This window comes from Emydura macquarii, unplaced genomic scaffold, assembly GCF_026122565.2.
Source record: "Emydura macquarii macquarii isolate MOO-44397 ecotype Brisbane River unplaced genomic scaffold, CSIRO-AGI_Emac_v2 contig_3042, whole genome shotgun sequence".
In the NCBI taxonomy this organism is placed as follows: Eukaryota; Metazoa; Chordata; order Testudines; family Chelidae; genus Emydura; species Emydura macquarii.
Window position 1 is genome coordinate 481,185 of NW_027133179.1, and position 118,504 is coordinate 599,688.

The 118,504-nt window shown below is 47.4% G+C and overlaps 2 protein-coding genes across 6 annotated transcripts; one reads left to right on the top strand and one right to left on the bottom strand.

Moving 5' to 3' along the window:
- Window positions 1-9,859: 9,859 nt before the first annotated feature.
- Window positions 9,860-105,177, bottom strand: CFDP1 (craniofacial development protein 1). 5 transcript variants are annotated; one of them, XM_067530146.1, is made up of 8 exons: window positions 104,950-105,177; window positions 101,594-101,702; window positions 100,715-100,952; window positions 98,032-98,150; window positions 72,986-73,096; window positions 16,059-16,217; window positions 15,522-15,680; window positions 10,661-10,764 (listed from the first exon to the last, which is right to left on the bottom strand). In XM_067530146.1, the coding sequence occupies exons 1-7, from the start codon at window positions 105,002-105,004 to the stop codon at window positions 15,524-15,526; spliced, it is 948 nt and encodes a 315-aa protein (XP_067386247.1). In that variant the 5' UTR covers window positions 105,005-105,177; the 3' UTR covers window positions 10,661-10,764; window positions 15,522-15,523. The 5 variants fall into 5 exon arrangements, with proteins under 5 accessions (XP_067386248.1, XP_067386247.1, XP_067386250.1 ...); XM_067530147.1 differs by lacking the exon at window positions 15,522-15,680 and having other exon boundaries at window positions 9,860-10,764; window positions 104,950-105,174; XM_067530149.1 differs by lacking the exons at window positions 10,661-10,764; window positions 15,522-15,680; window positions 16,059-16,217 and adding an exon at window positions 47,782-48,108.
- A 307-nt stretch (window positions 105,178-105,484) lies between these two features.
- Window positions 105,485-112,446, top strand: TMEM170A (transmembrane protein 170A). The gene is made up of 3 exons (XM_067530154.1): window positions 105,485-106,016; window positions 110,174-110,344; window positions 111,756-112,446. Exons 1-3 carry the CDS (start codon window positions 105,896-105,898, stop codon window positions 111,884-111,886), a joined length of 423 nt encoding a protein of 140 aa, XP_067386255.1. The 5' UTR covers window positions 105,485-105,895; the 3' UTR covers window positions 111,887-112,446.
- The last annotated feature ends 6,058 nt before the right edge of the window (window positions 112,447-118,504 follow it).

Sequence of the window (118,504 nt, forward strand, 5' to 3'; positions counted from 1 at the left end):
TATTTTATGTGAACAGTTACCTTTATCAATCACATTTTCCATCTCTTAAAAAAACAATATCAAGTTTGTTTGACAAAGACTCATTGTCCATAAAACCGCATCAATTGGCATTAATTGTGCTACCATCTTTTATGTTTTTGCTAATTGTGCCCCATATCAGCCTTTCCATGATTGTGCCTGGAACTGAAGTTGGACTAACCAACCTAGAGTTATCCAAATTATTGTGCTGACCACTTTTAAATATTGACACAATATTAGCTTTTTTCCAGTCCTCTCAAACTTCCCCAGTGTTCCAAGATTTGTTAAAAATCAAAATTAATGGTTCAAAGAACTCCTCAGCCAATTCTTTTAATACTCTTGGCTAAATTATCTAGCCCTGCTGATTTAACATTTTTAACTTTAATAGTTACAGTTTACCATCTTTCCTGGTTATTGATGGAATAGAAAGTATCTCCTTATCACTGTAAGATAAGAATACATCATCCAGCTTCTTTCCAAATATAGAACAGAAATATTTATTGAATATTTCTTTTCTATATTGACTGGCAATTTTTACCATCCTTCTCTAACTGGACCTGTACCATTTCTAGGAGTTTGTTTGGTCCTGATAGATTTAAAGGATTTCTTATTGTCCTTAAGCCTACTGATCATAGATTTTTTCATTGACACCTTTAGCTTCCCTTCTCAATTGTCTGCATGTCCGAATGCTGATTTGTACTGACTGCCATCTGTTGTATTATCTGTTATGATAATATATATATATATATGTGTGTCAGGGGATTAGCTCCTTCCAGGTCCAACACCTTTTCCGACACTCTCTCTGTGACTCAGGGTGCTCACTCGCTATGGCTTGATCCTCTGGACAGGTCACTGTGCATTTTCTCCTTCTGGGGCTGGGGGTGATCAAAGTCTCTCCATACAAACTGGCTCCGGCAGTCTTCCTATTCACTGCCCAGATAGTGCCACTTCCCCAGTTGCTGGTGGGGGAACCCGGGCCCACCCTCTGCTGTGGCTTCCAGCCCAGGGACCCTCTGATCAGAGGCCAAGGTCAGCACTGTCCCACCTTGTTGCAGTTTCCCTGAGCCTCTTCCGGCTCTGCTTCTCTCAGGCTTTCACTCCACCACCCTTCTGGATAAACCCTTCCTTCAGGGCTGGATCCCCTGGGGTTTCTATTCTCCCCTTGCGTTTCCTTCCTTCCCTCTCTAGTGTCCAGAGGGTGGCTGCAGACGTCCTTGCTGCAGGTCCTTCTGCTGCCAGCTTCCTGGCTTTGTACTAGCCCCACCTGGTCCTTCTCAGCTGAGATCCATCCTCATTCCGGGGTTAGACCAACTAATTCTCCCCGCAGCTGTGACCTATCCAGTTAACTGGCCCCTTCCCAGCCTCACTAACTCCTTCCAGGCTAATGTGGGGCCAACACCCTCTCACCACATATTTTGCTGCCTTCTCCTCCCCTCAACCAGTATTTTTTTAATCCAAAACCCTTTTTGGGGGGGATAGCAGAGTGGGAGGAGGGAGGTTTGCATATAATAAAGCAATCTTGAACAATTCCCAATTATCGGCCACGTTCTCGTGTTTAAGTTTTTCCTTCCATCCCATTTCGCTCACGACTGTTTTCGACTTCGCGAAATGGGTCTTTTTAAAGCCCCAAGTGTCTGTGTTGCTGAACAGGACTGTTTTGTGTTTGCCTGTAACAAACAAAAGTAGGTGCTGCTCAGTTGCCATGAGACAACCCTCAATGTTTAGTTCAGCGATCAGCTCACCTGTGATGTCTAACACAGAAGTACTCCCAGCCGGCTGCAAGACATTTTCACCCATGTAGCACTCGGAGCAGAAGCCTGCAGAGTCAATCCCCCATTTCTTGACCCCATCCAGAACGCCTCCCTGTTACCTTCTCTGTATCTACTGCTAGTCACATGTCATACACTTTGGGGCATGCAGTATGCGTTCATTCTGTGTGCAGAAGGCTGTGACACAGTGCTTTTCCATCCCACAGTACTTAATATGCCAGTAAACCAACTGACATCACTCCAGCCCTTCCAAAATGCAGCCACCTCCGGAGTGGAACACTGACACCACAGCACACAACTATAAATACAGCCTTTTAGAATAGTAAGGGAGGAATATCCCCTCAAAATGAGACTGCGGGGGAAGGAGGGCACTAGACCACAGTTGCTCCGGCTGGAATTTCACCAGAACACATCGGTGTAAACTCTTTAGGTAGAAAGGTTGCGTCTTCCCCTGCAAAGTCTCTCCTTGCATAGAAGCTGGGATCTCATCAGCCCTCTGCAGAAAGCCAGGCAGAGGGACGTTTCTCTGGAGGACGCTGCTTTGGTGTCAGGAACGCCGAGCAGCAATCTCCACAGGCCTCACTCACGGTGGTTCACAGATAACCTACACACAGCTGCTTTCTCCTCTCCATCATCCCATGCACTGACTTTTCCCCTGTGACCTGCTCTCAGTTCTCCTTTCCAGATGAGTGAGCCGCACAATTGTTTCTAGCAGCAAAGAGCTGTGGAACAGCAGAGGCCTGGAGCTAGCCAGCCGTGTGAAATCAACCCCACCTGTGCCATAATTAGCAGCCGCCCAGCTTAAACGGGCAGGGCTAATTGGGGTCAGGTGTCAGCTGGTTTAAGCACCTGTGCCTCATAAAAGGGCAGAGAACTTAGTGTGGAGGAGAAACCACAGGAGCAATTTGGGCTCCTGTGGCAAGCCAGGAAGAAGGGTGTGGAAGGACTCCAGGGAAGCTGGGAAAATAGCCTTGAGGGTCTGATGTGGGACTCCAGGAAAGCGGCCTAGGAGTCAGTGCTCTCTCCCAGACTTAAAAGGAGCCCAGAGGGCGGGCAGAAGAGGAGCCCAGGTGGACAAAAGGGCTTTTTGGCTTGTCTGGACTTCTGTTACCTTGGAAGCAGACTGAACTCTGAGTGGGATCCAGCTGGAGGACTGAGTCACATGGATTCAATGGGAAAACCCTGGTGAGGGGAAATTGAGGCAATGATCACCTGCAGCACCATGCTCAGCCCGTAGAGGGTGCTACAGGGCAGCCACGCCTATGACAAGTGGGTTCTCACTCATTTGTGTAAATTACGTCTTTGCATCCGTTACATGCATGGCTTCCTCTTTGCTGTGATGCTAAGTGGCCCACTTGGGCACAGGTGGCTATGGAATCATTCCACAGAGCAGAGTCCTGGGGTGCAGCAGGGACTGATCAGCAAGGTCCGAGAGGGAATAACCCCCCAGCACCAGGGGTCACCAAGATATCTATTCATTCCATAGCAAGAGCTTAGACTGCCAACCACTTGGGATTTGCCACAGCAGGTCAGCTAGAGATCTCACTGCGGAGAGGAGACCACGGAGGTAGGGCACCAAAGCCACAGACTAAGGGAGGCAGAGAAGGGCGAATGGGTCTAGAGTACTAAGAGCATATGGGGCCCAAATGGTATGGGCAGAGGCTGGATGCTAGAGCTGATCTCAGAGGAGTGAGGGTCAGCCCGCTCCCCTATGCAGCAGCCTGGCCTGAGAGCAGATCGACAGGACAAGGGAGGTGGCGTGGTCTGGCCTGCCAGGGAAATTCCTGCAGCTTCTCCAGAACAATTTTCTTCGCAGTTTACAAAACAGAAGCCCACCAAGTAAAGCCAGGAGTTTGTCCCTGCCTGGGAGCCCACAGAAGCGGGTGGACTGAATGGAACAAGACTCCAAAGAGGAGCGGCCCTGAACTCCAACAGGGCGGGCCTAGATGTGGAGCAGAGCATTGTGCCTGGCAAGCTTGTGTCTCTTCTCAATAGCGAGCAGGTGCTCTCCATGGGGTTACTGGCCTAGTGGATAAGAGGAAAGTTGCAGATGTGCTACAGCTTGATGCTAGTGAGGCTTTTAACAAGGTCCTACGTGACAGTCTCATAAGGAAACTACGGAAACGTGATCTAGATGAAATTACTATAAAGGTGGGTGCATGACTGGTTGAAAGACCGTACTCAGAGTAGTTCTCAATGGTTCGCTGTCAAACGGGGAGAGAGAATCTAGTGGGGCCCTGTAGCGGTCTGTCCTAGGTCCGGTGCCATCTAACATTTTCATTAATGACTTGGAAAACAGAGTGGAGAATACGCTTGTCAAATTTGTGGATGAAACCAAGCTGGGAGGGGTTGCAAGGACTCTGGAGGACAGGATCAGAATTCAAAATGGCCTTGACAAATTAGAAAATTGGCCTGAAATCAACAAGATGAAAGTCCAGAAAGGCAAGTGTAAAGTACTACACTCCGGAGGGAAAAATCTAATGCACAACTACACTGTGGGGAATAACAGGGGAGGCAGCAGAATTGCTGAAAGGGAGCAAGGGGTTCTAGTGGATCACAAAACTAAAAACGAGTCAGCAATGTGATGCAGTTGCAAAAAGGGCTAATATTGTTCTGGGGTGTATTAACAGGCATGTCGGATGTAAGACACGGGAGGTAACTGCGCCCCTTGGCACCAGTGAGGTCTCAGCCAGAGTCTGTGTCCAATTCTGGGTTCCACACTTCAGAGAATATTTGGACAACTGGCAGGAGAGCAACAATAATGATAAAAGATTTAGAGACCCTGAACTCTGAGGAAAGGCTAAAAAAACCCAGGCAGGTTTAGTCTTGAGAAAAGAGGACTGAGGGGGATGTGACAACAGCCTTCAAATAAGGGCTGTTGTAAAGAGGATGGTAATCTGTTGTTCTCCGTGTCCACGGAAGTTAGGACAAGCAGCAATGGGCTTAATCTACAGCAAGGGAGACTTACGTTAGATATCAGGAAATACTTTCTAACAACTTTGGAACAGGCTTGCCAGGGAGGCTGTGGCATCTCTGTTACTGGAAGCTTTTAAGAACAGGTTGGACAAACACTTGTCAGGGATGGGCTAAGTTATACTTGGCCCTGCTTCAGAGCAGGGGGCTGGATTTGATGTCCTCTTGAGGTCCCCTCCGGCCCTCTCTTTCTGTGATTACATCTGCTGCCCTGCTGTTCCCAACTCAGAGGGCCTAGGAAGTGCTGGTTTCCTGGAGCTCTGAGCCACTATTTGGCCTGAACGAGACGCTTTTCCTCCATCTACTCCCCAAGGCAGGACCCTGGCAGCCCTTGGATGTGCAGCAGCTGAGGGTAACTGTGACACATTCCCAGGGCCCTGCACATGGTGGAGCTCCCGCATGGTGCAGTCTGGCTTGATGGACAGGTGCAGAAGCCACCAGCGACAAATCATGCCAAGCGAGAGCCTCAGGAGAGCTGGTGCTGAAGACCAAGGTGTTCAGAGCAAAAAGCACCTGCGATAGCGAAGATGCAAATGGGCGAGTGCTCTCTTGCTGGCTGCCAGAGAAGCTGTCAGTGCCTGAGACACAGAATCTGTGACAACCTTAGGATCCAACAATGGCAGATCACAAATGTGCTCAAAATCTGCCGGGAACTAGACCCTGCAAGACGAGACAGCTGAAATGAGCAGGTTCTCGTCTCAAGCTGTGACATAAATCTTAACGCAGAGCTCTGGGCTCAGCTGTTCAGGGCTGCAAGGCAAGGCTCAGGGCTGTTTTAGACTCTCCATCCCTCCCAGTGAGGGCTAGTGGGGCAAGCACAGGCTGGGAGGAGCCCGGGATTCTCTTGTTCTAACCTGAGCTCTGGCACTGACTTGGTGTGTGGCCGTGGACAAATCACTTAATTACTTTGTGCCTCAATTTCCTCAAACTGGCCTAATACTGCTCAGCGATCTGCCTCGCGGAGGAGAGGAGAGGGTTGGGGTTGTTAGCCAGCAAACACTCCCCAGTGCTTTGAAAGCAGCCAGTGTTAAAGAAGCGCTACCCAACTGTCAGAGGGATGCATCAGGGCCAAACTGCCAGAGACTCAATTTACCATACGACCGACTTGGGCACCTGCAAGCGCCAACGCTCACTGCCAATGCTGGCCAAAGCCAGGCACCTCCCTTGCTACTGGCAGCATCCCAGCTCCTGTGGCAGGGCCCATCAGCCAGAAAGGGCCGCTCTTCTTTAGTGCAAATAGCAGATACCAGCTGGGCTAGAAGACAGTCTCTGTCTATGTCTCAGTAACGAATGATTCTCCTCTTGGCAGGTGAAAACATACGTCCACACATGCACACCCAGAGACATGGAATATGGCAGAATGCACACCACTGCCAGGGACATGATTTCACACACACACAATGTCCATCTGATAAATTGCAGCATCATCAGATAAATTAATTGGTCAGGTCTCTAGGTTCCTCGGATGCCCTCTGCTCGCTAATTCCCCGTGCAAGGTTTCTGGGTGTGTCTACACTAGAACTACTACACCGGCCGCATTAACACTTCCTACAGCAAAGGAGGGGGGTCTTCCACTGCAGTGGTCCATCCACTGCTCCGAGAGGCGGGGGCTATGTCGGCGGATGGCATTCTTCTGTCAATCGAGAGCTGTCTCTGCTGGGGCTTAGGCCAGCTTAACAATGTTGTCACGCTGTCTGAACGAGGGGGGCCCTTGGGGTGTATTCAGAAGCTCCAATTTCTCCCTTCTATACCAGTCTTGCATTGGGGGTGTCGCGCTGGTTAGACTGGGGGGCCTTTACTGTATTGTGCAACATTAATATGTCAATTATAACAATTCATATAAGATATGCCATATCAGGTACTGTTAGAAAGGATGTAATGTGCTGAGTAAGATGGTGATGCTTAGGTTCATGTGTTATATGTGTAATGGAAGTTATGGATGTATTTGATATTTCTGTATGTCGAATTGTGCTGCCTGGGCAACACCCCAGATAGGATGGCGGCAGGACAATAGCCTGCTTAATGGCCCATCAAGACACTCACGGATGCAAGGGGCCCAGGAAGAAACTAAAAGCATACCTGAAGAGTTACCAGGATTGGCCCATGTGACCCTGGACTCCATTTTAGTTCTTGTAACACTCCACAAGACAGCATGGCCAGGGCCAGAGGGTATATAAGGCCAAGCCACAGAAACCATTTTGTCTCTGTTCCTGTTCAGCTACAGCCACATACCTGCCTCTGGATCAATTCACTTGCAACTGAACTGAAGGACTTAGACCCATCCAAATACTGGATGTGCACCAGAGGAACTGTACAAGCCTGCAACGCCACAATTCTTCTAGAAACCTGATGTCTATATGGACTTTCAATCATTTGTATATATCTGATTGCTCTAATCCTTTAACATTTCTCTTATGATATATTTCTTTCTTTTTACAATAAACATTTAGTTTTAATTACTAAAGGATTGGCTGGCAGCGTGGTATTTTGGGTAAGATCCAAACTTATATTGATCTGGTGCTGTGGCTGACCCTTTGGGGTCAGAGGGAACCTTTGTAGTAAAGAGCATAGAGTTTAAATAACTGGTTTCTTTATTGGATCTAGTGGCTGATTGGGAGCCAGAGGCTGAAATGCAGTAAACGGGGCTGTGTGTATTTGTATACTGGCTTCTGTGGGGATTCAGAACTGCAGTTTGTGGCTGGTTGGGAAGCCTGACTTCAGTGTCACACACCAGCGCTGGGAGAATCTGCTCTCCTTTTACAGCCTGCCCTGACCTTGGCATTTTCAGGTGGCTACCCTGGGCATGGGATGGGTCACAAACGTCTCTCAGGGGTGTACATTTTTCACACCCCTGAGTGACGCAGCTAGATCAATGTACATTTTAGGTATAAATTAGCCTGTAGCCAATTGTCCCAAACCTCAAAGCAGCTTCAAACTGCCACTTTTGAAATGAAACAGCCTGCCACAAACATTTCCTCCTCCTCTTTCCCCCAGGATTCCCCCCCCTCAAAGACTGGCTGCAGGACAGCTGAGATTCACTCTGGGGCCACTGATGGCTCTTCCCAAACGTCATGGCTTTGAAGTTTCTGAATTCTCCTCCCCGCAGGGCTAGAACCAGGAGTTCTCCAGGCCTGGAAAATGGTGGGGGGGCACTCCAGGTTTAGCAGAAGGGCCAAGTACTAACTTCTGGCCTCATAAGGGCCAGAGATAGGCTTTAAAGTCATGGGATTTTCAGGTGTGGGGGGGTTTGTTTAGAAGATTTTATGGTTCCCTTTGTGGTCTGTGCCTTTGAACGCATAGTCATAAAAGCATCCGGCTTTACAGGTGGCAGGACACAGAAAATAACCCCAAGAACAAGTCTGACAACTCTGCAAAGCATTGCCCTCCATTTAATTTTTCTGTTTCATGTGGTGGGTGGGGTATCGAGGGCAGAGCAATGTGATGTGGTACCGAGGTGTTACTGGTTCTCATTTGGGATGACTTGCTTAACCCACTTTGCCACAGAGGACTCCTGCTAGCATTTCCAAGCCCTTCCCATGGACCCCTGCTCACCACATACCGAGCCAACCTGCATTCCCACACTCAGCATTGGCCTAGCTTGGTTCCCACTGACACCTGTGGGAGGAGAGTTAGGCCCACACTGAGTGCTTTTGGAAACCCCTTCCTCTGTATGCATGGCCTCTGCCAGGACCCTGTGACTCAATGCCTTTGTTACACTCTTTTGATGGCTCCGCTCCCTGACACCTTCCAAGAGCTACTGGTTTTACATCCCACTTCAGAGCAGGGACAGATTGATCTCAGCGCTGATCAGGTCTCCAAATGAATGAATGCTTTCTATCTCTGGAAAGGAGCTAAGATTCTCCACCCCTTTCCAACAGTAAAAAGCTTTCGTTTCCAGCCCTGGCAGACCAGGACATTGGCCTCTCACAGTACCTAGTCCTTAAAACTGGATGTGCTGTGGTTTAGAGATCATTCGTAGATGTATCTAAACTTTATTCCTTCCCTGGTTCTTCCTCCCTCGACACCTGTGCAGTGAAACTTTTCGCACCAAGAAGCCTGAGTTATAGCAGGAGGGGTGTGAAAACAGCACCCCAAACTCTCCAGCCCATTTACAGAAAAATTATATGGCGTAAGCAACATCCATGATGGTGGACGACGCTACAGAGAGTCTTTATGCACACGTATGCGGGTGGCTGCATTACCGAGGGACAGAAAGCCATGAGTGAACTATGCAAGCCATTTAAACGACTCCCAATCAAATGATTACGTCATACCACAGCACAGTCTGTATATGACTTGTGCGCAACAGGAAAGGTAGCCTAGAAATCCAGCTATGGCACTTATCCGGGCCCCCTTACCACAGAAGCAGAGCACCTCATACTCTTTAACGTCTTTAGCCTCACCCCGCCTCCCGTGAGGCAGGGCAGTGCGGTTATCGCTATTTTTCAGATGGGAAACCAAGGCACAGAGCGACTAAGGGTATGTCTACACAGGGCGCTGTCATAGGTTTAAGCCCAAGCCCTCCCTTCCATTCACACACAAATCTGTCCGACTTGGGTCGGAAGCAGCAGGATCAGGGTCCTAGGACAGTGCTAGGTCCTAGTGGCTAGTGCTACATCCTGCTGAGACTCAGGTCCAAGCCCCACCATTTTGCAGTGTGGATGCAACTCAAGCTACAGACCTGAGTGAGAAGGTCCGTGTGGTGCAGCGTGAACATGCTAACACAACCGAGAGACCCAGGTCCAGCAACTGTAAACCCAGGTTTAGAACGCAGGCTTGGAAACACCGAATCTGTTTACAATGCAGTGGAGACATACCCCCTCAGTGACCTGCTCCAGGGGACACAGGAATGTACTCACCCCAGATCTGCTGGTCTTTGGGCTGAGGCACTGCAGCGGGAACCAGCAGAATCGGGTTCAGTTTCCGGCTCTGCCACAGACTCCTTGCTGCAAATCACTTCATCATCTCCCCACTGGTGCAATGGGGTCTGCCTCGCTTGCTCGGGGCAGGGACTGCCTCATGAAGCATCTGCCCAGCACAGGGGGACTCCATGTGCTCCTGTGACACACATGATCAAACACATGCCAAGCACACAAAAGCGCAGGGATTCAGTCCTTTATTAGTATGACTGGCTGGACGCCAGCCCACCGCTGCCTGCCACTGCTCTCACCTTCGGGGGGAGATCGAACAGAAACCAGACAGAGGGAGGTTTTCTAGTTTAAAAAAAATAAAAATAAAATCACAACCAACCAGCCCGTTCAGAGTCTTGTGGGTGAAGGCCCAGCATGGAGGGGCCAGGAGCGAGCCACAGCTGCTTCTGCTGGAAGAGTGGAGTGAAGGGCTCCAACCTGCGTTTCCACAGCCCTGAATTATGCATCGAGCACTCTGGTGAAGAAGCTTCAACAGCCAACCAGCAGGAGTCCGGTGTGTGCTCAGCGTGTGGTGTGAGCCTCGATCCCCTCTCCGCTTTCACAGGCTGCCGGGCACTGGTGCTGAGACACGACCCCTCCACTCCCCCACGGGTGGCGCAAGGTCTTGCCTTTAGGCAGGCCATGCCAGCTCTGCAGTATGAAGTCAGTCTGAGCCCTCCCCACTGCCAGCAGCATAAAGAGCCGGGAGAGGGGCTCTGCCAAGGGCCCATGTGGGGACTGGCACTCAGAGGGTGCCCATCGGGATCACACCAGCTGCTGTGCTCAAAATATGCTACTGTCATCTGCTAGGCCACTGAAACCCTGAAGTGCCCCCCGCCCGCTGCCAAACACCCTCCCTGCAATTACAGTAAAAGGAAAAACCCCGCGGGACAGACAGACTGAGTCTTGGAGAGAAAAACCGTTTCTGCGTCTCGTTTTCAATCGCTGCCCGCCGGCCGGTTCTTGGACACCCCAGGAGCAGCAGGGCACCCTCATGCCAGCCTCACGGCTTCATCTTGCTGAGTCTGATGCTGCGCTCAATTTCAAACTGCCTGTGATCCACGCGCTCCAGAAAGGCTTTCCTGTCGATGTACCTGCAGGGAGAGGGAGCCCGAGAGAAGCAGGGTCAGTACAGAGCCTGCTGCCTGGAATGCGGCCTTGACTGAAAGGTACTGGGGGTATCCCAGAGCAACTCCCACATGGCCCCAAGTGGCAAAAGCTAGTGGCTGGGGATGAGAGGGGCTAGGAGACAACAGCAGAGACCAGACAGGCTCAGCACCACTTTGGGGGAAAGAAACAAAATCAATCATTTCATGGACTCAAAGTGGCTCTTTCCAAATCTGCTGCCAGAGACCCAGCCTGGCTGCTGCTCTGCCCACATAGTGTACACTGCCCGACCCCAGACCTCCTGGACCCCAGCCTGGAGCCACCCTGTCTTGGGATTGTTATCCCCCGAAGAGCCTGAGAGTCCTGCAGGGCACAGACAGACAGCATGTGTGTGAAAAGCACCTGGCCAATAGTTAATGAGATGCAGCTGCATTTTAATATACCCTGCCACAAAGTGCACCGCCGCCAGCCTGAAGGCTGTGCTACTAATTAACCTATTGCCGGAGCAACACGGCAATTCCAAGCGGGAGCCGCCATTGACTCATCGCACTTGTTTGCCTTTTGTTCCACCGTGGAACAGATCCCACTCTCAGCACAAGGTCACTGCACTCAGACTGGGAAGCCATGACGTGCGCAAGTCCCAGGGCTGCAGAGGAATGGGTTTCCTTGGGTCCTCTCTCAGCCCTGCGCAGAGCAGCACAATGGGCATCTTGAGTGGCAGTGAAGGCAGGGACTGAATCATTCACTTGCCCCAAGAAAGAGATCTTGGAGTCATTGTGGGTAGTTCTCTGAAAACATCCACTCCATGCAGCAGCAGGCAAAATAGCTAACCGGATGTTGGGAACCATTAGGAAAGGGACAGATAATAAGGCAGAAAATACCATAATGCAACTGTATAAATCCATGGTACACCCACACCTTGAACAGAGCGTGCAGATCTGACACCCCATCTCAAAAAGAATTGGAAAAGGTACAGAGAGGGGCAACAAAATTTATTAGAGGCACAGAACAGCTTCCACACAAGGAGAGATTAAAGACGGGACTTTTCAGCTTGGAAAAGAGGTGACTAAGGGGGGATATGATAGAGGTCTATAAAAGCTTGACTGGTGGGGAGAAAGTGAATAAGGAGATGTAATTTACTCCTTCATATCACACAAGAGCTAGGGGTCACCCAGTGAAATTAATAGGCAGCAGGTTTAAAGCAAACAAAAGGAAGTATTTCTTCACACAACGTGGAGCTCTTTACCAGGGGAAGCTGTGAACAGGGTTCAAAAGAGAACTAGATAAGCCCCTGGAGGATAGGTCCATCAATGGCTATAAGCCAGGATGGGCAGGGACGCAACCCCATGCTCTGGGTATCCCTAGCCACTGTTTGCCAGAAGCTGGGAGTGGGTGATGAGATGGAGCGCTCAAAATTGCCGTGTTCTGTTAATTCCCTCATTGGCCACTGTCGGAAGACAGGACACTGGGTTGATTGGCCCCTTGGTTTGACCCAACAGGACTGTTCTTAGGTTAGTCCAAGCCCTGTTTGTTCTGCCGCAGCCACACGGCTGTTTTGAGGCGTTAGCGTGAGCAGTGCTAGTGTGTCTGCGCTACCGGGGGTGGGAATTGCACCTTCCACAGTTGCCATGTACACGTTCCCGAAGCAAGAACCTAATGCGGGCTCTGTCCTGTGACAGTCACAGTTGCTCTTCAGAGTGGACACGTGCAAAACAAGCAGCTATAGGAACAAACAGCTCCCAGCCTGCCACAGTGCAACTGGTGGGCAAAGACTGCAGAGCAGGAATACAACGGGAAATAGTGCTGGAAGCGTACAATGACACGGAATTACTCATTCTAGGTAAGGGTTGTTTTTTTAAAATAACCTACATTGCCCGATTCATTCTTCACTATAAATAACCTGCAATAATGGATGTGGAATAACCATGATCTATATTGGAGGAAGGTAAATTTGCTGTAAAAGAAGTCTCTGCTAATGAGGACAGCCGATAGTTCCCTTTGGGAGGATTTTATTGGCCCTTCGTGTCCCATGCCAGTCACTTGCAATCACACAGTGTGACAGCCCCAGTTCTGCCTGGGACACAGAAAGGAGGAGAGATCTAGTGCAGATCCCCTGCTGGGGCTGCCCTACATAACGTGGCATAGTTAAGAGCCTGCTCCACATGTTCCAGTTTATAAAATATGGTAGAGCGACAGATTTAGAGCAAAAGGGATGTCTCCTCCCCCCTTCCCCATCTCCTTTTCAAAAGCAGGCCAGGCCCTCAGGATCTGACATGATTTGGGTTGCACACAAACCCAGATTCCATGGCTGATGAAAAATGACCCTGCGGATTGAAAATTTATGACATGAGGGGAGGAGAGAGACACGGGCAGGTTAGACATAGCCACAGGGCACCACTTGTCCTTTCAGCTTCAGATTACAACAGGCCACGCTGTGGATGGCAGAATGAGATGTGTTACGAAAGGAAGGAAATTGCAATTCCATTGCTCAGCCAGAACAAGAGGGCTGATAGGGCAACTTTGAACTGCTTGAGAAAGCAAGTGAAGGCCTAAGGAACTGCCCTGAGATGTGAACAGTGACTTTTGCAAGGTCATTTTTTTTTAAAAGGAAGAATTTCTTTCCCCCAGCTGTAAGACTTATGATTACTATTTCTACAGCATCTCAGATGAGCACGGTGCTTGTCAGACAATCTAGGCTTTGGCTTGTCATGGGTGAGTGGCTGCTGCACAGTGAGATCTGCAGTGCCTGATGTGGCAAGTGGCCAGCCGAAGCATGGCTCATCAGCGCCAGGCAGGCACCAGGTAAAGGCAACGTTCCCCGGCCTAACAGTCCTGATTTGGATTTTTATAATGGGATGTGTAAATTATTACCCACTGAACTGTGGACAAAGGCCACTCAACAAATATTTGCAGGGCAGGAGAGGATATTAAAAGAAAGAGTGGCTCATGAAAAATGGCCGGGTCGCAAAATGACAGCCGTGTTTGTGTGCTATGGTTGTGCCAGGCTCACTCACTGATCTGTAAATGGTGCATCATTTACTAGTAGCTTTAGATCACTTATATGGCTGGACTCTCTGCCTTTCTGCCATGAAGTGGATGTGATTAAATTGCCTGGGAACCCCCTGATGTCATGCATTGGACTAGTATACATTTTTTTAAAGAAAAGTCTTGTGTTTTCATGGCACCACCTCTCTCTTCTGTTTAATGACAAAGCCACCTGCTGATAGCTCAGTGGACCTGAGATCTGATTGGGCAGTTAATAGCCAAGGCTAGTCAAGTTTGCAGATACTCTTAAAAATGCCAGTCTGATTTGTTCATCTTTCCTATGCGCTGATCTCTTCTCCAGTCTTCAAGGACTATTGCGTCAGTGGCACTGGACAGGTTTGCCAGCGATGACTGAAGTCTACAGATATTCAGTATCCCTGTATGAGGGCCAGGACAAGGAATCAGCACTTTCCAAGGAAGCTGGACGTTTTCAGTTTGTAACCTCTGTTCCAATGTAATCAGGACCAAGCAATTAAAGAGACCGAAGATCTTCATGACTCCCTGTAAGATCACGTATCCCCATCCTGCGAAGCTAGTATATTTAATGCAATTATGCTAAAACAGGAGAGGCCCCATTCAGCCCAGATGTAAGCAGATGCAGCATCACTGAAGTAAATGGAGAAGACCTGCACTCACATACACCAAGGATGTATTTCTGTGTAAGAGGAATGTCTGCCTAAGGAGCGGTAGAAGGTTGCAGAGCCTTTCATTTTACGCCAGTGGTTTGAGTACAGCCCAGATCAATAGCAGTCTGAAGTCATTACCACACCTGATGGCTGCTCAGTTGTCCATGTGAAATGAATTCCCAGGTGGGATGTCAGTACAGCCCCTGGCAAACAAGTGTCCACCTCATGGACACCACCGTTATAAGCAACTGGCACCACTGGCAAGCAGCCTCAGAGAGGACAGAGGCTGATGGGCACGGAGATTCAACTCCTTTCTCTCTCTACCCTCTTGAAGGCAAGACCCTGCGAGACCAGGCTAAGGGACATTGGCAGGACTTTGTATGGAGGAAGTTGGCACAGCTCGTCGTCTACCCATTCTGGAGAGCGGAGCCCATCAGAGAGCAGAGGACATCTTGCACAGCCTTGTTTGCAGCCGTCTATCACTCCTAGTGATGCGGACATATGCCACCTGAACTGTAAGCCTGAGAAGTCCAGCTCTGTGCACTAATGGAGATGTATTAGCTCGCTGTGTCGAGATTTGTCAGGTCTCGCACAAACCCCCCTTCCCCATCCAGGTCTAGCACAGTCAGAGCACCTTAACCTAGAGGGCAAGGTCCACAGCTGATGTAAATCAGCGTAGCAACTTTGAGTTGCCCTGGCTCCAAAGATCCAGGGTCAATGGAGTGCCACCCACGCACCGCCACACTGCTTGATTGGCATACACCTGTCTGTGCTGGAGAGGACAACAGGGCAGATCTCATAGGACGAGTGTTATGTTAGGGGCCAGGCAGCAAAGAGAAAAGACAAAGGTAATAAAATATCCATTTGATACAGAAAATCAGATTTATGGAACCCTGCAGGCAAAGCGGAAGAACAGCTTAACATAGGGTAATGTTTTATGAGCAGTCCACTAAGCCGGGTAGATTTTCCTATGGACTAGAGAAGCACTTGTGCTGGGGATGGTGCTTCTGATCTGATTTCCTTTCCCCATGGCGCATGTTATTAACTGTTTTATCCACAGCACCGCTACTTACTTTTACGATGACTCCATTAACTTCAGTGGAGTGATCACTGCTTGACACACACAATCAATACACAATGCTGCCATAAACGGCAATGCACTCTGGCAGCTGTTCTGTATTTGTGTGCATCTGTACTGAAGAGGAGGAAAGACAGACGGCTGTACGGTGCCCCTGGGTGATGTTAAGAGGGAAAAAATGTGCCTATGAATCTGGGATATTTTAGAGCAAGCAGTACAGGGGGCCACCGTCTTTCCTGAGTAGATTCCGGGACGAGCTACTCAAAGGACCAGTGTCAAGTTGCATTTCCCACCCCATCAGGAGCCATTCCAGCCAGAGACCACTTAAAGTGGGCCTGAAAATTCTGCCGAGGTGTTTAGGGGACTGTGGGAGCGCTCAGGACACCCAAGCATACTGCACACTCTATTCCCAGGATACTTAGAGAGAGATCAGGGCACCCAGAACAGACTCTCAACATCCGCCCTGTGCTTTTGGTTTGGTTTTGCATGCTGGGCAGACGCCTGACTATTATTAAATAACGCTCCATCTTACCCTTCCTTCCCTCGGTTGTGGATGGCCAGGTCGTCCCCAATACCCTCCTCCTCCTTGAAGTTCTCCCAGTCCAGTTTGGATTTCTCCAGCGTGCTCATCTTCTGCTTTTTGGAGCCGATCTTTCCCAGGAGGCTGCTCAGGCCGCTTGGCCTCTTCACCCTGACGGAGACAATGAAGCAGCCGCTCATTACTCAGTGGGAGCCGCGGCTCGTCACCAGCTCAAATCAAAACAGAGATGAGAAATGTTGTGTGCAAACCAGCCGGCCCTGACTAAAGAGCACTCTTTCCTTTGCTCAGATCAAGGCCTACGTCAAAGAGACTCCAGCCAAGAAGCCACCTTTCCTTGGGGCCCCTCACACCATGCAGATCTGATGGAGTCACACCTCCAGGCCAGCAGCCGGATGGTTAGCTCTTTAAGGTGAAAAGGTGCTGTTTGCCCGGAAAGCTTGCCACACATTGGACACAGCCAGGCGGGGAGCATGGCTCCGTCCGTATCCTGCTTTAAGGGGCTAGCGCTATCAGCCACTGCTTCAGGAGACCACACCCAACCTTGGGCAGGTGCAGAGCTTAAGGTTCCTCTTCAAATGCATGAGGCTAAATGAAAAAGCAGGGTCTGCTGGCTTGTGAGGAGAAAAGGATGGATGCCCTTTGATGCCTCCCCAGTAGCGGCGCTCACAGAGGTCTGAATCATGTCAGCCACAGCCACCTCTGACAGGCTGCTAAAGCGAGGAGGCTGCTGGCCAGGGAAGTGTAACAAACAGGAAGCATGTACATCACTAGGAAGGAACAGCTAGCCAGTTCCCTCCAGATCCTTGCAAACCAGTGACTTCCTCCTGGGTGCCCCCTTGTGGCCTCATGGCAGTCCTGCAAGTGGCCCCTCGCCTCAGTTTCCTTTTGAGTCCCTAATAACTTCATGGAAGCTTATCTTCTAGTCCATCAAGGTAGTTTATTACCAACACATAGCGCGGATAGTCCCAAAGCATAATCCATAGCACCCCAGTGTAAGCCGACCTTGTCCTCACCAGACCTCAGGGTCTTCCGTCACATGTAGGCTCCTTATGCATCCTCCTCCATCCCTCTGTCAGGAGAGCCACCCCAGCCCTTCCTTCTGGGGTGCAACCCCATCCTTCCCTGCGGGAACTCCCACAGCCTCTCTGTTGTGAAATCATCTTTACCAGGGAAGCATCCCTCCCGCCCCATGGCCCGCTCATGGTTATGCTGGTCCAGCTCTCCAGCAAGGAGACATCAGCAGCTGAGCACCTCTGCCACTCTCCTTTCCTTCAGCCCCCTCTGGGCCTCTCCACCTTAGAGCCAGCCAGCATATCCCTCTGCTGCTGCTGTTCTGGCCCTAGCTTTCTGGCTTAAGGATGCTGTGACCTGTCCGTGCCTAGGGTAGAATCATAGAATCATAGAATATTAGAATTGGAAGGGACCTCAGGAGGTCATCTAGTCCATCCCCCTGCTCAAAGCAGGACTAACCTCAGCTATATCATCCCAACCAGGGCTTTGTCAAGCCTCAGCTTAAAAACCTCTAAGGATGGAGATTCCACCACCTCCCTAGGTAACCCATTCCAGTGCTTCACCACCCTCCTAGTAAAAAACTTTTTCCTAATGTCCAACCTAGACCTCCCGCTCTGCAACTTGAGACCGTTGCTCCTTGTTCTGTCATCTGCCACCACCGAGAACAGCCTAGCCCCATCCTCCCTGGAAGCCCCTTTCAGGTAGTTAAAGGCCACTATCAAATCCCCCCTCACTCTTCTCTTTTGCAGACTAAACAAGCCCAGTTCCCTCAGCCTCTCCTCATAAGTCCACCTAAAAACGCCAAGGTCAGGGCAGGCAGCAAAAGGAGAACAGATTCTTCCAGAACTGGTGGGTAACACTGAAGTTAGATTTCCCCAACCAGCCACAAACAGTGCTTCTGATTCCCCATGCTGGTTATCAAGAAGCTACAACAAAATATTCACAGCCCCCTTTACTGTATTTCAGTGTCTGGCTCCCAATCAGCCACTAGGCCCAGTAAAGAGATCAGTTATTTTAAACTCTCTGCTCTTTACCAAAAAGGTTCTCCTGACCCCAAAGGGTCAACCACAGTACCAGATCAATATAAGTTTGGATCGTACCCAAAATAAAGCCACTAACAGCCAATCTGTTAGTAACTAAAACTAAAGATTTAGGAAACCAACCATGTGAGAAATGTTAAATGATTAAAGCAATCACATACATACAGATGATTTGAAAGTTCATATAGATCAGATTTTCATTAGAACTGTGGAGTTTGCAGGCTTGTATAGTCCCTCTGGTTACAGCCAGTACCTGGATGGGTCTCAGTCTTTTGTTTCACCACTTCAGTTGTAAATGAGTAGTTGATCTAGAGGTAGGTGAAGACTGAAGACTAACGACTGAAGACTGAAGAGAAGGCTTGTGACTGAAGACAAAATGGATGTGTTGCAGCTGCCTTTTATGTCCCTTGGCTTTTGCCATGCTGCTTGTGGAAATTTACAGAAATAAGATGGATTCCAGGGTCCCATGAGTAAGTCCTGGTGACTCATAAGGGGCAGTCCCTGGGTTCTCTCCCCGGGCCCATTGTATCTGTGAGTTTCCTTAATGGGCCATTAAGCAGCTTATTGCTGCTGCCATCCTGTCTGGGGAGTCACCCAGAAACACAGCACAAGTTGAACTACAGATACATCAAACATATCCATAACTTCCAATACAAATGTGACACATGCACATAAACAATATCCTCATCCTTAGCAAACTATAACCCTTCTAACGGTACCTGACATGGCCTATCCATATGGATTATTGTAATTTTGAAATATTGATGATAAATAGTATAAAAAATGGTCCCCCTAATCCAGCCAGTGTCACAGATGTCAGCCAGCAAACCCCTCTTGCTGCTTCCCTGCCTTCAGTCTTCTTCCAGGAGCCACCTTCTCTCTCTGGCCCAGCTGGGGGCACCTTGACTGGAAAAGGAGAGTTTGCCTCAGACTGGATCTCCGGGATCTCAGAGGGTCTGATGGACATAAGCAAGCCACAGTGTGTAGGGTTATGAGCAGAGGAAGCCTTCCTATGTGCACGAGATCTGTTCCTGATGCGAGATGCTTAGTCCATCATGAAAAGTTCCACAGTGGTAGCCATGTTAGTCTATTCACAGCAAAAACAACGAGAGTCCTGTAGCACCTTAAAGACTAACACATTTCTGCGGGCATAAGCTTTTGTAAGCTGCAAACCACTTCGTCAGATCATGCTGCACTTGTCTCGTGCCATCCGTCGGAGGCACTCAAAGCACCCATCCAAACAAGGGTAAGGCGGCTCTGCCTGTTTGTCTTAGAAAATTCTGCAAAGTTTCCTGGTCGAATCAATTGTGGTAAATTCTGAGCCAACCCCAAGTTTGAGTTACCCAGGATCATTTGTGAAACGATCTCTATTTGTGTGCTCTCTTTCTCTCTCCCAAGCTTTCTGGTGCTCCCTTCTCCCCTGTACATTACAGGAGACGGTGCAGCAAGTGTTCTTCAGGGTCGAGCAAGGCCCAGCCCCTTGCTGGCGGCCAGCAGTTATTACAGCAAAGAGCGGTAAGAAAAAATCATGACATCACAAATCTGTGACTTTTGGGATAAACACTAACCTTAGTGCCCAACATTATCTCCGTTTTACAGTGCAAACCGAGGCACCAAGCAGGGAACAATGTGCCTGATTCCCATTTCCTTGCTCTGCATCACTAGACCTCATTCTCTCCCTTGACAGTTTAAAGAGCCAGGTTTCCTCTGCCAGCACATCGTAACTCCTCTGGCTTTGAGCTGTCAGTCTCGTAGCATGGGGCACTAGCGTGAAATGGAGCAGGGAGCACGCCCACCTGTTCAATGCCAAAGGGAGCTGAAATTCCACCCAAATGGTCCCGCACAGTCTCCTGTCTGGGCTGGGAAATGCACCCAGGTCATCAGGCTCAGGGGCTGAAGCAGTCAATCCTTGGAGCCAGAGAATGGCAATGCATTTTCACGTTAACCCAGTCTGCGAGCATCAGCGGAACCGCCCCCTGTCCCGTTCCTCCCCGTATTTACAGGCATTCTCGAGAATGTCATTTCTGCACAGCCCATGCAGTTGAGAGGAAATATCTGCATTCCAGAGGGACAGGAGTGGAGTGGAGGGGGTGCAGGTGCATGCAATAGATTGCTCAGATCTGCACTGAACGCCCAAAACCAAGCTTACGCTTCACGTGTGTTGCTGGTTCTTGGGAAAGGATCCAAATCCATCCCTATCAGGTCATTAACATGGTTTATGCTTCCCTAATTTGCAAGCTCCCGAAGAAAAATAACTCAACAGTTTATGAGAGACTAAATCAAGGAAGATGACACCTTTACAGGCATCAGCCAAAAGACTCTCAAGATGAGCAGCTCAGCACGGTAACTGCAGCAAGGGCAGCCACTCCCTGACACTGATTGGTTCGTCTGTTGGGGGGCAATGAATGAGTTTACTTGACAGCAACAGTGCATGAAGGGCAGGCTCGTCTGTCCGGCCGGTGCAGGTGTGCTTTAGAGACCCCCTCTGTTCAGACTGCTCTAGGACCTGGGCCATCAGCTGCCCCCACAGGGCTCTCCCTGCCCATTGCTAGGGTCACTCATTGGTAGCAGACACTGTTCTCTGTGGATGGACACTGCTCGGGCCTAGATTGTTTTGTTCTCTCTCCTTCCGGCCCCAAGTCTCCTCAATGACCCGCACCTTGCTGAAGGCCTTCTTTTGCCCTTCCCTCTCTTTACACAGACCCCATATTCCTACAGTTCTTCTCCCAGTTGCACTTGACCGGTCAACCAGATGTCACAGTGGAGCATTGCAAGGCTAACCCTGGCTTCTGGAGTGAAGCGGGGTCAATCCTGGGGGAGAAGCACACAGCGAAAACCCTTCTCACCACGGAGCTTGCCAGTCGCCATGTATGTGCCAACAGGGCTGGGCTGAGTGCACCGTGAAGTGACGGAAGGAACCCAGGGCGGGCAGTCACGGCCTTACCAGAAATACATCCCACCTTAAAAGCTATTCAAACACCATCCCAGATTGTACTACATAACATGCACCCTTCTACTTCTAATAACCAACACTTGCCCTTATCACCGGAGACTGACAGCCTAAGGTACACAAGCTCCCTTTGGCTTATCTCAGTCGGTACTTTTGCAGTTTTCAAAGGTCTGCAGCCATCTGTACAGATGAAAGAGAACTATACTGAAGGAGTTTTCAAAGGAGGATTTGTCTGATTGGGTTCTCAGCAGGCATATCTGGGGTTGCATCTGGATGTTTTGGCTTAAATTATCATCAGTGACAGAGCTGACGTAAAACTGAGTCGATGCAGCGAGGTGAACGGCGCAACCATTATTGCAGGCTGCCTGCAGACTCAGGAAGACAGCGCTGCACCAGTTCACATCCAGTCCAGTTTTAAGGGTTTCTTGACAACCATGAGGGCTTACAAGCACTATCATTAAACAGAAGCACAATTCCACAGCAAACTGCATGTCTGCTGCATTCTGGAATTCACTGGGCCCTGCCTAACATGATAGATGGCTCCATTCTGAGCCCAGCCTAAACCAGGGACATGAACACTAACCATTCCAATTACTGGAAACATTCCTGAGCAAAGCTACCCTGTTGTCCTCCTATGTCTCTAGGGCACGGTTGTACCTTTCTGGACACCTCTGACATCATGCAAAAAACCTTCCCTTGGGAACACAAGGGCAAAGGAAGCAGCTACCGGCACTGTGCTTGCAAGACAGAATACCCAGAAGCACATGACCAAGCATTTGCCTTGCAGAAGTGCCAATTCTAATATCCGCTGTCTGTTTAAATAAGGAAAGAAACAAATAAAATATTGGGCAAGTGCCCCCCACAGCATTCCCTGGTGGCATTCACTGAACTAAACACAACTGACTGGAATGAGTAACTCTGTGTTCACATACAGCAGCTTGTTACAGTGCACCATGTGAATGCTTTAAATCCTTTGCTCCAGCACAGACAAAAGGGTGAATGCACATGAACATACATGCATCCCATCTGACAAGAGGTAACTCAACGGTGTGTAAAAACACTGATACCAGAGCAATGGGCATGATCTAAAGAACCTAGACGGACAGATGTTTCCAATCACCTTAATCTCACCATTTGATTCTGTTCGTTAGTGCTAGGCAGACAGCTACATGCAAGTTGGACAGGGTAAGAGACAGGAGTTGGCACGTGGCAAGAAGTGTCCAGTTATTGCGATTTGTTAATTGTTCATGTGCTAGGTCCTGACCAAGGCGCACAGTGAACTGCTCCAGCAGTTTACAAGACAAGAGGCACAGAGAAACGCAGCTTATTTTTTAAGCCTCCTTCTCTTCTCTTCATTTCTAGAGCGGGATGCAGAAGGCATTTGAACAATGTGTCTGATCAGAGTTAATACAGCTCTGCATATGCGTAAGTGCATATGTAGATCAATATTCAGTGCAATTTCACCTGCCTTTGAAATGGGAACTGGATAGAAAGGGTAAATTCCTCTATCATCTTCTGAAATGTTCTGGGCTGGAAAGGAGATGAGGACAGTGCTGGCTCTGCAGATAGGATGAGGCACTGCTTTCCATCTTGTTCTCTCTTGTTATTCCTGGCATAAATTAACAGGGACAATGTAAGTATTAGCTTGTGCCAGTTCCCCTGCCATAAAGTGCAACTCTCTCCCCATCCGGGGGGCACAGAGGGGGACGTTTTTGGGGTGGTGAAGTGAGGAGCTGTGGCCAGGTGGCAGACAATATCACAGGAGCATAACTCCTGCAGGAGCCACACGCCCTGTGTGGTGCAGGGGCTGAGAGAGAGCATATTGCAACAAGAACTTTGTGTAGGAAGGCCTGTCCATGGTAGGATCTGGGAATAACCAGTGCAGAGTATGATTTGATACACCAAGTTTAGGAAGAAAGATCACAGACACAGCTCAGGAGCATGATCAACCAGCAGCTTCTTACGGATAACAGCAAAACTCAGAGTTATAACACTAACTGCTATTGGAAGGCCAATAAAACCTCATGGTCTGGGGCTTAAGTCTCTCTCTAACTACTAGGTGTTAGGATGAAAGTATCATGGGAGGCAGATCTTCCCACCTCTGCCTCCTGTGGGGTTTCTTGCACCTTCCTCTTCAGCACCTGGTGCTGGCCATGTGGGAGACAGGATATTGGGCAAGCTGGGCTGGGGGTCTGAGGCAGGCCGGCAAGTCCTATGTTCCTTGCAATTGTATATGCAAAAGATGTGGTCGGATGGAGTCAGTCGCTATTCTGAAGATTTCCTTGCTGTGGGCAGCAGCTTTGAACTCCCGAAATAAATCCAGCAGCAAACTGCCACAGTGGACATTAAAGTCTAATTAGGGAGTTGTTTGGCATCCTACGCCTCGTCGGTTTGAACAGCAAGAAAAGAGGGGAGATTAACTGCACTGAGTGCCAGCAAGAGGAATTATTGATTGTAGTCCCTTTTTGTAGTCATTTAGGGCATCCGCTGCAGCATCTTGAATCATTCTCACACGTAATGGAGAGACGGCAATTTGCCTAGGCGCAAAGGGATCATTCTGTGAGTGTGTGGATACCTCGGATCAGAATAACAATCACCTATTTCTCGCCAAAAAGAGAAGCCCTAATTTTCCATGCTTAAAAACCGGGGACAAAACGGAGCCCAATCCAGGAATCAGATCCACGGGGGGAAGCTCTGGTTGGTTTTGCAGGGATGTAAGAGTCCTGCTCATAGCCCTTTGGGGCAGGGGTTGTGTCTCCCTGTGTGTTTGTGCCCCGCAAAGTGACAGGGATCAGGACCCTTAGGCACGATCACAGTGCAAACAGTAAGCAATAGTCATATGCTATTCTCTGTGTCACAAAGGTGTAGCAATCTGTAGCACGGCTGATTCCAGCCATTCAAAAATCATGAGCTTGTCTCAAAAAAATCAAGCAATTTTCAGAACAGTGCATTTGGGGTTCTTTTTGTTCGCCTTTAAGTTTCCACCAGCACGAGTGTTCTCAAATGTCAGAGAGATTGTCTCACAAACCAAATCCTCGCCCATCTGCAACTATAGAACATCCCTGGGCAGCTAAAGGTGTCGCTTCTCCACGAGGGCAACATTAGGAAAGGACTTAATGCAGTTTTAAGCTGTCTTTCAAGGCCGTTTAGCAGCTGTCTATAAGGAACCAGTCTCATGAGACCAGCACGTGCTCCCAGACCCAAGCCAAAGGGTCACAGAGAAGGCTGGATGTGCAGTCATCTGCTTAGCACCCTTGTACAGGTTCCATGGTCAGCAGTGAAAGCGCATTTTGCCTGAGACAGAACCACTGTTCTCCTCCTCAAGCCCCATCCTGTAGCTTAATCTTTTATCAGCTTTGCACCACACTCCACCTTTTGGAACGAAAGCTGCTCTGCAAACTATTCCCAGTCCCTGCCCCGTTTCCAGCTGCTCCCAGGCAGAATCAGCATCTTGGGCCACCTTGGCTCAGTCTACATCACCTTCTCCCCACTGTGCATCACACGGCGGGTTACGCTCCAAAAGCTGGCAGGGTCTCGTCTGGACTGTGGCAATGCAGATTATGAAGGGCTTGTTGGCCTTTGAGTCATAAGCAGCAAACCATAGATGATAAACATAAATGCCCCTGGAGCTTAGCTAGTGTGGGGCTGCCAATCAGCACTTCCCCAGCCCCCTTGATGTGCAAATTCTTGTCAAATAGTGTTTCAGTGTAATCAGACGCACCTGAGGGGAACGGCTAGCGTTGTGAACAAACAAACTATTCACGGGCCAAGACTCGGCCTTTTCCTTCCTTTCCAAAAGTGACTATTAAGCATAGCTGCTAATAACCCACCTATAATTGCATTTTTGTCAATGAACAGCTTGTGACTAAGTGGCCGCTGCAGCGTGGGAGAGTCATGCAGGGCATCCAGCTTATTTTACAGACCCTGATTCCTTCAGGGCACCCTGAGTGCAACAGCCACTAAACAACGCAGGAAAACATGTGAGGACTTTTCTGTTGAACCCCCCGAGGAGAGATCTTTGTGCTGCAACATCCTCAGAAATTGCAGAAGCCTGTCAAGTCCTAGCAAGTCTTTAAAACCACGGCATGGCCCTGGCAAAGAGCGCCAACACTCTGGTTCAGAACACAGTGCAATCCTTCCTTATGCCCAGAGACAAGGGTGGCCGAGCCAGACTGGATCACTGGACGCCAGTGGAAGGGAGCGGGAGGTTTTGAGGACTCTGGTGAAGGCGACTGAATCCATGTTAAGACACGTGAAGCTGCAGTGGTTTTGTTAAAAGCCCATTGTCATTATAGATCTGTTTTCCATGAGTCTTTCACCAGCTCCTTCCCAGCACAAGACTTTTCCAGCCCCACACAAAGTGTTTGGAGGCTGCCCTTTCTCCATCCCACGTGCAGAGAGAGCACAAGAAAAAGCAAAGGGTGTGGAAAGCAGCATGGGTGTGTATGTCACCACCCTGGACAGGACCGGATTTTCACCTTAAGCGCCCCTAGGCACAGCATCTCCGGCGCCCTTCTGTCTACAGCTGCCCTTCATGTTTTCCATGTGGGAAGGTGGTGGGGGAGAGAGGGGCTGGGATAACTGGCTCGGGTGGGGGGAATATGTTCACCCCTGGGCTCCAGCTTCTGGCTTGGGCAGGGCCTCTGGTGGAAGAGGAGAGGCAGGGTGGCGAGGCCCCAGGGAAGAGGAGGAGGAGCAGGGGGCAGGGCCCCCAAATTGGCCAGGGCCCTGGCCACAGGCCCCATTGGCCATGAGATAATCTGCCACTGTTTAGGCGCCCCTACAATGCCAGCACCCATAGGCACGTGCCTAATTGGAAATTGGGCCCTAGACCAACACACCTCTAGCCTACGGCCTCTTTCATGCCTGTGAAAGCCCCTCCACCACTGGACATCTACCATCTCACCATGACTTTCCTCCAAGCACCAAGTGCAGCACACTAGCATGGGATGCCGTTGACCTCATGCCCTAGGGTGGGCAACCTGTGGCAGATCCAGGAACAGAACCTCCCTCTCCCGGCTCTGTGCCATTCTGTACCCACAAGGCCCTCAGGAAATTAGTTTACCTGGAGATTTACCAATAACAAAGCTGGTTTGTCACTGTGCTTTAAGTCTGGCTTTCAGGGGAAGCTCTGATTTCAAGGTGCAGGCCGAGTCCCTGATTTTTAACAGAAAACATTTCAATCACGTATTTCTGGAGGTCAGTTCTGTAACGTGCTAGGCAACAAAAGCGCTCTAACAGGCACTGCCCTGGCACAAGAGAGGGCATCCCACCCTCGGCTCCCGTCTGCTGGGGCCGGCAGGCTGCACAATTCAAGTCCTCCCAGAAGACCTGTTTCCTCACTGTTGCATGGGCTGGAGGCACCCGACTCGCGCCGAAATGCAAGGGGACTGCACGGCTCAAAGCTTTGCAGAGACCCAAACACAAAAACCCCAAACCACCAGATTAACCCCTTTCCTGCTGGCTGTTTGTGTGGCAGAGCAAGGCTTCGGTGGCGTCCCCTATTGAGGGTCTATACCGGGATGTCGGCAATTAAAAACGTGGCGTGGCGTTTTGCTCCACATCGCAGCTACGTCAGGCGGCACAGCAGAGGCCGTGTACGTTATCAGACCCTGGATCTGCTGCTACGCTCCCTCCAGCCCTACTTCAAGCTAGTGTCTGCAACGTTATTCCCTTGCCATGCAGACAAGGAAGCTGCTTTCCTGGCCTCCACACACCACAGCCCTTGCCAACAGCACAGGCCAGTTTAATGAAGTGCAGTCACTTGCCTTTCCACCCCATCCCCCAGCTTTGACAGAGCAGGCTTGCCCCAGTAATTGCTACAGATCGCAGTCACCCCTGCAGGAGCAGTGGCTCACAGGTGCAGGTACACCAGGCAATGGTAGAGCCAGGCCACCTGGAATTAATCGGAAGAAGCAGAAAATGCCTAAATGCAGGGGGAGAAGAGGGGAGGAGAAAAGGTGGGTGAGGCGAGAAACAGCATCATTTTGCAAGGAGAAGCGTGCCGAGGGGTTAATAAATAGAAATATTTGTTCCTAGCAGGGACTGTTGTAAAGCTGAATAGTTTCCTTAACTGCAGGAAATGGTTCTCATAGATGCTCACCACAGCTGGGCAAGCTGGGCCGCCAGTAAATACTTTCTCTGTAATAAATGGAAGATTCTTACCCAATGCATCACAGACCACCAACTCCACCCCCTCCTTCCCCAGGACAGTGTGCCTGCGTGTGAGAGTCAGTCTCAGAGCCGCCACAAAGACAGAAGCTGTGCAGAAATCCTCAGTTCTGGCTCGCAGCCGAGATGCCAGCGGTCGGCGACATCTCTGAAACCTCTCTCACAAATGGAGTGCTCGGGCCTCCGTCACTCTGGGACCAGAGCACGAGTGGGGCATTATTCACCACAGGGCAGGTGGGATTTTCAGGGAGGGAGCCACTGCTCTCCTGAGCCAGCTCCCTGTCGTGAGCGATCTGGGCCGGCCTGGTTACTCTCTCAGAGGGAAGCACCAGTTTCCCAGTCCCAGCTAGTAGTTTGCTGAAATGAACCAGGCTGGGATCACCGCAGCTTGGACAGTGAGTTTAATGACAGAAGCAAAGGCAGACTGAGCTCAGCTGTATGCAAGGGGCTTGCCAACTTGTTCACAAGGCAGTGTGAGGATCTTGTAGATGCTTCTCTTCCCTTCAACAGCGATGGCTGATGTAGATCAGTGGCCTGGGGGAAAACACTGATTGCTGATAGTTCTACTCCCACAGGTGGCCTGAGGTGCCAATATCTGAGCGCAGCTTTCACATCCCCTTCTCCTAGAGGGTCCTAGTGGGGGAAAGGCCTGGATTTTGATGGGCGGGGTCCTGTCATCTCAAGTGGGCTCCAAGATGAGGTGGTTGATGTTATTGATGACTGGCTCTTTGCTTGGCAAAAGGGTGAAGGAGAAGGACGGGGAGGTGATCGGCCTTTATTTGCATTAACTGTGGGTTTCATTATCGTCCCAGGCACCCACAGCGTTGATTGAGGTGGATTTTTATGGTTCTTAATTGAATTAAATAAATGATCTAGTTCAGATTAGCAGTGACCCAGCCTTACTACCTGGGGGCTGATCAGTGGCCTGTGTGAAAGGGCGTGGAAGTCTCTGTCCACTTCGAGGTGGGCTAAATTCACTGTGCAGCTGGCTCCCTGGAGCAAAGGACAGGACAGAAGTGCCACACGAGGGATCTTTCCTCTTACGCAGAGAGGTGGCCACTGGAGATTTAGGTGATGCAGTGCAGAGATGCCTGGTCTCTGCCCATCAGGTGGAAGGACACAGTTACTCGGTCTCCAGAGCTGCCAACCAGCACCTTCCCCCCAGCCCTAAATTCCCCTGAAAGCTGCAGCCAATGAAATGAACGGTTTGGCCATACGCTTGGGGAGTAATGGAGATGGGGGGATGGTTTTAACATGTCATATTCCTTCCCGGAAGGGCCCAGTTCTAGAATCCCATTTGTGCTGTTGGAGGGGCACGTCAGCGGCTCCACGCCAACGTTCAAGAGTTTGCCGTAACATTTATTAAATGTGTAAGTCACACACTAGCTTTGTCTGCAGGAGTGTGACAGCACCCTCTGCAGGCTTGCACTAGAAAGCGTGAGGACATGTTATTGCAACAGACAGGGGAGCTCTCCTGCGGCTCAAATGGAACAGGCCTGGGTTTTTCCAGCTGAAGCCCACGTTCTGGGTGAGGTTGGGATTTATACAGTGACTGTATCCACTTCTGGGTTACGCCATCTAACTCCAAGACAAGATGTGTGCTCGCTGTCACAGGACAGGAACAGACACAAATGGCCTCTCCCGAGCAGGTCAGCGAGTTCAGAAACATCCTCGGGAAAGCAGGACAGGAATTTTGAGGCCCTGTAACACACAAATCATGGCGGCTGCCAAAAAACAACCCACAGCAAGAGTTAGCGCTCCCTGGAAGCGGAGAGAGAAAGGGCGTGTGAATGGATACACTATGTGATTGGTGTGAGCACAGAGCACGCTGTGAGTCTTGCAACAGCTTGTCAGGCAGTGTCACCTGTCACAGCAATTTCTGTAGGTGCCTGCAGCACAGCCCCAGCACACACTGCATGGGGAGTTGGCAGCAGCTAATTCCTCCCTGGGGCAAAAAAATAAATAAATCACACTTCGTACAGTCGCTGTATTTCTTCAGCCAAAAGGCAGCCAGGGCAGCTCTGTAAGGGAAAGCAGATGAAGCCCTGAAAGGGAGCTGTCACCTTTACAGGAAAAACCGAGTTGTTTTGTATTTGCTTCTCCTCTGCTTCCGTGCCTCCAGCAGTGGGCTGAGTCTGTCTGCTCTCACGGCACCAAGTCACCATCATCGGAGTGTCAATTCAGCTTTCTGATAAGCAGCACAGGTACAAGGGAAGGGTTATCCAGCATAGCTGCTCCTCGCTTCCGCTGCCCGCAGAAATCCCTCCAGATTCACCACTGTGCATACGAAGCAAAAATTCCATGTACCCGGGAGAGCCCCAACCCCCTCCACCTCTCCTGCTGCCCAGAGCCAACCGCCACCCGCTCCCACTAGGAACAGCCACAACCCCTCTCCTGTCCGCCCACCTGATTAAAGCCCTCCCAGAGCCACAGCGCCCCCTTCAGCCACACAGCCAGCTACTACAACACCTATCTCCCCCACCACACACAGAGTCAGCGCCTCCAGGAGCTCCCCGCTTGCTCCAAGTACCAGGCACCTCTCCTTGGCAATGCACAGGTCACACTTGGGGTATCTCCTCCACTGGTATAAATTGACAGCTCCACTGAAGCCAACTGGAGGCAGTGGTGCTCGGCTGATCCTGACCGGCTGAGGATCTGGCCTCTGATATTCAGAGCCTGCTCTGCACAACACCGGCATGTTGACAAACGACAGCGAATGCTCCTTTGCTCTTCCAAGATCAGTTCAAGCATTGATGTGCCCCACAGTGGCAAGCGATGCAGCGGAAAGGTGCCAGCCCAGCGTGGCAAAGCGCTGGCTTCAACCGCGCTGCGAGCTGCCCTGCAGCAGTCTCCCCCGCCAACAGGTGCACAGAGTCCTCCTCTGCCGGGATGGGAAATCCCCACACACGGGCCTGATGACGGATTGAGCCAGGTGCAGCTCGGGACTGCCTGCATTCCCAGTCCAGTGATAAGCACATTGTACATGCGCTAATGCAGAGGCTCACTGAGACAGACAGAACCTGCTGGCATTTCTTTTCCCTGCTTGGCATATGGCACTGTTTCCCAAACTGGCACTGGGCCAGGGGCAGGAGGAGGGATTAGCATGTTCTCCCACCAGCAGATGTTTAAAAAGCCCCAAACCCAACCAAAGTGCTCTTAAACTGCGGGTGGAAATGAAACTCGGAAGAGGGAAATTGAGATAAAAGGGAGAGGGTGGATGCAGCTAGATAGCTGGCACATTTGTGAAGCTCTGTTTGGAATGCAGACTGCAGGATCCAGGGGACGCAGGCCAAGCCTGGCAGCGAGTAATGGACTTTCTGAGTCAGTCAGGGCAGCGTAGTGAGAGGAAAATGCTGCCAACTCAGATATCTGTGCCTTTCCACACCCTCTGCTTACCCGGGCAGGAGCAGGTGTTGAGTGTTTATACCCTGACAGCGCAGACAGATCAAGCCAACTAACACGCTCAAAATCCGGTAGGCGTTTTTGAGTTGTGGTACAAAACAAGCCCAATCTTAATCTTCCCGGGATCCCAAAGCGCTTTGCACACTTCGAGTGAGAAGTCATAAACGATACACAGAGATGGCTTCATTCACTGCTGAAACGCAGCCACCTCTAGGGCAAAACACGGTATCCAGTTAACAGCTCCCAGGAACTAGATGACAGCACAGCTGGAAGTGAAGAATACTGTATCCCAATGAAACGGCAGCAAAAACGTGAGGTCAGCCGAATGCAATTCCTGTAATTCTGCCAACAAACTCACTTTACTTCTACTGAGAGTCCAGTGGGGTCACTGGTGATCAAAGTGGTCAGCACTTCCCATTGGGAGCCTGCATTGCCAGTGGGACGGTGCCCTCCATAGCAGCATGGTGGAGCACTCACTTGAGAGGGAAGATTGCCCCCCGAGTGATGCAGCAGCTCCTCCTCGGAGCTCTTTCACCCTAGTGCTGACCTGATCTGCTTAGCTTAGGAGATAATCCGGGATCACAGCATAAGGCAGGATAGCTGCAGGCCAAAATGAACATTTAAGTTGGACAGCTATGGGGCAAGGGGGGCTGGAACCTCCCCAAAGCGTGGGGAAGTGCATCGCCAGACAGACACCTGACTGGTCATGTGAGCGTGAAGTTATCTCAAGCGCAGGAAAGATTCTGAACACCTCCGGTCAAAGCCTCGGCTGACTTCAGAAGAGTAACCCTGACTTAGACCAGCTGAAGATCTGGCTTTGCACACTAAGAATTCAAGTGAAAAAGGAACTGACATTGCTCTTGGCTCCTCCGCTGCACCTCTCCTGGGTGAAGAGCCACGTGTCTCTCCCTCCTGATGAGGGTTTTTCCAGGCTCCACAGGTCCCTGCCTACACTGCGAGCTCTCCAGCCAGCTAGACGACCTGCTGCCACCCGCACTTTGCTTTCTCCTCAGGGGTTACAAACAGCACTACTGCCACCAGTTTTAAGTTACCACACAGTCCTTTCTTAGCAAGCACATTTATTCTTCCAGCAAAAGCACTGCAGAGAAAACGTATTAAAAACAATAAAAGAGCCTCCATGCACGCTGATAAGCTCACCAGAGAGCACTCAACTCCAACAAGGGGTCTGGCAGGTGAGCAGTACTTCCAGCCTCGCCATGGGGTTTTTCTGTGTTTAGAACTTCATAACTGCTGTTGGCTCAGAACAATCATACCCATGCATAGCTTAGCCTCTCCTTCAGACAGCTGGGGTAATCAGTGAGACAGTGCTTCGCTCCTCAGGGCACAGCTACAAAAGTTTGGGTCCCGAGGTGAGAATTTGCATTTGCTTCCCCCCCAGGCATTTCCTAGGAAACCCACTTAACGTGAAAACAACGAGAGTCCTGTAGCACCTTAAAGACTAACAAATTCCTGCAGGCATAAGCTTTCATGAGCTGCAACCCACTTCGTCAGATGCATGAAGTGAAAATCACAGATAAGAGGTATATATATACATCCAAGGGTAAGAAACATAACAATGGGGAGGGCAAGTGCTAACAAAGTCCATTCAGTTAGAGTAGATGAGGCCTATTCACAACCGTTAATTAGAAGGTGAGAATGTGTGAACAGTGACAATTACTTCTTGTAATGAGATAACCATTCCATGTCCCTATTCAGACCCAGTCTGATTGTGTCAAGTTTGCATGAGTTCCAGCTCTGCAGTTTCTCGCTGAAGTCTGTTTTTGAAGACTTTTTGTAGAAGTATGGCAACTTTCAAGTCAGTTACAGAGTGTCCTGGGAGATTGAAGTGCTCTCCTACTGGCTTATGAATGTTACCATTTTTATGTCTGATTTGTGTCCATTTATTCTTTTGCGTAGTGACAGTCCGGTTTGGCCAATGTACATGGCAGAGGGGCATTGCTAGCATATGATGGCATATATTACATTAGTAGATGTGCAGGTGAATGAGCTCGTGCTGGTGTGGCTGATGTGGTTAGGACCTGTGATAGTGTCACTAGAATCGACGTGTGGGCACAGTTGGCAATGGGGTTTGTTGCAGGGATAGGTTACTGGGTTAGTGTTCTTGGCGTATGGTGTACGTTGCTGGTGAGTATTTGCTTCAGGTTGGAGGCCTATCTGTAAGCAAGGATAGGCTTGCCTCCCACATCTTGAGCGAGTGAGGGATCATCTTCTAGGATAGGTTGTAGATCCTTAATGATGGTTAATGTGGTTTGTCCCAAAAGTTCCTTCTTGTTTGGCACATTGTTTAAAAGTGTCCTTTGAAGCTCACAACACTCCCCAAGGTTTACAACAGCCACGTCTCCTAGAGGAGTTACATACAATCCCACAAAAATACGTACACTTTTCATTTATAATACAATGGACTCCAAAGCGATTTGCACTGAATTCAATAAGCTCTCCCCCCAAAGGCATTGCAGGAAATTGCCATTTCTGTCACAGCTGCTGTAAGGAGCCACTTATAAGTCTCATCCGGGCCCTTAACCCCCATTTTGGCTACTGCAACCGCAGCCATGCTACTTCCCATACAAATCCTGGCTCCATCAAAGTCAGGGGCAAAACTCCCACTGAATTTAACAAGACCAGAATTTTAACCCAATAGGAGCTTTGCTGTTTACTTGAGTGGGAGAAAAAAAGGGTCCTTCTTGCATCGCCTCGTTTCCCCTCGTTCTGCTAATATCAGCCTTGATGAGTTCTGCGCAAGGGCTTGGAGTCTGTCTCCATGCTGCCCCCTGCACATGCTCAACCCATCAGAGCCTCCCGCTACTACCACGACACACTTGGGATGGGAGCTGGCCAAGACAACTTCCTCGTAGGCCATTCATTTATAGGTCTGTCTGGTTTGTTTTTAAGGGGCAGATGTTCCAAAGTACAAGGCAGTTCTGACTTTTCATGGGACTTGGACAATGAACTGCCCTGTGCTCTTGAAAAGGTCCTCTTCAATCTATTGTGCTGTGCATGCTCTGATAATTAATTGTACCATCTTGTTACTAGCCCCAATTCCTCCCATTTCATTACTCTCCCCCATCATGTCACTTACTAGACTGAGCTCTCTTTGAGGCAGGAACTTATTTTAAATATCTGCACGGTGCCAAGTTCACTTGTCGGCACTCAATGAATAAAAAAGGTTAAATTTCATTATTTTTAAGACTACAGTAGGCAACGTGTGCACAGTGTTGTGCAAACATATGGGAGAACATGGCTGCTGTGCTCCAAAGAGGTTACAATTGAAAGACAAAAAGAAGCAGGACATGGCAGCATTCAAGCGTAATCATCAGAGCATGATGGATATAAACTTAAGGTTTTTTTTAAGACATTTTTTAATTTGAATTGGATTTTTTTATTTTGTTACATCAATTATAATAAGTTTTCTTTTAAAAAATAAGCCTGTTTCAAATGAAAACTGAATTTAATACAAAATATATTAATTATTAAAATTTAATTGTAAATGTGAAACTTGTTCTGATAAAAGACATTTATGTATCCAAAACATTAAAGGTTGTTATATTTAATACAAAAAAATGTATGTGCTCTTTTATGTGTTTGTTTAAATTCCAGTTACCATTTTAATGCTGCAGGATGCAAATCATGAGCAAAAAGTTAATTATCTACTAAATAAGCAATATCTCATTCACCATTTTCTAACATACTAAAAATGTTCAATTAATAAGACTCTGAAAATATTAAGCTATACCACTGCTTATATAAGTGTATATAGCAGGGGTTCTCAAACTTTTTTTGCTGGGACCCCCTTTGGAAACATTTCAGGCTGTGATGACCCCTTCCAAAAACGTGATGACCCTCCCCTTGTCATGCTACCCTTACTGGCATGCACACGGGCTGAGAGCTCACGACCCCCTCCAGAACTCCCCATAATAACCTCACGACTCCCAGTTTGAGAACCCCTGTATATAGTTATAGTGAATCCTTCTAGGAAGCAAATAGATGTACCAAATATAGTGGAAAAGCTCTAATTAGTTGTAAATCAACATGTTTTAATGATAATATCAATCAATGAGAGTGCACCTTTCTTTAGAAAAAACTGAAGTCAAATGGAAAAGTTGAGTAAAAAAAAAAAAATCGATGATTTAAATCAATCCACGCTGGCTAGGGGGCTGGTTGGCACATGCCATGGTAATGCCAGGAGGGATTCTGTGCATGTGATATGTATACGTGTATGTGTTTGCATAAAGCTTTGCGCAGTGTGGCCCAAACTGGTGGAGGCTAGGAGCTACTGCAATATGTTAAACAGCCGTAATAGCCTGTGCAGACATAGACACCCATCTCCCTAGACACTGACAGTTATTGAATGAATGCTCCACTACAAATGAATAATGATGGTAACAAAAATAAGCGTGCATACAAAACTGAATGTGTAATGCTGAAAATACCAGTCTTGGAGAAAGGAATGTGCATAACTATCAAAACCACGCAGATTTCTTTCCCTTGGGTTAATTCTCACAAATGCAGCAGTCTACCCAGAAGTTAGCAGAAGATTGGGAATCAATAGCTCCCCACCCCTCCTTCCCACAGCCTGGAACCTGTCACCTCTGCGCGGAAGAGAGTTTAGATCTTTCACCATCATTACAGCAAGAAATGAGCTGCCAGAAGGTGGCTGTGACAGGCAGACTGCTACACCTGGGCTCCATCAGCCCAGAGACCCAAAGGAGGACGTGACAAGCCAAGCGCAAGGCTGTCATCGTCATGGCAAGGATTGCTCGAGGCACTGGGAGAGAGCCTGCTACCTGCACAGCCAGGGCTGGATGTATTTTTGTCTAAGTAAAGCCAGTGGAGAATAAGGAAGGAAAAACCGTCATTCCAACCTCATGGTGGTAACGATTGACAGAATGTCAAACTCTGCAGCTCTAAGATTTGTATTTGTATTGTATTGCTATATTTATTATTAATCTAGTGCAGTGGATTTACATGGTACTCTTCAAGATACACAATGCACCTTAGCTCACATGCACCCACAATCTCAAAGCACTTCATAAAGGGATATAAATAGAATGATTCCCATTTGCAGGATGGGGAAACTGAGGCAGAGGAGGTGAACTATCTAGCTCTTATACAGTGCTTCACAAAGGAGGTCACCATCATCCTCCTCAATTTACAGATGGGGAAACTGAGGCAGACAGCAGCAACATGACTTGCCTGAGGTCACATAGAGAGCAAATGGCAGAGATCCCCAGTCTCATCTCCCAGGCCAGTGATCCGTAGAAGCGCAGATGACCATTCAAGCTTTATAAACGTCCCTCTCTATCTTCGATTTGCCTTTCTAAAGCACAATCCTGGAAAGCATGGAAGGACCCACCAGATATGGCAAGCACATAGCTCAAAGTACAGCCATATTTGGGGGGGTGGGAAGGAATTTTCCCCCAGGCCAGATTGGCCCAGACCCTGGGGCTTGGGGTTTTTTTTTGCCTTCTTCTGCAGTATGGAGCATGGGGTCGAACTAGAGTAACTGGTGGATTCTCTGTAATGGGAAGCCTTTGAATCGAGATTTGAGGATGTCAGTAACTCAGCCAGAGGTTATGGGTGGACTGCAGGAGTGGGGGGAGAGGTTGTGGCCTGTGATGTGCAGGTCATACTAGATGATCACAATGGTCCCTTCTGGCCTAAAAGTCTGAGTCCAAGAACCCCTGACCTGCAAGTTTCCTTTTCTCTGCAGGAAAGCCTCATTAGGGAATGGACGGCAGTTTCCTGCACAGCTCAGAATGTTTTGGGAAGAGATTGCTGCCATGGAGAGCACACTTCCTGCCGGCTGGGCAAAGGAAAATATTCCCCTGGAGCCTTTTAAAGATTGTTGCTAAGGACTTATCTACACAGTCAAAGTATCCCAGCAGTTAAAGCCCCGTGTGTCGACATAGCTAGAGCAGCAAGAAGGTGCTCCCAGCAGTACAGAGGAATAAGCTATCCTGGGATCACGGACCTTTATAGCAGCATAACTGCATCCACACTAGAGGGTTGTACTGGTATAACTATATTGGTGCAAAATCACTCCCCCACCGCCCATCCTTTAGTTACACCAGTACAAAAACTGTACAGGCCAGGCCTAACTCTGGCTCCTTTACCGGATTGTGCATGGCCTGCAGCCATTACAGTTGGCATTCTCCCTGCAGAGTAGGCAGATAGCTAGCTGGGATGAAGTCAAAGCCAGCTCAAGCCTGGGATAGAGATTTTCCTGTGTGGATGGAAGGTGGGTTGAAGGGCAACACCTAGCAAAGGAAATCACAGAGCAGCCCAGTTTAATGCGCTGCTAAGAATCATGAGATATCCCACCAGTCATCAATCCCAGCACACGAGCTAGCACAGAGACACCGTGGATGTGGTTACATAGGTCTGGTCCGGGTAGGGCTTTGCAGAGGCTAACTCTGCAAAGAAGACATGCTCTGATTGGTAGAGATTTCTAATGCAGTCACAGCAAGCTAGCTAATTACATTATGATGACACTGTATGGACCACAGTGGGGGGTTAAGTGAAACAGTCCTGCCTTTTGATACTATAAGGATAGTAACGAATCCAACCCACTCCCAGCCACTTATTCCTGCTCTCACAACTTACCCCAGGCTCCAAGGCCTGCTCTGCACACACCACTGCATCCCTTTAACTAAATCAGTGAGACAGAGCAACTTACACCAGTTATTAGTTACACCAGTGAAACTTCTGTATAGAGACCAGCCACTTTAAATAAAAGGGAAATAAATAAGCCTCTGATTTATTATGTAATATGCAAAGATGGGGTGATGTTGAATATTGGTGAGCCCACAACTGTTATATTTTTGTGATGTATTTAAAACAATTATTAAAAAAACTGTGAAATCCTCCAAATTAATGGCACATGTCAAATAGAAGTGATGAATTACATTGCTTTCACCACTCGTGGGATAATTTCACCATCAAGGTGTTTGTCTTCTTTTTAGTCTGTAAACTCTTTGGATTAGTCAACACACCAGTTTTTGTACTGATTTAACTATACCAGTTTAGAAAACAGATACAATTAAATCAGTCCCCCAATATGGATGTAGTTATATTGGTATAAAAGTGTTTACACTGGCATATTACCACAATAAGTTATTACCATAATAAGCACCTTCATATGGATATAATTATGTCCACGCTAGAGGGCATTCCAAATTAACTAGATTTGTTTCTAAATGGACATACCTGTAGTTAAATTGGTTCAAAAACTTGTGTTTAAACCAATGGCTCTCAACCTGCAGCCCACTTAGCACACAGCTGCAGCCCGTGTGACATCCTTGGGGCCATACAAGTAGTATATATATTGTGTGGATGAGGCCCATGTAACACACAGAGAGTTGCATATGTGGCCCACAATGGTAAATAGGCTGAGAACCACTAAGTTAGACAATGGGTCAGACACTTGGTATTCTTACATGGCTATAAAAAGCAAGCAGGCCAATGGCAGGTAAAAGAAAAGACAGATTCAGTGGTATTTTGTTTCCTGTAAAGCTGAGTGAATTATTGATTTTTTGGTAAAGGGTCTGTAGGAACCAAAATATATCAGTTCAGTTCAAGGTGTAACCGCAAATTTTTGTTATTTTTTTCTCACCATAAACTAATGTGCCCCACACAAAAAAAATGTCATTGTGGGTGAACAAATGTTTTGTTTGACCCGAACAACTAACAAATAAATAGTTTTGTTCTATTTCCATGTGTTTGTTGCCCTTTGTTTGGGTTTTAAAATAGAAATATAGATAAATTTCAAGATGACACATTTTGAAATGAAAAGCCAACACGTTTTGTTTTGAAATGATCCAAACCAATCACCACAATTTTTTAAAAAAAATATCATTTTTCTGGCTGAAACCATTTGCCAAATTCCTGAATAGTTTCTGTGCCCCACAAATTGCATTTTTTGGCAAATTTATTATTTGCTTAAAAAAAAAGGTCCCCCAATTCTAGTTACATCGCCCAAAGTGGTATATATATCACAAAATAGCTATGGATTCTGTTGGTGACTTGTATCCTGCATAGTTATGGGACTAAATTCAGCTCAATAACATTGGTGACAATCTGCAGTAACACCCTTCAGTGACGTCCATACTTAGGCATGGAAATAAATGTGACTTGATTTTCAAAGCTACTGAGTGCTCTCAGATACTATTGACTTCAATGGATTTTGGAAAAATGTTTAAAAGTCAAACCACCAGCCACCATAGCTCTAAGCTGAGACAAGCCCGGAACATTTTTTACTTAAAAGGAATTTATCTGAGAAAGTTTCGAGCAGCTATAATCATCTATGCAAAATTACTCCACTGTGCTACCTTAAAAAAAAAAACAAAAAAACAAAACCCTACGTTTTTTCCTGCTAAACTATTCAGATTTTAATTGGTAACTGAGTTAAAAAACATGCTGGAGCACAAAGCAGAAAGTCTTCCTCTTTTCATGGTGGCTTACTCCATGGTCTTTTGTTTAATAGCAGACTCTTTGTTTAGCATTCCAGTTCTAAGCAGCCTTGAAGTACTCCGGGAATGTCTTGGTTATGATATCCCCTCCAGAGTGATGCATTGACTCATTTCTAGCCAGCAGAGAAGCTGCTCCAAATCGCGTATAAAAAATAACATTAATGGAATTGTTTCAAGACGAAAAGGATTTCAAAGTGAACGATTTGGGATGATACAGCAACTGGTGCAATTCCCACACTGGTTTTTTTTAGTGCTATGTGCCTTGCGGTAGCATAACTGCATGGAGGCTGTAACATCCTAATCAGAAGAGCCTGAGAACGTGAACTGCAATCAACTTCCAGGGAATGAGTGCAGGGCTTCAGCAGTGTGCCAGAGTGAAATGACAGAGGTGGTTTTATAGATGCCTGAGCTTCAATTTTGATCAGCTTCCCACTGTGTCAGTTTAATGCCGTGCTTTGATCAAAACAAGGCAAGAGAGCCAAGATGGGGGCAGGGCAGAAAGGGATTGAAAAAAACAATTAATCTGACAGGTTTGAGAACGTTCAGATTAAAAACGAAGCACGCTGCTTCCCTTCAGCAGATGTTTTGCAAAGTCCAGCGAAAAAGGAAGAGAGAACTCGGATAAGGGAAAGCCCCCCAAAAATTAAAGTAGAGTGAACAGTTCCAGGACTCTCCAGCCTAGCACAACTGTATATCTGCAACAGGAAATAAGCTAGAGTTACTTGAAACCCAATGGACCAATTGCTTCGCCGTTCCATGGAACGACACAAATCGTGCAGGCTGCACACAACACAGTGTCAGTGAGTGGCAAGCTCGCCCTGGCAGCATATGGGACTTTGGGGGGCAATAAACATTTGTACATTACTACATGCAGACATAAAACCTGAATTAGGAGTCAAATATGTTTAATTGCTTTGGGATGGGGAATACATCACTGCAGCACACGTGAGAATTTCATTTCTTTTTACAAAACAGCTCCATTCAAAGATGAAGAAATTGCCTAATATTTGAGGGGTGGGATTTTGGAAGTAAACGGGAAAAGCCCTAAAGCACCAAAAAGTATTTACGGCATAAAACAACACAGTCCAAACAAAGCGAAAGGAAGAAGTCAGGGTTAGCTACTGAAAGTGTCTCACAGGAGAAAGGGTGCAGTGGGGCCCAGTTTCCAGCCCCTTGCTATCTGCAGTGCTGTCAACTCTCTTATTTTATCACAAGCCTCATGATACCTGGTGTTCTGCTAGAAGCTCGAGTTCCTGGAATCATGTGATTAGGCGAAACTCTTGGCTTGCATTTGTTTTTGAAAGTGAGTTTCTAAGCCCTGTGGTTGTGGAAAAGGTTTCAAAACAGACCTGACTGCTCCCCACAGGCTCACAAACCAGGAAGCAAAGAAAAAAACCCCGCATGTTTTTAAAATGTCCTGCTTTTAAGCTAAATCTCATGAATTTTTCAGGGCTTGACTCATGGTTCCTGAATGCTTGGGGTGTATAGTGCTGTCAGTGGGTCTGTGCTCATTCCTGGCTTGGCAGCAGCTGTTCAGAAGAGTGTGTTCCTGTATAAACCAACTGCACTGGGAATGTATTTATTATAACTCCCCAGAGAAAGAAAATGGAAAAAGCTGAGCTTTCCTGGCTGCCACCTTACAACTGGGGTAGAATTGCAGAGTTCCCTTCCCCCACTCCCCAATAGCTGGGAACTAAGCTGTGGAGTGGCAGGCAGAAAAGGCATCAGGAAAGGGCTTTTGCTTCTCCTGTCCAGCAACCAGAGGTAGCTTCCCAGTTCCCAGACACAGATCAGCCAGAAGCCGATATTGAAGCTGGAGCCCCAAACATGGCATAAGGACAGCAACCTGGGAAGGCTCCCAGCACCCGCTGATTGCCACACAGCCAGGGACAGCACGAGGCTGAGCATCTTGGGAGAGTGATGCCCTGGAATCACGGGCAAGTGTCCCCCTGCCTTTTGCACGGGTCTCTGGCGAGTATGAGCCAGGTATGTTTTCAAACTCTGGGCTCACTGCTAAGTGACCTACCAGCTGGAGAGGAGGGAAAATGGCCGGCTCCGAAAGGGAGACGGAGACAGCGCTGTTCCTGATGAACTAGAGCCCACATCACAAAATCCACCACCATGCTTCGGGACTCAGCAGACCTGGCATTGGTTCCCACAAACTACCTGTATACACTTGGGGAAGCTCCCATTGATCAATGGAAGTCAGGTGCCTAAACAGCTTTGAAAATCTGGTCTCTCTGCATCAAATCCTTTAGCTTGCACGGTAGAGATCAGTGGGGCAGTGCTGAATGTCTTGGGTGCACACTCTGCCGAGGGCTCTCACTTGGCTTGTCACAGTCACGCAACAGAATTTGTATCAGGCGTGCACATTTGCACCAGGGGATGTAGTTGAGCAGGGGAACAGCTTCCCAAGGAATGGGATGGAGCCCCCTCAAGTCCTTCACTTGAGATTGGATGTCTCTTTCTAAAACACACACTCAAGTTCAACACAATATCTCAAGTTCGCTCCAGAAATCCCTGGGAGAAAGTCTCTGGCCTGTGCTGGGCAGCAGCCCAGACCAGGTAACTGTAACGACCCCTTACAGCCTTCCCATCTCTGAGCTGCCCCACAGCCCTAGTCTCAGCATGGTGTACGCCAAGATGAAGCAGGCAATAGAGACCAGGTTCCTCTTTTGCCTCTGGAGGTGACCCCCGAGCATCAGCGATGCAGGCACACTGTTTGGACGAGGAGCTTGCAATGGGACGGCACGTGGCATCTGACAGCAGCGGGATCAGGTGTGGGTTTGAAACTCCCCAGGAGCTTGACTTTTCAGTGGGACATTTTGTCTTCGTTGGGTCGGAGCCGGACTACGCAGAAAGGGAGGTGGGAGTGGATGATAGCAAAGCAGAGCATGTCGTTTGCTGCACCTTCTCCCAACAAAGCAGTGAACAGATCCCACAAGAGAAATCATGTTGCAGTCGGGAGACAGGCTCTGCCACTAGATAGAATGGGATCTGCTTCTGTTTAACATTACATACACAGGGCGAGACCAAGTTAGATGCTGCGATTGGAAAGGTTTTGCTATTGCAGATGTAAGTCTCCGCAACTGGTGGGTATATGGCTCTAGTGGCTTTAAAAGGAAGGATAAGTAACGCAAGGCTAGAGCCAGCTGACATGTCACTCGAGGGCTTGGTAAGGTTCAATAGCTACTGCGTCTGAGCATAACTTGTCTCAATAACCCTCTAGATAAGAGTGCAGGATTTGCTGCACCAGCTCACACCAACGGTCCATCTAGGACAGCCTTTGGGTTCTAGAAGAAGCATATTCCATGCTTCAGAGGGGAACGAGGCAGGGAGATATCAGTCCAGCAGACACCCAATCAGCTGTGGAATGCTGCACATGAAAGTAACGTTCCCTCTGAATATTACAGGTGATCAGATCAGTGCTCTGATAGGAATACCATTTTCTTCTTGCTAGGCCAAGCATCCCAGCATGAGACATTTTTACCCCAAACAGAACTGCTGTTTCTGTTCTTGCATTTAGCAGAGCTTGAACCTCACAAACCTCGCCGGTGTAAATTCAAAGCTTCCTGGATTACTCCTCCCTTTGGACTCCAGTAACAGCCTCAGCTCCCTGCAGTTTCTGTGCTCTGACCTAAGCCTAGCATACAGTCTGCTGGTCTTCCCCCGATCTGACAATTTAAATAACTCCCCATTCCCCTTGAGTCTGTCTGTTTTCATTCCATGCAACGTAGTCCCCTCTCGTTCAACTGGAGCACAGGTCCTTTTGTGCCCCAACATCAGTTTCACTTCAGCATTCTCCTCTTTGAGAGCTAACGCCTGCTAGAATGGACTGGATCTCACAGCACACCCATATCCAGCCCGTCAGGATATGGATATGCATCCTCCGTCATCCCATCGGCCTCTCGTCATTCCTGGAGAGTATTCCCTGGCATGTCAGCGATAAATGGGAGTACTATCAACGAGGCAACTTCTCCTTTCTTTCTGGACTCTGTCGGTGATGATTGCATCAAAGGATCAGGCCATCCTGGCTCTCCTGATGAGCCACTTGAAAGTTGCTCATTGTAGAGTTTGCTGGAGGCCTCGTGCTACGTGGGTATTTACAGAAGCATCCCCTCCTGCTCCAGCCGAGTGCTTGGGATGCAGTGAAACAGGCAGATTTCTAAAAATACACCACAGCATACATGGAAAAGCCACTTCCAGTCATTTAACACTTCAAACTTATTCCAAGGAGCTGATATCAGCTGAGGGCAGGGAGGAGAAGAGGACAGCTATGAGGCTCACCGTGGTCATTCTAAAACAAACACCTTGCTAAAGACTCCTTTAGCGCCTTTTAAGAGTGGGGAGAGATGGACAGATAGCTTCACTTCACCAGTCTAGACTCTCCACTGTAGTTTTCCTTTCACTTTCAACTAAAAACACTACGTGGGAAAAAACCCTACTCACAGCAGTTGCAGGGCCTTGCACAGTGAAGACACACACATCGTTGTTAGCGGATGGGGAGCTGGCCCAAAGATAAAAGGGCCAAACTCACGATAATGGATGGCAGACACGGCCACGATCCACAGCAAGAGCTGGCCTGGGCCAGTACTTGGTAGCATGCCATCCTGCTACCTCCTCGTTGGCCTGCTCAGTTGCTGCAGAATCAAAGTTTTTTAGAATAATGTTTCTAGTCTTTGCCGTTGCAAAGGAAGCATCCATCTGTGACCCTTCTGCAGCCCGGTGGAAGCCTGAGGGTGGACATCAAGAAACAAAAGTTTTGCGAGAGGTAGGAACCCACTTCATTTATCTCCGAGGGATGTTAAGCATGTTGCTATTTATACTGTCACTGGCTAACCACTTCCTTTTATTGCAGAAATATGCCGCTACTGTGGGCTTGTGGTTAGATCTTGGGTTTATGGGTGGAGCTTGAGTAGAAGCACCACTTCCTATGCACATAACTGTGTGGAGAGGAAGTTTCTCTGGGAGGTGTGCGCTAGCTCCTTGGACTCCTTTGAGGAACAGTAGGTTCTGTTCCAAGGTTCACTGCTCCCTCTAGAACTTGGATTTTGAACCTTTGACCTGCACTCCCTTCCTGTTTTCTCATTTGTTGTCCCCTGGACTCAGCTGAGCCCTATGTTCTATTTTGCGGCCTTTACTCTCTGAAGAGAAGGAGGGCCTTTGGGCTACCTTGGCAGGGATCAAAAGACCTGGAGCAGAAAGGAGGAAAATTAGGCTATGTCTATGCTATGTCTACACTACAGATTCTACAGCAGCACAGCTGTACCGCTCCCATGTAGCTGCTCTATGGGAGAGAGCTCTCCCACTGGCATAATTAAACCACCAAGCAGCAGTAGCTATGTCTCCCACTGACATAGTGCTGTCCACACCGGCGCTTTTGTCGGTGAAACTTATGTCAGCCGGGGGGAAGGGCGGGGGGTTTACACCCCTGACCGACAAACATTTTACCAACCAAAGTGCTGGTGCACACTAAGCCTTACAGGAACAAGACAAGTTGTATATTGGATTTTGAGGTTTGGGACAGAAACCAAGCACAAGTTGGAAATCATTCATTACTCACATCCTTAACCCTGCTGTTTGTTTTTATTTAAAATGTTGTTGCTTGAGAAAGCCTTGTGGAGAGACAGATCTCATTTCATGAAGCCCCAGTTAAACAGCCATACTCCAGCATATTTAGGGCTTTCGGGCTACCTAGAACACAAACAATAGGCCACGCTATTCCTCAAGGCAGAATAAGCTGACAAGTTTACGCAATTACCATTGAACTAGATATTTTATGTGCTATATATTTTTGCCCAATCACTATTCTAAAGCTGCTACAATTTTTAATCTATGTATTAAAATGACTGTATCCAGAATTGAAGCCACTGGACAATTCACTGTCAATCAATGGCTAACAATGGGCGGATTGGAAGCCGGTTTGAGATTTCCAGATTTATTACTGGGTCGTTAGCGGACTGGGCATTTGTCAGAGCCAAGCGCTCTGTTAGCTACAGATGCTCCTCTCCCTCGTCCAGCAGTAACATTAGTGATGAAAAGCCACCTGCTCCCACAGTATCTACCCTAGAGCAACAAAACAAACATGATGTTTGCCTCTTTTACGGTTTCCATCCTGCTGCTTCAATCCCGATGATGCCAGAATTTCTAGTGCAATGCGTATCAGACAACAGGAGAAAGTGGGAAGGCATCAGAGCGATCTGTCCCTTCACTACACACCCTTCAGAGGACTCACTCAGCCTCCATGACAAGGGACACAGGCTCACACTGCATTCCTCACACAGGCACTCCCAGCTGACAATGCTGTGCAGAAGGCAGCTGGGCTCAGTGGAACGGATCCAGTTATTTCTTACCCCAGGATCAGGCTGGGGAAGGATTAAATATGCCTCTTGTTTTCCCAGTCGATCCCAAATTTTGTCATGCCACCAGTGGCCGGGCCGGGTACTGCTCGTGCCTGAATAGGCATGGACAGCATTCCCTTTGAAGTCAGTCAGTACTCTTCCTTGAAATGGGCAGAGGGGTTCCTTGTTCAATAACGCGAGGCAAACCCCCTTTCCTCTCCCAGAGCTGAGCATGCTGCCAGCTGCAGGATCATGAGACCGGAAGCGTGTTTCTGCAAGACGCTGACTGGGCGAGCTCAGAACAGTCGGTTTTAGAACACAAATGAAACCAGGGTGCCCGAGGGCTCAGATTTCAGAACTGTGTAACCACTGCTACACAGGATTATTTGCATGCCCAGCCACCACAGCAGCTGCAAGTCAAAATGGTCAGCTGGGCATCTAATTGGTCATTTGAATGTGCAACTGAGGGTGGACAAGTCTCAAAAGCTAGACCCAGCTGAGTAATTTACCCAACTCTGGGCTGAAATTCCCCAGCTTTAATCATGCAGTGGAGGTCCTAAAGCTTTGTTTGGAATGTCACTAGTTCAGAAATAAAAGCACAAAGATTTTGTTCAGAAACCCAAACCGTAGACTGCTTAATACCAGGAGAGCAGCCAGTCAAAGCCTTCCAGTCATTAGGCAGATTATATTTAAGAGCCATGTGTACAGCTGATCACAGAGAGCTATTCCTTAAAGGATTCAAATTACAAGACTGTGCACCTCAGCAAGCAATCTCATTTAATAGTCAATTAGTGGAGACGTGCCCTTCAGAGTTAAAGTTCACTGAAGAAAAAAATGCAGAGGCATCGGCTTTCCCCCCCACTTTTGCTATTAAATCAAGACAGCTGATCCACTATTCTAGCCCAGCACTAATTGGAGAGATGGCAGGGAGAGCGTGTGTGTGAGACACAGAGGGAGAAAGAGCATGCCAGCAGTTTTATACCACTCCACAATATAAAAATCAGCACAAGAATCTTCCTGATAATTCACAATTCTGCTGACAATAGAAAGGAACTAGATAAATTACAGATCCAAAAGAAAAAACAAACTTTTTGAATACAAAGCACTCTTTCTTGACTCTTTAAGAGACCAGAACATTAAATTAATATATGGCCAATTAAAATCTTCCCAAAAGCAACCCCCATGAAGATTCTACTACCTAAAAGCTAAACGCAGTCTCTGGCACATTTGACAGGGAAACAGGTAACTAATGGCAGATTAGCACAATGCTTATTCATGAGCCTCAGCCAAATTACAGCATGGGGATGGGCAGGCTACCAATGTGCAGCCACAGGCTATTAACAAGCAATATGAGAAGGCGCATACACCAAGTTTTACAAGCACAGAATGCTAGTGTAAAACCAAGGCTCAAGGGCATTGTGCTCCAGTATTGCCCACCCCAAGTGTTCAAATGTCATGAGTCAGGCCCCCAAAAGTCATGAGTTTGGCTTAAAAAATAATACATTTAGGTTCTTTTTATTTGCCTTCTGATTTCTGTGCCTTTAGAGTGCACTTGGGTTACGTTTTCAAGCCTTCCCTTGCAACCATGGAAGCTAGCAGCTTACTCTTTGTTTTTTAATGAAAGCTGGGATTCTCACCTGATCATTTGCCTCCAAGAGCTGGGGCTTTAAGAAAAAATGACCAAATATTCTGAGACTTGGCAACATTGTGTCCTGTTAGATTTTGTACCATTCCTCTCTTGAAATTCAATAGGGCACTGGATGGCTCAGGGGATTTGTAATGAGTACAGAAGTTTTTAACTCTAGCTTGTTGGTTAGAATCCAGACCAGCTATCAGCTCGGGGCAGCTCTTTGGTCACCTACGTCGAAAAATTTGGGGGAAAGATATCACCATAGAACACATGCTCATAATTGGCACCTAGTCCTGGCAGATCTAACAGAGAGGCCAAGGATTATGTGGGCCATGGAGGCTGAATTATCCTTTTGTCCCAAGAAGTGGATCTCCCCAAGTCACGATTGTGAACAGATGGTTCATATAGCAAAGGGGCAGGATCCAGAAAACAGGAGGGACTAGGGAGTCAGTCACCACTAGGGACTAGGGAGTCAGTCACAGGTGTGTGACTATGGGATCTGACAGTCAAGCTGGGCTCTTTCTGGCTTGATAAAGAGTGTGCAGGCCAGATTCTGGACTATGCAACACCCATATGATTCCATTGTCTCAACAGAGTTGTACAGGAGTAAATCAGAACTTGGTTAAATCTGTTAACGGGTGAGTAAAAATGGAAACCAACTCTCTGCCCTATAGCTGCATTGACGTTACAGGCCTGTCAGAAGTACGAAAAACAAATCAAAGCAGTACAAAAAACTGAACAGATCTGACTCAACACACCGAAGGGAGCACAGAGAGTCACCTTTCAGAGGTGAACCACATTTTAATGAAGCAAATGGAAAAGGTTTGACTTAAGCAAAACTGACACTCTCTTCTACCCAAATATTTGCCCCAAGGCATAGCTTGGAAGTGAGATCCTTACATTAGGGGCAGAAAACAAGATTTCCGTCTCCTTTCCTCTCAGCAGGAAGACATCTGAGCATTTCCCAGGTGTTCCTCACTTCAAGTTGGCAGACACTGCTGCACCGAATTCTTCTGAGAGCACAGTGAAGGAGAAAGTCAGGCTATGTCAAGGTAAAAAAAACAAATATTCCTTCTAACGTTTCTGATCTGATCTGCCCTATGCAAACTGATTGAGACAGAGTGTTTCCTTGCCTGGGTTCTGCTGGCTTCCTGACTATGCAGGGTGACCAAGAAAAAGGTGATATGTCTTAAAAGATAAAAGATGATTTGAAAAACTAGTGGACATTGAAGATAGGAGGAAGGATGAAAGCAGGTGCTGCAGGAGGAAGAGTAACAAGACTCCGCTCACCACGTTAACAGATTAGCTACTAAAGCAAACAGATTCTAATCATGGATCTTATACCAGTACTGACACATTAGGCTTTTAGAACTGGTACCAGGCTTTCCTCTCTCTGTTATTACCATCATCACCGCGACAATCAGGGACCATTGTGCAAGTGAAGGTTAGAGAACAGTAAGTGAATCAGAGAGCATTGGGACAGTAGCCCTAAATATTGGGACACTCTGGGCTAAGCCATTGTGAATAAACCTGGGGGGTGGGGGGAAATGCATTTGCTCTTTTGCAGGAAATTCTGTGATTCTGAATTTTTTTGTTTTCATTTGACTTTGAAATTTCCTGCAAAACAAAATTCCAAAAACATTTTTGGTGTGTGTCGATTGAAGTGTTTTGTCCCGGGCTGGATCTTTGTAAACCATTTTTCATGTAGAAAGAATTTTGCTCCCAAACAAAACATGCCATTCTGAAAACAGTGAAATGGGACAATTTGCCATTACTGAAACTCTGTGTTTCAGAATGGGGATAAGAATGGGGAAATAGGACAAACTTTTGTCCAAATCAAGATTTTTCAAAATGTTCTGAGTGCAAATAAAATGGCATTTTCCAAGAAAAAAAACATTTCACCAATTTTTTTTCACCAGCTTCAACTGTAATTATCCTGCACATGGACTGAAATAATTCACCCCAATAACACTCTGCTCTTCTCTAGCACCTTTTGTCAGAGGAGCTCCAGAGTGAAGGAACTCAGCCTCACTACGTCCTTGCGAGGCAGATCTCCCCCACACCGCAGATGGGGGAGCCAAGGTACAGGGGGGATAAGTGACTTATGTAAGATCATAAGCAAAGTCCGTGATGAAGCTGGGCTGGAAGCTATCAGAGCTGGCTCCCAGTTCCCTTCTAAAACCACCTGATCCCCCTTTCTTTGCACCTGCTGCTGTTTGGGGTACTGAGGCAGTAACAAGTGGATGGCTTAGGGATAAAATGATAGGCGACTGGGTTTTCTTTGAGAATCAGTCAGCTGGACATGCTGTTGAGGTGCCCCAAATGAACTTCTTGTCTAAGTCGTTTCGGCTAGCAGCTGGCGAGCTGCAGATCCAGACGCCATGCGAGGAAAGCGGATGGAAGCCGGAGGAACAGCATCAGCACCCAAAAGGTTAAAGAGGTTTGGACAGATGAGTGAAGGAGGTTTGAGATACAGGGTTTTACAAAGTCTTGATTTCTGAAAGTGGGATTTTGGGCTAATGCTTCGCTGGCCCCCTTCAATAACCACCCCTGTGGATTACAGACGCAGGAGGCAACCTGGCAAGCCCCAAATCAGCTGTGGAAATAAGCCATTTGGCATCTCACTGCCTCCTGTTCCCCAGACCTAGTGGCAGCCAAAGCCAGTAACTGAGTATCAAACTAACCAAGAATCCCCCTCGACACCCCCCGCATGAGATAACGCTCTGTTGCTCTACACAAAAAAACAACTCTCACCACAGCCCCATCGCTTCTTTCAACCTACAGAGCAGGGATGAACGATTGGCACAAGGATATTAAATATTGTTCCAGACTCCCCTGTAAAAGGCTACGTGGGAACTGCTAGCACGCTCCCCTTCAGCACGTACTGGCATGAATGCAATCGGCATGCCATTCCCCAGTGCTGCCATGGCAAATGTTGCAAGGACAGTACGTTTATACCATGTGTGTCATGCTTAAAGAGGACATGCAAAGGATATTTTTCTTTTAAGATCGGGGGTTTGTGCCCTTTTTTATGGATAAAGGCAACTGAAAAGGGTTCAATCACTCCCCACCCCTCCATAAGCTTTCCCCCCTGCTTCTTCCTTACTGTAGAAATACTAGCAACGTCAAGTCTAGTTCTGCTTAATTTTACTGGAGAACTTCTTGGAGGTCTCAAGGCTCTTTATCTCCTTAACTGAAGGTTGGAGGGTTGCATCTGTAACAAAAATGCCCTTTCTCCAAAAGGTTTATTAGTCATTGAGGTTAACTGCCAAAGCCAAACAGAAGCAGAGGTCTAAGCAGCCCTTCCAGTGACTCAGCTTTCACTCTCGAGTCTTGCCAATGTCATCTCCTTAATACTGCAGTCCCTCGTCAATCTTACAAGGCATGCAAGAAATTAATTTCTGATATAAACCACAAGGAAAACATTTTACAAGACTAAAAACCTTTCCAGTCTGCTATATCCCTTGTGTAAGAAGAAGCCCAAAAGGGTAAACACACCCCTTTTCAGGTCACCTTTGAAGTATGCAGAATAAAGCATATTTAATCCCCCATACTTCCCTACTCACTTCCTAAGATTTCATTTGCCATGAGACCGAACTATAGCATAGGTAGTCCTGTCCCATATTTTAAGAAGTCGTGATGGGAGGGTGGAAAAGAAGAAAGACCATGAGGCCCATGATTCTTTTCCACCACAGGTTTGGAGAGAGGAAAAGAAAACAGAACATTTGATATTTAAACTCTAGATCTTCTGAATTAAAAAAAAATTATTGGAGAAGTTCAAGCAAGGGAGGTGTCTTTTCAGCAATGTTGGAATAAGAATTAGATCAGCCCTTTAATTAATGCAGGCAGGAACTAGCTGAGGCCGAGAATTATTATTGAATTTTTACTGTTAATATTCTGAATAGAGGTTAATTGCTTTGCCTACTGTTCATCCGCCTTGAAGTGAGAATTAAAAACAATGAATAGACAGGTTATCTAGCTGGGGTGGGGCTTCTGAAGCACATCTCTCTCTCCCCCATTTAAATGCCCCTTTTCCTCAGTTCTTATAGCAAAATTCTCATTTAGAAGACAATTATTTAGCCCAACCTGTTCCAAAAGTGACTAGTGATTTTTGGTGTCTCAGTTTTATGGTGCTGAAGTTGAAACACCTTAAAGGTCTGACTCTTTCTCACCCACTGAAAATCAAGCCCCTTTACGATGTCTTAAGAGTTGGACACTCAAACACACTAATCCCTTTTGAAAATCGTGGGCTTAATATTAATATTGCAGTAGTATCCAGAGACCCTAGTCAGGACTGAGGACCCACTGCGCTCGGGGCTGTACATGCAAATTCCAACACCCAAAAAGCTGATCATCTAAGAGGCAACGCTAGATTTTCCCAAAGATGGATTAGTCTGGGTGGGCTCCCTCCTCTATCCTTTTCATACTCAAGATTTTCTCCCTTTCAGACAGAGTAGCTTCTGTAAGAAAGGAGAGCTCTTTCATGAGTTCAGACAGTTGTGCTAACTATAGCTTCTAGTTTAAAACAATGATGCCAGATGTTCCCTTGAAGAAAGAGAATGAAATTTTCTATATTTTTAAAAACAAACATTTTTTTAAAAAAGGAATTTGCTGAAAGCCACTAAGTGCTTCCCATTGAACAAGCACTTGCTCAAAACCAGGACATCAGACTGAACAAGCAAGCTGAAAGAATGCTTTCTTGATTTAAAGACCGCAAAGGATGGTGTCCCATGATAAATGGTTAATAACCCTCAGTTCAAATTTGCTCCTTATTTCTAGCCTGAAATTGTCTAGCTCCATTTCCCACCTGGATATAGTTTTACCTTTGTCTGCCTGCCTTTGTCTCCTCCCCACATAGGAACGGATGGGCCATCAAGTCACCTTTTAGGGCTTATCATCTGAACACGTAGATTTTCACCCCAGCTTGCCGCAAACTACGGGTTCGTATAGACAAGCCCTTTATGAACCGTTATAATCCGAAAGCCCCATTTAGATCCTTGTCCACATTATAACTATAAGAGTCAGGGGATCTAATGACACCGTGGTTACACTTTGTAGCACAGCTGAGGACTAAGGCTAAAACCTTGGACTGTAAGGCCACAGCGGCTGTCTTCACTGCAGTTAACTTGGGCTCTGACTCGGGCATTGCCCCAACCCCTCTCCTGTCCCCACACACAACCATCTCACCCACATTCAGAGGTGCATTCAACCTGGCTGGCTGGCTTATCTGACGCTTTAGCTAAATTCCAAGGGAGGCTTTCACTTGGCCAGGTAACCAGTCCACTTTGCAATGAGGGTGCAAGCTAAACCGCTCAAGTGCTGGCAGTCCTCCAATGCTGTCCCACAATTCCCCCGCGTGCCCAGAAAGGCAAACAAGTCCTCCTGCAATTCAGTGAGAAAGAATCAGAATGGACCAGCTTATTGCAGCACAAAGAAGTCCTAGAGACACACCCGGGGGCATGCAGCACCTGTAAGGATGCAGTAACTTGGATAGGGCCTTGCCTTGTCACTATGCATAGCCAGGCTAGGCCAACCCAGGTGCCAACCACCCAAGTTAACTCTGCAGTTAGTATGTCCACATGGCGCACTAAGCCTGGGCTCTGACTCAGATTTGAGTCCAAACCACACTTCTGTCCACACACAAATCAATCTGACTTGAGTCAGCAAGCGCTCAGTTCCTAGGGGAGTGGGTCAGAGCCAGAGCCCCACTGAGACTCTAGGCCTAACCCTGTCATTCTGCAGCATGGACATAGCTCAAGCTGCAGACCCAAGTCAGGAGGTCTGCTAGTGCAGTACGGATGCGTTACTATGGCCACAATTGTAAACCCCTGGGTACACCACATTGTGGATGTTTAAATGCAGGCTTGGAAACAGTCCACAAGCCCAGGCTCCCACAGATGCAGACTTAGTTTGCAGGGTGGACATAGCCTTAGTCTGGTTATAGGGACAAATTAAGCCTCTTATTCTCCTCATCTATCAATCACATCGGAATCACCCAGAAGTCTCCGCTGACAGGGAGACCTAACACCACGGGCTGCCAGAGAGCTGGCAGACTTCTGACATCTTTCTGCATGCAGCTCAAGTGCTGCTTTGCCCTACAAAGCTCTGGATGGTCTGGAACCTCATTACATGAGAAACTGCTTCTCCTCCTAGACTCTGTCTGATGCAATGAGTAAAATCAGGAGAGATGGCAGTTCTTAAGAGCAAAAAACCAGGATTGGCAGCAGATGTTTTCAGCTGAGGACTCTCTCCTGCAGAGCCTGTTCCCTCTGGCACCTCACCGTGTGGGGAGGACTTAGAATGCAGTGCAGGGCAGACGTTCTATAGCAATGAGGCGCTGCCTGCGTGCAGACAATGGGGCTTTTGTGCAGTAAAATAGCAGGGTCTGGCCACCTTGCGCTGGAGGGTATTGTTTTAATTGTGTGCTTTTCAAAACTGGTAAGGAACACAGGAGGTACATTAATGGGCATTGTGTATAAACAAACAAGTCTCTGGTACATAATGGACATTGTTAGGTGTCTGAATGGCACACAAAGTTGCAAGAAAGTTCAGCGACCCAATCTAGGCCTCCAGTGTTCTGCTTCTCTCTAAATACCATGCCGAAAGCCCCTGCAGACACACAAAGTACATGCACTCTGCTGTGTTTGGATCCTTTTCTATTTCCTGCTGCCCATGTCCTCCTCCATTTCCCTGGCTTCCTTTCAATTGTATTGTGACCATTCGTTATTTCTTTGCCCTCTTCCTCCTCCTCTTTTGAAGTGTGCAGACTGAGGAGTAGGGGGTGATGGAATCACAGCTGAACAGAAAAACAAGCTTCTGTATACTCAGAATGCAAGGCTCTCTCAGAAGGGAAGCTAGCATCAGCCTTAACCATGGAAGGAACAGCACCCATCCACACTAAGAGGTAGGCCCCTGCAGAAATTCAAGTGCATGTGCCTGAAAATCATTGCCAGTCACTGTGACCTTGATACGTTCTACTGGGTGCTACCAGGTGTTGGCTGGTTCCCTGGACCAATAAGCTTGGTTAGCATATAACTATAGAATAACATTTTTACTCCTTTGTCCCCAAATCAACAACGAGGAGGGCTACCAGTGTGTTTTACAAAGAACTCCAATGCACAAGCAAGAAGATTCTCCCGAGAGCTGAGTTGAGCTGAGGAAGCTCATTTTTTCAAACAGGGAGTGCTGGAAAGCCGCAATGGAGACGGTGCCATGTAAGCGCTGTGAATGCTGCAGATCCGACTTTCTAATGCACTAACTCTGCTCACACTGAAAACATGGACTCCAGCATTGAGGTCAGCAGGCGCAGTTAGGCCAACGCTGAGCACTTCTGAAAATACCACCCTACAACTTCCTTTCTTATGGGTGCCATTATCTTAAAGAGTGGCTTTCAAACCAACATGAAACTAACTGAGCACACCCTTGAGAGACAAGCCTCCACGTTACAACTCAACAGACAGCCTGCACACTCACCCACCACAAATCAGACCATATATAGCCTCCATCTTCCCACAGTTGTCTATGACTGTCATTTCCAGATGCTCAAAGATCCTCTGTGCTCATTACAGCCTGTTGTCCGGATCCAGGAGCAAAGTCACCAAGCTGACTGTGGTGCCAGTTATCTCAATAACAACAAATGGATGTCAAAAAACAGGATCAGGAAAGAGAAATAGGTGTGAAAGGAGAGAAGTGTCTCTGACCAAACTCAAGTAACTCAGGTGGTAGGGAGATCAGAACAAATTACGTTCAGTTGGTTTAGTAAGTACCTTTTCATATAAAATGTTCTTACCACAGTGCAAGAGTCCCACGTAATGAAAGGCAGAGTGGCTACAGCTCAGCCTGGCGCCAATGGCTTTCAATCTGGCCTAAATCATAAGCATGCAGACACAACTGGGGGGGAAGGAGGGGAAGAGGGAGAGGAGAAGGAGGATTTCAGATTACAACAGAAACAGCACTTGTCCCTTGCTTTATATGGCAGAGAGGCACTTTCCATGGCTTTTGGCTTTAAGGATATTTTCTGTTCCATTCCTGATGCGCTCGGCGAGGCCAGGCCAAACCCTGTTTTAAATCCGTGAAAGAAACTAGGCCGGGTCCCTGGAGTGTCTTAGCTCCCCTGTGGAAAAGGTTCGGTTTTGCCTAGTTCTGCAAATCAGACATACCCGTAGTCCTCACTATTACTGTGGGGAGCAGTGCTCCCCTCCTCGGCCTTCTCTTCTGCTGCAACATAGCCTCTATAAAGCATGTTGCCTTGCAGAAGATCAAGGCTTCATGTCATTTATTTCTTCCCCTTACAATGGGCTACGGGAAATGCACTTTACTATGTCAGGCTGTACCTTATTTCTAACATGTGCATGTACACGCAGCTTTATATAAATGAAGACACACACAGATCAAACAGAAGCACTACCTCTCTCTTCTTTCCCATGAACAGATCTGCTGGGGGCATTTTCCGCTGTAGAGAAAATGACTCTTCTTTGGTGGACTCAACTGTGGAACAGCAGGTAGCCCTGTATGCTGAGGGGCTCTGGAGAGGCACAGAGATGTTTGCATAAGCTGTTTTGTGAGTCTTTAGCACCCAGTGATATTGTGTTCCTGAAAGCTGGAACAATCAAGAGCTATTACCCTTTCACAAAGCACTGCTAGTTTCTTTACATAATTAAGATTCTCTCTCTCTTTTATAATACCCTAGGAGATGAGAACAGAGGAGTGGCAGCTACTAAAATGGGCCCTGCTTTTGTGACAGCAGCAATATTTTTGGCAGCGACATTTTCATCCCAACCTCACGTTCCAGGAAAAGCAAAATTGGCCTAACTGGAAAGGATTGCTGAGTCAGCTTTGCCTCTGGGCTTCACAAATGTACTCTGTGTTTTCCACCAGGCTAGAATCATAGTGGAGGAGGGGGCAACGGAGAGAGACAGAGAGAGCGTGAAAAAAAAAATCTGCCAACTTTGGAGAAATCAGAATGGAACTTTGAAACGAGCAAGCTAGAGCTGGAAAAAACTTATGGTTTGATGAAAAGCCAGAGAAAGCAAAACCAGAACATATAGGTCTGAGTGTGTGACAACAAGGTTACCAGCAGCAGGGGAAAGAAAGAAAGAAAGAAATGACCATTGAAATGTTTTATTGGAACATACACGGAGTATTTTTAAGTGTGAATCTCTGTGCGACTTTAACTATGGAGCTGGTACTCATGTCTCCATAATACATTCATGTACTATGGGTTACACACACAGATGTTGACCAGTATGATTATATATATGCATGCTAGCCACCCAATCATATTAATAATATGTATTATCCGCACCATATATACATTAGTATGCATTAAGCACAAATAGTATAGCAGTTATATATCCTGAACTGAGCTAAACCTTTACTATAATCCTGTTCTCTCATGCTAAGTAGTCACAATGCCTTGCATTAGCTGAAGTAACCATTGGCATAATCAGATAGAAAACTTGTCAAAATTAAGACATTCGTTCCATGTCTTCGTACAAGCTAGGGAGGTACCTTCACGGACTAGTACCTTCACGGACTAGCATCCAAAACAAAGATAAGGAAGGAACAGAACAACAAGTTAGGGAACTAGGACAAACTGATGGGCTGGATTTTAATGATGTGCAAAGAGATGGGTAACATGTACAACCAACATATAAATAATACCAGCTGAATGTGTAATTTTGGGAACATACCTTCTGCGTAAGGTGATTGTAACATTGCTGCGTGAGATGGCCTCCCAGAGACTGGTATCATATAGAACCTTTTCCCTGCAGTATATTATTATTGGCTTAGAGCAATAACCTAACTGACCTTGGTTATTTGGTCTCTTGAATATATTTCATTACGAATCAAAGTGTGGTCAAGCAACTGCCTACACAATTTACTAACACGGAGCTGGGATTTCAAGCAAAACCATTAAGTTTGAAAGCTGCACACCACACAAACTATTCTGGGAACAGTACCATTTCGTAGGTTTTCATGAAGGGCCTTTATTTTTAAATAAAGGATTCAACAGGGAAAAACCACTTTCTCCATCAACTGCCCAAGAAATGAATCACTGGGCTTCAGTTCAGAAATCTACCAACTTCCATCAGCCCTTTGAATCTTGCTTTGAGAAGTACTAGCTGATGCTGACATTTTATTTTTGCCAAATAATATAAAAACTAAATAAACAGGAATGAAAAGGTTGATAATTTTTAACGCTCATCTGTGCGGCTCGGTTTTATCTACTGCACAAGGCGATGCACATCAGTTCATCAAGAAGGCTTTAAGCCTGGTTTTCTTTACTAACATGCTTCTGGATCAATGTCCTAATAGATAAAGCACAAGACAGGGTATTAGTTGGTGTGCTACCGGCCACCACATCACACTAGGGTACAGGACGAGCACCTCCTTATGCACCTATCTAAAATGTGCAGGAAAAACAAAGCTACAGGATCATGGGTAGCTTCAGTTTGAGTGACATACGCTGGAGGTCTCATACTGCCAGCAGTAAAACATGACTGGAATTTCTAAACATTTTAGCTGACAATTTCCTAACTCAAAATGTGTTGCAACCAACATGGGGGAATTCTATATTAGATTTAGTCTTGACAGATAAAGAGGAACTGATCACAGAACTAAAAATGAATGGTAGCTTAGATACAAGGGATCATGAGTCTGAGTCAGAGAAGAGCCACGATAATGATTAAAGGATTAGAAAACCTGCCCAATAGCGGTAGAGTCAAGGAACGTAATCTATTTAGTTTAACAAAGAGAAGGGTAAGGGGTAACTTGATTACAGTCTATAAATACCTACATGGGAAACAATTATTGAACAATGGACTCTTCAATTTAGCAGAGAAAGATATAACATAATCCAATGTCTAGAAGTTGAAGCTAGACAAATTCAGACTGGAAATAAGGCTTACATTTGAGAGAGAGAATGTGATTACCCATTGGAACAATGTACCAAAGGTTGTGGTGGATTTTCCATCACTGGCAATTTTCAAATCAAGATGGGATGTTCTTCCTCAAGATCTCCTTTAAGAATTTCTTCGGGGCAGTTCTCTGGTCTGTGCTCTACACGGGGTCAGACTAGATGATCACAATGATCCCATCAGGCCTTCAAATCTATGAACTGATTACTTTTTTACATGGTTGGTTACATATTGTGGAATGCCAGATTCCCCATGGATCCTGGTGCTTGGCACAGACTTCAGCCTGATGCCCCAATGCACATGAATCATTATGCTACCCTGGAATAATTGCCCCCCTCTCTGCCCCCATTTTGTGTTTCACCAACACTTCCTGTACAGAACCCTTTAGTCCTGGCCACCCTCTGTTTCTGGAATCGTCACAATACTGCATGTTTGTGGGTGTGACAAATCTGCACTTAAGGTGTGCATACCAGAGACCTATCCACACAACAGCATGACAGCTGATCTTTGCTGTGACGTTGACCTTCATGTATGAGGAGGGAATAGAGGAATCACTCAGGAGTTCATCCCTCCAGGCTCAAGACGGTAAGTGTCACAGAAGATCAACCACTGTCCATCCTTAAAATACAGAGATGGTGATCTGGAGAGAAAGTCAAACAGAGAGAAACAAAGCAACAGGCCACTGTGAATTACACTGGCATAAATACAAGGGGGTTTCATCTGAAAAAAAACCACCAGAGCAAAGCTCAAGCAGTGAGCAACGTGCTAGGAAACTCCGGCTGTATTTACATTCTCTCCTCCTTTTCTTTCTTTTAGATATAAATGGATCCAGTTTTTTAAAAGAACCAATGACAGGTTCTTTGAACCAATGGGCCAAACATCATATCGCTGCAGACATCACATTGGTGACTGACAGGTCTGGGCAGGCACCCACAGCTCCACCCTGAAATAATGCCAGGAGCTGGGGCTTAGAACTTTTCCTAACAGGACTTGGCTCCTAGGAGGGGAATGCCAGGCACAGCCCCCCATTAAATAAAAATTAAAAAATCATTTTTTGGTTGCTCGTCAAAGAGCTCCAGAAATCAAATGGTGGCCCCGAGGCCCTGCGTGTGTTTGTGAAGGGTCTGCCTGTCCCAAAGCAGCATCACAGGGCATTTAAAACCAATTCAGACTGAGAGACATTTAAAAGCCAGTTTAGCCAACCAGAGCAGTCATGGCAGAACTACACTCAAGTCACCTTTATAACACCCAGGCTGTGACCTAGGTCAAACACCAGTTTAATGTGGCTTGGGATCATTCATACCAGCTGGCTAGAGGGTGTCAAAGCTGCTTCAGGTCCCCTTCCAAGCACAGCCTAAGGCTGAGTCCGCTGGCAACCTCTGGCTAGCAGGGCTGGTGAACTTCCAGGATCCAGGGGGCACGCAAGGCCAGGCAATGCTCAGCCCTCTGCCCACCAGTCCGGTCCTACTTCGACTACAGAACAATGTACTGAGAGGTTTTTCCCTACACCATACTTGGCTATGAATTATGAAGCAAACCCATGAACTTTAAATATCCGGGCATCCTAAAAGAATACACTTTCCACGTTGAACTGAGAAGCAATCACTGGAAAGCCATCAATCTGGCTTACATTGCCAGGGCTACAGTAAATGGCTCTCCCCTGTAGTAAATTACGCACCACACAGGCCACATGAAACCAGTGGAAATCTTCACTGGCAATCATCACGTGACAAGAACCTGGGGCTGCTGCCTGGGGAGGAAATTATGCAGCGAACAGTTTTTACAAGCCCTGAATCCTGCTGAAAGTTGCTTCGGAATTTCTGGGTCAGCTGTGGTCATATCTCAGGCTCTTTTCATCAGCAGGTTCTTGAGACAGAAAATTAGGAGACTGATTATTTCCATGGCGGATATCTCACCACCCCACTCTCCTGGCTGTTAGGCATCTCCGAGAGTGAAGCATCTCGAACCAGAGTGCACATGCACAAGGAATAAACATTTCTGCTTGGGCTTTTAAACCCTGCACTCTCTGCCAGCCCTGCAACCAGGGACAGGGCAGGTTCATAATCCAGTCAGCATCATCTTGCTGGCTCCTTATGGAACAGTTCAGATAGGAATCCCACACCCAAGCAGGACAGTCTGTTTGTTTGCAGGCATTTTAATAGTGCTCTGCAGTGGCCTATAAGAACCCAAAAAACACTACGTTACTGGGATATTGGAAACTGTGGATGGTTTCATCCCAGACAGGAGTTGTCCTGGAACAGGAGTGGGTGGAAGAAGAGTCTGGGATCTAGCCAAACAGGTTAGGATTGTTATGCTGGAGGTTAAGTGGCTCCCAGCAAACATGTCTGATCTGTGGGCAGTTCACATAGCTTGCTGAAGCTCGTGGACCTGTTAGTTGACTTCCAGTCAGCCTAAATGTGAAAACAATTAACTGTCCCTTTATTTAGTGAGCGCTAAAACGCTGGAAGATTAAACTGAATGAAAATACAAGGTTGGGGGATTGATTTGGTTGCAGCTGTCTGTGCATGGATAAAAAAGAAACCAAGAGCAGACAGAGAGAGCAACAGAAAGCCAAGAGAAAGCAGTCTGAAAACAGGAGAGAAAGTGAAGCACTAGCAGTGAGGCCCTGAGAGAAAGCTGAGAGAGCGCTTGCTGGCTTAAAAGGCAGGCTTGGAGTTGTGAACAAAGAAACTGTCTCCTGTTGCTTGATCATACTGTGTTCAGAGAAACAGGACTTTGTATGCAGTCTTTGTAAATAAACAGGACTGCATCAGAGATGATAGTTAATTTCTCCTCCTAGCGAAGCAACCCATAAGGCTCCAAACACTGGCAAGTGGCGAACCATCTTGGCCAAGAAGGAAATAGTATCTTTGTGCAACGTCCTTGGTCCCTTCCTTCCAGACTCTTCATCAGCACTTTGGAACAATCACAGAAGAGAATCCATCCCAGGCTTTACGGTGAACCGCACACCCATTAGCATGAGTTTTCAAGGGAGCTAAGAGTGCTGTGTGGAAGGGTGTCCACGGGATGCAGTGATCAGTAAAGCTCCCAGAGCAGTGAGGCAGCACAGCTGATTTAAGGAATTCCCAGTTAACCTGCGATACAAGCCTCTGTCTGAAAACAACCAGGCCATCCCATTAAGAAAGCCGAGCTCCCCTTAAAACAGCAGTGCTGTGCAATCCCCAGTCCAGAGCTTGCCCAGTGCTTGTGGAGCGGACACTTTTTACAGGAGTTGCTAGAGAGAGATTTGTCTGCACTGAAAGAGAAGGATGAGTACAGACAGCTCCGCAGCATCACTTGCTGCCTAAAACCAAGGAGTGAATATTCTGCTATCACCTTGCAGGTTTAGGAAGAGAACCAGTCAGATAAACTACTCATCCTTCCAGGAGCAGAAAGAGATCTGCTTCCCTGCCTGCCCTACAATCCAGCCTGGATCTATAGAAAACCACCACACATCCTGATCACATTGTGGGAGCGTCAGAGCAGGCCATGTGCAACTTCCCCTTTAAAGAATTCTCAAAGGTCCTCAATTGCAGCAGCCGTGAAACAGGAAGAGAGGAAACAGAAAGTGGCGCTGTGCGACTCGACGTGGCCTTCAGAGAAGGCCCAAAACGCCTGACCTATTTTTTTACAAATCAGTGTGCAGAGTCCATGTGATTCTCTAGAAGCGGCTTTGTTTCCAACACAAATACTCCAGTGCTCTTTTGACTGAGAAAAGTGTGTGTGTGTGTGTAAAATCTTCCGTAATGCAAATGGCCAGGCACTCACAGCCAGGCGTTCCAATAAAGCGGCACGCACATGTCAGGGAAGGAAGGGAACAGGGATCCGTTCCAGCTTTCCATAGGGTTAGTCCAAAGAGTGGGCAGGGAGAAGAGATTTTACACATTAGGAAAAATACCATTACGGTGCTGTCTTAAAGCAACTGCAACTCAAAGGAACAGAAGGCCCTAGACTGTATTATCCATTGACAACAGCGAGACACCATGATGATGATTTGTATTACAGTAGCAACTAGAGGCCCCAGAGTGCTAGGCGCTGTACGTACCCAGAAGCAATCCCTGTCTCAAAGGGCTTACGCTTCAAACAGACACCGTAAATTCTGCTCATTCGGTTGCCAGCAGAAAGTTGCTATTAAGTGGAAGTCAGGTTTACGAGGCAGCAGCCAAGGGATGATGTGCTTGGACACGCCTGCCTCAGCTGCCACTCTGTTCCGTGGGCTTTTTATGGGGAGCGTGAGCACTGGGCGCCATGGGGCTCTCCAGGGATCGGGCTCAGCACGTCCCAGCGCTTCCTTCTCTTCAAGCGGTCCCCCAGCAGGACGAAGCCCAGAAAGCGCAGGGCGAAGTTCTGGACTGCAACCCCTCTCGCCACTACTGTCCTGCCCGCAGCCTTCCCTGCCATCCCTGACCTCCTGTGCGGTCCCTGTGTGCAGGCAGGTTTGCAGGGCTGCAGCCCCAGACGACAGCACTAGCCAGGGCTGAGCAGCAGCTGCAGGCAGGTTTGCAGGGCTGCAGCCAGGGAAGGTACGTCCTAACACATCTCCCCTGCCTGCAGCCTCGCAAACCTGCCTGCAGATGGGGCCCTTCTGCCAAAAAGTAGTGATAACAAGCAGCATGCCGGCGCCAGAATCTGAATCCCATTAACATGAAAGTCAGTTGGACAGAATTGGTGCCCAAAAAACGTTGTTAATATCCAGGTTGCTATTAAGCAGAATCTATTGTGGTAGGGCGGGAGTAGAGCACTGCACAATGGGGAACTGACATACAGAGAGATTAAGTGACCTGCCCAAGGTTACCCAGGCAGTCAGTGGCACAGCCAAGAACTGACCCAGATCTTCTGAGGCCCAATCCAGTCCCCTAACAACAAGACCATCCTGGTGGTCTATAGAGAGCTCCCCCTATGCCCTAGCTGATTGCCTTGAACAGCTGTTCCAGCTGCTGCCCTGAGAAGGCTGCGTGGTGTAAAGATGGTCATGCCTTGTACCAGCCATCATGCAATCAAACAGTAGGATCAGTTCAGAAAGCACCCCTTTCAGCCCTCTCCTGAGCCAGTTTAATAACCTCCTCTTTCATGAACTCACACCTCCGCTCCCTTGCAAAGCTTCTATGAGGTTAGCAATAGGGGCAGGGACAGAGTTCCTTAAGTGCCGGAAAGTTTAGCCTGCCTTTTGCCAGGAGGGAGGAAATTAAAGCTTTTGGCCAAATTCCCAAAGGCTTTGCATTAGGAAAGCCAGGAGCTGAAATCTACAGCAGCCTTTTCTTTTTCACTTTTAACTCCTAAATTGCTGTAAAACGTGCTCCAAATAGCTTCCAAAGCATTACAGCAGATCCCCCGTCAGAATACAAGCGTCACCTGCACAACCCACATCCAGCGGCACGGCATTGTGGGAAAGCTCTACTCCAGGAAGAGAGTGCTTCCTGGTTGGGAGGCCCTCTGGCTATCGGAATAAACATACACGTTTACTTTGCCTTTTTATACTTGAGAGCAGGCCTGGAGTCTACAGAACCAGGGCCTGGCACCTTAGCTATTTCATATATGAAATCACTGATTTCAGTCTGCCTCAGGGCAGCAGTAAATAAAGGTTGGTACCATCAAACAGCTGCTTGGGAGCTTATGTCTCAGTCTCAGGGTCCTGCCGTGCACAGCACTAATTGGACAGGCCCCTCAGAGGTGCCATGGGATAAATGGCCTAAGGGGATTGGATTCCCCTCTGAATAACCTCCTGAGTTCTAGCAGCAAGCCCCTCTAGATCAGGACTGAGACATGCTGGCAGGGGGAAGCTTGCAGGCTGTACTTGTTACCTGGCACAACAGAGGGGCTGTTAATATGGCAACTATCACCAGCTGTAGATTTGCTTTAATGAGCAGAACATCAGCGGTTCCAGAGATAGCACTGACACTTGGCAACAGACCCGATGGGCCGAGACCCCAAAGTGTTAGGAAGGCTTTGAAACCACTCACTGAGCCGGATGGGAAATAAAGCCCTGCGTCGTTTGGCAGACCCAATCAGCACAGGTTGCTGGATATGGTCCAGGTGGCTTATTTCTGACCCCCTACTCTCAGTGTTCTAGAATGTGAACTTGGCCAGCTAAGAAAGGCCAGTGCAATGCTTCTCAGGTGGGGGGGAAGGAGTGAATGGGCTGGAGTATTTCATGGAAGCTCTGGACGGGCGACACTGAAAATCCTGTTTCATCCTAAAGCCAAGCTGAGGAGAACTCAGGTGAGACCCAGCCACCCTAATCATCCTCACGGCTGCAAACAAATAGAGGAAATCCTCACTGCTGGAGGCAGCAATACACTCTCACTCACTAACTCAGGCTGTTTCTGAAGAGAGAAGAACGGTTGCACAGACTGTTGCCAGGTTAGGTGGTTCTAGGTATAGGCATTAACCGCTGTCCCTTCCAAAGCCCTACCCAGCTTCCCGCCCCAAGATCTGCAGCCGCATTTCAAACATGCTCATCCGAGAAGGGAGAAGTCAGCACTCTTAGCCAAAAAGTTTCACAAATCAACCCAAGAAGCCGACTTCATTCAAAATGCCAAACAAGCCAACCTGATCAGTTCCATTTTCTAAACGTGTCACCAGCAGGAGAGAGTAAAACCTCATATGCAGATCAAACTTGCAGAGGACAAGTGGACTTGCAAGCATCGCCAAGCCAGTTCTCTCTCTGCCAGGCTATCGAGATTCCAACTGGGAAAAGAAGGAATTTAAGGGGAAGGCCATTTGGCGGAGTGCTAGATATGCGGCAACCAAGGATGTCCTTTTATCACACTATGGCGTAACTTCTCCCTTTCCTACCCAGTTTATATTCCGAGAAAGAAGACACGATTGATATGGCTTCCCGTTGTCCAAAAGGCTGCCAGACCTTAAATGGAGCAAAGCAGAATGTATAACACAGTCTTCCTGTGAAGGAAATATGCACCATGAGTATGATGGCAACTCAGACATTAAGGAAAGAGGCACTACAAAAGCAGAACAGACTGCATCCCCTCTTGGTGGAGGGGCCCTAAGCCATGGCAGTTTGAAACAAAGAAACTATTAGCACCCAACTGCCAGTCCCGTACTTTAACCATTAGGCAATGCTTTCCCTCACTTCCCATTCCAATACGACAACACCCAGCATGAGAAGATACAGGGGGTTCCCTTTGCAGGTTTGCAAATGGTTCAGAATAAAAATACAGCCAGCTTCATTAGCAGTTGATTTCCACAATCGTTCTCAGGGACAGACAAATGCACGCAATACAGGAGATGAAAGGAGAGGAAAGCAGGCTTCTTGGAACCCCTGCTACCTAGAGGGAAAACTGTCCTACCACTTTCATCAGAGAACTAGCAAAGGACCCATTTTGGAGGGGGTGATTTGTATTTTATAAGACAGATGCTTTAGAGCATTTAAGTCCTCAAATAGCTGAGATTCCATTCTGCTGAGCGTGGACAAGGCTAGGAAAAGAAACAGCTGATCCCAGCGAGCCAGGCCAGGGGAACATGCTCAGCCAGATCAAGGCAAAGTAAAAGGAGTCATAGTGAAGTTGAGGCGCTGCTAAGCTGGCATGACGCCCAAAGCAAAGTTAACCCCTGCCACACTCTTGCTAAAGTGGCAGTAGGGCAGAGCACCAGGGGGCTGCATACTCCTCTCACTCTGCTGTGACACAGGAGTCAATCCATCCAAATGGGGGCGCAGTTTTTACCCAATTCTGCACATGGGCAAGGGAGAGGAACATGAGGGCAGGGTCTGTGAGCTCCCTTTTGGAGGAAGATTTTGGCTGCATGTTTTGCTCTGAGCCCAAGATACAAAACACAAAGGAGGGGGAGCAGGAGAGCTCTCCAAATTCAGAGGTACCTCCCCCCCAGTTTTCCCACAGTCTTGAGAAAATGCTTAATGGTAACCCCACAGTGGGAATTGGGGGAGATCCTGAACAATAACTGGGCCCAGTTAGTAGAGTCTCAGCCAGGGCCCAATCCTGTGCAATGCTAGCAGACTCAGCTCCTCTTCACTTCGACAGGAGGGTGCTCAAAGGACCAAGCTACCTGGAATGCCCTATATAGGATCATAAAGCAACTGTGCCCTTGGTTAGTTACGATGATTATCCCCCTTCTCTTTGGTGCTGAAATGGCCCTGGTTTTCCTGGATGACAAGACTTCACTCTGCTGACTTCTTCTCCCCCCACGCCTTTAAATGCTGCTCCTTTGGTGGCAATTAATCTCAGTGTAACAAACAAACAAGAGCGTCACATTAAAAAACAACATCCCTGGTGGATGAAAGAGTAGTTATCCAGAAATCAATAGTCAGCAGAAGCTAACAAGGAATAACTGGAAAGTGCCCAGGGAGAGGCAAAGGAATCTCAATGATGATGATAAAAACAGACCAGAGGCCGGTACAGAGCTCACTCCATTGGAAAAGCCAACACTACTTTTAAAATAGTTAAGCTTCCAGACCCAAGCTGACTTAATAGGAAATATGTAAAACTAGCTGTGGGGCAGAAATCTCACTCTGGCAGCCTCGCCTCATTATGAGAAGAAAAATATATATGTCATGTACTACTCGCCTCCAGGCAGTTGGCAACAGTGCGAGGATTTCGCAGCCTGCCTGGGAGTATACCGCCCTCTAGAGCACAGCCGGCTCGTCAAGGGAAAGTGCAAGCCAGGGTCTTTAAATAGTTAGTGAGAACTCAGCCGTGCAATTACATAGTGCACTCTTAAAAAGAAAATCAACTCCAAGCAAGCATGATCTCTTTGTCCTTTGTGTTACTGTAAAGGTTACGGTTACAGGCAGACCTCCTTTTTCACTCCTCACAGGCTACAGTCACACCTAAATGACTGACAGCTTGGCATCAACCCCAAGCAAACAGGAACTTGAATCCAAGTGTTCGGGAGAAAGGAGGCAGAGCAAGCTGCTGTGGAATTGGCCACGTGTTCCAGGCAAGCCATGGCATGTGGGAGCCAGGAGGGACAGGATTCTTTTGATGCTACAATTTTGAGGATGTATACCTTGACTTTAGCAAAGCTTTTGATACTGTCTCTCACAGTATTCTTATCAGCAAGTTAAAGAACTATGGGTTGGATGAATGGACTATAAAATGGATAGAGAACTGGCTAGAGCATAGGGCTCAACGAGTAGTGATCAATGGCTCCATGTCTAGCTGGCAACCGGTCACAAGCGGAGTGCCCCAGGGGTCGGTCCTGGGGCCGGTTTTGTTCAACATCTTCATTAATGATCTGGAGGATGGGGTAGATTGCACCCTCAGCAAGTTTGCGGACGACACTAAGCTGGGGGGAGTGGTAGATACCCTGGAAGGTAGGGATAGGATACAGAAGGATCTAAACAAACTGGAGGATTGGGCCAAAAGAAATCTAATGAGGTTCAACAAAGAAAAGCGCAGAGTCCTCCACTTAGGAAGGAAGAATCCCATGCAAAGCTACAGACTGGGGACCGACAAGCTAGGCAGCAGTTCTGCAGAAAAGGACCTGGGGGAAACAGTGGATAAAAAGCTGGATATGAGTCAGCAGTGTGCCCTGGTTGTCAAGAAGGCTAATAGCATATTGGGCTACATTAGGAGGAGCATTGCCAGCAGGTCACGGGAAGTGATTATTCCCCTCTATTCGGCATTGGTAAGGCCGCATTTAGAGTATTGTGTCCAGTTTTGGGCCCCCCACTACAAAAAGGATGTAGACAAGTTGGAGAGAGTCCAGCGGAGGGCAACAAAAATGATTAGGGGGCTGGAGCATGAGACTTATGAGGAGAGGCTAAGGAAACTGGGCTTGTTTAATTTGCAAAAGAGAAGAATGAAGGGGGATTTGATAGCAGCCTTTAACTACCTGAAAGGGGGTTCCAGGGAGGATGGAGCTAGGCTGTTCTCGGTGGTGGCAGATGACAGAACAAGGAGCAACAGTCTCAAGTTGCAGTTGGGGAGGTCTAGGTTGGACGTTAGGAAAAAGTTTTTCACTAGGAGGGTGGTGAAGCACTGGAATGGGTTACCTAGGGAGGTGGTGGAATCTCCATCTTTAGAGGTTTTTAAGCTGAGGCTTGACAAAGCCCTGGCTGGGATGATATAGCTGAGGTTAGTCCTGCTTTGAGCAGGGGGTTGGACTAGATGACCTCCTGAGGTCCCTTCCAACTCTAATATTCTATGATTCTATGTAGCAGCACTGGTTTGCCTTAACCAGCATCCGCTCTGAAAATGGACAATCTGTCATCCCAACAGCCCTCAAACTGCTGCACGGCCTCTGTAGCAAACTGGCAAACACTAAAACCTGGGAACGCAGGGCTCTTCTGTTGAGGCACCCCAGGCTCAGGTGCTAAAATGCTCCATTAAGACCCAGGGTAATTATTGCTGAGCTATGAGTGCGGTTGGGTCCAATTAGCTCCAACCAGGATCTAAAGGAGACGAACACATCTTTAGGCAGAGGAGCCCTGGAAAGGAACCCTAGGTACAGCCAGGCTCAGGAAGCAAGCTTAGCTGAGTTTTACAGGGGTTGGGATGCAGCCTAGTCACATCCTCCCAGAAAGAGTCCCACAATTCCTCTTTCCACTTCCTTTAAAGCTGTGGAGGAAACAAGACCTGGCAGTCCTGCGGTGGGGGTATGGCCACCTGGACCAATGGCTAGTGGAAGGCATGGGGAGTCAGCTTCGCCCATCCTAGTACTGCTCAGCTGGCGATCCCCTGTGCAGTGGTTTTCTCCTCCATGTTTCCAAACGCAAAGGGCAGAGGCTTCTCCTGTTAATGAACAACTGACTGAAGCAAACAGGGAGAGCAAAGCCTGGGGGAGAAAAGCATCTGAACCGAAAAGAACTTCCTGGGCAGGTATTTCTCTGGCTTTTGCTCTTATTGAAGATTGTTTGCCTGCCTAAGATGAGTCACATCATTTCAGCGTCTCTTTCTGCCAGATCCTGCAATGAGATCCCAACCCTGTGAACCAAACCCAGCCCCTGGCGCTAACGGGGGCCCCTAGGACTGAAGTCAATGGCAGTGGCACCAGCCTGCTTCAAAGGTGAATTTTACCTTGTGTTCATATCAGCCTGTGAGGCATGAAAAGGCCTGGGAGGTCACAAACCCAGCTCTGTCCTTTCAGGCAGGATCAAACAGGGAGAGCGCAGCTGGGTTGAGAGAACAAGCTCCTGTTTGATTACAAACGGCTTTGGTAATAAGCAAACCTGAGAACAAAGCTGGTGGAAAGCTTCCTGGCTTAAGTTCAGCCCAAGTACACACATCTCCCCCAGGTCCCGTTTTTTAATCAAATATATTGATAAAAAAAAAAAAAAAAAAAAAGAAACCCGAACATACAAGAGTGAGGAAATTTAGCGTGCAGGCTGGAACTCTGCACCTTAACCAACTGGTGCATATCAAGCAGCATGGATGGCAGGAAATATCAGACCTGCCTATATGGAGGAGGGGAGGAAGACACAACAGAGTGTATTCCAACACCAATATGTGAGGTTCCTCCAGCTTTATTTGATATCCTCATTACCTTGCATACTGAAGGACCTTTTTAAGAGCATGGAATACTCATGCTATAGACCATGAAGTCTCTACTGCGTCACTGAGGACTACGAGGGAACCGGCTAAGCATGCAGGTTATCGACTAGACAGACTGTAACAGCTTCCCCAGCATGAGCACAGATGCACAGTGGTAAGAAATGCTGCAGTGTGGCATTTTGGCATGGCATTTGATTGCTGAGAGCCTTCGCCCAATTTTTGTGATGGCAAAAATATGTTGACAGCTGGAAGGCCTTATTAACAGTAGCTGATGCTTGGGGCGGTCACCGTAAATCCTGACCAACTAGCACAGCAATGGTAATGCAACCAGGTAAGTGATGTAAAGTAGTAGTCTGAAACCTTGCCAGAAAACCACTAACCAATGTCACCAGGGACGTCCATGCAATCATCTGTAATCACAGTTCAGAAGCCAGGATCAGGACTGCAATAAACATTGGATCTATGGGAACCAAGGAGTAGGGCTCCCTAGATTGACCTTGTCAACAAACCCTGTGGAGGGAACAGGGTTGGATGCCTTTTATTACTGGCTTTAATTAAAGCCAAGTGTTTAGTTTACTCCTCTCCAGAACCCACCCCTATGTAAACAATTGCTTTTTATAGAACATCAACCATGGATGTCAAACAAGCCAGAAATGCACTTTCAGCCCCAAGTGTTGCTTCCCCAGGACCCGTTAGTTACCAGGGCTTGCTAATGTGGAGATGAAAACAGGATGTTTGATTTTGCTACCATTGCCTTCCTGGATTACTTCAAGCTGTTTAGATAAAGGAAAATAAATAAATATGGAGCTGGCTGCATCCAGAAACAAAACAAACTGCTTGCAGGCTGACGGAGGAAAAGCCAAGAGAGTATCCATTCTTCATTATTAGAATTATGTCCTTACACTTCAGGAGTCTAAAAGCCAGGGCCCAAGCATAATTTTTTCAGGCCCCGTACAAACTTTTAACATGGGCCCCTTCCCACACACGTACCACAATCCCTCATCCCATACATACAACCCCATGAGCCATGAAAAATGTTTTCCTCAGAGTAATGGGGGTTTCAGCCTGGGCCAGCCTGCCCAGGGCCTCTGGGCTCCGGTAAAGTGTACCCTTCTCCCCCTCTTCCCCCCCATGTGAGGGCCCTGCTAAAAGTACAATCCAGTCAAAGAGTGGGACATTTCATAACCAACACACACTCCTCTTTGGGAAACAGAGAAAGGTTCATTGATCAGTTATTGGATCTCTGAAGGCTCCAAAGGCAGTACAGCTTTTATGACTAACGATTTGTGTTTCAGTAGTTTCTGGAGACACTAGTCAATATCAGGGCCCCACTGTGCTAGGTGATGTAATACACATTGGGGCAGACAGTCCTTGCCCCAAAGAGCTCCCCATGTGATAAACAGGTCAGACAAAGTGTTGTCATCTTCAACCAGACTCCTCCTTTTCACAGACCTAGATCTTCCATGTCCGAGAGGTTTGCAGATCCTCACTCCAGAAACACAGAATCAGGGCTGGAAACGGAGCTCATTTTCTTAATGTAAAGTTGCCTTATTCTGGCGTAAGGACACAAATCAGGCCAGTTAGTAATTTTCTTACCTGAAAGTACATTGGCTGGTTTCCGAACTGGGAGCCAAATTCTCTGAAGCCCATTTAGCTTTGTGCTTAAAGAAAAGACTCTCAATGGATGGTCAGAGCAAACGCTCCAGCATGGATTATCCCAATGACACGTACAAAGAAAATCACGTACAAGAAAAAATCTACCAGAAAGGCTGCTGAGAGCAGCAGGATATTAGGGTATTATAGCAAGGCACATTGGGCCTGTCAGAGACTTGCACAGGCTGACTTTGCAACTGTCTAGCACCCTTTGATTTTTTTCTACTTCCATACACTGTTCTAGTTCCATACACTGAACTAAACAAAGCCCCACAATATTATGCATTTGCCATCCTGACCGCATGCTGTAGGGCTTAGTGTTTTGTGGCATACACGTCAGCAAAGGGAATGCCAGAAGTGCTTTTAGCTGCACCAAGTCATTAGGCTGTGCCACAAACGGCTGGTCTGCAGCTAAATGTTACTCTGTTGCCCAGACCACGTATGGCATGATTCCCTCTCACTGGCATGTATACCACATGCCACCCAACTCATTGCCATCACCCGTCCCAGCACCACACTCATTTGTGGGTGGTGCTAAGACTTCTGGGGGCACATCCCAGGTTTCTTTGTGCTGCAGTAAGCTGAGTCACGCTACACATTACTGCAAAGTGTATTGTGAGAGAACTTGTCTGTCCTTTCTTGGCACTCCGGGGGAATTGTGGGAAGGCACCAATCTGTGCCTACACTGCACAGTGCTTATGTTAACAGCTGACAAGTTGTGCTCACGTGAACTTTAGCCTATATCTCCTGACAGGCCAGGCAACTCGAGTTCAGAGCACCCATGTTCCAATGAAGGGTTTGTTTGTGTGGACAGGACTTGAGGGCAACCCTTAACTCGGGTTAACTTTGCAGTGAAGACGTCCCTTCGGGACGTGCACAAGACCCCAGGATTCTGTCACAAGTGACAATACTAAACTTGTGTGCGCACGGCAAGTCCATGTTACGGTCTATGGCTACATTTCCCCAATATAGCTAACGGGCAAGACAATACACAGATGGATCATTTCAGAGTGACAATCCAGCTGCAGCCGCTGAAGAACTCATATGACACCAGTTAATGTCAGAATTAACTCACATCAGGAAACTGCCCTTTCATACCTGCTTTAGGTTGATGAAATAATGATTTTGTGGTTTCACTCTACCCACGTTCTGATCAAACACATTTTAGGCCTCTTCAAATACAAAGGGATGACTTAAGCCTAGAAAAAAATCCCCACTAGAACATGGGAGCATCTCACTTGTGCCCTAGTCAGGGGAGAAGGCTGTCCTGAGTTCTTCAAGCCGTGCATAAGGACGAGCGTGTCAGATTCATGGATTGGTACCGACAGTTGGGGATCATCTAAGAGTTCACCACCAGAGCTTGACCAGCATCAACAAGCAACATCTCAGCCACCAAGAGGACACCAGAAAAATATCACTGAGGTAGAACTGACTTTAAACTGAACACTCCACAAAGCTCTGCTGGGAGGTTTCATGTCAGCAACTTGCAACATCCTTATGGCCAGAAGATGCACCTTTCCAAGGTGCTGTAGGCCACCTTAGGCACATGCCCTTTCCAGTCACATTCTACCTCCACCAGGAGAGGTGTCCAGACCAAAAAGATCAGGAATAGAAACATCACTTGTTGGGACGAGGTGATGGAATAACAGAATTAAAGTCTGACCTTGAGAACTACTGAGTCATGGGAGGTCTCAGAATCAAGCCTCCAGGGCCCAGTCCTGCTTCCACTGAAGTCAATGCAAAGCTTCCATTGGTGTAAACGGCACAGGACTGGGCCTTAGTCACCAAGCGGGGTTCCCTCCTCCCCACAAACTCAGGCATCCCCGGATGGAAACACATGCACTCACCCAGAGACTGTTGGAAGGGAAGCAGGAGCCACTGGCTGCAGTTTCTCCTTCTCTTGCTGCTGCAGAAAGGATTTGGCTTCTTTTGAGGCAACGTCCACTTCTTTAGTCACCCTGTGGCCCAGGAGAGAGACAAAGCCACATGTCAAAGCAGACACACAGAATGGGAATTGGAGATCCAGCAAGGGAGCACAGAAAATATCAGTAGCATACCCATTGTGTTAATTCCCCTTTCTTTAACCACTGCAGGCAGCGGGATCAGCAGATCTTGCTGAGATCCCACCCTGGTTGCAAACTGTCTCTATTCATGTCACTATGCGAATTAGAGCTAACAGGGCTTTAAAAATGAACACAACTGTTTATTCATTCAAACAGGCCCATCTTGCTAGAAGCTGCTGAATATCCCAAATGGGTCATTGGAAGCAAGTCTGGTCTTTGAATCGGGTGCTTGATTTCCTTATTTGTTGGTCAGTGAAGCAGCTCTTCTGTGCTAACATCTCTCCCACCCACACTTCTGATCAACAGTGGACTGGGCTGGCAACATCAGCAACCACCCGCTGGAGTGGTGATGCTGGAGCAGGGAACACGTCCACAGCAACCAAGCTCTGACTTAATGCTGAATGCACAAATTTGCTACAATTTTTTAGCTGCTATTTTTGTTTCAGGCCTAGAGGTTACAAAATATTGAACTTATGAAAAAAAGTTAGTATTGCACCTGCTACGGAGAATTAAATACAAATATTAGAAAGAAAATCTCCAGAAAACCACTCTGTAATTAATCAGTAAAAATATCTAGCTACTTTAGCCTCATCGTTTTTGCTGCCCTGCCTCTAGCAATGTTTTTTAGGCACTCAGCTGCTCCTAATGAGGTTGTCCTGTTTTGTCAGTCAAGCTAAAAGCCTCACTTTCTTCAACAAAACCTAAAGCCTCTCAATCTCGCTACAGTTCAGCATCCAGAGCCTGAGAATACCTCCATTGAAGGCCACAGAGCCTCACATCCTAGGATAGACCCAGAACCTCTGGCTGCGTGACTAAGTCCTCAAATCGTGATTTAAAGACTTCAAGTTAGAGAATCCACTGTTTATTCTAGTGACTCGTACCCCATGCTGAGAGGAAGGCAAAAACCCCCAGGATCTCTGCCAATCCGACCTGAGGGAAAATTCCTTCCCAACTCCAAATACAACGATCAGCTGGAAGCTGAGCACGTTGGCAAGGTTCACCAGCCAAACACCTCAGGAAAAATTCTCTATAACTCACAGCCCTCCCCATTTAGTGTCCCATCTCTAGCCACTGGGGATATTTGCTACTAGCCGTCACAGATTACCTATAATGGCATGCAGCTCATCTCATCACACCATCTCCTCCACACACTTATCAAGCTCAGTCTTAAAACAAGCTAGGTTGTTGCTCCCACTGCTCCCCTTGGCAGGTTGTTCTAGAACTTCACTCCTCTGATGGTCAGACAATTTCATCTAATTTCAAGCCTAAAATTGTTGATGGCCAGTTTATATCCATTCGTTCTTGTGTCAACACAGGCCCTTAACCTAAATAACTCCTCTCCCTTTCTGGTATTTATCCCTCTGATGTATTTATAGACAGCAATCATATCTCCCCTCAGACTTCATTTGGTTGGGCTAAACAAGCCAAGCTCTTTGAGTCTCCTCTTGTAAGGTAGCTTTTCCACTCCTCTGATCATCCTAGTAGCCCTTCTCTGCACCTGTTCCAGTTTGAATTCATCTTTTTAAACATGGGAGACCAAAACTGCACACAATATTCTAGATGAGGTCTCACCAGCACTTTTGTATAATGGTAATAACACTTTCCTATCGCTGCTGGAAATACCTCACCTGATATATCCTAGGGTTGCATTTGCCTTTTTCACAGCTGCATCGCATTGGTGGCTCATAGTCATCCTGTGATTAACCATTACACCCAGGTCTTTCTCCTCCTCTGTCACTACCAAATGACATGCCCCTAGCTTATAGCAAAAATTCTTGTTGGTAGTTCCTAAGTGCATGACACCTTGCACTATTACATTTCATCCCATTTCTATTACTCCAGGTTTCAAGGTCCCCCAGATCTTCCTGTGTGATATTTCGGTCCTCCTTCATATTGGCAATACCCCCCAACTTTGCATCATCTCCAGATTTTATTAGCACCCTCCCACTTTTCGTGCCAAGGTTATCAATGAAAATCTTAAGTAAGATTGGTCCCACAACTGATCCTGAACTCCACTAGAAGCCTCCCTCCACCGTGGCAGTTCACCTCTCATTGTGACCCGTTGTAGTCTCCACTTCAACCTATGTTCCAATCAGTTACACCAGAGCACATCAAAGGAAGGCAATGAGGTTGCATAGGGGTCACTTAGGTTAGAATCAGGCCTACAGACTTGTTTATTACAGTCCACATGCGAGAAGAAAACCCACCCTAACTCTCAGATCCTTGGCTAAGTTTCCAAGGCTGGCAGTGAGAAAAATGCTTTGGACTTATTGACTCGGAGACATTGCGAGGGGAACAGATGTGGAATTCCCACAGTATGTTTTATACAGAATCAATGTTCAGAGACAACAACACCTTAAGGCCAGCAGGAGGTGATGAGGTGAAGGGATCAGTGAAAAGGAGATTCATCTTCTCCTCTAAAGCCCAAATATGGAGGAAAAGGAATATTGAAAAGTAAATTAACATCTATGCTAACTACTCTCGCCCCAGGCTTGTTCATTCAGTGCAGAAAGGAGAGAGTAGCTCCATTTTCATTTTAGCTTTGACACCCGCCTTTCCAACGGGCAGCAGCCATGCGGACTGAAGTCTTTTTCAAAGTGAGGACTATTTAGAAGTGTTGGCCGATCAGACTGAAAGGGGAAAAAAAATCAATTCAGGAAGAAACAAAAGCCTTGCTACACCCTCAGTGATAATGCTCGTGTCATGCCGTAGCTGTATACCAATGCTTATTTCATTAGACAGAATAAGCCCATCACCTTTATGCAGCAATTAGCTGGAATTCCCCAAGGAGCCCCATCAGCGGTGGATGCCGGGCTCAGATTAATACCATTGCAGAGTCTATTTTTAAATGCACCAGCTCGGCTCAATTGCCCTCACAGCTGTGCAGCAGAATTGGCTCTCGTGCATTTTGCACAAAGATGACAACTCATGGAGACATTCTCCCTGCTGTTGTCACCCCCGCACGTGCTTTCATCCAGTTCTGAAGCTTGCCTCCAAGACAGAGAGACAGTGACAAGCAGCCATGAGAAACATCAGACCAACCCAAGGTATACAGGAGTTCCAGAGACACGGAGCGGTAATGGAATTCTGCTGCACTAGACTTCCTGCTTTCTGGTCTGTTGGGGGAGCTTTCCACTGCAGATCAACTCCGGCAAATTGCTAGAACTTGATAGCCTTGGCTTGCGGGAGAGGATGAAGAGGGAGCAGCAGTCTGGGAATAAAGCCAGGGCTACAGGAGGAAAATTGGAACTGGGAGCATGCCACTATTAACTCGGTATGCACAGATCAAGAATAGTGGCTTGTATGCTCTTCGGAGTAGGGACGGCATCTCTTACAATATGCTTGTACGGCACCTAGCACAATGAGACGCTAACCCGGATTGGAGCTCTGGGAACTACTTATCCAGTCCCCATCACTGCGGTATCTGAGCACCACACAATCTTCAATGGATTTAACCTCAGCCGTACCTGTGAAGCAGGGCAGCGCTATTACCCCATCATACAGATGAGGAACTGAGGCACAGAGAGACTAAGTGATTTATCCAAGGTCACTTACGCAGTCAGTGACAGAGGAAGGAATTGAACCCGGGCTCCCAAATCTTAGGTTAGCGTCCCTAACAGTAGCAGTGATTGCATGGGAGGATATGGTGGCTTTGAGTAACTTCTCTTCTACTCGTGCTGCCTTCAACAACATACAGTTGGGAAACAGCTCATAATGCTCTGCATTTTTAGAGCTCTTTGCCTCAGGCAGTGCTCTGGCATTTAAGCTCACAATCCCAGTGTGCACTCGAGCAGCACAATGCCTATTTCGCTGCTGAACGAACTGCAGCACAAAGGATAAGCTGCGCCTGGCCCAAGGTCACAGAGCAAGGGAAGAGAACTCAGGAGTCCTGGCTTCCTCTGCTCAGGTGTTGCCACAAGACACCACTGCCTTGGTTATTAGGAGAGAAATTGGTCAAAGAACAGAATGACATTTAAGATTTCCAAGAAAATACCTGACTAGATTTGCTCATGTACATGACAAAGAGCACACAGCAGAGAACTGCTTTCGGGCTAAAGAGTCTTTTCAGAGTCACAGATTCTTGAGAGTGGAAAGCAGGGATGCCCAGTGAGCAGAAAGTCGCATGAGCTGAGCTGTGCTTTCACAGCCCACCCCACCTGGTGCTGAGCTCGACACGGCTGCGGCTAAGTCTTTCAATGTGATGGTAGGATCAGTACTGCGCTTCAGTGGGTGGAGACAGACTTGCTTCACACCTCGGCTTAGAGCACCAGCAGCGTTGGCTAGATACACAACGAAGCACTTTGTCTGCAATTATTTCCCACTCCCTTTGGTCTGTCAGCAGCTGCTCTGAATTTATTTTCTTTAAATCATTAGCCATTGCAGTGCCCAGCTGCAGATGCGGCATGCAGCCTATTTCATCAGCGCCACAAAACGGGGAAAGAAGGCAAGTGTCAGAAAATGAATTAAAATTGACCTTGCAAGTTAATTCCATCACAAGAGCTATATATTGCCTCATAAAAGGACATAAAAGCAACTCAGCAGCAAGGCACTGCTAGGCCAAGGCCGGCAGTGATTTTGCATCATTCTGACATGACTGACAAATGAAAGAATATTAAAAGGTTTCGATGGGAACTAGTTCCGAGCACATATATTTAACCCTTCCTCGGAAACCTGGCCTGCATTATTACAAGAGACAACAGCTCACCATGCACAAACCTAAACACTCCCTGCTCTGCACTGGCAGAATTGGGAGCAGCTAATCCAGATGGAAGAAATCACAGTCATTATTAAAGAAAATTACAAGACCTTTCGTTACTAAATACTTGATAAGTAGCTATTTGCCTGGCTGTTAACCAGGATCCTATTCACACTTTCTTATCCAGGAATAAACATGAAAATAAATATATTGTCGGCATTAAAATAAGTACAGACATGTCTCGCCCACTCACATACCCTTTAATTTGCACACACAAAATTGCTGTCATTCCTCATTTCTCCAAAGATTTAATAGCAATGTTGCAATGACTCTCCTCAGACTTGTACAAAATATAATACAGAATATTGTTGTGATTTGTATGGCGCCAGCGTATTGAGCATAAGGAAAGGCAGTGTTGCTTAGTGGATACAGCAATGGACTGGACTCAGGAGACCTGGCTTCTATTCCTGACTGCCACTGGGCTGCTGAGGGACCTTGTGCAAGTCACTTCCCTGCTCTGTGCCTCAGTTGCCCCATCTGTGCAGTCGGGATGATGCTATTGAGCTCTTTGTAAAGTGGCTTGAGATCTACTGGGGAAAAGTTCTGTATAAAGAGCCAGGTATTATTATTAGCGCCTGGGAACTCCAGTCACAGACCACAGTCCCACTGTGTCAAGTGCTGTACAGAAAGACAGCGACTTTCCTCAAGACCTTACTTTCTGAGGACATTATTAAGGATATCACTAAGCGTCTAACATTTACAAGTGGCACGAGCTACAGCGAATGCTTGAAAATGAAACTGAGCTCCCCTTGTCAAACAAATGCATGCAGCACATTTTGCAGTACAGTAACTTTGCTTTTGAGATGTTAAATTGCAAAACTCAGCAATTTGCAAGTCTTCTGGTCGTTAGTGCGGGTCTGACTACAGACCCTGGAAATGTTCACAGACATCCTCCTACCCAGCTAGTCATGCTTTTGATACAGCTATATAAATGATCATTTTTTCATTCAGAGATCTCAAAGCACTTCGCAAAGGAGGCCAGTATCATTATCCCCATTTTACATATGGGGAAAATTAAGGCAAAGGAAAGGAAAGCAACTTGCCCAAGGTCATAAGACAGGTAAGGTGCAGAGGTTGGAACAGAGCCTAGGACTACAGAGTCCCTATCCACTAGAGTACAATGCCTCAAACAACTTCACTATGGATAGACAATACAATTTTCCTTAACACAGCACCTCCCTTAACATAGCGAGAAACTCACAAAGACAGACAAGCCACCCTTCCACTGCAGTCTTTGTCCCCAAATTCAAAACCAAAAACCAGTATTCTAACAAAGATTTCTTTCCACAGATGCAATATTTTGTCTGGTCTACACACAGATTTTGTACCTCCATAGTTATCTTCACACATATCTTAGCATGGATGCAGTTATACTGGTATAAATGTACTTATACCAGAATAGCTTATTCCACTGCGCCCACACTAGGGAAACTACCACTCTAACTATAGTGCTATAAGTAAAGTGGTACACCCCGTGTGTGTAAACAAGGCCTTAGAATTACTCCCATACTGTGTGTCTTCACTGCACAGTTAACCCCGGTGGATCAGCACCCAGGTTGGCCTGGCTCAGGTGTGAGCAACCACATTCCAGAACCCTACCCATGTTACTGCACCCTCACTGATGCTGCATTCATCCACATCTGTTGAGGGTGTATCCCACGGTCCTCTATGCTGAGATGCTCTACGATTCTCTTCTAGTCAACTGTGTCAATTGTGGGAGAACCAGGTCTGTCCTTTGGGGGAAATTGTGGGAAGGCACAGGAGGACTATCAGCACTCAAGTGATGTAGCCTGTGTCCTCACTGCAAAGTTAAAGCATAGCCTGGGTTCTAACCTATACTCCTAGCAAGATCAGCTAGCCCGGGCTTAAAGCAGCTCCAAACCCAGGTATAACCCAGAGCCTGCCACCCTACCACCCCATTGTGGCCAGGGATGCCTCTGCAATGCTCTGCCTCCCGTTTCCCTTTCTTCAGGGCTCCTTAAACAAACTCCACACTCTCTCTCTGCCAAACTCAGCCCTTCTTGGGGGCTGGTTTCTCTGTCAAGTTAACCAAGTTCCCAACAAGCAATCATAAAACCAAATCTTCCACCCAGCCTGAAGCTGGGCGCTGCCTTTCCTCCCCAAGGTCTGAGCAGCTGGAGAAGATGCAAGGCCTGGCCTGCCTTCTTTACCTTCTCCAAAGGAAAACAAACCATTCAGCAGGGTGTTCTTACCCAGCCCCTAATCCCTTCTTCAGGGACAGCCACAGGAGACCCTCTCTCCCTGCAGCTCCCCTTCTAGCTGGAATCTCACTGCACTCTCTCTGACCCTTTAACAGCCGAGGTGCAGCTCTGCCTCAATAACTGACTCCTCTGGGAGCACCTGCTCTGGCACGGGGACGCTGGACTTATTTCAATTGCAGGGGACCAGCCACCCTGTGACATCAGATAAAGGTTGGTGTGTATGGACACAAGGGGGGTTAGGCTAAAACCTGTGGAAGAGCTGAGTTATCTGTGCAGTGAAGACATACCCATAGTCACTGGGCATCTGTAAAAAAAAAAAGGAAAAAAAGAAAAAAAGAAAAAGAAAAACAGACCCCCCCCCCCCCCCTGGCCTTTTCACATGGCAAGGTGCCCTTCCCTCCGCAAACGAACTGGGAAATGGGAGAACAAGATTTTCTAAAGTAAATCGGGCTTTCAGAGCTATCCACTCATGACAACGACCATCTTAGCAACATCAGCATCTACAGCCAATACAGCCTTATTTTAATATTGCTTTTATGTTAAGTTGGTTTGGACCAAACATTTAACTTTATACATTAAACACTGAAGCGTAGTACTTGAATTCAACGGTAGAGGGGGGCTATGACATACTAGCTCTTCTCTGGAAGCCTTGGTGCAAATCCTGGCTTTGGTCACAAATGAAAGGAGGTTTGTGCTCTCAGCCTGGTCCTGAAGAGATACTAGACCACGTCACACACCTTGTTACGCCATTTGACCTTCTGGATCAGGGAGGCAGAGGGCCAGAAACAAAAAGGGTCCTGTAGGTCAGGATTCAGGGGTTTTGCAGTTGTTATGAAGCCCAGGACTGTAACCGCAAGGGGGTCCTTGCTGAAGCATATCAGCAGAGCTGTGTGTAGGAGAGGAAGGGCACAGAACGGGTGCCCAGCACTAGAAAGGGAGAACAACATCAGGCCAGGAGAGAAGCACCTAGGCAAAGTTCCACAAATATAGCATGCAGAGCCATCTCTGCACCACGCCTGGGTTAAGACCCGCCCTCATTCTCCAGACCTCTATAGGCACACACAAGCCTTTCCCGACACAGCTCAACAGCACCACGTTGGCAGCACTGGCCAGTGGCGCTTTCTCCAAAACAACGGAAGTACTGGGTGAACCAAGGGACACAGGCTGAGGAGGTGTGTGAAGGGAGCTCCTACAGCCCAGCCAGCCAGATCCTTACCACAGCACTGACCCTCCCTCCACCCTTCTGTGCTCACAGGGCACGAGTGGCTCAACTGGATAATCCCTGTCACATCTCAGAACAGCCAGCTGTGCTCAAGGATCCCGCTCCAGATTAGACCTGCCGGACAAGCCTAATGCTTTTCACCATTTGCACTAAGGAATTGTGGAAGGGGGAAATTAAGCCAATTATTATTTTTTTTCAATAGTCCCAGCTGGGTTTGGCCTATTTTACAGGCTTCCAGCTTTCGGTAAGTGCTGCAGAGAGGACGCTAATTTGCTGCAGGTTTTTGTAAATCACTCCCCACCTCTCCTTTGGCCTAGACAGAGATGAAACGTTTCCCCTTCTGGATCTCACATGCCTGAGCCTAGTGGCTTGGGCGCTCTTCCCAGAGCTTGCTGCACTTTGAGAGTTAGGGGGCTCCATCCTGCCAGGTGCTGAAGTCAAGGGCATTGTGGGTGCTCAGCATCTCACAAGATCAGACTCCCAGGGTCAAACTCATGGATGCCTTAGGCCCGTATGCTGGCTCTGCTCGGGTGAAGAGCCCCTAGGAATTCCCCATGGCAGGAATGCTGCACCCCACCCTCCCTTCACAGCACTCTTGAGGAGAGAGGGCATGGCTGGGCTATCTCTACGCCCAGGCTATCCCTGGCTGTCATGATGAACTATAGGGGACACTGCAGCTGACCTGAGGCACCAGGGCTGAGCCAGCCTCTGGCATTCACAGCATAGCCATGGCACAAAGCCACCTTTACCCCTCCCTTGGTCCCTATGCCAAGCTCAGTGCAGGGATGACTTGGCCCCTACGTCTCTTCCATGCAATACCCACTGCTGTTCTGAGTTGGACGTTACACCTCTGCCCTCAAAAAGTAAAGCACCCTCCAAACCCAGCCGCTCCAGCCAGCCCCTCGAGAACCGAATGGGAAAGGGGGCTGAGTGTCTCCTCGTCCCATGAAGCTTGACCAAGATCACGGCTGGGAGAAGGCAGCAGGTGACCCAGGAATCATTAACTTCACATTTTGTGAGACTCCAGGACAGCCCCTTGTTTTTCTCAAGGAGAAGAGTCATGCACTGCTTCCAAATTTCCCACTCCGTGTTCCTTAAACACCAGCCATTTCCTTCCCTTCCCGTCTACATCCCAGGGGAGGTAGCACTGCAGTGGGAATCTGCTGCCAACCCACTGACAGCAGCAGCCTCACGTAGGCAGCTGGCCTATCCCCTCAGCCCAGGAAGGCCTGACCTCACGGCCAGAGTCTGCTCAGGCCCTGGCTCCTTCCACATAAAACTTGTGCAGCACACCAAGCAACACATCCTCCTAAGCCAGGGCCTCCTGCAGGGCCGCTCTGCTCCCTACAGATTTCCCCCAACGGGGCTAGGTGCAGCTTTTGTAATCTCCTGATCCCTAGCTGATCAGTCTCAGCTGGCAGGTAGCTAACAAGTCCCAGGTAAGACTGGGCCCCAATGCCCTTTAAAGGGCCAGGTCACTGGGAGACCAGACTCCCTGACTCTTCAAATCTCAGAGTTCCTCCTGGCAAACAAAGCAAGCATACCCTCCCGAGCCACTAGGGGCAGATTTTTGAAATAATGCAGCACCTTGGGTTCTGAGCTGCTTGGAAAATCTGGTCCATGTCACACTGGGAAACGTGGGGTGCTTTTTAGAAAATCTGATCTGCGTTCTTGGTCTCCATGTAACTTGGTCACTGCTCCCCTACCTGCCCGACACAGAGCAGTCTTCCATTTATGTGCAAAGACAAGCAGGCAGCGATCCAACCAGTGAGTCTTTTGTACCAAGCACTCTCCAGGAAAACAAGTGGGACTAATTTGCTCAGGCATAAATCATTCCCAAACCAAATTCCAAACTCATAAACCTTTTGGACAACTGTCGCCTTGAGGGCTGCTTTTCAGAATCCCACTTTCTTTACGTTGGGTAATTATGGGTGGTGATGAACTGGCAAACTGTCTGTACAAACATGAATTCTGGGTGATATTAGGAAGGGTTACTAGGAAAGGTAAGAAAGACTTGAGAGGAGTCAAGGTGGCATCACCTCATACAGCCAGGCGAGGGGCTATGGCCATCAGGTGTGAACGTGGCTTCCTATGGGTATCTCTAGGCAAAATTCTCCAGTTCCAGCACGCACAAACCTAAGTGGAATATAGGGCTGCCTCTACTCATAGAAGAAATGTCAGTGAACTGCATGCATAATGTATAGGAACGTAACCGAAGCCTGCATTTAATGAGCTGGTCAATAATTGTCAATCATTAGCTAAAATCAGACCCTCTTCTTCCCTCCACCCCCAGGGAAATTCCCTTATGTGTCTATATTCCCTGCAGTTTCAGAAAGGTCATCGAAACTCGCCCACGAGGCCCTTTCAGAAGCTCTATGCCTCTCCGCAGAGGGAGCTTACTTTCACTTACTGGGTTCCAAAATCAATAGCTGCTTTTGAAATGGGAAAAAACCAATATAAACTGCGCCAGGCCAACGTACCCCCTGACCTCTGCGAGACGCAGCTGAGCTGCAGCCGCCGCCATGTCACAATGCCAGGATCAGAGGCTTATGGTTCCGCTGCAGCAAAGCTGCGAGTCATGTTTTAGTTTTAAAGAGCAAAATCAATCCAAAGGCCATTCATCCCTGGAACCTACTCAGGTTTGGCTTTATTCCCAGGATGGCTTTATTCTCTTTAAAAAATAACGGGTACAAAAAGACTTCTGGTCTCCCACCGTTTAGGCCAAATTTCTGGAAGTGCTATAGAAAAAATGCTCCTGGCTTTGGAGGCACCATGGGGGGGAGGGGGCAAGTGGCATGTCACGGAACAACAGTTCTGATACAGCCGACTCTAAAGGAAATACTATAGCTTCTCTCTGCAAGAAGGTTGGGAGGTGCGGATCCCAAAAAGACTAAGGATCAGGAGTTTCAAAGTGGGAGATCTTTAGGGCTCTGGGAGGAATCTAGAGGCCATCCCCTGGAAACACAAACAACAAGGAAGCAACTAGAATAGGCTCTTCCAGATCCCCTGGGCCAGGTCGGAGGATCTGGGATTAAAGTTGACACAAACCGAACAATCTCCTCCCATGCAGACAAAGCAGTCTTAGATACTCTGATGGTCCTCGGAGCTTATCCTACCCAGAGCTTGGCCCAGCACACACTGGCTTCCATCCCAATGGAAGTCTGCAGAAGTTCATTACCCACTTTTGGCAGGACTGCACTCAATGCCACATTGAGGAACAGTGTAAGATCTAGACTTCCTTCTCCACCTCCTAAACATAGCCTCATTTCAAGGTTTTCATATGGACCGTTGTGAATTCTAGTCTGACCTCCTGATAGCACAGGTCATAGAACTTCCTCCACAATAATTTCTAGAGCAGATCTTTTACAAAAACATCCAGTCCTGATTGAAAAATTGTCAGTGATGTAGATCCCACTACAACCCTTGGTAAATTGTTCCAAAGGTTAATTACCCTTATTTCCAGGAAAAGGTCTCTGCTCAAAGTAGCCTCCATCTATCAGAGCTGGATGTAGCTGTCGCCGTATATCTCTTGCCATCCACCTTTAGGGAGTAACTCAAGGACAATGCCAAGCATCCCAAATTCCTGCCAGTCGAGAAGAACGCTATGGTGTTTGGATTCCAGAATGTTGATCCCCTACATCCGCTACTAAATTGCTCAGATCAGTCCCTGTGAAACAGGTTTGATAATTAAGTGATCCACTTTTTGCAGGAAGCCCTTGTAAAGTCCTGAGTCCGCCAACTCTTCCTGGTTAAAATGACAGGAATCAGGAGACACAGAAAAATTCTGCTATCACTCAATTGCCCCATCATTCACTGATCCTGCAAAAGCATCTCACCAAAATCCAGTTTACGAGAAGACCAGCAATACAGATCAGCCTTGACAGGGAGTATCGTGCACTTCATCTACAGCGTCAGCAACCGAAGGAAAGACATCAAAGCAGTGATTCCCGCCTCTGAATGGCACCAAAGGACACTGCCCTTCTCTTCCAGTCATCCCCGCACGACACCCTGGGAATGACACACTATGCCCAAGACTCTCACCAACATCTCCGGCAAGAATTATGAATGCTCTCTCCACTTCCAGGTACTAACAGCCTGGATTTCCAGAGTGGCGTCAGGAGCCCCTGATCATCATGACAAGAAGAGGGTTAACAGAATCATGAGTTCTATCCTAAGCCTATCCTGACAGGTATAGCCTGATGCATCTGGCCAGCTACATTGTGAGTGACCGTAGAGTTGGAAGGCTGGACAATTACAAGTGTGTTAAACACTGGGGATGAGGAAGACACTAAATCCTGAGAGTCACTTCAGCAAACCCCCTACTTTAAAAAAAAAAAATACAAGTTTCATTTTTTATGTCATCATTTATATTTCATTTCATTTCATGCTTGCATGTCCCAACTCCTACGTATACTTGCTGGCAGGAAATAGGGGCTGAGCATGTTGTCCTGACATTTGTCTGTCTCAGCACTCAAAGCAAGATTAAGGCTCTGTCTACACTTGCAGCAGTGCAGAGGACCAGCTAGCACAGGTATAAACAGAAGAATAGATGGTGAGACACGACTCAGATGAGTATAGCAAAAATAACGAGAGTCCTGTAGCACCTTAAAGACTAACACATTTCTGTGGGCATAAGCTTTCATGGGCTGCAACCCACTTTGTCAGATGCATGAAGTGGAAATCACAGATAGGAGGTGTGTGTGTGTGTGTGTATATATCTATATATATATATCCCCAAGGGTGAGAAACATAACAATGGGGAGGGCAAGTGCTAACAAAGTAAATTCAGCTAGCGTAGATGAGGCCTATTCACAACTGTTGATTAGAAAGTGAAAATGTCAATTTACTTCTTAGAATCATAGAGTTGGAAGGGACCTCAGGAGGTCATCTAGTCTAACCTCAGCTAAATCATCCTAGCGAGGGTTTTGTCAAGCCACAGCTTAAAAACCTCTAAAGATGGAGATTCCACCACCTCCCTAGGTAACCCATTCCAGTGCTTCACCGCCCTCCTAGTGAAAAACTTTTTCCTAATGTCCAACCTAGACCTCTCCCCCTGCAACTTGAGACTGTTGCTCCTTGTTCTGTCATCTGCCACCACCGAGAACGGCCTAGCTCCATCCTCCCTGGAACCCCCTTTCAGGTAGTTAAAGGCTACTATCAAATCCCCCCTTATTCTTCTCTTCTGCAGGCTAAACAAGCCTAGTTCCCTCAGCCTCTCCTCATACGTCTTGTGCTCCAGACCCCTAATCATTTTTGTTGCCCTCCGCTGGACTCTCTCCAACTTGTCCTCATCCTTTTTGTAGTGGGGGGCCCAAAACTGGACACAATACTCTAAATGCGGCCTTCCCAATGCCGAATAGAGGGGAATAATCACTTCCCACGACCTGCTGGCAATGCTCCTCCTGATGCAGCCCAATATGCTATTAGCCTTCTTGACAACCAGGGCACACTGCTGACTCATATCCAGCTTTTTATCCACTATTACCCCCAGGTCCTTTTCTGCAGAACTGCCGCCTAGCTCATCGGTCCCCAGTCTGTAGCTGTGCATGGGATTCTTCATTCCTAAGTGGAGGACTCTGCACTTTTCTTTGTTGAACCTCATCAGATTTCTTTTGGCCCAATCCTCCAGTTTGTTTAGGTCCTTCTGTATCCTATCCCTACCTTCCAGGGTATCTACCACTCCCCCCAGCTTAGTGTCATCCGCAAACTTGCTGAGGGTGCAATCTACCCCATCTTCCAGATCATTAATGAAGATGTTGAATAAAACCGGCCCCAGGACCGACCCCTGGGGCACTCCGCTTGTGACCGGTTGCCAGCTAGACATGGAGCCACTGATCACTACTCGTTGAGCCTTATGCTCTAGCCAGTTCTCTATCCATTTTATAGTCCATTCATCCAACCCATACTTCTTTAACTTGCTGATAAGAATACTGTGAGAGACCGTATCAAAAGCTTTGCTAAAGTCAAGGTATATCACGTCCACCGCTTTCCCCATATCCACAGAGCCAGTCACCTCTTCATAGAAAGCAATCAGGATGGTCAGGCATGACTTTCCCTTTGTGAATCCATGTTGACTGTTCCTGATCACCTTCCTCTCTTCCAAGTGCCTTAAAATGGATTTCTTGAGGACCTGCTCCATGATTTTTCCAGGGATTGGGATAGCCATTCCAAGTCCCTATTCAGACCCAGTTTGATTGTGTCAAGTTTGCACAAGTTCCAGCTCTCCAGTTCCTCTCTGAAGTCTGTTTTTGAAGATTTTTTTTGTAGAAGTATGGCAACTTTCAAGTCAGCTACAGTGTCCTGGGAGATGGAAGTGCTCTCTGACTGGTTTATGGATGTTACCATTTTTTATGTCTGATTTGTGTCCATTTATTCTTTTGCGTAGTGACAGTCCGGTTTGGCCAATGTACATAGCAGAGGGGTATTGCTGGCACATGATAGCATATATTACATTAGTAGATGTGCAGGTGAATGAGCTCCTGATGGTGTGGCTAAGTCGATGTCACTAGAGTGGATGTGCAGGCAGAACTGGCAACGGGGTTTGTTGCAGGGATAGGTTACTGGGTTAGTGTTCTTGTTGTATGGTTGCTGGTGAGTATTTGCTTCAGGTTGGGGGGCTGTCTGTAAGCAAGGATAGGCCTGCCTCCCACGGCTTGAGTGAGTGAGGGAGCATCTGCTAGGATAGGTTGTAGATCCTTAATGATGTGTTGGAGATTTTAGCTAGGGGCTGTAGGTGATGGCCAGTGATGTTCTGTTGTTTTCTTTGTTGGGTCTGTCCTATAGTAGGTGACTTTTGGGTACCCGTCTGGCTCTGTCAATTTGTTTCTTCACTTCTCCAGGTGGGTACTGTAGTTTTAAGAATGTTTTATGGAGATCCTGTAGGTGTTTGTCTCTGTCTGAGGGATCGGAGCAAATCCAGTTGTATCTTAGAGCTTGGCTGTGGATCATGTAATGTGTCCAGGGTGGAAGCTGGAGGCATGAAGGTATGTATTGCAGTCAGTTGGTTTTTGGTATACGGTGGTATTAATGTGACCATCCTTTATTTGTATTGTAGTATCCAGGAAGTGGATTTCTTGTGTGGACTAGTCCAGGCTGAGGTTGATGGTGGGGTGGAAATTATTGAAATCCCGGTGGAATTCTTCAAGGGACTCTTGCCCGTGGGTCCACATGATGAAAATGTCATCAATGTAGCGTAGGTAAAGAAGAGGTGCTTGGGGACGTGTATTCTAGGTCAGCCATAAAAATGTTGGCATGCTGTGGGGCCATGCGGATGCCCATAGCTGTGCCACTGACTTGAAGATATAGATTGCCTCCAAATCTGAAGTAGTTGTGGGTCAGAACAAAGTCACAAAGTTCTTCCCGCAGAAATTTGTTAGTCTTTAAGGTGCTACAGGAAACTCGTTGTTTTTGCTGTATACAGACTAACATGGCTACCCCCTCTGGAACTTTTCAGATGAGTATAGTGCCCTACTCACCCAAACCCCCAGAGCTCTCTACGAGCGAAGCACATCTCATATCTACACTGCTATCTTTAGCATTGAAGGTCCCCACTACCGGAACCTTTTACTGCAGCAAGGAAAGGCTCTGGCGGGGGGAGGCTGTGGGGAAAGGCTCCAGCAGCAGGGAGGGAAGATCCCGTTGCCAGAGCCTTTCCTCGCCACAGTGAAAGACTCCAATAGTGGGGGGCTTCCAGAGCCTTTCCGTGCTGCTAGAGCCTTTCACCACAGCATGTAGCTACATGCATCACCCTAAGCGTAGGCACAGCCTAAGGGTACCGAGAGGCAGAATTTCATCCTATGGACTGTGGCACAGGAAGCAGAAACACCCCTGGGTTCACTCTTCACAAAGCCATCTCACCTGGTAGGCTGAGGGATGCCATGCCATCCCACCCCCGGGGTCCTGGCAGCTGTGGGAAGAGCAAGAGTGAAGCTGTAGTTACCGGGGTGGGAGGCAGAGCTGAGCAGGGATGCAGTGTACTTCATGGTGGCAACTAAAGAACCCACCAGGGAGCAGGAAAGATGCTTCCTAGCGGGCAGCTCTTGGCAGCGTGCTAAGAGCTCTCCCAGGCCACATCCCCTCTTCTGCAGCTGCTGCCTTTTGGGGAGGGGCTGAGAGCGGGAAGGATGAAGAGAAAAGGGCAGGGATTCAGCAAGAGCAGCTGTGAGCAGATGAGTGGCTCGCCCCTGCGCTGGGAGGAGCTGGCGATAATCTGTTCTAGCCGGCAAGCCCACAGAACATGCAGGATAAAATCCATCCCCTTCAGAACTGGGGCAAAGGCAAGAAAGAATCCAAGGCAGCTTTGAGCGATTGTCGTGTCCGGCACTAGAAGGCCAGCCCCGCTGCTGTTTTGGTCAGACTTCCCGTCAAGGGGGAATAAATCTGTCCTGCAGCAGCTATGCACAGCTCACCTGAGCAGCCTAAGCAGGAAACGAGTGAAAAGTTCACAGCCTTGAGCAAGGCCTGGAGCTAACCAGTAACACATCCCAGGGCTTAACAGGCACCTTGCCATAATCACCTTCACTAGTCAAGGTAATTATGCCTAAGTCCCATGGTTTGCTGACCTACCTGCTTCTAGTTCCCCATCTCAGGAAGGGTCAAATACATCAGGCTTAATGCTGCAGTTCTGCAGGCACAATTCCTAGTATCAATGTCAGTCCTGCATGCAAAGGGCCTGGGGGCTCAGTGTGGGGTTTTATTAGAACAGGCAAGCCCTAAAGATTCAGCTCCTCAGTCCCACCATCCCCCAGTCTTTGCTTTCTCTACCACAGCTCATGGCAAATCTGAACTCTTTCACCCACCAAAAAACCCCTCACCGCTCTCTAGGACCCTTCTTTGATTTCCTTAAGGTGGAGTGAAAAGCCACAAGCCACCCATTCAGTGACTAAATTCATGTGTCTGACAAAGTTATGAGGACATTTACAAACAGTACTGACTGGAAATCAGCCTCTTTTACTTACCAAGGCCTATGTTCAAGGTTTGATATTTCACCTGCCACAGGTGACAATCCCAAACTCAGCACTTTATAGTAAAGGTCACCGATCTACTTGGTCACTGATCAGAGCTCTTAGGCAGTTTTTTAAAAGCTTTGCATTTGAACTTTAAAAGACACAATCGCCTCCGTTTGAACCTTCTTCCTCCCTGAATTCCTACCTTTAATAAAAATCCCACTGGCCCCACGAGAGATAATACCCCAGCTCTGCAAAGGGAATCAGTACTCCTCCTTGGTGCAAAGGACTGACTGTGGTCCGGGGGCAGTGATGTCCAAGAGATAGGACACAGAGCAGTGATTCTAGACCTCAAGGTGCTGACACTAGCTTGCTGGGTGACCTTGGACCATGTCACTTAACCTCTCCCTGCCTCGATTTCCATATCTATAAAAATGGGGATAACAACGCTCCTTTAGAAAATGCTTTGACATAGCTGGACAGAAAGCTGGGTAGAAATGTGAAGCATTTTTTCCTTTTGCCTTTACAAAACTTCCTATCCGAAAGGGCTTCAAACGCACCAGGGAGCCTTCTGTTTCCCGTGCTTCTTGTATATAACCACATACGTGATATTTTAATAAACCTGACTTAAAGGGACAGTGTAAAAAAACCAGAGTCCATATGCTTTGTTTTCCTGCCACAGGGGCAGAGAATCTGCAGCATCAGGTGTTTTTCGCAGCTGTTTAACAGGACAGCTCTTCTGGTGAAAGAGCCAGCAGGGTCAGGTTGTCCACTCCCTACGCCACTGGTTCCCAACCTTTCTGGGCTCAGGACCCATTTGTAAATGTTTACGGCCTGTCGCAACCCAGTAAAGAGGCTGGGAATGGAGGCCCTGGGTTGGTTTCTGTCCAGGCTGGGTCCTGCCCAGCACTCACCCCTGTGGCTCCTGTGCCGTGGGGCTGGCTGGGCTGGGCTCTTCGCTCCAGGTGGTACCACCTCGGGGGTTGCAGCACCGTTCAGGTTTGGCCCCACCCCCTGACTGAACCGAATGTGTGTGAGCGGAGTTGCGACTTGGCTCATGGCACAGCAGTGCCAGTCTCTCAAGTTTGGCCAACCCGCACTGCCACCATCCTGACGGCTGGGCCAAGCCTGAGTGGCACTGGCAGCCCAGAGGTTGAAGCGACTGGCACAGGGAGGCGAGCCCAGCCAGCCCTGTGAGACCTGAGCCACAGGAGCTGCCACGTAACCCTTTCAAACATTCTGGTGACCCAATTTTGAGTCCTGAGCCTTTGGTTGGGGAACCCTGTCCTAAACAATACAATGGACTGTCTAGCAGGGAGCTTAAAAACAGCAGTAAGCTTTAATGAGCAGCCACAGCAAAGCACTGAGGAGGTGCTTTCAGAAGCATCCTGAATTAATCAGCAAACATGAACCTAAGGAGCATCTAAGAAAGGTTGCAGAGATTCTCCTTAAATGATGATCTTGAGTCAGTCCTGCTCCACATCTGAGCCATCTGCTCAGTCCTCAAATAAGCGATTCTTCAAATATTTTCTCAGATAAGAAATTACTATCCCCACTTCCACCCAGCCAAAGCCTGTGGTAAAACTCCAGCTGCTATAGGCCTCATGTCCAGGGCTCTGTGCTCTTGCGTTCCTGGCACAGCAGTGCCCGGGAAGCCTGCAGCATCCCTGCTCAGCTGCGGCAGCAAAGGAAAGGTACATCCCTGCTAGGAGCGGATTAGACTTGAGCTTTGGGGGAAAATAAATGTACCCATTGCAGTCTGTCCAAATGAAAGCGGCTTTGACTCTAAACATGGGAGAAGTTGTCTTCGGACAAAGTCAGTCGCAGGGAAGCTTTTCCAAAGAGCTTCTCTGCTGGAGCCATCTGCCAGGGAGGATGAAAGCCCCTCGGGGTAAGGATGGGAAGAGAACTACTGGAGGGCCAATACAAAATGGATTCTAACTGCATTAGAAATCCTTCCACGAAGCCAACTACAAGCCCTAAGCAAAGTTAGGAGGAGGAACCAACTGCAGGGAGCACATGGCTTACATCTGGCCCCTGTGTTTCAAACAGGAGAGACGGGGACACTCATCACAGGCGAGGGACCATCCTGTGCAGCACCTTGTCCCACTTGTTCTGGGCTTCCTCTGGATCCAGCGGGCAGCACTCCTTGCTGAGGGTACAATTGGGGTGGGGGGAAGGCAGCGGGCAATGACTACTGCTGTATATAAGCTTGCACAAAGCCACCTGATGCACGGAATGAAGCTGAGTAGCCACCCACTGCAGGACATTTGTTTGTTTTTCCTCTGTGGCTTGTCCGTCATGTGGGTGCACGTCCGTGTGTGAATGGGGAAGAGGCAAGCGGGCAGCAGCAGTGGCAGGGAGCATGGAGAAGTGAAGGAGGCTGGTTGGCTGAAACTCAAAGGGATAGAGCCAAGGGTCTAGAAAGCAGGTCTCCAAAGCCCAGGCCAGTCAATCCAGGTTGAGTCTCTAGTTGCATGGATGTCACTTCTACCTATGGTGCTTACATGGCCCCTACCTCCATAGTCCATGAGCAAGCTCTTAATGCAGTTCCCTCACACCCCTGTGAGACAGGGAAGTGCTCTGCCCACTGGACAATGCTTCCTCTCTGTAATGAATGCATTCTGAAATGAGCTCCCTGTTTTGGATCATCATAGGAACTGGCTTCTCTCTGCCCTCTCCCCCTCCTGGGTTCTAACCTGGCCCAGGACACATTACTGTGGATATATGGGCCAGCTCCATTCATGTTCGATCAGTTTCACAGTGATTCTGGATGTGCACAAGCTCCCTTTTGGCTGGAGATTCATTTACACATACAGCACCCAGTGGTAATGGACAGAAAGGCTAAGAGCCACAGAAGTTGTGGCAGCCAAACCGAACACAAGTGTCCTGATAATCTAATTACATTCTGCACCAGATAAAAGCCCTCGGCACCAAAGAACGACTGCTTATTAATGCAACCCCACGCCCTGCATCATGAAACAAGTTCATATAGCAGAGCGTGTCGAAAGGACATCAGTCTCCGCAGGCGCTGCAAGCCAACTCTGAACTTTCATGTGGAGGTAAATGGGAATCGCAATTTGCTCTCAGTGTCCACGATTTACAGCTCTGTGGGTGACAGGCACCCACTGTGCCATGTCTATTTCACACAAAGAGAAATGAAAAGCGGACTACGAGCAGCAGAGACAGTGTCAGAACAGGGGAATAGGTGCCAAGGAGACATGGAAATCAGCCATCGAGGCACAATCATTAATAATTCCAAGATTGAGACATTTGGGCTCTAAACGGCAACATGTAAACTATTAATTTAGAAAACAGGATATAAACTTGGTCCTTTATTTGGCATTTTTAATATTCTGAACCTGCTAAAAAGCTTCTCTAACCCAGCAACGGTGATCCAGCAACAGACAGTCTAATTAGATAAATTAGTCTAGAATAAGAAAAGCAGGTTTCTCCTGGGCCTAGAATCGTGGAAATTCCTACATGACCCAATGGGCTGGACATGAAGGTGCCGTCCCTTTGTTAAAACTTGATCTAAATTCTAGAGATTTCAAAAAAAAAAAAAAAAAAAAAAAAAGGGAGCATTCCTGAAAGGCAGCTTCAGCCCACTTAAAAAGCAAATCCGCATATGCAAGTTTCACTCAGTTAAAAATCCACAGAGATAAAAATGACAGAGCAGGTACCAGTGTAACAGACTCTTGCCAGTTATCTCCCCAGGAGAGGGGAAAAAAAAAAAAAAAAAAAAAAATCAGTGTTTAGTATTCAGGCCCTTTCTATAAGCTATCATTGTGCACAGACAGCGTCATGTTCCTTTAAAGGAAAGATGCCCCCACCACCCCAGCTCAGCACTGCTCAGACAGGTGCCAATAGCTACAGGTGTGGACCCCAAGCCATGGTCTTTACGGGTGGCCTGCAGCATGGCATGTTTTGAGATGCAAATAGCTGGTGGATTGGAGTGTGAATCAGCTCAGATGCCAGAATGGCTGGAGCTTCCAGACTGGTCTGTTATTCTTAAGGATAAGATTATGTCACGGATTCTGTGACTTCCAGAGACCTCCATGACGTTTTCCGCTTCAGTCCCAGGGTGGCGGGGCCAGAGATGTCAGCCAACGGTGGCCCAGGAGTTCCGAGCCGCTGCAGGGAGCCCTGGAGCTCTCAGCTGCAGTGGACGGCACTGGAGCTCCAAACTGTGGCAGGCAGCCCCCACAGTCCCAGAGATCCCAGCCGCCACAGGTGGCGGGGGGGACCCTAGGTGGCAGAGAGTGCCAAGGAACTCCAAGCCCCCACAGGTGGCAGAGAGACCTCAGAGCTGTCAGCCACAGCAGGTGCTGGACCTCCGTTCCCCCCCGGAGCAGCAAGGCTCAGGTTCTCATTCCCTGTCAGCCCCACTGTGGCACAGTTATTTTTAGTAAAAGTCAAACAGAGGTCACAGGCTTCTGCAAATTTCTGTTTATTTCTGTCCCCGACTTTTACTAAAAATAACTGTGACAAAATCATAACTTTAGTTATTCATAAAAAGCAAAGGAAGGAGACTGGAAAGCTATTCCAAGGAGCTACAAATCAGCTGCACGTCAGACCTCCAGCGCCCCCGGAACATCGTCACAAACTACGGGTGGCTTTGCCCTCCTGATCCATCTCAAGCCATCTGTTACTGGCTTTGGTGACCAGTTGATACAGGGCTTGCTTTAAACAACATAAAGGAAGTTAATCTTGGTGGTTTGCAGGATTACACCAATGCTCCTGCCCGGTCCCTGGATTTGGTTCATTCTAGAAAGAAGTCACACTTTAACTAGTAACTGAACTCCTTTCTCCTACAGGCCCTTAGGGATCAGCCCACTGCCAAACAGCCACTGCAGAAAAAAGATGCCTGAAATTAATTTGGGGGCATTCGTGATGGAATATTAAAAAGCTGTCACGAGGATGAGTGGATATTGATGTTTAAAGCCCTGAGCTCAGGATTTGAGCACCCTTCCAAAAATTCTACTCACCCAAAGCATGTCACTCCTGTGAACAGGCAGGAGTAAAAGAATCCCCCCAAACCGCCCCCAAAGGACTAGTTCTATGGTGAGGGTGGGCGATGATAATTTTCACACCCATTTTGCAAGACCCAGCTACTGTGGTGATGGGCACCCTACATATGTAGGGCCTTGCAAATCCGCAGATATCTGCTTTATATCTATGGACCGTTTAGTGCGGAGGGTGGATCGAATGCAGATCTCAAAGTTGGGGAAGCAGCGTCTGCAGTTCAGTTTTTGAGGCTGCTTCCCTGCCTTTGAGATCTGGGGTCCCCAGGGGTGGGCTGCCATCAACTGTTCAGTGCCCTGCCCCCCCGTGGGGCACCCATCAGCTGGCTCCACCCCATGGTCTGCCCATTAGCTGTTTGGTGGGGCTCCCCCTGGCCAGCTGCTGATACGGGGTCCCTCTGATCAGCTGTTTGTCAGCTGCCTGGTGGGGCTGGCCCTGAATAGCTGATCAGCAGCTGTGGTGGGAGCTGGCCTCCAAACAGCTGACTTGGGGGCCCAGGGCTGCGGGTGCGGATGCCATAGAAGAGATAGACTGCAGGGATCAGATATAAATTGATTCTCGCGGATGTGGATCGGATATGGATCCACATTTTTGTATCTGTGCAGGGCTCTCTACATATGATCAAGACAGATTTAGGTGAGCCAGATCTCATGCCTGGAGATCAAAAGCTCACAACATCCTTGTCACCTTCACAGTGCTGTAATACCATGCAGCAAGAGGCTCTTTCCTGAGAGACAAGAAAAAAATTGAGGCTGGGACTATCAAAGGAGAATGAATTCACCTAATTCTGCTAGGCTCCTTTGACAATCCCTGTTTTAAAGGCATTAATGCTTAAACACTCTCCTCCACCCATGGAATACTGGTGTTCTTAAGTAAACCTACAAGGTAAATTGTCTATGAATCAAAGTCCTCCTTTAAACTATACGCTTACTGTACCCATTATATGAACGAGACTTGAATCAGCAACAGCAACTGCAGAGCCACACTCCCACGGATTTCAGAAAAATTCAGCAAAGCTCTTTTAACTCTAATTAGGCTGTATCCTGAATACGAGACATCTGTGTGATATGAAGGGAGGGAAGATTCCTTTTGTGACGGAGTGGGAACACGGCTCTGCAATGCTTCGTTTGGCTGGGAAGCTGCTTTATCAAAGGAGCAGCGTGGGTTTTTGAACTGGCAACCTGCAGTACCATTGATTAGTCTCTTTTCATTGAATAGCAAAACTGCATCTGAACTCCTCTTTCTCAGACGTGCGGGTAAGAAATAAGCGCATAGGCAAAGGTTCACACCTTAAAACAGTAAGATCCTGGAGAGAGGCAATGGAACTTAGCAATCAGAGCAGAGGACTGGGAGTCAGGACACCTACATTCTGTTTGTGACTTTGCGACCGAGGCTTTTGGGAAAATCTCTTAGCCAGCCTCTAGAAGGTAGATCAGCATCTCCATTTTATGCGCAGGGAAACTGAGGCATAGAGACTGGGAGGCTTAACTCATTACTACATGAAAAGCAACAGAAGGTGCTACCTTCAGAAAACAGAAGGTATCAATTATTTCAATAGTACCAATCCCTTTGAGAAATAGGGGCAAGTTCCATGACCGGCTGGCTCCCTGCCTTTCCACAGGGCTCACCAGTGACACCTCTACTGAAAAGCAATGTCATTGGGAGCAATTTATCTGCATCCCTCCCCCTGCTTGTGTGACATTGGGGTGTTACTGCGGGTTTGGCACCCCCTGGTGGAGAATTCCATTGTACACGTTTTTGTTTTTCAGGAGGTCAGCTTTCTGACAGTCGAGCTTTAGTGGGCAGCATTTTGCCTCTTCACGTAGAGTGATTATTCTGTTCTGCTGCCAAAATAAGTATCTTGACCAGGCCAGAATGCAGCCAGGCATTACGTAAACTTCACCAACAGTGCAGTCAATGCTCCTCAGCCCTCACTTTGTGCATTGCTAATGTGCTTCTCACTGGGACATCGAAGCATTTAAAATAAGGAGCAAGAGCCATCGTTGTTGTGCCACTATGACCAAATGCTCGGCTCTTCCTGATGCATCATTCTGCAAGATGGTTGAATTCCATGGGGAAGGGGCTGGCAACCCATTTAGCAGCACCCCTTTTTGAGGGAAGGCCCAGGCAAAGTAGTGTGTGAAGACGGCCAACGACTGAGCTCTACAGAAGGGTGTTCCATAGCTGTCCGCTGAGAAACCTGTCCCCACTACCATCATGAGCTTTGTCCTAGGCTCCCTCAACCTCTCAGCCCTCTCCTGGAGATGTGAAAGGATTCACAGTCAGACCCTTGCTTATGGAAGGCTTTGAAGAAAACCAGCTCATCAAAGCACACAGAGTGTCATATAACCCATTATATGCCATTAGTCCAGCCCCAGGTCTGACGTCAGTTTTATCAGGGGTTTGGTACTACTACCCCTGTCTTGTCTTTAACAAGAATTCCTGGGTCACCCAGAGCCAAAGTGGACTGCAATGTACCTTGCATTACAAGAGCAGTCCATGCTCCGTTATAGAACTGTAGCAGCACACTGAGAACGGACAAAGCATCTAGCTCTGCTCTGCACTGCCAACATTTTAGCAGGAAGATGGATGTTCTAGCCACTCATTTTTGCAAAGTCAACATAAAACAACTTGGACATACCAGCTCAAGGCAAACTCACCTGACCTCTTCACCTGCAAAATCAAACACTTTGGTGATTGTCACTTTCGCCACGTCTTTTGGTTTCTCTGGCTCTTTTGCTTCTTCCTGGAATTTGCTTAAACTCTTCTCCTCTGTGGCCTGAGAAACACAGCAATGACAAATCAAAGAAACTGGATCCTGCAGTGAGACCAGCTAATTATCTCAAGTGGCCTATGGACTGTCTCATCAGTCAGGCAGCACTGGATTGACAGCTCCGATCCTAGCACCACTGGTCACTATCCAAAGCAAGTCACCCATAATAATGACAAAGGAGATTAGTGCCTCAGATGCCAGATATAAATTCCCCACTTGGATTCTAACCCTCATTGCAGGGCCAGGATTAGAATGACTAACACTTCTGCACACGCAGAAGAAAAGCACGAGGAATTCAAGGGCTGCCCTTTACAGGACCGATGCAAAAAAACTAGTGTCAGTATAAAGTTCAGAAATTAGGCAAGCATCTGGAAATTCCAAATTAAGCTATCTACTCTCAAATTACACTCAACCATCCCATAACCCTTCAAGAACTAACAGTCACATACTAAGGTTTACTTTTAGCAGGGAAAACAGAAAGAGAAAATACATCTGAACACATGAAAATTTTCTGATGACTAACTGATTTCTCATCCTTGTATTAACACCAGTTTTTGCATTTAATTTCCTTAGTTAATTATTACATTTTGTTTTAAGGAACAGTCTCCAGATTATTAGCTACGAGGTACTGGGCCCCCAGTCAGGAACAACTGCAATTTACAATGGTGCACACAAGTGACAACTGCACACTTAGACTTGGTACATGCACTTTTCAAGCATGTTTGTAACACTTTTGTTTTCTATCTACCGTACAAGAGCCAAACATTTTAAAACAGACGTAACTTTATGAAATCCAAAACAAAGGTTCTCCAAACCTAGCCCGGGCACTACACAGAGAATTAACTATGTGCCAAATCTAAACTTTCAAAGTCTGGCCATTTTTTAGCAACGAGCCCACAAAAAAGCAGTGATCAGAACAGTGTATTGCCCCCTCCTCCCCCCCCCCAATCATCTTATTTTTATAAAAATGATGAATGTAAGTGACTCAAATGTTCAACAAGCAACGGTTCACCTGTGGGCAGAGACCGAGCATGAAGATTTCAACCCAACAGGAGATTTTTTTCTAAAAGTTATGAGCAAATGAAAAACAAGGATTATACAACTGACTCCATTTGGAGCCTTCAGATGCAGTTGTATTCTAAAGGGTGGTGCTATATACATGGCCTTGTGGGGCCCTGGGTTTAATGTCTCTCAATGACTCCAGCACATGTATGCTCAAGTTTACATATGTTTTTTCTCGCTGCCAGCCCTCCACGCTCATACTGGGATCTGAGAGTCAATCTGGGTTCCTTCCTTCTCACTCATGACCACTTCTACTAAAGGTTCTCTGGGGCAAACCGTGCCCTCACTGACTCCTGTTCACCCCTATTGTCTTCACTTACACAGAAAAGCGACATTAGGAAAATGATGTATTTTAAGGTTTTTTTTATTGCAATTCAGCAGCTGGAAGCCAGGAAGCACTTAGCTCCATGTGATCAGCTAACAGTAAGAGCCAAACCACTTGGACTAGTCAATTTCATTATGTTAATAGTAGTTCTGATCAGTTTCACTTTCAGATTCTTGTGCTGACATGTTTACAACCAAGTATATCATGCCCAAAGGACCCAAGATCAGGGTCTGGTCTTGTAACATCTGACTTGTGCCACAGAGATAAGGCCAGTTGGGTCAGAGACTCCACAGCCGAGCAGATTATGTTAAAAAGCACCACTCTAAAGAAAGCCAGCAGAGAAAGCAGGGAGATGAGATCCTCTCTCATCCTAGAGTGACAATCCAAACCTGCAGTATCTTCAGGACAGCCTGGATTGCAGGGGGATGTGAAGGGCACTGGTACATTTTACACCCCATGTTTCCCCTCCCCCTAGTATTCCTTTTTATGAAATGCACATGGAACCAAAGAGGAAAAGTTCTGCACTAGACATACTCATGCAAATGACATGTGCCATCTACAGCTGTGTGCCATGATAGGGGGAAGTCAACCTCCACAATGTATAGCTGGAACTCAACAAGCCATTGGCAGCCGTTAGCTCCAGTTCCCCTCCTTCCCATGCTGGACCAGACTTTCCCATCCTACACCATGCTGAAGGGTTTGGCCAGGACTTCAGCACTCTTAGCCAGTGCAACAGGCTAAATGGAGCATCCATGCCAAAGCCAGTGAAGAGACAGGCTTTGTGCCTTATAGGGATAGCTGTACCCAATTGTGCAGCTTTATTTGCATTCCCTGAGCTGTTTCTTAGACTTTACACATGGAATCCAGGACTTTGAAAAGAAGCTGAAAGGGTCTCACAGAATGCTCCCATTGAACAGCACCAAAAGCAGCCATGACAGGTCAGTGCCATTTACTCAACCGTGTCACTTCTTTCCAGCTGCTAGGAAAGAGTCTGGCTTCAGCACTCAGGCTGGTGCTCGGAGCTCAACTCCACTTCTGGCACCCTGGCCTTCCGAGGCCACATTCAGGGCTGGAGAAATCCATTTTTTGCTGTGTAAACCAACACTAGCTAGAACTATTTCCTCTGGGTTCTTTCCCCAGCCCTATACAATAATGAATTGCCTCAACCAAGTTTCTCCATTACCTTGTTAGTCTGTGGACTGGGCATCTGAGCAGCAGCTGGTGCTTTAGATTTCTGTCCCATGTCACTGAGGAAACTGGCCCACAGAGCGTCCTCTTTCTTCTTTTTCTCCTCTTCTTCCACTCCAACACCTTTCCCCTGCCTTGGACTATTAGCCTCCTCTATCTCCTCACTGTCGCTTTGTTGATCCTTCGGTTCCTCTCTTTCACCCGGCACTAACAGGACTCTTCTCTTCCTCTTCCTGGAAATAAGATGCCAACAGAAAAGCTGAGATAGGGCAAAGCCTCACCAGTAGAAACATGAGCACGGGTGACGTGACTTAACATTTCTGTATTTACAGACTGCTGGATTCTAATTGTGAGGCTTCCCTTTACCCTCAACGGAACCTACTTAGCTGGACACCCCCACGTTCTGGTTAGTTCAGAAAGTTGGGGGAGGGCAAGATTCAGACAATCTCTTTAAATGCTCCATTACATGGCAAAAGCCCATGCTACAAAGGCCGGTGGGGATGGAGAACTTGGGTAAGGAAGTAAGCATCCTAGAGGAGAGACCTTGAACCTAGAAGTCAGGAACTGGACTCTATTCCTGGTTCTGACACCGCGTGGCCTAGGCCAAATCATCTAACCACCGCCTCAACATCTCTGTCTGCAGAATGGAAAGAATGTTCTTTGAGGATCTTCCCTTACATGTTTGGCACTTTTTGTATTGTCTTGGCAGGTAACCTTTCAAAATAACAGAAGAGAAAAGCTTAACCTACGCTGCGTTTTCACCACTGAAATGGGGGAGCAGGGTGGCTGCAGCTGGCCTCTGTGGCTTAGCAATAAAGCCACTGACTCACCCATTATTATGATCCCATTAAGGTGGGGCGGATTTGGCATTTACCTGCACACAGTGCCTTTGGAACTTTTTTTGCCTTTTTCTTTGTATGGTTTCTCCTCGTCCTCGTCCTCCTTTACCAACTCGCTCACATCATCTTCGCTGTACTCCCCACCTAGAACCACACAGAACCGGGACCCACAATCACACAGGAAACAAAGGGAAACAAAGACAATTCTGCTCTTGCCACAGAGGAGCAAATGGTTTCAAATGACCCATTTGCCACAATTAGAATAGCAAACACATGGCACATCCAAGTGTTGCCAGCGGAACCTTCTCCTAGGTCTGCCCACAGAAAGCACACTACTGAAACAAGCTATACATATACTGCTTTCAAAGGCTACAAGATGGGTTTCATTAGCAGTCAGGTTTCAGAGAGCAGAGCTCATTTCTATCACACCTATTTCTATTTCCTACCTTTGCACAGCACCTAGCACAATGGGGCCTCAGCCTGGTTGGTTTATGTGACAATCAAGGTCCAGACACCCCAAGGGGAGAACAGAAGGTTTAAACTCCAAATATAAGTCGTTAAACTGACTGATTATGTACTTTGTCATTGTATTATAATTAAGCAATTAAGATCTCTTATGAAAGCTTGTAATGTTCTGAACTTAACAGTCTTGAGATACATAAATAGACCAGGAGCATGAATTTACACATTTGTATATATGGAAAACGGTGCTCATAAGCGTCAGCTACATGTCACAGCAAGGAAGTGTAGCAGTCAAATGGGGAGGGGCGGCTCCCAAACAAGTTGTTTACTTTAAACCAACTTCAAATACCCATTGATTGTTCAGCCCAGGAAAAGACAATGATGGACCATACGAGTTAGTGGAAAAACAGTGACATCCCCTGCTATCATGTCAAAATAGAATTTCCCTAATCTGATTAGGAGTCAACCATAATCTAAGGGCATGCCTACACTACAAAATTAAATCAACCTAATTTACATGGGCATACATCCGCCAAAGTAATTACATCGCTTGTGCGTGTCTACACTTTGCTCCCTGTGCTGTGGTGCATATCTCCACCAGCAGCGCTTACACATCGATTGTACTATCAGTGTGGGGCATGGTGGAATGCTTCTGAAAGCCAGTAACAGTCAATGTAAGCAATGCAGTGTCTATACTGACACCATCTTGACCTAACTACATTGACATTGACTCTCCGCATCTCATGGAAGAGTTATTAAGTCAGCATAGCGGGGCAGTTACATCTGCGGGAGCGACATTTTAGCATAGACACATAGTTAAGTGTACGTAAGCTGCCTTGTGTCAACCTAACTCTATAGTATAGACCAGGCCTGAGAGAATTAAAAAAAAAGGAAAGAGCTTTTTAAAGAGAGGCTTGGAAGGGAGGCTGATCATCCAGAAACTGAGGGACAGCCTCTAGATGGGAAGCTATCCATGAACATGAGATTTCTTCACCACCACCCCAAAAACTTAGGGGGTGCACTAGGAAGCTGTTCAAAGTGATTTGATCTAACATGGACGTGTAAAGCCTCAGGTTGCGTCTGTGTGTTTATTTTCTGTGCAACTTGTATACGTTTGTTTTCCCTTACTAATTCATCTTTGAGTTTGTGAGTTTTCTATTAAATAAACTCTTAGTTTTATTTTATCCCAAGCAGGTCTCTGGTGTGCAAGCTGGGTGGAGTGTGTATGCCAAAGTGAATTGATAACTAGGGGGCTGGGTTCACACCTTCAGAACTGATGAGCGAGAGGAGAATGGTCTGAGCATCTGGTAATTAAGAACTCATAGAGGATGGATTTGGGGATTCACTGCCTGTTGGTGTCACCCTGCAAGGAGTAACAAGGCTGCTTAGAGCCAGGATGAGACCATAGGATTGTGGGCTGGCTACTGATGTCAAGGATCTGAACTGTAGCCGCAGGGCACCCCCAAGTTACAGGGGGTCATCTTACCAGTGTGGCTGATCCCTAAAACATCAGCCAATTAGGCACTACCACACTATAAATGATAATGCAAGTGGAGATGCTCATCATAAAGTTGCAGGTGACACGGTTTGCTGTTCACATTTATGGGTGTACACCATCACTTTCTGCACAATCTAAGCCAGGGGTGTCAAACTCATTTGCTATGGTGGGCCAGATTTGAATTAAACGTACTTCAAGTGGGCCATACATATCATAAATTGACATACTAGGCACTTTTGGAGCGCTGTGTCTTGTGCATACAGTGCTCCATACGCTGCGGCCAGAGTACACAGATCTTGTGGCAGCCATCTGGCAGCAGCGCACGCCATCTCGCGGCGTCGTATCCTCTGGCGGCAGCACGCACCACCACCAGAGAGTACAACGCTGCGAGATGTCACAGCAGCACGTACTGCCGCCAGGGGCCGGAACAAAAAGGTTGGCAGGCTGTATCCAGCCGGGCCGGATGTTTGACACCCCTGATCTAAGCTTTTGTTTCTAAAAAGCTAAGTTTCTAGCCACTATGGTTGCCAAGAAATCCTTCCAGATGTGAACCAAGTGTAATGATGAAGTTATACCGGCCTGAGTCGGCAAACAGACAGCATCTACTGGTGCTCAGGGCTTTCTTGGGCAACTGCAGAATGAAACTGACCAGACGCCTGTCAGTTTTCATAGCTGCTTTTCAGAATGACCTGGGCAACAGAAAAAAACTGACTAGAAACAAGCCAGTTTCACTCTGCAGCTCCTCTGGACAGTTAAGACTAGCAGCAAAGAAGGGTGCTGAAGGCAGTAAGTCTGGAGAAGGACTCAAAAATCTGAGGTGAGGCAAGGCTGGCTAAGAGTAGAGCAATAGATTGGCACCCTTTCCAGTAACCAGGTGTCCAGCTGTCCCTGATAGGCCACAGTTTGGGAATGGCTGCTCTAAGCACACACAAGGCTAAAACAGGCTGGCTGGCCAAGCTATACCTGCAAACCGTCTAAGTGCAGGCACAGCTCACACTAGTGAGTGCATGTGTTTGTGGCAGGGTCCACAGGGCTCCTTGAACGCAATAAGCTACTGGCGTCCTTTGTAAAGCACTTTAAGATCCTTGCACAAGAAGGCCTGGATGAGAACCAAGTTACTGTTATTACTCCAGCAAAGGCCACCCCCGTCACCCCCACGCACAGGGGCAACCAGCTCCCCGGCCCCCCAGCCCCTTGTCATCACAGCCCCCGGCCAGCCGGCCCCACCACCACAGCCCCTAACGCCATCGAACCCCTCCCCCGCTATCACAGCTCTCCACAATCCTCCCCCCACCCACAGACCCCCGCCAGCACAGCCTCCCTCCACCACAGGCCACCCCGACACCGGCGCAGCCCACGTGATTGTTATTCACGCAAGGGCTCGTGGCAGCGGAGATTCGGGGGGCTCAGACCCGCGACCGCCCCGCCCACCTGAAGGCACATAGTCCTCATCCTCGGCGGAGGAATACTCCTCCGATCCTGACATGCTGCCGGCGGAGACGCCCCGCCGGATCCGCCTCAGCCGCTCAGGCCGCCAGCCAGTACCAGAGAGATGTGGCAGAGCGAGCTAGAGCGCCCTTCTCCGCGCCTCGCGTCCGAGCTACGGACACTCGGAGGCTGGGCTAGAGCGCCCCCTTGTACTCGCGGGGGGGGGATGGACCATAGAGACAAGCCTGGGGAAGCTTAGAGCGCCCTACGGGACACCATAGAGATAGCGAGCTGGGAGGCTAGAGCGTCCTCCATGCTAATGGAGGGGGCTAGAGTGTCCTCTGCTAATGGAGGGGAACCGGGAGGACTCGGAACATCCGGCGCCGGCTGGCTGCGGAAACGACCTTTCCGCTGTGCGACGCCCCGCCCCCGTCCAGAAAAGGCAGAGCCCAGGTAGGCCGCTGCCAGGAGCAGTCCGTCCCAGCATGCATTGCGGCTAGCCGGTCTTTCTCTCTCGTGGGGGCGTTGCCATGATGTGTTGGGATGCGGGGGGGCTCTGTGCTGTGAGCTGGACGCCGGGGTTCTGTGCCCAGCTCTGGGGCTGCCCCGTGACTCGCTGCGGGACTGAGGAGGGGTGACTTTGCATCTGCCGGCCGCAGGGCCCCGAGGCTGAACTAGCTCCTGTCTGAAGTTTTTGCACCGTTCAGACACGCCGGGCCGGCTCGGTGGGGGCGGGACTTGGCCGCGCCGGATGCGCTGCGCCCTACTCCCGCCCCTCTAGGGACGTAGGAGAGTGATGCATGGAGGCGCTTGTCCGTCACGGTGGGAGGCGGGACCCGGAGGGCTGTCCGCGCTATGATTGGTGCACAGAGCCGTCCGTTCCGCGGGGGGCGGGGTTAACGATTTCTGGGACGCACAGCATCAGGCTACTTCCTTTAATGGCGGCGCGATGGAGCGCGGCGATCCGGGGCCGGCCGCGGGCGGGCTCCTGCAGCAGATCCTGAGTCTGCGCCTGGTGCCGCGGGTGGGCAACGGCACCCTGTACACCAGCCCGCTGGTCAGCTTCGCAGGTACCGCGGCGGGTGGAGGGGCAGCCCCCGGCCCCGCCCCTGGGATCCCGCCCCATTCTCCAGCACCTGATCCCCGGCTCTGTCTTTCGGGACCCCGCCTCATGCTCCAGTACTCGGGCCCCCCATTCATTCTCCCGGTCCCGGAGCGTCCGTGATCTGGTCCCTTCTCCAGGCTCTGTCCCCCCGCAGCCCCGTCTTTTGGACCTGTCCCCAGGAACCGGCCCTTCTCCCCTGCGACCGACCCCCCACCCCAATCGCTCGGACAAGCCCCCAAGAATTGACCGGGTCCCCATCCGCCCAGGGACCGCCCCTGGGCAAACCAACCCTGACCCCCTCCCGAGTCCCCATTCCATCGTTCTAGGTGCTCTGGTCATGGTCTCTCCTCTTTGCCTTTTCTGTGAACTAACTAATCCCAGCAGGGTTTGGAATCGCTCCTGGCCTTTCACAGGTTTCATTCCATGTCTCCCAGCCCCTCTGTTGTCTGCCTTTTAAGATAGGGTGACCAGAATTGAACACTGAGCAAATTTAATCAATGCAGTGCTGAAGTAATCTGCCATTGCCTGACACTAGGGTTCCTGCCCTTGCTAACACTGATGATAGTCCCACTGAGAATCTTGTGTAAAGGGTTGTGAACAGAGTTGTGGTGTCTCTCCTAGAAAGAAACCCATCAGTAGGGTTTGTATTGCCTCTAAATTCAAGCCAAGCCCTGACAGAACTTCAGCAAGTTCTGAAACATGGCAAATGCCTGGGAAATGGATGTGAGAAATGGTGACTAAGCTTTACAAGTGACTGAAATAGGTCATGGGCCACGGAATGCTCAAGTGCAGTCAAGCAGTGACTCCAGCCTTTAAAATTGGTTTAAAACCAGCTGTACCAGCCAACAAAGCCATGCTTTCATTTTAAAACCTCTAAGTAAAAACTCCTTCCACCCTCCAGGGGAGATGAATGTAGATCAGAATGGGGTCATTTAAGCTCTCTTTGTTATTGGTCCCTGAATGGATGGATATCTTTGGCACTACGGTTGCCTCTCCAGGGTACATGACATTTGACACGCCATGTAGAGAATGGCATTTAAAATAGAGGGACAGGTTTACAGTGTGAGCAAAATCTGGCTGCAAGCTTCTAGTGTACGTACACAGCAAAAACAACAAGAGTCCTGTAGCACTTTAAAGACTAACAAATTTCTGCAGGCATAAATAGTGTACATACAATATCCCAGTCTGATAGTAGTCTGACGCATACAGTCTGTGTGTAGCTTGGGGAGCTAGAGTTAAGCCTTTTCAGATTATTACTATATTGCTAGATGAAGAAAGTGCAAAAAGGCTGCTCTTTGGTTAATTGTTGAGAGGCTGGATACAAGGGTGATTTAGCTTGCATTAAAAACTACTGGTCATCTCATTAAAGGTTTGGTATCACAAAAGGCAGGCTGTATTTTACTGAACTTCCTTTCATTCCAGAGAACAGGGAGAGAGAGGACTAGTTTTGTTTACTCCGTAGGAAGTTCTTTCTAATAGTTATCTCATTGGAAAATTTAAAAGAAATCCTTGGATATTTCTCTCACTTCTACACTTGAGAACTCTTTTGCTGCAGTATTTAAGTTTCTTCTTTATTATGGTGCTATATTTAAATGTAACACTGTTCATGGATTCAAAGGTAAGATGGGACCATTGTGATCATCTTTCTAGTCTAACCTCCTGTGTAACACAGGCCAGAGAACTCCAAAGAAATAATTCCTAGAGCCTATTTTTTTTAGAAGAGTATCCAATCTTGATTTAAGAATTCCATATTATGCTGCGTGTAGAAGTGGCAAGCTTGTGTAGTTGGTAGTTACAGGTAATGCATTTTATCTGGAGCAACTGGATATAGTAGGTAAGCTGTTGAGACTCAAAGTGTATTAAACTATGGAAAACATAGCAAGCAATAGATGCATAGCTGTAGTGACAAATTAAATTCAGGGGTACAATTCATTTTTTTTTTGAGGGACAGTTAATTTGTAGAGCTTTAAAGTAAAAGCACACATCCATACAGAACTTGAGTATTCTAATACAATAATAAATAATAAGACAAAGGAGAAATACAGAGGAAGTTACGGTAAACATCCTTTGAAATGAGGAACAGTGGTTCTCAAAGATCGTTGTTTTAGTCCTCTGGCAGAGCTACCAGAACTCCAGTCCCCTCAATCTACTTAAAAAGAACAACAACGTTTCCTGGATAGTTTCCACAGTTTTTCTGTGGTATTAACACTTGTCATATTACAAAACTTTAAATTCCTTGCTTGTGTGACCTGGAATGTCTTCTGCAGAAGTAGTACAAGAGTCCTTGTCAGCAAACTCAATGGGAACAGGTTGAGTTCTGCTTCATAATGGAAAGAAAAACTCGATCAGTTTTTCTGCTGCCTGAATTTAGCTGCTTCCTAAAGATTATTGAATCCAGACTGTTCTTCTGGAGAGAAAGCTGTTTCAGAGGCACTACACTTACACAAGAGTAAGAAATTGCCTTCTGTTTCTAAGCATCCCTGTTGCTTGGGATCAAAGACAGCTGATCTCTAGAAGAACAAGTGCAGAGCCATAGTTTTCAAAGAATCAAAATAAATTGCAAGTAATAGCACAGATTTCTTTATTGCTGTACTCTGCTGTTTGACTTAAGGATGTGGTTTTCAAACACCCTTTAGTGCTGGAAATCCAAGCTAACTAATTTTCCAGGAGAAAACTATCATACAAATAACACAGAATCTATGCCATGGCTCTTGAGATATTTTTTCTCTCCGGGTCAGTACTAGAATTATTTAAAATACCAGAATAAGATTGTAAGGGTGCCCTAGCACCATAAGTTGCTTCCATGTTGGCAATCAGCTCATATTTAGTGAGTTTACAAATACAGCTTGCCCTTAACTGCCAGTCCTGCAAACCCAGCCTGGGATGTGCAGGTCAAGCCAGCTTCTTCCTGGCTTGTGCATCACCACTGATTTAAAAAAAAAAAAAAAATCGACATGTCACTTCCTGCCTGCAGTTGTACCTCTGTGGCCCTCATCCTGAATGGGGTCACATGGAAGTAAAATGAGGGCAGAATCTGGCCCGGTAGTTCCGCTCTGCATGCACCAACATAGAATCCAGCTGTAATTGTGTTGACTCAGTAGGGCTCATTGGAGTAAAAAGCCGTCAATCATGTTATTGTCACAAAACTGAGCAAGTCTGCCTCTGAATACTGCGAGGAGCAATCCTGATTAAGGAGATGCAGCCATTCTTATTCAGAGTCACTTTCAAGCTGGAGCCACTCTCTTTAAGTGGCAATGTAGAGGGATCATGGTATGTAACACATAGTCATATCCCTCGTCCATGCCAAAAAAATTGCATTCTTGATGTCTTCCTTACCCTCTCCCAACCCCATTTAAGAAGGTTTCATTTGATGGCGGTCACTGCAGTGTCCTGTCTAGTTGCTGCTCTTTCAGGTTCTTATTCCAAAACATCTTGGAATGACTTGGACCATCTTGGTATTACTTTAGTCTCTCTGCAGCATGGGGTAACTTTTGATAGTATAAAGAGATTCAGAGAATCATGCCTATATCATGGTTGCTATAATAAACAATGGATCTGATTGTGGACGCTCAAAGGATTGTTATAGGGCTAGTCAGGACAGGCATTTGGAATGGCCCAATGTCTAGCATTGCCACTCCCAGTACAGAACAAACTTTTGTAGTTGCCCGTAGTCAGGTCACAGCTCGATCCTGTGCACCATGTGTTTTCACAGGCAGGTAGCAAAACAAAAGGTGGCATCTATGTTGCTATCATGGTTCTGACATTGCAGCTCTTAGTGGGAGACTTGAAAAGGAGCACGTGGTGATTAGATGCCCACTTGTGCTCTTGCAAACCTTCTCATACTGTACATTTCCTGAATGCTAAAAGAGCTTTTAAAATGGACACTCTTTGGGTATGTGATCTCTATCTTTTTGTATTGTTGTTATGTATCCTCCTTTTCCACCTGTGAAACTCGCTCATTTCTTAAACTCATCAGAGCAGGAATGTTGTCATCTGACGTGTTTATACAGCGCCTGCACAGTGCAAGTCCAGTCCTGATAAAGTCTTGGGTAGCTACTCTTGGGTTCAGACAGGCGGTGAAGTGTCCTTTCTGTGTCCACCTCCTTTCTCCTTGCCCTGCAGAAATGTGGTATGGTGTGTTCCTGTGGGCACTGGTGTCCTCGCTGTGTCTCCACATCCCTGCAGGATTGCTGGCGCTCCTCACCCTCAGACATCACAAATACGGGAAGTTCCTGTCTGTAAGCATCTTGTTGATGGGCATCGTGGGACCGATTACTGCTGGAATCTTAACAAGTATGTTAGACGCTCAGAAGTGCTAGCGTGACTGATGAGTGTCTCTGGGTGACAGTTCACTTCCGAAGCTTGCTGAAGTGGGATGCTATTTCTTCCCCACGATAAAGGAGCAAACATCTCAAAGCAAGAGTCCTGTCCCCACCTACTTTAAATTAGACCTTCCCAGACAGCTCCTAAATACTCTCGTTCTATGGTGCCTTCCACTAAGGTTTTCAAAACTCGTGCAAACTGAGCGCAATGAGGAGCCAGATGATAAACATGGAATCTAACTGGGGCACGACTCGTCGCTTTCTGACTTGAAATATATTTAAAATATTTTACAGTGTTCTGTATGTTTGCCTGAAACTGGGCAAAGGATTCTGGGTTATGGGGGCAAAAGATCCTGGTCACGTAGGGCCCATGACCCATTGAATAAACAAAGTTTATCTGAAGAAGCCCCATTCAATGAGGCATTAGCAAGGTTTTATTATTACCCCATAACACTCCTGTATTGTGATTGGTATCGCATTGCAGCATATGAGTAATGTGTCATTGCTGTCCTCAGATCCTGTTCAGCACTCTTTCCCTATCTGCCATTCTCCCACCTTGTACTGGTGCGTATGTGTCCGCCTCAAATATAATACTTTGCATTTTCCCCAATGAAATCCCTTCCATTGGCCAAGGTCCTTCTTGTGTATTCCGTCTCCTCTCCTGACAGGACCGCTCTCTATTTCCCTGTAACTTATGAAGATGGTAAACAATGTGCCCAGCACATCCCTTTCTTTAACAGAGGATATGTGTATACATATGCCATCTAGAGTGAAAGTTGCTAACAGTGGTCACCTATAGGTTAATCAAATCTCAGTCCCTCCATGTTAATTATGTTGTTGCAACAGCCTGTTAGGGTGGCTGGGAAACTAAACACTCCTCTGGTGGCTGTTAACAAGTGTAGACAGCACTATTTCATAGCCACAAGTATGTTAGAAGAACACTGACATGTCTCACTAAGTACTCCGTGCTGTTCTAGGCATTAATGAAGTCAATAGTTGGAGAGGAAAACGTAGAAGTCAAGACTCTAATCTTACCTGCTGAATAAAGAGAGCAGTTCTTTCCAGCCGCTTAGTTTTTGAAATGTACTTGAAGTGTTTGATTTAACCAATGTCTGGTTAATGACTGGAGATTTTTACACAGATGGGGCAAGATTTTTTTTTTTTATACTGCTTTTTGCAAGCACAATTATTTGCTGGCATGATTATTTTCTTTTATTTAGATCTAAAATCCCAAAGCATTCAGTGGTTTAGTTCACATAACTAAAACAGAACAAAAAAAATAGACCAGACCACAAAATTGGCCCTTGCTTGTCCATTCCTGTGGTAAAACTAAGTTTCGATCTCAAATTTGCCATAGCACATTAATGCTCTTTTCTTATCAGGTGCAGCTATTGCTGGAGTTTACAGAGCTGCCGGCAAACAAATGATCCCCTTGGAAGCGCTCACTCTAGGCGTGGGGCAGACGTTCTGTGTGATGGTGGTTTCCTTCTCACGGATTTTAGCAACACTATAGCATTCCACCGGAGACTTGAGTCTGAAGATCAAATCAGGAAGGGAGATGATTTCTACTGCGTGGCAGAGATAGTCCATGAATGTGACAATTTCTCAATCTCTGTGCAGAAAATGGCATGAGATGAAGACCTTGGACATCCCTGGAAGGTGTTGTCTCTCGTTTTGTAAAAAGGTCTGTTTCTGTCTCCAGTTGGGTAGCAGAATCTCTTAAACTAGGGAGGAAATCTAATCTTTGCTGATCTAATCTAATCTGTGCTACAAATGAAGTTCTTCAACACAAAGTTGCTTTGTTTAAATTTGGCTTCTGTAAAGTACAAAAGCACACACACTAAAAAGGGTTGGCTTGATTTTCTTGTAGCACAGCTATATGCATGCTTCCCTGAGAAAATAAGGGTTTAAATATTTCACAGAGCTACTGCAAGCATTAGGTGTCCTCAAACCAGAATATACCGCTTGATCAGTCTTCAGTCTGTAGTGGATTTGGTTGAAATTGAAGCTAATTTATTAACATTTATTTTGTTACATTATGGTAACATTAAGTGCCAAATTGTTATTTTGGGGAGGGAGGGGAAACATGGGGTGGGGAGTTAGTAATATTTAGCATAACTTTGCAAACAAAGAACTATTGTAGCAACAGAAAGAATCCACAATGTGACGTAGGATGATTCGTGGCATGTGCAGAGTTCTGTGAATGCTTTGACTTCTTGCTATTTTACACTTTGTGATGAACTTTTTAAAACACTTTTTTAAAGATGTGAAATGTAGTTTTTACAAGAGATACTCTTGTTAATTGGCCTTTCTGGCCCCCGTCTTTCTAATGCTAGATGTTGGGCTTAGTGGAGGGAGCAACAAAAGGAAACCTCATTTTAGATACTTGGAAATAGAAATTAGTGCCAGATTAGATTCACATTCACTGCTGAGGCAGGAGAATTATTTAATGTTAAGGGGTCAGTATTGGTAACTTTCTGTTTATAGTGAGAGTGATCAGCTGTCATATACCTTCTGTTAAAGAGGCAAATGGTGGCTGAATTACAACTACCCCAGCAACAAGTAGTTGGAAATAGTGTGTGTATCCCTCTTGATCTCCAGTCTTTGGAAAAAGTCTGACTTTGATTAAACTCTTAGTTCTCCCTTTAAGTATTTAAATCTTAACATGTTTACACTGGTCTGATGGTGATTGAAGTCTGAATTTGATTTTATAATAATCAGAGCTCCAGAGATTTACAATTTTGCATCTAGCTTCCAGGAGTGCACAATTGCAGTCACAGCACACACTGTGTGTCTTAACTGACCACTTGTGTGTGCCGCTGTGGTACCTGCAAGCACAGACTGTGCACATCCCCCCCTTCTAAATAGCTGGGCCTCACCGTCACTAAGATGTCTCAGTGGATTGGATGCTTCTTTGAGGTCCCAGAAAGTGCCTGGATGATTTGCCCTTCCTTCAGTGCTTGCCAGGAAACATGATCAGTTCTGTGTTGTCTTTTTATTTGTTAAAAGAAAAGGATTTTAAACAACTTTTCACTCTCTGCTCTCTTGACAGAAAGCACTTGTGTATAGCCGTGTGCTTTCTGAGGGGGCTTGTGTCTCCATTGTTCTAGAAGCTGAGGATTCACTCTAACGATTCCTTTAGGCTGTGTAGCCACCTGTGACTTCACCACGGTTTGCCATGGTGCCAAGTGCAATCTGCACTTCAGATCAATTAATGGAGTCATTTGGCTTACTACAGAGGGAAGCATCAGAGTGGTTGTGTTTTACTGAACGTGTTTTTAATTATTTTATTAATAAACCAGGCAAACCAGATTGCCTTTTACATCTGAATTCCTGCTTCCTTTTATAACTGCCTCTGGACCTAATGTCATCTGCAGGAAGCAGCCAGAAGAGAGGTATTGCACTTGTCACAGCATAAAGAAAATGTCCTAGTGCAATGTAGATAATCTCATATTGTCCATCAACAGTTACCTGTGGAGGAAATATATTGTGATCAGGCCTTCTTAGAATCTATCTGAACAGTCAGCATTACTCGAAAAAATCGTGGTGTAATCTGAAAGAGGCTTTAATGTGAATGAATAGATTCAAACTGTATGTAACTGCATACCAAGTAACTTGTACTAAACACTGGAACTTCTAACTGTATCCTACATGTGTTATGCTGCTTATCCAGGACACTCATTATTACCATTGTATGTATCTCAGGTAGTGGCCCAGATTTGGGTTATCTTGGCCACATCAAACTCCTTCCCAAGAGTGAAGGGAGGAAAAGCAGTCTAAAATGAGCTTTTTATAGGCATCTGCGATCCTGTGCCCGCTTATCTCCAGTACCTGCACAGCATGGCCCATGTCCAAAGCATGACTTGCTTGCATAGATGACCCTGGATTTTGTTGGGTACAAAATTCCTGTAAAAGTCTCACCGTGTCTTGTGACATGGGGCTTGGGGTCAGGTACACTCAATATCTTCAAATCTTTACTTTAGGAGGCCCTAGAAACTGGCGTTCGGGATATTTGCGGTGCCCCCGGGCACTCCTATGTTCCCACTCCTGTGTTCGGAGTCCCTCAAAAGCAAGGCTCATGCTCCGATGGAAAAGCTTGAACAGAAAAGGCTTAACAATATTCTGACAGGAAAGAACCGAGAATCTGCAGGTCTCACAGGAGGGCAATCCAGGGGATAGATGAAGCTGGAGAGTGCAGGCCCTCACCTATACACGTGGTTTTGTTGGACGAGCAGTCCCCAAATCCAGAGGGGATGGAGAGCAACCTTTGTTGTCTTGCTGCTGACTCTTCCTGAAGGGACGTGAAGAAAGCTTGGGTGGGAGAGGGGAGCTGATGCCAAAATTATAAAACATCGCTCAGCTCACAGGTAGCGCATGCCTACTTTCCATTGCCACTCACTAGCAGAGGGGACCTTTGTGCTTTTGACCATTAATAATTGCAGTGGTTTGCATTTGAATGAAACAAGCTCTTAACCAAGAGCTAGAGCAAATGTGAGAATAAAATGGCTTAGAGTAACTGGAAGCCAGAGAACCTGTCCAATTTTCTACCTGCTTAATTCCTGTAAGTACACTGTATCTGTTTAGCTGGATGAGTCTGAATGTGCTTCTTCAGTATGGCTTGGGTGTTGAATGATTGTTGTTCGTAGAATTTATCTGAATTTGCCCGGGGCAGTCCATTTTCCAGGGAGTGGTCTTATTATGTAAAGGTGAGCAGTCAGGCACTAGCCTTATCAAATACTGAGTTCCATGGGCATGGCTGTTCATATTGAGTTGGTGATAGCAGAGCATTCCTAAAGTTTCCCGCTGTCTTCAATCTTCTCTGGTCGGATTCTCCGCCCTCTTTTGAAATGCAGAAGGCTAAAGGGGAGACATAATTCAGTCCCTCCACTCCCGAATGATAAACCCAACCCAAAAGGAGCAGTTTTGAGCTGATATACCAAATCCATTATTAAAAACAATGTCTTTCTTTACTCCCAACATCAAATCTGCTTGCTCAGTTCCTTAATGTCCTTTTAAACTTACTTAAACCAGTAGAAGAAGCTCACGGTTAATTGTTAGCTGGTGTGAATGGACATAGCTTCATTGAAATTAATTGGGCTAGGCTAACTTACAAAAACTGGATCTGGCCTTCAGCCTGTATATAAAAATATTTGGGTGAGGGGGAAGGAACTGAATCCTAAGAGCCAGTGAAGTGCAATAACAGCTGATGCTTAGAAGAAAGTAGCTCTTTGTCACCAACCTCTGATGAAATGTCTGTGAAGCTGTTGCATGGGGCTATTACAATAACACAGGATCATTTTGGTGCAGTGCAATTCCCACTGCACCATGATGCAAAATGACCCAAACTAGCAAAGAACATGTAGAAAAACGTGAATGGTTGAAGGTGAACTTCACCCTAGTCCAGAGGGCCTAATCCAAGGTTTAGGTGGAACAAAGAGCCTGGCAAGAGGCCTTCTGCACTGGAGTCATTTCATGTCTGGAGCAGAGATTCATGGTCCTGCTGTCGGTGTGCGTGCATGTACTGTATGCTGGTTTCATGCAAATCAGCCTCACTTGGTATCTCTAACTGCTACAGCCAATATGAACAAAGCTTTGTATAATAGAAAACAATGTAAAGGTAAATTTTATTTTTCTACTGACACTTCTATTGCTGGTGTTGCTGTTTACCAATAAACTCTATTGATCGCTGTGAAGCAGACCTGTGTCCATCTTCTTTGGGGAGGGGTAGGAGGGTATATAATGGTGCTTCACATTAATCTGTTCCATGTTCCCTTTTTGTTTCTTAGTGAGCTGATACAGCTATAGAATTAGATTAACTTCCTGATAAAAGCCCAATTTCTTTGTCTAGGGAAATCCACACTAGCTACTCCATGCCTGTTGTTCAAGTAAGCTCACCTGGATCTTGCAGCGTTAATATGGTGTCTGTAACTGCTATTGTACTACTTTGCTTTTAATATTTCTCGCCAGAGGTTCTTCAAATGCTACACAATAGTCAGGCAGCGTTAAGGGGAAACTAAGACTAAGTGATGTGCCCAAGGGTCCACCCGGTCAGTGGCAGAGCTGTTCCCCTCAAACTACTAGGCAATGCTTTCCTTTAAAAGCCGTGTCCTGAATCCATAACCCGAAAGGCACCATCGCAGGATTGAAGAGAGAGACTCAATAACGGCTCCAGGTCAGGCAGAGATGTTTATTTGTGAGACACAGACGGGTGCTGGTGTGTCCTGTGTACACTGCTGATGAAATAATTCCTTGTTCCTGTAGACCAGGCTCTCACCATTGCACAGTCCTTCCTTCCCAATTCACTACGATCCCATGGTGTTTCTCGGACAGGCTGGACAGCACCTTCAGAATCCACCACACGCTCTCATCCACCGTCAGCTCTGCCCACAGCAGACACCCCAGAGAGGGAAATAAAACTCCACTCATGTTCGAAGCACCTGGAAGTGGACTCCTGGCCTCTGTGGCAGCTGGCAAACAACTTATGTGCCTGCTGCTTCCTTCCTGGAACTCAGCTAGCAAATCCAGGTTCTTGCTGGGGGGGCCAATAGTTCCCTTTTTGGAAGGAAGGGGAAGCACAGATCTTGTGAACCTGTGTGGGGGGACAAAGGGACTGGAGGAGAAGCTGCAGTTTCTGCTTGACCTCCCATGATTGAAAGCAGATCAAATGCTCATGTCCAGGTGAAAGCACAGATGAGAACCAGGGGAGAAGTATTGGAGGGGAGGGCAGAGGGACACAGATGAGGCAGAAGGGGGGATACAGCTGGAGTAATGGGACCCGAGGTTATAGGGGGGGATGCAGACAGAAAGGGACACTGGAAGACAGGGAGAAATGACGGGATGAGGAAGATTTAACCCCATCGTACTTCCAGAAGACCCAAACAAACTCTTGCTTCTCTGGAGCTGAAGCAGCCTCAGCCTCCATTCAGTGCACCATGGACTGTAAGCTTGTGAACACACTCATGGCTGCAGAGGATGCTAGCTCCTCATTTCTGCACAAGGCAGAAAGCTCGGTCGCAGAGGCTGCCTGCACCTGATTCTGCTCCTGTTACAGGGGAGTTCTGTCGCTGTGTCCAGCGGGAGCGGATGTGGATTATGCTCAGCTTCGTGAGAAGTGCTGCGAGAGAATAAGACAAGCTAAATCTCACACAAGCCTAGCGTCTTGACAGTTGACAATAACAGGGTAGGATCATTTGCCTGATCTTTTCCTAGACAGCACTAGCTAGGGTGGGGTGCAGATGCCACAGACAGAATGTGTTAATTCTCAGTGCCTGATTTCTCCCTGCTCTGCACACTGTGGGGGTGGGACTCCCTCCTCAGAGGCAGGCCCCTGATCTTCCCCCTGTTGGAGTTCACAGCCAAATGACCAGGAGTTGCCTAAACTGCTGGAGCAGGAAGAGGTGGGGAGGGGTGGAGGGGATAGGAGAGAGCGAGCTGGGCTCCCTGTCTGACCATCCCTCTGATCTGATACATAGCACGAACACATCTCCTTCTCTGTGGACATCACAACTTAAGAGCTTCCTTCCATTCAGGGACTTAAGCTGGGGAGAGAAAGCAAGCCAGGCTTCCCTTGGCCATCCTGTGGACCTAGCATGTGATGACACCACCCCATCCCTCCCAGTGAACAACTTTCTCCCACTGCCAGCAAATGTATTTAGTCTTGTAGCTCAAGTGGTAGAAGTCTGTGCTGAAAGTTCAGAATTCAAATCCTTCTGGGGATGCATGAAGTGGGGTGGCTGCAGGGGCAAATAATAGTTTGTTTTTAGCTTTTTCCTTCCCCTCCAAGAAACCCCCCAAAGCCTAGGAAATTACAGATTAAAAAAACCTACATTAAAAGAATATTAACTAGATTGCAAAGCTGAGCACTCAAAAGTTGCCAGAACTAAGATGGCCTGTGCAACCTACTGCATCACGATACAGTCATTAATTTCCAGATCACATGCTGTTTTTTCCATAGGAACTCTGCCATGTTCAGTGCAGAGGAATGCACAAGGGAACAGAGTTAACATTGCATGGGCAATTGTGAATGTGGCATTCTCTAACTTTTAAGTGCTTGACTTTGCAACCTAAATAACTTTCATTAATGCAGCTTTTTGTACATAATAATATATAAATATCGTAAAGGAACCAAACA

Excerpts from the sequence above, each read along its gene's own strand:
- CFDP1 (XM_067530146.1), bottom strand. The coding sequence starts at position 105,004 with ATGTCAGGATCGGAGGAGTATTCCTCCGCCGAGGATGAGGACTATGTG. Across the intron at positions 101,703-104,949 it reads TGAGGACTATGTGCCTTCAG|GTGGGGAGTACAGCGAAGAT; the intron begins GTGGGCGGGGCG and ends GTGTGGTTCTAG. Across the intron at positions 98,151-100,714 it reads CCAGTCCACAGACTAACAAG|GCCACAGAGGAGAAGAGTTT; the intron begins GTAATGGAGAAA and ends TGTGTTTCTCAG.
- TMEM170A (XM_067530154.1), top strand. The coding sequence starts at position 105,896 with ATGGAGCGCGGCGATCCGGGGCCGGCCGCGGGCGGGCTCCTGCAGCAG. Across the intron at positions 106,017-110,173 it reads CCCGCTGGTCAGCTTCGCAG|AAATGTGGTATGGTGTGTTC; the intron begins GTACCGCGGCGG and ends CTTGCCCTGCAG. Across the intron at positions 110,345-111,755 it reads TACTGCTGGAATCTTAACAA|GTGCAGCTATTGCTGGAGTT; the intron begins GTATGTTAGACG and ends TTTTCTTATCAG.